Consider the following 143563-nt stretch of genomic DNA (forward strand, 5'->3'; position numbering starts at 1 on the left):
GCAAGAAAACAAAGAGCATGCGGAGCAGCCATATTACAAAAAGCTGCAGTGGCCACTGTGGCATCTTGAATGGAGCCTGGTCCATCAAGACAGCTCTCAGTGAGCCCCTGAGGGGGCATGAGCAGACAATTATAAAATTCTTGTATCCTTTCCAGGACACTAGCTGGGTATTGCATTGCCCAGGATATGCCGTGATACGTGACCGGGCACCCAATTGAGACCAAAAAGTCAGGTGAGATGGAGCTGCTCTCAGATTTTGGGCTCCCTTTAAATCCCAGGTCCACCTTTGTATCCCACCCCAAGATACTCCTATAAAAGTCAAAGACCCAGAGAAGTAAAGAATAATAGTCCATTTCTCAAACATGTTACCAGAGTTTATACCCCACAGCGACGCTGTTAAGGTGGCCATCCTCTACAGTTAAAAACAGTGCTTAAATTAAACTTTGACTTCTGAAACAGGCTTGTAGGTTTTTCAGCTATAGTCAGAAATCTGCAACAAATGCAGCTGGGGTCCCCCCACATGACAGTGCTAGGTATGAAAAAATATTCAGAGGAACACCTTGGGCTGCTGCTTTAAGCAGCGTGGCCAGAATTCACAGCCCGAGGGAAGGGACATGGGCAGCAGGCAGCATCCATGGGTAGTGTCTCCTGTCTCCCCAGGGACTTTAGGCTTGCCCCATTTCTGTTTGAAGGCTGGTTTGGCACAAACTCAAAACTGTGTCACTAGTTGCCTGCAATTTTCTGTCGAGTGCCCTCATTCATATGCACTAAGGGATAAATTAATTGAAATAAGGGGGTTTGAGATGAAGGAAAGAAATGGATGAAAGAACCATAAATGGAGTGGTAGAAAGACTATGGCAAGCACAGCCAACTGCTTTAATTGAAAATCCAGCAGTGAGAGAGAGATCAGCAAAAAAACCCAGATCTTGACTAGTTTCTCCATCATGTTTCCTCTCTGAAATGGGGATAAAACACACACCTGAAATTTTCTAACTGAAAGCCAATGTTGTTTCAAGCAAATAGCCTGCTACCCATGAAAAAGCTCTTCAGATAGTGCAACATCAAACAGGAGACCCAGCAGCAGACAATCAGCTTAACTAAGCACCCCTTTGAGAGCAGCTCTTTAGGGAGAGCCAGCTGAGCCATAAAAACTGCTGGGGATGAATGACATCAATGCAATTTACTGGCTTTCTTCAAATAAAGACCTCAGCATAAGGAAATGATTTAAGAGACAACTAAACTCTGCTAGAGTCATAATTAGTAAATAATAGGTTCCATTACACATATTGGTGTATATATGTATACAGCTAATTCAGGATAATGACAGAACAAGCTCCCCTTTTTTCCCCAAAAACATTTTATTAACATTACTTATGAATTTATATTTAGAAAGTATTGTAGGTGAAAGTAATTGAAATTCAGACGTGGCTCAAATATGAAACGTACAAGACAGTGCAATAATATCACCATAGGCTTAATCTATCATAAGATATACCATAGTGCCTCAAAAGAGGGATTACATGAGGTCTGCAGAAACTTCAGCTTTTCTGCTTTAGCAGCCACCACATAAACACAAATATCAAGATCCTGTGCAGATGTAATCGGTGTAGCTCCATTAAAATCATTAAAAATGTGCTGATCTGTGCCATACGAGAATCTGGAGTGTAACTTAGCAGAAATTTCAAATGCCGTGAAAAAGTAATGGCTACATTTTCAAAGTAACCCTATTCCCAGTCTTCTCTCGTGGGATGAGTCAGATTTAAGTTTACACTTCTTTTACTATTATGAAGGTTTCTGAAAGCCTTGACTATGAACATAACTGTAAAGGGCAGTCTACTTAAATGATAGTGCCAAAGTCTGTAAAATGGCAGGGCAATAAACTTCTGAACCCATTTTTGAAAGAGAATGACAAAAAAATCTATGGCAGAGATTTAGCTTTGTACTCTCCTTAGTTATACTTAGAGAAGATTGATCTTGCAAATCTTAATTGGTTTGTAACAGCTGAAATATTCTCCCCAGGCAGTAGTAACATTCCCCTAATAAAAAACACGGAAATCTTATTACCTGGCTTTGCCAAAGTATTACTGCAAAGACAACAGACTGGAAGAACCAAACTTAGGTTCATTCTTCTTCTATTAGATGTAGTTCTTTATAAAAGGTGAGTTGGAAATAAAAAGCAGTTCTGAAAAGACAGAACTGACGGCATATAAAACTGTGTGGAAACTATTTTACAAAAGAAGAAAGTGGAATCAAAACAAGGTAGTTCAAACATCCAAGTGCACATCAGCTTTAAGACTTCAGGTTATACGTCTGAGGTTTTTTAGTCAGTTTTCTCATCATTTTTCTGCGGAATACATTAGCTGGCTTGTTGATTCTTGGTTTCTGAGTCCCTGCTAAGAAAACAAAGGAAGCATTTAGGGAAACTGACAAAACTGTTATTACTCTTTAGGTTTTTAATTAAATAGATCAGAAACCTTTTCACTCCAAAAGCTATAGATCATTTTAAACAGCAGCTGTATATTTGCACAGGGAAGGTCAACTGAATTCAACCTGAGACTCCAAAAGGTAACAAGAAAGGTGCTGGGGAGGAAATTATGAGCAGGACAGGAGTGGCTGAAGTTGGTTGAAAGATTTGCTTAATGTTGCTTTACACTCCCAAGCTATAGAAGCGAATATGTATAGCACAACATTAATTAGCACTAATTATGCCCTTAGCCATGAGCTTTGGTTGTACCAAGCTTTACAATTTACTGAATTGTGAAATCCACAAGCTGATGAAAAGCTTATAACCGATCCTTTACATTTGGCTCTCTGGTGCTCTGGTTATGGGACAGACAGCGTTTCCTTACTACTTTCTTCCACAAAAGAGTGAGGAAGGGAGAACCACCAGGTGGGTCTGGCTGGGTGTGGGCAGGGGCAGAGTGCGGGGCTGCGACGCTGATGAGGCAGTTTCCTTCCTCCTCTCTTCCTGCACACTTATGCTGGAGCCTGGCCCTACCATTTCCCAGGTAGTAATAGATGCAAATTAGATAATCACAGGAATCCCAGTAGACTTAGCATGCTATTAAAGACTCTTTTATAATACTAGAATGGCAGAGACACTCTCAGACTTGTCACCCACAGAAATATTACTGTCATGACTAACTGGCAGACAATAGTTTTACTTCTGAGGATGGGTGCAATTCCTCAGGCTGCAACCCTTGCCCGTGTTCTGGATTTCCAGCCCAGAACTGAAGACCTAAGCCCTCTGACTACACATCTTAAATACTGATGTACTTGGACCTTGTGCATATCTCATGTTTAATATAGAGCTACTTTGGGGGTTCCCCCCCCAAAAAAAAGAAAAACAACAAAACACCAAAACCCAAAAAACATGCTAGATACAGCCTTAATTTTTTTCCTGTTAGTATCAATTTTTAAAATATTGTGCTGTATCTGTTTCCTGAGTGCTGTGGGAATCAACACACAGTCATGCTTTTCTCTCTGTCATTGATTTACATATCAAACTAATTAAACGAGCGTATTAAAACTTGCAATAGCCGTATGAACATATAAATATGACTGCAGGTAAAAGCACAACCATTCTGACTTACAAGTACAGCCGATAGCTGATTTGAATAAAACCATTCAGAAAAATCAATTACCATTCCCAACCTTCCCCCACCCCAGTCACAGAAACAGTTGCCTCAGCACAAGTGAGGAGGCAGAAATCTTTAGGAATGGGAGTAGGAAACGCGAACAGGCAGCAGGAAATCAGGGGAAGATGGTAACTGCTGAAAATGCAAAGAAAAGTAAAATTGATTTCACAACTCACTTTAATTCTACTTAAAAATATCTAGATGAAAAAGATACCTTAATTAGTGTTCATTCTGGTACTGAACAGTTTAAAGACTGGTTCCTTGCAGGCTCGGATAAATTAGTCTTGTTGTACGCCCTTCCCTGTATTTCGTTAAAAAATGGTGTAACCCCTCACACCTCACTGATCATGTCAGAAGGATTTAGTGTTGCATCTCAGTTTTCCCTGCCTTTGAAAGCATGGAGTCCAAAATGCAAAACACATACACTTGTGGCAAGACAAGTTGAGTAGAGGAACACTGTGAAGACTTGTTCCTGCTATTTGGACTGCTTTATCTGCTTGTGACTGACAAAATACAAAACAATCTTACCTTTTCTGCAGACATTGTAGCAATCTGTTTCAGTAACAAAGTTATTGGCATTTCCACCACAGCCGGTATATTTGAACTCCTTACACGATTTAGTCTTGCTGTCATAGTAATAGCGAGGCACAGAAGAAGAACACAGTCCTTCATCCTTTGGGCTATAGCATAGCATGGGACCAGCTTGGAAAAAAAGAAGGGGGGAAGGAAGAGCGACAGGTAAATTACATAAATGTAATCTCTGTGCCCAACTTCTTAAAATTTACCCTGCAATAAATTTATGGCTGAACTGCTCTTGTTCCCATTGAATTGACATGACGGCTACTGATGACTTCAGAGACTTCACTCCATCTTATTCCTGTGAGTTATGAATATGAGAAAGCAACAGTCCCAGAAAATAGGATTAATATCCCAAAACTGAAATTCATCAGCTTTCCCCATTTGTGGTGCCAGCCATACAACAGCCAAGTTATTTACATGGTCTGGCCAGAAGTTTTATTCCATGTATCTACAGGAATATAAAAATAATTCCACTGGAACTATCTCTGTAAAGGAAAAAGGCACGATTTTGTTTATCCTTTCTATGATTTTGCCAGCAAATCCTGCCTGCTTGCAGCAAAAGGACAACCCCCACCACTTTCCTCACAAGAATCACATTTCATTTTGCCTCAACAAAATTTTACTTTTCTTGCTGGAGACCTTTTCTCAGTTTATTGGATGTGCAACAGAGAAATTAAAAATAATTTAGCATTCACCTGTGAAAAGGCTGGCAATCTGTCATCAGCCAAAAATAACTGTCTCATCAAGCACTAACAAGGCTTAGCCAGTGACAGCTTTTATACATTTTGGTAGGTCTCTCTTCTTCAAAGAGCCTCTCTTGCACTGGATATTAACCTGGTGTTTATGACAAAACGTAGCTATAGTCACCTGCTCATAATTACCACCTCTCTTCTTTAAAGCTTGTCTGGAGAGGCAGTGAAGAGTTGTGTGAGGCAAAAAACTTTTATCAGAAGTTGAGCTGTCAAGTGCCAAAAGCCCAAGCCACCTAATACTATGTGTCAGGCCTGAATTTTAGAAAGGCACTTCTGCTTTATATTATAATATCACTGCCCTGAACTTAACTGCCACAACGCCTTGTACATGTGCCCCAACACAGATCTCCAACCTTACTTCCCTTCAGATTACACAGGTACAACTCTCTAGAAGTCAAGAGATCAGATGGGTGGAGCTTTGGGCATATTTAAGGTCACAATATTAAACTAACAGCATTTTCGCTTTTTCAGTAACAGCAGAGACAAGTGACACATGAAAGTCTGCAGGCAATATAAACATCTGCTCCACAGAAGTCTTCCAAAACATTGCTGTACGGGTATACAGAGAAAATATCAAATAAAATATCATCTTCGTATCACTTTCAATCCATCTATTTTATTAAGAATTTGGAACAACCATTACTTTTCTCTGGCAGACAGTGGTCCACACAAGACTGCAAATCTCTGAAGTTGTTGCCATTTCCATAACAGCCACCGTAGATGAACTCCTCACACCTCATCGAACTCAAGTTAAAGGCATATCTTTTTAGATAACTCCTGCAAGGTCCTCCGTCAGCCTCCAACCGGCATAATTTGGGCACTTCTAAAAAAAAAAAAAACCAAACACAAATTCATCCCCTTAAAATCAACCCTTCATGCTCCCTGTACTGAACAACATGGTGGTGTGGACAAAATGCTGTGACTCCGGTCAGAGGCAAGACCCAGCTTGTCCCACGACCTGCGTTCTTTAATAGAGTGGGATAAGATTTACAGGAGGAATCTGATGCATTAATCAGCAACTAAGCATCACATTAAATCACGTTTATAATATTAAGAGTCAAAATCCACGTCACCTCTGAGCCAGCCTGCTGGGGTTTCTCTGCATAAACCCGACATCAGCGAAAAGCAGCAACAGGCGGGAGGGACAGACAGAGCAGACGCGGTGAGTCCCGCAAGCGTCGCAGCCCCCCACGGCCCCCCGCCACCCCGGGGGGACCCCGGGGGCTCTGGGCCCCGTCGGCTCGGCCCCCGGCACTGCGGAGGGCGGCGGGACCGGTCCCCGGACTCACTTTTGATGGTCCAGCAGCTCTTCTCGCAGTCGTCGAGGGTGAGGAAGTTGTTGGCGTTGCCGTGGCAGCCCCCGTAGGTGAACTCCTGGCAGCTCTGCGTGTACCTGTCGTAGTACCAGCGCGGCACCAGGGCGCGGCAGGGGCCGTCATCGGGGGGCAGCAGGCAGGCGCGCTGCTTCTCTGCGGGAGACACCAGCGACCGGGGCTGAAGCCACCTGGGCGGCGGAGGCAGCCCCGGCCCCGTTCAGCCGCCCGCGGGCTCCTACCTGTCAGCGTGCGCGGGGCCAGGGCCGCGCAGGCCAGCGGCAGCAGCAGCGCGGGCAGCGGCAGGCGGCGGCCGGCGGCCATGTCGCGGCGGCGGCGGACGGGAGGGAGGGAGGCAGGGCCGGCGGCGGGCGGGTGGCACAGGGTCCCGGGAGCGAGCGGCGCGGCCCGGCCCGACGGCAGCGCTTTATATGCGCCGAGACGGCTTGCCCGGGCCGCCTCCCTCGTGCGCACGTGGTGGGAGGGGAAGGTCTGATTCAGCTGGCAGCAGGTCCCCGCTGTCCCGGCCGTCACCGGGGCGCGGCTGAGCCCGAGCGCCGGGGCCGCCCCCCGCCCCGCCGCCGTCGGGGGGAGCCTCTGCCGGGGCCAGGCGGGCAGCGCCGCCGGGGCCGGCTCGGCGTCGGGCTGCGCCGCCCACGGCGCAGGGGCTTCCGTCGGGGGGCTACGGGGAGCTGGCCGGGGTCCACGGCTGCGGCGTCCCCGTCCGTGTGCCCCTCTCCCCGCTCCCCTCACATTACGGGATGATGCTCAAAGAGCATTTCCCGTTAATCACGGCGAAATCCGGGACGGGTCACTTCGCGAAAGTCATCTCCCCCCTCGCCCTGGCTCCCGCGGCGGCCGCGCTCGGAGGCTGCGGGCAGGAGGCGGCAGGACGGGCGAAATCAAACCGGGGGGCCTCCGGCGGGGCCTCGTCCAGCCGGGACAAGCACCAGCCGCTTAGCGAGCACCGCTAGAGATAACACCAATAAACCCGCGTTACTGGTTTAATCCCGTTGCGTGTAACGCCGATGAACTTGAGAAATCGGAGGCACCGTCAGTGGGCTTGGACTCCCGGGAAACCTGAGAGGCTGGATGGAGGAAACCTCTGGCTAGTTCAAAGAAAACTGGATCTGAGGAAATACTATGACTTGGTTTATTCTGTAGATTTTAACCCCACCAGGCAATCTGGTGGGATCTGGGGGTGAGCACAAACAGCATACTTTCCCCCTCTAATCTGTTAGCGGCATCACATTAATTAGTGTTTACTCCAGGTTTAATACAGTAAAAGAGATGAGTGGCTGCAAGTTAGGTGTGCTCTCTATAGATAACAGTAAGCTAATCTGATCTCCTATTGTTCTCCTCCACTCCCTTTACGGTGACGGCGTTGGGTCCCAGTCCTTCAGGCAGGTGCTGCATCAATGGGATTGTGATACAGGGCCCTGGAAATCCGTGGCCTGCAGGAAAGAAGCCACAGTCTGTACGGGCTGTAAGGAGCAGGAACTTCATAGCACCCTTATTATTTCAGGAACTGACTTTCTTTCTATGGCTTCTCTGCTTTTTCTTATACGGTGGCTGACTACAGCCTAGTTTTCTGACATAGTTTTATATTTCATAAAGGCAAGAAAGAAGAGCACATTTAATCTGTACCCCACCTACGTAGCTTCTGAAACGATACGAAGGGAACTCTCTCCCTCCTTTTTCAGCACTTTCCCTTTTTTCAGAATCTCCAGTTGCCAAAGGTTAAGTGGGTGCTTTGGTGATAAAAAAGTAAACCCTGGTAGGGTTTGAGGTGTCACCATGGGGCACATCTGCCATGTTTTAGAATCTTATAGCTACAGCTGCCAGTAGTCCTCATTTTTAGAGGGTTTGTCAGGCCTACTAAGCCCAGTAACTATAGTAAAGCTTATGTCTCCCCAGTAGGAAAGAACAAACAAACAAAACAACATACATTTTCTGTTTCCAGAAAAAATCAAAAGGCCATCTTTCTAATATTAAGAAACTCTCAAGTGATTTTTAAATTAATAATATCCTTTAGTTTTCATTGGATTTTGTTGGAATTGCAAATAAAGTCATTGAAATACCTCTTTAAACAATAGTACCAAAATGAATACTGTCATGCAAATACCATTTTCCATATTATCCATTTTTCTGTGCACAGACACATACAAATCAAAGTTTGAGCTAAACCCACCTACACATCAGTGTTGCAGTGCATTGCAGTGTTTATTCAGCTGCTCCTCTGCTATAACAGCAAAGCTCACTTAGATAGGTAAGTATCTGTAAAAATATATGAAGTAGAGTAAAAGTTAAACACAGCCAGTGGTAGAAAGTCCTTTATTAACTACCATTAGCAGAGCTAGTCATGTCAGATGACAGCTGACTATAGGCTTTCCATTGCAGGGTTATTGGTACCAAGCTGTGACTGTCCTTCCCACCCTAACCATGTTCACGATGTGCCAGAGCCCACCCTCAGCTCGCTCCCACACCCCACACCTGCCACCACCACACCACATGCTCTCTGTCTCTCGGCACCACAATGTTTCTGCTCCCGCCAGCAGCCCTGGCTCCCTTGGCTCCTTCCACCTGTTTTGGCTGGCCCGCAACCAGCAGCTGGTGGGGTTTGGAGATGCAGCTGCCAGTGTAGATTGAGGGAGTGTAGAAATTGCATATCAACAGCTGGGAGTGAGGAGATAATAGCCAGAGGGAGGGGAGGAGGAACTGATTTTAGTGAACTGGCTAAAATAAAACGAATACAAACCCCAAGAGCACTACAAGAATAGCACTGGAGAAGGGAGAAGAAGGATGTAAATCTTACACAGTGCCGACAGCTGCTTACATCTGGTCAGTGGGGAGAGGAGAGAGGAGTGTCTTTAAGGGGAAGAGCCAGAGATGGAAAGAGGGAGGGATGACCACCTATGGGGACCTTTGAAGAGCCAGATAACAGAAAGACTTGTGCAGGACCATTTTAATGGCCTGCAGCTTTGTTCAGTGTGAAGTCGTGAATTCTGCCTGCACTGGTATTGAAGGAAAGCAGCTGCTGGGATCAGAGGTGCTAGGTGTTACACAAACACACATGGAGGGACTGCCCTGTTCTGAGAAGTGTATCACCCTATTGAGATCTAGACCTCGAAAGTATATGCAACCACAGGAGAAGAATTTCCTAGCTCCTTCTTGTGTCTTCTGAAGCCATCACTTCTCTTACAAGGGGTGCTCCATCCTCAACACTCGTCACTACTCCATGACTCCATTTGACTCTAGACTAAGTCCAGAGACACTTAGTGCAGGCTGGGCAGAACAGCAGAGCTGCAATTCTGCTTTGCCCCCATACCTACCGACAAAAGTTGCTATGTCTGCCAGTGATGGGCTGGTCGCCCGCCTGGACGCTCGGCCTGAGAGGGGCGGTTCCTTCCCCTCTCTACCTTTTAGCCCACTTCATTCATAGTTGCAATGGACAAACCACCTGCTGCTGCCTTAGCTGGTGGGCAGTGGAGCACAGAGCCCAGGGATTCCGGTGGCACAGGCAGACAAGAACCATCGTGGGGGCCAGGAGGAGCAGGAGAGCTGGCAGAGGAGAAAGACCTTACGGCCGGGCCGAAACACCGGGCCGCCGCTGCTGCGCTCGCCCCTCTGCAGTGGTGAAGAGGGAGAGGGCGGCCCGGGAGGGTCGCTGCAGTCCCCCCTCCTGCCGCCGGCTGCCCCGCGGGGTGCCGGGGCGATGCCGCTGCCCGGGGCCGGTCCCTCCCTGCGCAGTCCGGGCGAGGGTCGGGGGCTCTAATCCGGCTCGGGGGGATTAGCGCGGCGGTTTAAAGGCCGGGACGGCGCGGGGACGGGGTGCCCGGAGCGCCGGGGAGGAAGCGGCCGCTGCTGCCGCCGCCGAAGGACAGCCCGGACGGCACCGTGTGAGTGAGGCCGGGGGCGGGCCGGGGGCGGCCGTCCTACCGCGCCCTCCCGGGGGCTCCGGCCCTGGCGCCCTCGCTGCCCAGAGGTAACCTCTTGTCCTTACTCCCTCTCTTCCTCCCCCCGCGCGTTGGCAGTGCAGACGATGCCAGCCATCAACATCGAGGACCTGAGCGAGAAGGACAAACTGAAAATGGAAGTGGAGCAGCTCCGGAAAGAAGTGAAGCTGGAGAGGCAGCCGGTGAGTGGCCGCGGAGAAGGGGCCCGAGGCTGCCCGGCGGCCGGCGAGGCCGGGGCCGCAGCGGGGAGAAGCCCGTTACTCGCCGGGCGGGGGTGAGGGGCTCGGGCGGCTCCCGGGGGCACGTCGGGGGGGCGGGCGGCGGGGCCGGCCGCCCCAGCGCAGCGTGGAACGGGAGCGCCCCGTCCCGCCGTAGGCAGGGGCAGCGGGGCTTCGGCAGCAGCTCTGCGGGAGACCCCCGGCTGTTCCGGGACGGCCGCAGTTTGCACCGACGGGTCCTGTCACCCCCAGTGGGGCAGGGACCGGGGACAGCGCTGGCGACATTCCACCGGTAGCCCCGCGTAGGAGCGCCGGCCCTTCACGGGGGTGACTGCAGAGCAAGGGGAAGGGGCGCACCGCCGCCGGGGTAAGGCGCCCCGAAGGGCTGGCACGGGCCCGCCGGCTGCGGCCGTTCCCGTTACATTTGGCACCCCATGGCTTCCCGGGCCTCGCGCGTCCCTGGAGCCCGCCGCCGGCACAGGGCAGCCTTTGCCTGGCGAGGGAGGAGCGCGCCGAGCTCAGTTCCCCCCTCTGGAGATCGCGCTGGGACCTGCCCGTGCCAGGTGAGGGGCGGTGTGCCTGCGGGGGCCTCGCCGCGGCACCGCTCCCGTCCCCGCCCGGCCGGGACCGCCGGCAGCCGGCGGGGTGCGGGGGACGCTGCCCTCGGTCCCGCACGGCTCCCGCCCCTCGCCCGCTGCGCAGCGCCCGGGCCAAGGGGCCGCCGGTGCAGGGCCGTGACCCGCCCGGCCTGAGCCGGCAGAAACACCAGTTACAGCGATTGTTTCTTTCCACAGATGAAGCAGTTTCTTTCCAGTTAAGTTTTTGTAATCTTGCACATTTTCTGTGGATAAATGACATGCGGAGCTGATCTTGCTCCATGATAAAACTAGTATTTTTTTTATTTTCTTTTTTATTCTGCACGCCAGCAGAAGCAAACTGCATCTAAATAAACGCTTCTAGTTAGGACTAGAAATGCGTTTACGTGTGGGAACCGGTGCCATTAGCGGCTAATCACATTGCAGGTCTAGGTGTTTAACCCAGCTGCAGTTACATTGCAGCTGTCAGTAAGGTACCAGTGACTGTAGAAGTTACGGTATAGTCTAAAGCTCCAGCAGTACTGAAGGCTCCACATCCAAGAACTATAGATATCTATATAATTCCTCAGAGTTCCCAAGCAACTGAAATATACTCAGTAGGATGTACAGATTTTTATTTTAATACTACTAATAATTATTCTTATTACAACTATTATTACTATTTAAAATTTTTTTTTAAATTTTTAGGATAAACCAAAAGCCTGATCACTTTAGGGAAATAGGTGTTTTCAAACCACCTGTAGTAAAGTACAGACAACATCCTCAATTTTAGCCGTGTATTATAACAGAGGTTTCACTGTGAGAATGAAATCTGTGTTGTAATTGTCACGGTCCCCTGGTACCTGTATGAGTGTTACAGGGACAAGGAAATGCAGAAGCCACACTTCTGTTATCACCTAAAGTGAAAATGTTTTGCCAAAGTTTTCCTGACCCTTTCCTATACCTTTACAGCACAAAGAGGAAATATCCTTTAGAATATTTTTTTTTACATACATAAAAATGCCTGAATGTATCTTTAAGCAGACAATTTTTTTTTTCTTTATGTGTGAAAAAGATCTTGTAAGTGTTGACTGAAGTAAACCAAGCCCTGGTCTTGCACATACTTTGGAGCACAGCTCTACTATGGCATAAGGTGCCCGAATTTGAATGAACAGGGTTTGTGAGGCACAGAAGAGGAAGGTACAAATAATGGGATTTGTAGGCCCAAATTCTTTGCTGTAAGGCAGCTAGAGGTAGTTAGATCTTATTTTATGCACTGTTTAGTGGGAATTAACTCTGAGTTCTTTCTAATGGCTTAAAGTTGAATTTTGCACAGGCTGTGCTCTGTTGGTATGTGATACAGCAGGTAAACTCATTAGTTCTTTTGTCATAATTTTACCTATGGAGTGAAAAATAATTAATAAAGAAGGGGCCTTGAATTAGAAATACTAGTCATGTAGTGGCCTGGCCAACAGAACAGCTGGTTCCTGCTGCTGGCTGCACTGCTATGCCTCTGCTAGGAGCGAGGGTAGGAAGGGAGGTGGTGGGGATGGAGCTGGGAGCCTGTCCTCACACACCAAGGACATTTTCTGCTGACACAGGGAAGGGAAACGAGATATGGTGGACAAAGATCTTTGGAGCTGGTGGGATTTGCTTGTGCACTCAGGTTCTGCAGATGCTGTTACTACATGTGCTGCACTTGCTCCATCTCAGTGAACAAAACCAACCCATTTCTTCGGTACAAGCGGGTTCTGTGCAGGCTTACTTACTGTGCACACTTACAGTGCTATTTTGTTATTAATGTCATGCAGAGTCTCATGCATATTACGTTCTCTCATAACACAATAGGCTGTTTTATTAACCGTTGCTTGAAACAACCCCAGGTAACCTGTAAGTAAATTGTCTTTCCTAGTCGGGTCTTCACTCCCATTCAAGGCGCATAGTTGCTTTTACAGGAGGTGGGAATTTGTATTACTACTGAAAATCGTTACTGTATGTTTTGTTTGGGAAAAACATGTAAAGCCATAAATATTTTGACATGGAAAGTTCCTGATCCTGAACCCATTGACCATAAGTCATGCTGATGCCGAGGAATGTGAGCCACAGCTTAAAAAACTATATTGGCTAATAATAATAAAAAAGCAAGTTTAACTATGCAGCAGCTGCTGTTCCGAGCGGCATATACCTTCCCAGCGATACTCACATGCTCTGTGAATATCGGGCTGTGAAAAAGTGGAAGGAAGCAGAGTCTGCACATGGTTGGTGCTGGCTCTGCGGTCAGCTCTGTTCTGTTCGGTGGGAAGGTAGGCGAGAGATGGAGGGGTGCGAATTCCCTGGGGTGCTGGCTGACGTGCGGGGTGAGCTGCGGCCCTAACACAGGTCCTTCTCTGTTCTTTCACCCGAGGTGTCCAAGTGCTCCGAAGAGATCAAGAACTACATCGAGGAGCGATCGGGCGAAGACCCGCTGGTGCAGGGGGTTCCCGAGGACAAGAACCCCTTCAAGGAGAAGGGAGGCTGTGTCATCGCTTAGGAAGAGGAACCCAGCGCCTGCCACCGGAGCAGGCACTCTTGTACCCGTAGGGAGTCACTAGCGTGTCCCCACCGCCGCCGGTCCTTATGGGAAGAGCACAGGATCAGATTTTTTTTTTTTTCTTTTTCTTACAAAAATAAAGAAACCAACCCGAAAGCAGCCGAGCCCCGCGTCGGTGGCTCGGCAGGGACGGCTGTGCCCCGCTCCCCGGCGCGGCCGTCCCTCCTCCGCCGGCGGGGACGGCTCCTTTCGCTTCGCGGCGCCCGCTTTCGCCACCGGTTTACCGGTTGCTTCACGGCTGTTCGTTGGCATTAAAGCAAACCTGCCTGTAACGCGAGAGCCTGCCGTGGCTTGCTGCGGGGGAGAGGAGCTGGAGGAGGGACGGGCGGGGCGGTGCAGGGGCCGCCGGGGCGACCCGCACCAGCCGTTAAAGCTCGCCGGGGCAGGCAGGCCGCGGCCCCGGCCGGAGCGGGGCGGGCGGCGATGGCGCTGCGCGGCGGCGGGCGCTGGGCGCGCTTGGCCCCGGCGCTGCGCGGCGGCTCGGCCCCGGGGCGCGGCGGCAGCTCCGGGCGGCGGGACGGCGGGGCGGTCGGTGACACGCCGGGGTACCGCGACTTGCGGGCGGCCCTCAGGAAGGTACCAGGGGGTGGGGGTGGCGGCGGCGCTTCCCCGCGGCGGGCCCGGGAGCCAGGCCGCCCGAGGCGGAGCGAGCAGCCAGGGCAAGGCCAGCTTGACGCCCGAACGGCCCGGGATGTGTTTAAATACGTAAAGTTCCCCCTGCCGGTGTCAGAAACGAAATCGTGTGTCCCCTGCGTGCGACACAGCGGAGCAGAAAACCCCGTCCGTGGCGGGGGCTGCGGCGGGCCCGGCCCCGCGGGGGCCGTGCGGGATGTGCCCGGGGCTGCCCAACCGGCTGCTCCTGCCCCCGCCTCCCGCCCGCGGCCGCCGCACGGAGGACGGGGGGGTCGGCCCGGGGGCGCAGAGCGCAAGAAAAGGCCCCTTTGTCACTGCGCTCCTTCTAGGCGGGGGGTAACGGGAGGTTCCTATAAAACCGAATCGTAAACCCGGAGGAAAGGAGGCGCTTCTGCCAAGGTGGCGTGTAAACGGAAGGCCGGTGACAGTCCGCATGTCGCGATGTGGGCGAACCCTCGGGACCGCCGGCAGTGAGGGCAGCGCGGCTGTCCGGGGTCGGGAAGCGGGTGTCCGGGCGGGGGGAGCCCGGTGCGGCGCTCCGCCGGGGGGGGGGGGGGGCAGGGCCGGCCACCTTTCAGCTCTGAACCCGTGAGAGAAGTGCTGAGGCTCAGTGCCTATTAAAGGGGTACGCAGCGTTACGGGGCAGCCCCAGGGGAGATCAGAGGGACGTTACGGGGTGGGAAGGACCCGTCCCGGGTTTACCTGGGGGTTTACAAGTCTGAGCTGGCGGTGCGGTGCTCTGCTGTTGCTTTTTAAAAACAGTATGCACTGGATTAGCAGGTGTTAACTCCTTTATGTGAATTTGGAGCTGTATCTTTGACAGATGCTTTTTAAAATTACTTAAATAATCGTTTATTTCCATGGATAAATGTAAGTCTTTCCAAATTTCACCTCTTTCCCAGTTCACTGTGGGCAAAAGATAGTGGAGCTACTTCTGGGTCATGTGATCTTCACTTTTTTTTTTTTTAGGAATCAACTTTCACACTTCCAGTGTTAAAACAAGATATCCCAAAGGCCATTCAGTTAATCAATTATCACTAAAATGAGGCTTGTTACTATTGAGCTTTAGTAGCTGTGGGTTCATCTTCCATGTTATAAGAAAAGAAGATTGAGGAATAAAAAAAGAGATGCATGACCAGTCTGTTTCCTAAGAAATTGGTTTCATTAGTCTAAATTCCTGGACCTTCTGCAAAGCAGAAATAAGCAGCCAAAGAATCAGTAGAAGAAGTTGGAAATGAATCCTCCCCTCTCACCTGGATTAATAGTGCAGGATTTTGTAGCTACTACCACAGTGTCACATTTGTGCTGATCTCATCTCATCTGCAGTGAGCCTTTGCTCTGTATGTCTGCAGAGTCATCTGCCTGGCAAACATGTTTCCTGGCATGCTGCGCCCTGTTGCCTATTCGGGCACTACAGCTGCATTAGTGAGAAATCAATGTCCTCCTGAAATACAGAGGTCAAGGCCAGTCCTTGTGAAGGCATTAATTCAGATCTGCAAGATTTTAAAGTCCTGCTTTGTCGTGGATAGGCTAAGGCACGTGTTGGATTGTATCTCAGGTGTTTGCAGCTGTGTATTAAGGATGGAATGAAAAGGGAGGCGAGAGAAAGTGGCTGTGTTAGTGCCTGCTGGTGCAGCATTTGCTGCTCTGCTGGGTGATACAGTGCAGTTTTTTACAAATACAAATACTCCCTCTCAGCCTTGTTTTTATATCCCCCAACACCTGTTACAGTGCAGCTAACAGTATGCCAGGCCTTGCTGGGTTTAGTGCAGATAATTGCATCATGGGTTAAGAGGGAATGTGGTGCTACGTCTACCACATAAATCTTTCTGATGAATACATTGTAGAAGAAATTACAGTAAGCAACATAAACTCAATTTTATCATTGTCCCATATTTTACAAAATAATTCTATAACATTTATTTTAGATTTTATCTGATCATATATAGAGAAAAAAATAATCACCAGTTTATGTCAAATCCAGTCTGTGGTTCTCCTCGCTCCCCCCAAGCTTCTAGCAATCAATGTTTATTTTGGCTTAAGTTAAGCCTGTCCCCAAAGACTTTAGGATAAACTGAAAAGTGAAGTCTTTGGGAGAGAATGACCACTCAGGATCTGTAACACATTTTAGGTGTACCTGTTATGAAATTTGGGACATGCTTTCACTGGCTAAACCCAGATGTAATGACGAGAGAAATCAGAGAAATGAGCAGTGCAATTCCATGAGTGAGAACTGTTAATTTTTTTTTTTCATTAATTTTATTTTTTAATCTATTAAATTAACATATTTTAAATGATCTGCAATTTTCCAATTGTTCTGAGCAGGATGAGGAAGAGACTCTTATAATTCCAGGGGGCTGTTTTTAGCAAGGTTATTGAAATAACCCTGTGAGTGGTTTCCTTTACAACTTTATAGGTCACCACCCTTCCTCTTGGAAATCGAAAACGTAACTTTTCCTTAACTTGTTGAACAATGCTTGCAGTGCACTAGTATCATACAGCTTGCTGTGTAATTAAATTATAATATAACTGGCTTGAAGGAAAAAGATTTAACCTACTCTGTGTATGTGTGCATAATAGTATGAGCATATATATATATATATATATACGATATATACATGCTGTCCATTTTTCCTTTCCTCTGGCATTAGTAGTAAGAAGCTTTAGGAAACAAGTTCAAAAAGGATTGGCATGTATTTTGCTGAAGTTGCATGTAATATAAATGAGATTTCATTTTATAACCAGTGGTGACTTGGTCTGGTTACACAGTGTTCCACTTCTGTGGGATAAGCGGGATTTCCCCTGTGAGACTCTCCCAAAGGACACTGCTACTTTATTTGCCAGTCTTGGCTTGTATGTCATGAGTTTCTGTTTATTAATATGTATTTTTTTACAGTAATTAAAGCCCCTTCATGTTAGAGAATGCAGGATCTGAATTAAATGCTGACATTCACTTTAACTTTCAGGTAAAATTACTGTATATTCTCTGTCAAAAGAATGTGGCTCTTTTTGGCCTTCTGCAAAATACTGAAGAGTGACCACTATTGCCACTGGAGCACCTTGGATGCAATTGATTTATATATCTTTGTAATAAATCATAAAACCCAGTAACAGAACAGCAAAGTAGTAGGTCGCAGTTGTTACAAATAAATCACTTAAAAGATAGTTTCTCACTAAACTGGGAGGGAGAAAAGACGCAGCTGAATCTGCAAAATACATGACTTGCATCTGTAAGTTAAAAACCTTATTCATCCTGCACCTGAGAAAGAAGTTTCAGAAAGGAGACAGGTAAAAATTGTGACCCTAGTAAGGCTTACAGATTTTCCACTGAGTGCCCTTTTAAAGGAAGCAAAATGTATTCCCAGATTCTGGGGTATTGGCAATAGCCTTTGTCATCTTGTGCCTGACAGAAACACCGTATAAACATTTAGGGGCTAGTTCTCTTGCTGGTATAGATAAACACAGCAGTATCCTTTACCACTGCCAGGAATTTTTGGTGGTAAATTACCAGAGAGGAAATTGTCATAATTGGTTGCTCTTGTTATTGGAAGGAGCAGGTGGGATATACCACTGTAATAAGAAGGGCCACCCAATACATTCACTACTGCCCTACTAAGAGCTGCTTTTCAATCAATTTAGAGGAATAAGAGAGAAAAACATGAGCTTTAGCACAGTCAAGGAAGCTCTGTAAAAAGCTTTTTCTCATAATCAGAAAAAAGGTCACTTAATGTACAAATGCTTCATTGTCTAGCAAAAAATGCAGTAAAGGCAATTTTTTAAGCGGTGCTCTTACTTGTTGTCAGAGTAGTGTGTACATCTGAGATTGCATTTACAGTGTCCAAACACTGGATTTTTTTCCTATCCCATATTCATGTTAGAACAAATTTCCAGTACATCTAGTTAGACTTGTCTATGCGCATCTTTTAGTAGAACTGGGCCTAAGGGATATTTCTGTGGCTTGGATCGGGCTATTATATTGCTTTATCATTGTCATACCTGATAGGATTAGGCAATACAGTTAAGCACTTCTGACAACTAAAATTGTGTCTTAATAAGCAGTTCATGAGTAAGCAGATGTCCAGGGTTTATATATGTTTTGCCATGACTGCTCAGAAAATGTAACTTTGCTTAAAACTTTTTAGGTCAAGTCTGATGTGCAGTTAGATCTCCCCACGCTGCCCCAGCCAGGCATCGAGGTGCTCTGAAAGCTTGCCTGTATTTCATTGAGTCTTGCTCTGGACTTTGAGATTCAGGGAGATTTTTTCTGCCTCTTTGGGCTCAGAAGGAGAGTGAAAGCTTACATCCAGGTGCAGTCTTTGAAGATGAAATTTGGCAGATGAATGCTGATACATTACATGAGGAGACTTCCAGGATACTTGGTGTGCTTCCTAAAAATATTTGCTGTTATGCATCCAGGTTTGTGTATCTACACAGCAATTATTTTATTTTAAACATCTTTTAAGAGCCAATGTTCCCTGGTGATTAGCCCTGGCAGCAGCACCTGAGCTGTATGTTCCCTCAGATAGGTTTCAATGCCTAGTTTTTAACTTCTCATTAAAAAATTGGAGCATTAGTTTCTCTGTAGGAGTAAGTCAGGATGAGCTTAATAATTTGAACTATTTCTAGAAATTCCATTATATCTGCAATCTGCCATTTTATACATGGCAGCCTTCAAAACATGCCGTGTAAACCTGAGATTGGGCAAACTGGTACAGGCAGTGTATGGCGTTCCTGAAAGTCCAACAAGTGTCTGAAATGGTGAGGTGCAGAGATCCTAAGGAGAAGGGAGTAGTGGGGAAGCCAAATTGTTGCACCTCAGACTGCTCTTTCGTGGTGGATGTTCTGCTCCCTGCCCGTGCCGCATGCCAGGCCGCTGGAGGAGAAGGTGCTCCGTGAAAGCTAAAGGACAGGAAGGCCGGAGTATGGAGAATGCTCTGATGCACTCTTGACCATGCCAGCCGATGTCTGGTCTCTGGCACTGCTGCACAACCAGCAGGGTTTTGTCTGTCATCGGGAGCCGCCTTTCCCTGTCAGCATCACCCACACCTGCTGTGGGCAGGAGGCTGGGCTGGAGGAAGCACTGCAGTGTTTGAGAGCGGAGATGCTCCTCAGGCAGGTTTGGGAGGATTTCTTGAGAGCAGGTGCTTTCAGATCTGTTGTCACAAGTATTGCTGTTAGAAGAATGCAGTGGGATAAGCACGATGGTGTGTGTCGTGATTGCATTTTCAGAGGCAGAGAAGGAAATTACAAGCTCCTCTCTTATTCTTGAGAAAAAACCAAACTTTCCTGGGGAAGCAGATAAAATCCTGGAGAGAAATCACCTTGTTTAGAGAGAAATGCGGAACATTTTATTTCAGCTTAGCTTTCTCCCAGCCACAAAAAAACCCAAACAAACAAAAGAAAGCACCAAAAAAAACCCCCACCCCCCAAAAAAAAGGAAAGTAGAAGGAACTAGAGCATGCTGAAGCAGTGCATTAAGTAGATACTGTGTAAGCTTCTTGTGGTTCAGATGACCCTACAAATTTTTGGCTGATGATTCAGTATTATGAATTAGCAGACCTTCAATGGGGTCAGCTTTTTTAATCAGTGAGGATACCCCAAACTTATTAGGTACTTGGCTGATATGATGATGAGCATAGGTTAAGTGCCAGAATATATATAAACAGGCATAAGTTGCCGGTCTGTGGTGGGTCTTCGTCTACGGTTTGGCATGTGTAGAGGTGTTCTTTGAATAACTCTAAATAATGTTTTTTCCTCTTTTGGTGACATGAGATGAAGAAAAGGTGAGGGCAGCAATAAAGTTAGGATCAGTTTCTAGGACTGAGTATTTTTCTTTTTAGCTAATGGATTCAGTCATGGTGCGGGTTTCTTGGATGTGGTCAGTAAACCATGTCTTATGTCCAGGACTACTCTTCTGGGTACAGGTGTGACAGCACAGATACGCCTATCTGAATATGGCCCACTGATGGACTTGGAAGCCCTAGGTGTATGACAGGAGATCCTGGTTGCCACTTCGGTCCTGGCTGGTGAAAAAGCATCAATGGACATTGGAAGCTCTGCTAATGGAGATAGACATCTTGGGAAAGGAAATCCATCTGTCCAGTTGAACAAACAGTATAGCCCAGCCAGCACTTGATACAACATTGCTTAAAGCAAATCTCTCCAGCTGTTGCCCAATTTTCAGGTTGCGTTTCTGCCTAGGTACTACATTAAGTCTTGAGCAATGTGATGGGGAACAGTGTGTGGGAGGCAAAGATGGATAAACTCCAGAGGCACATGCCTTTGAAGTTGGATCCCACTGTATAATTCCATCTCTAGCATCAGCAGAGAGGTGGCTGGGAATGGTGTGGGCCACATTGAGATAACTTGTTTTGTTCCTGCAGGGATGTAACCCAGACTCAAAAGCAGGATCCAAACCTCAATATCCCAGCCTGTGGTGCGCATCACGCTATACCTCAGCTCAGCAGCTCTGTGTTGGAAAGTTTGAGTTGCAAGGGAAAAAGAAAATGCTTCGCTCGGTTCTGTGTTGCCTACAGAACTGGATACAAGTAGCCAGAGCTCCCAGACATCTTAAAGTCTTGTCTGAGATCAGCATCTGGATTGACATAGTGTACATTTTTGCTCTTGTAGGACTACCCTCATTTGAATGTCCCCAGATCCTAGGAGCAGCCATACCCTCAGCGCTCACTTGTTCTCACTAATTTTGGGTTCCCTGTATGCCAGGCCAGAAAAAAAGAAAAAAAAAAAAAAAAGTCTTTGCCTATTATATGGTGAAAGTGTGGGGTTTGTGCTCATTCTGGGTCCTTCTGGGGCAAGCCCTCCAGCTGAAAGTCAAGTTGATTGGGACAGTCCCATGTGGGAGTTTTTAGATATGTTGTGATTTGTGTGTGTGGGAAGATTAGTGATAAGATTAAAATTGTGAAATCGTATGTTCTGGGAGTTAGGACAGGGCACCTGGAGAGGTTGCTTTGTTAGCAAATGCAAAGAATCACTCTGGTTATGGACAGACTTTGTGGTTGCTGTGGATGAGTCTGAACCCAATCAACTGACGGCTGGTTGGAGGTAGAAAACGGGATTTATTTGACCTAATTTTTCCCCACAATGACACCATGTGCACATGGGGTTCTTGTCTAAGAAGAACACGGGGCCCCACATGGCTTAAAACCCATAGTGTTGAGTATCAAGTGAGAAATGCTCTTTCAGTGGCATATTGCTTTGCCCATTGTGGTGTGGTTGAATGGAAGATGCAGTAGATACTACAGACAGAGAGACAGCTCAAGTAAAATATAATCTACATGTGCTCAAAGGAGAGACAGGGAGAAATTCCATGGAACTGAACACAGAATTGATTGCCTGATCTCAGGAGACTTTGAAAATATATTCCCATCCCTCTCCACTGGAGAACAGATTTCAGTATGGTACTTGCATTTCTTGGAGTCTGGAGTGGGAAGCAATTTTGGGATCCTCCCTTTTTTGCCATAATGTGTGATAGGGCAGTTGAAGGCGTTGTGGTTGGGAGTGTACAGGGACTGCCAAGACATTCAGGTCTGTACAGGAGGCATTTGCCTGTGCAGCTGTCCTGGGAAGAAGGAAATAGGGAGGGAGGAGGGGTTGGCTAGGGTCATGTAGGTCCCTCACCAGCTGGAGCTGGTCTTCCAGCATCTCATTCCTCAGGAAAAGGTTAAGCTAGGCTCAGCTCCCAGGTCCTGGACTGCACTTTTTATTTTCTTAGTATGGTGATGATGTGTGCCCTCTGCTCCAGCACTGGGGCTCCCAGATGTGCCAGCAGCTGCACAGGATGGAGGGGAAGTGCATGCTTCTGGACTTCCTGCTGGACTTGTAGGTTTTTCAGGTTTTGGTAAGTTTTGGCAAAAACTTTTTGGTTGATTCATGGTTTGGGGTTCTTTTTGTCTCCTGAAGTAAAAATGGTAGCCAGATGTATGGGACCAAAAGATCTGCAGTATTGAAATTTCTGAACCGGTAATCAGCTTTGCTTATGTATTAGGTATGTTGCAAGGAACTGTGTTGCAGTGAAAGGGAAGAAACATGATGGTTGGAACAGAAACCTGTCTAGTTACTGCCAAATGAATAGAGCAGGCAGGCAAAGCTGCAGAGCAGTCATAAAGCACATGCTTTTTTTTTTTTTTATAATTTTGTAAAAATAGATGGGGACAGGTGTATTTTATTATATAATGAGATGCTGCCAACTCTTCTGTTATTGGGTTTTTCACTCCGATGACTTTTTTTTTCCCCTTTGAGAAAGGGAAAATTTCATTTAGTGACAGTTTGTTCCTGTATTTGCTGGTCACTGCAGTCTTTGGTACCTAGTGCTGCAGCAGATTGCATGATTCCTTTGTTGCCTGTGGCACAGCTTAATTGAAGGTACAAAAAAGGAATTGTGGTGCTCTAATTAACCAATTTTAAATACATGTCTTCCCATTTCAGCCATATACTTTCCAGCACTTGGGACATTTTTCTTTTTTTATCTTACATGAGCCTACTGAATAATGGTTTAAACCCACTGGAAGCTCAGCTCTAGCCACAGCTATGTGCAATGGCAGTGGAGAAACCCAGATGTGAGCCAGGCCTGTTCACCCTCACTTTGCAGCAATAAGTGGAAGTATAACAAAATACCCAGGGCGCTAACGATGACATGTTATCTACCCCTTTGAACTGGCTTTATAGTGCTAAGCTGGAATGACTTTTTTTCCTTAATTCTTAATGTCTCAAGCTTATGTATGACCAGCTGGGAAAGGGTAAAAGGGAAAGCTAAACAACCTGGATACTGTGTGTATTTACATCTAAATGCACACACATGCACAGAGTAGATTCAGGTGGGGTTATATGTAACATACCTGACATGGTTGATGTGTCTTTCTCTATTCTGTCAAGTGCTTAGTACATTTACAAGTAAAATCAAAGATCAGCAATGCTGTCCATGGAAAAAGAGGGTGGTGAGCATGCTCAGCCAGGTACTTCAGTGTGGTCCTAATCTTTTCTCTGTGTAATCCCACCAAAGTAAGGGGACTGGCAATGTGTTTAAATAGGGTAGGTGGGACTATTATTTTGTTTTTTAACTGCACTTAAATTGAACTTTTTCAGATCAACCCTGTATCATTGTGGAAAATGTTCTCTTGGCTTATTCCCGGCAACAGTCTGATGACAGCCCAGGATACAGAAGTTTCATGTCAGCATTAATGTCCAGTCTCAAATCCTGTATTCAAATAGGGCAAATTCTCCAGTGACAACTCGTGTAGATGGTCGTTTGCCCAGGTGTCGCATCATACATTGGCTGAGTAGTCAGGTGTGAATACAAAATAAAAGGCACAGATTGTATCCAAATGCCGAAACTTCTACCTTGTGGGTAAGAGGGAAGGACTTGCCTTCTTCATGCAGAGGGGAGAAGTGTTTTGGCAGCATCTAGGACATCTTCTACCCTGACAGGACCCCTTGCATAGCGGTGAGTCATATTTTTTACATAGATGTCCTAGGTGAGTCCTAACCAATAAAAGCATGTATGTTTTTGTAAGAGGAGGAGTGAGGGCTATCCCCCTTGCTTCAGTTAGTATTAAAAAAAACCCCCAAAACCAACTCAAAAAACTCCCTAGAGAATATCTCCACCTTCACCCTGTGGTGATGATGCATCCTGAAAGAGGAAGCGGCAGGCTGCAGCTTTGCTCCCTAGATGACTTCAGACCTCAGGCAAGCTGGTAATTTTGGATTTTGGTTGCCAGAAGAAAGCGCACTGAATAACTTTGTGCAAGCAGGCAAGGTTAGCACTGCAGGAAATGTTTTCTGCTGCTGTGTGGTGAAATCATCTTTGTGTGATGGGGTTATTTTTAACCATTGAGATCTTCTAAGTCACATATTGCCTTTGCTTCTGCACATGATGTCATTGGAGATGGAATGATTGCCTCTTCCCTTGGGGTAGTGCCCGCCACCACCAGGCCAGGTGATCTGGAAACTTGGGCAGCTCCTTGCTTCTGCCAGGGTCCCCTAGCATGTGTCATGGGAACTGGAAGCACAGGAGCAGCTACCATCCTGGTGACATTGTAAGGACCTCATGAGTGCAAGATGGACAACAGGACCCTGCTTTGCCCACCATATGCTGGTAGATGCTCTTATCAGTGAGGTGCCATGGCAGAAGCGTCAGTCTCTCCACAGCCTTTCTGGTAGGTAGCAGCTATGAGGAGTCGGCCTCCTTTTGTGCGTCTGGATTTGCCTCGGTTGTGTCCTGAATGCATTTCCACATCCCAGTCTCCTTCCCTGCATCCTTTCTCTACCTAGGAGAAAGTATTCCTGGGAAGAGTATTCCTGGGAAAGGATTGGCCACCAAACTTTGGTTAGGGCTTTGGAGGAGTTGTGAGGGAGTCAAGGAGAGCCATGGCCTCCAAGCCCAGGAGCAAGAAGAAACAGGGAATATAAGCTAGAAAACTCATTCTGGTGTGCTGGGGATGCGTGCCTCTGAGGAAATGGAGACCAATGTGTGGGGAATGAACAGCTGCTATTTGGATGTATAAGGCTCCCCTGAGGAACAGCTGAGAGGACCTGCACCAGCCGTGGTGAGGTGGCTAGCAAGGAGCTCACTGGTGGGATCCTTGTTGCCTTGCACCCCTTGGGGTGGGTTTTGGCAGCCAGGTTTGGTAGCACCCACGGGTGGCCCATGGGTCTGACCGCCTGTTGTGGTTTAACCCTGTCCCAGCCAGAACCAGCACCCCACCTCAGCTCTGCCTCACATCTTGCTGAAGCGCTACCTTGTCCTCGGCACCAGCACCCCTACAGTGCCGGTTGTCTTGCAGTGCAGGCATTGCTGCTGGTGGTTGTGAATAAAGCTACAAGGAGAAATGTTTTGCGGACTGTTAATTATTTTGTTTAGTTGTTGCTGGTATCAAAGGCAAAGAGCTCTCTGGTGTGTTACCTCCTTCCTGTCAAGTTGGTGTTACGTTAATGTCTAGATATGACCACTGAAGAACTGTCATTAGTGGTTTGTTGCTTATTTGGTTTTTTTTGTTACATTAAATATCCCATTAATTATGTCATCTTTGCTTATTATATTAATAGTGCTAGGTTCAATTACTGTAACTTCATCTAAAGCACAAAAAATGCTCATCATAACATATGGTACAGTTACATGGTACCACTAAATCGATTTAATCTTATTAACACAATATACCTTTTTCTTAGACATCTTTTTTTTGCTTTTCTACTAAGTCTAATCTCATCTTAGGTATAACTCACAGGAGGCTTTAGTAAAAGTTTCTGTAATTTCTATAAGAATTCAGTTTATTGGTTTTTTTTCAAGATTTCTCATCTTGCTAATTGTGTGTTAAAATATACTGCCATTGTACAGTATTATAAGGGATCGATGTAACGGGTATTGTGTGTAGAAGTGGGCTGGCCTTCAATTTGCGATATGAATCACTTCATAGAAGGTAAACTTACTAGTGAATAATGGAAAAAAATCTTTAATTGCTCTAAGGTACATCTGTACACACTCTCAGTACCCAGAACACTTCAATCACAGTTTCTACTGTTGTAGAAATAATATATTTATTTTAGAATATAGTGATAATTAAATGGCAATTGCTAATGTTTCTGGGTAGGTGCTGGTACAATATCAGCAGAAAATGCTGAGCATCATGTGAAGGAAAATCCCTACATGTGCTTTTTTGTTTCTTTTCTCATTTACAGTGGAAAATAATCAGAATGTGCAACTGTCTGGCAATGTTTGGGGGAGAAATTTTCTTCACTCTGTTATAAAGAGAAGTTAGAATAATCCATAACAAAAAAAAATATCTGAATTTCTGCCTCTGCCCCCTCCCCAACCCTGCCACTGCATGTCCCCATTGCTGGGCAGGAAGATACAGGTGGTGTTTTCACAAAAATTTGTCAAGACAGTTTTAAATGAAAACACTTTTATTTTTCTTACTGTCATTCAACACAAAGTGAATTTGTTGGCTTGGTCAATTTCCGGATGGGCAAATAGCCACTGTGTTTTTTGAAACAATTCACAGCCGCTATCAGCCCTGAAGCCATGTTTTCAGAAGCTTCCTGGAGAGCAGCCCGAGCTCTTGTTGGGATATGTGCTAAACCAAGGCTGCCTCCAGAGCCAAGCCCTTTAGGTTTGCATCTTCATCGTTCAGATGAAGCAGCCTGAGAAAAACACTGATCCCATACATGAGACTTACTGTGCCCTCGCTGTCAGGAAAGTAAGAGTTTCTGTTGTGGTTTACTGGTGCTTTATCAGCAGGTGGGAAAGATATATGGCTCCTAAATCAACTTTGCATCCCAAATGCCATTGTGATTTGGCCAGCTAGATCAGGTGGAAAGATTTCCTTTGTGGCTGGGAATCTCTGTCAGATAACACCCGGAGCATGCAGTGTTAAAATATTTCTACTGAGGGGAGTTTTAGGTCTCGTTATAGTCAGTGTTCTAGTGATGCAAGTCCAAATGCTATCACCCATGATTTCCACATTTTCCATGATAAAGCATATAAAAATAAGCAGACCAGCTGCTCACGTGCAGTGGAAAGCTGGCTTCTGTATATTTGCCAAACACTGCCTGTATACCTTATGATTTAGGTTAAGGTGCCTGCAGCTCTTAGTGTTTGCTTCTAAAGGCTGTGTGCATTCAAAAAACATATGAATATACTCCAAGTTAATTCATCAAGATTTAAAGTAATTCAAGTGTGAAATATTTCTCTGGAGGCACAGATGTGAGCAAGTCGCCAAAGCCAAGGAAAAGGGCAAATCAAATGGTTAGGTACACAGCATTATTTCACCTGCATTGAAATAAACCTGTTATTAGCAATGTTTTAAGCAAATGTTGTGTAACTGCTTGTGTTCCTTCAGTCATTGCTGGCTTGACCTTTCAAAATACATCTCTCTGTTTCAGTTTACTTTTATATGAAGGGATGGTAATATCCAATAATCAGTACCAAAGCATCAGCCAGGTGACCGGTACTGCAGTTCTCTGGTAATGTGGTTTATATTTGTATGTGGCAGTACAAGGGGAGCTGTTCCCCCAGCTGCCCTTATGAGTGTGAGTAGCATGTGTGATTTATACGAACTATTTGTGTCTAAAGTGTAAAAGCTTTTGATAGGACTTATTTAATTTCTTTGCAAAAATACGGTTTAAAGTGGATGGTCCAATGGCTAAGAAAAAATCTGTGGATATCAGTATCTGGGCTGTGATAGTAATTCTTCTTGAACTTAGAGACATGCACCATTAGTGGTCTGAGCAGTGAGGTTGTCTTTGGCTTTTTTTGTTGCGTCATGCAAGGGAGATCTTGTTTTACTCAACACGGCAAACTTCACCTGGGAATAATTAAACCTCAGCTCTGTCAAACAATTTGAGTTTTACTCAAAGGCACAGGAGCAAGCAGGTGATAATCTGCAGAAATGATGTAAAATAACTTCTGTTATGCCTTAGTCATTCTTCTGACTTAGTTTGACTTCAAAGGTAGCTTTGTATGTGGGCTGTGAAACACTTGGCCTAGTACCAACCATAACAAGCACAAAACTCTGTTAGTACATTCACTTCATACTTTTGCCAGAATCCATTAAAACACTGAGATAACTTTCTGTATGTGCTTCATAACCTGCTTCTGGCACTTCGCTGGATGTTATCCATTAACATTGCCAGGTATTATTACAAAAAATCAAAAGGCGTTTCACCATTTGTAACTCAACATTGAGGGCCAGCGTCCTAGAATCTGAGCATCTAGGCTGTGGCAGTAGTGAAGTTACATGTGGGCTCTCCTAGATAGTGTCCTGGTGAGTATTTTGTTGCTATTGATCAGGAGGCCTAGGTTATTCAGCATAAGAGATGAAGAGAGATGATAATTAATGAATGAGTTGAACATTCAGTACGTACATTTCTTAGAATTTGGTGAGAAAAGTGAAAAAGTGATTTTTCTGTTACCAATAGTGAAGTATCCTTATTTCTGTGGCTGACTGGGAAGCAGAAAGCAGCCATATATGGGCTGAAATTCTCCGAAGAATGCGCAATAAATAGATAGTTCAGAAGAAGGCTCTGCAGGGTCTCACGAGCACAGCAGTTTGGGAGGGAGAGGGGTTTATTTCCAGGTCAAGGAACAGTTAGCGCTACAGGACTTGTTTATTTACTGTGGAGAAAAGACGAAGAGGCACAAGTTCTAAAATAATAAATTCTCTCTTTGTGAAACAGTGTAGCAGTAAAATTGCGGTCACTGATTAAAGGGCGTTACCTTTCTGTTGGGAATTGCTGTTTGTTTTGGTAAGGTTTGGCTTGGGGGAAGGACAGTGACTTTTTGTTTCACATGTGGACCCCCTTGTGCCTGCTGACCCGGGTGCGGGGTGCAGTCGGCAGAATGGCAGAAGCAGCCTGTGCCAGCCCCTGCTTTGCTCGGGGAGGTGGGCAGAGGTGGGTGCTGTGCAACTGACTCCTTTTGAGAGCTACTGACACCACATCTGCCTTGTGACAGGTTGGCAGGAGCAAGTGTGAGGTGGCAGAAGCACGAACGCCCCGTGCACCCCATGGCATAGGGCTGTTTGGCATGGAGCCAACTCTGGTCAGGAGTTACTGCTGGGATTAGAGGTCAGCTGCAAAGCTGTAGGTCACCCATTTTGCTGCTTTCCCATAGCCATGGAAATCTGGGACTCTGTGGGGCGAGACGTCCAACCCTTGTGCTCTGAAACCTAAAAGTGTTACTGAATGTTGTGGCTGTATTCCAGATGTGTTTTGCTTGCAACAGCTGGAAGGGCAGACAGCAGCCTGGACAGAGCAAGGGCAGTAGCCAGGCAGCTGAGGACACTGACTTTTGGAAAATGTGCAGCAATAGCCCAGTTGACAGTCGCCCAGGGACTAGGCTTGGAAATACTATAAAACCTGTAAGAAGACGAGATTTGCCGTATCCTAGGGAGGTCTAAATGCAGACTGGACACAAGTGCCCTGAACAGCACTGACATCCTTGCGAGCCCTTCAGGGAAAGGCAGGGGAAATGCGGTCTCTCCTGCTTGCCTGTCTTGCGTACTATGTGGTCATCGTGAACAGATCATCAACCTTCTGTGTCAAGATCCCTCTGAGAATAATCCAGGTTTCCCTTCCTATCACTTCCTAGAAACTGTTTGCAAAAGGTAACAAGTGGTGAGGGGAAACTGCTGTTTTCATAGGTCCTGGAGAGGCTTAAACCGGCTCTGATGACTTCCTGTTGTAGTAGTTGTAATTGCTAAAAGAATTACTTGTATTTGCCTTGTTGCATCTGTTGTAATAGTTGTGGGTGGGTGGAGAATAAGGACATTCAACAGGAAGTAAGAAAATTAATGTGCTTTCAAAATTTTCCCTGTATTTTTTTTTCTTTTTAAATTAAAGTTTTTAGGCAGAAGTAGTAAAATATGCTTCTGTATGAATGTCTGTGTTAATAACTTTTAAAATTTATTTTTCAAATCTAGATCATCGATAAGGAAATTAATCCCTTTGTGGACAAGTGGGAAGAAGAAGGTCAGTTCCCAGCACATAAAGTATTTAAAACCCTGGGACAGGCTGGATTCCTTGGTGTGGATAAGCCAACAGGTAGGAGAGTGTATAACTCCTCAGTCTTGATGTTGATGGTGATAAACTCTTTACATTATCTCAAATCACTTTTGTCCCAGGTGGGGCATGGTTTGGAATTAATTGTGAAGTTTAGTTACATTCATCAGTACAGGTGTGCTGGTTACCAATTGTGCAAATAGAGAAACAGTGTCACGGAGTGTTCAAGTTGATATTCTCCTAATTATAAATGTGAAATATGGAGTAATCTAAATCTTCATTAAAGAAACCACAATTTGAAGGTATTGGAAGTGTTGTAAGATTTGGCCTATGATACTTCCTTAACCTGTAACCTCTGCGTCATCATAATGTATTCTGCCTTGCCGTTTGGAGGATGAGGTTTGTTGGGATTTTAGGCCATTATATCCTAGACTGTCTTTGAAATGCACTATTCCAGCCCAAAGAAGCGTGTAAGAACAAGAAGCTGATGATACACACAGCAGATATATGTATATGATACATACAGAGCAAGTTTCATGTGTACATATATATATATTGGTGAGGAAAAAAGTCAAGAATTCCAGAGGAGTAGGAGGTATTTCTGCTCTTCAGCTAAAATACATATTCCTCTATTGTTTTTGTTTGTATGTGATGTAATGTATACTTGTTTTCTTTTCAAATGCTACTGTTATGTGTTCCTTTCAGAATTCTCTGGTTTCTTTTGCCCCCATTTTATTACTCATGGTTAAAAAACCTCAAACAAAGCAAATTTGCATTGGCAAACCTTTAGCAATTGTAGCAATTAGAGAAGCCTGAAGTAACAATGTTTGGGTGGTTAACTGCAAGTAATCCTCTACATGGAGCAGCTCACACAACCCCTAGCTACGCCACACCACATCCTTATATTGCTAAGAGACGGGGTTTGAACTGTGGAACAACTTATCGTTTTTTACCACTTTCAGAGGAAATTTTTCCTCTTGAAATGAACTTTCATATTCTTATACATTCCATCATGGAAGTTTTTTTCTGTAGCTGTTCAGCTGTTGGAGCTCGCAGAACTATTTAGCTGTGATTGTCTGACAAATCCAATTAGGTCTGAGCTGGTATTTCTGTACAAAAATGCTGTCAGTTTGAGATTATACTTAAGATCTATTTAAAGGACAAATAGGATTACTGGGGGAGAGAGAAAACCACCTCTGCTTTCAGTTATTATTGTTTGATAGGCAGATTTGAAATGTGTCTCCGTGGGGTCTCCTTCACACTGCTAATATTCGTGTTGGTTGTAATAACGGTGTGTTGCATTGCTGCCAGATTGTAGCCCCGTCTTGTTATACTCATCTCAGGACATGCAGAGGCCACGGCTGGGGTAAGGAACCTCAGGGCTGAGCATGCTGCACATAAAACGTTGTGGAGGTGGGAACTTTGTATAATGCTCACAGTTATAGCCAGGACAAGAACTAACTGGAGTGAAATCTAGTGAAAAAGGGACTTGTGGAGGCAAAGGTGGGTGCAGGAGATTGCATGCACTGACTACGCTTGTCATACTCATGATTAAGAATATTTTAGCTTTGGCTTTGACACTTGTATATAGCTGTTAATCTAATTTGTTGGGCCTCTGCAACTGCATTTTATAAAAGCTGTAAGAAACTGGATAAAATTCTCAGCAGGACATGGTCCATCTTTGTTCATCTTCTGGAGCAAGGTATTGCTGGTTACAGGAAACGCATCAGCTCCCTGGAAGATGCTGCCTTCGCAGCATTCATTTGTGCAGCAGAATGTTAGCAGATCCAGCTTTGCTCTGTAATCATATAATACCATCAGGTATACCCTGAAAGTCCTGAAACTTTCTTGTGATGGTAAGTGAAACCATCAGGTGTGTAGCAGTGCTGTCTCAACAGCAGGACTTTGGCAAAGCCTGAAGTTGTGTATCTTTTACACTTCTACATAGTGCTTTTGCTTGCTTTATGATTAGTGTCTACTGGTAGTAGAATTAAAAATAAAATTAAGAGATATACCTTTTATACCCTGCTCAGCCACTTCTATTATTTAACTCCTGTGTGCAGAGGAAGAGAGGTCTTGAGAGATCTGAGGAAGCCACGAGCAGCTGGGCGGGCATTTTGGAGGGATGCTGGGCAGGTCTGGAAAAGAGAGGTTAAACTGATTTGAGGAGAGCAATTGTGGCACAGAACCGTGTGAGTAACAACCTGTCCTACTTTCTCTTTCCAGCACAAACCCAAATTATATTTATCATGTTGTAGCCCTTCAAACCCAGATCATAAAGCATTCTCTTTAAAGACAACTGCATTTTCCAAGTTAATTCACTTTAGTAGCAGCTGCAATTTTGAAATATAATTTTTCCTGATTTTTTTTTCCTGAGATCGTTCTGTTAAGTACAGGCTTTTTTTCCCTGTAGAATTAATTTTGAAGCTTTCTGATTTGGCAGAAATGGGTCACAAACTTGTTTTGCTTAGACAGAAGGAAACATCTGTTGGATTTCAGATTTGTTGAAACTGGGCTTTTTCCTGTGTAAACACTATTCCCTTTATGAACAATGAGTTGCTTAATGGGAGTCAAGTTTTTAAAAGAACATGCCTCACATGTGTCCCTTATCGCTGGAAACTTTCTCTGTGTGGAGAAGTGATTTGGGGCACTATTTGTACTGCAAAAGCTCCATCAATACCCACCATATGTAGTCGTGGGCTACAATTTTGTGAAGGTTTTTCCTGTATAATTTTTCACAGTTGTTTACCTACGTAGTGAGTATTGGCTATAGTACAGTAGCTCAGGGTGGTAGTTGGAGGGGTTCTGTAAAGACGTGGGCAAGGCCCACATGCATCTGTAACTGGAGAATCCTTAAGATGATCAGTGGATTTAACAGACTACACTGTCTGGTCAGTCCTCTGCCAGAGAAAGAATCTTCTCTTTGAACCATTTCTCTGCTCTAGTATTATTTACATGACTCAATAATAGTGCATGCGCTGGTTTTCCCTGGGAAAAAGTCTGTGGCGTTCTGTTATATTAGGGAATTCTCCCTACTAATAAAATACATGCTGAAAAACTGAACATAATTTATGCATAGAAAGTGTATTTATGCTGTACGCAAAATGTGTTTCACAGAATCACTCAGTTCAGCCTGAAGTACTTAGTCTGAGGGAAAAAAACAACATCTCCATATACTTTTTACCCTTCATTTATGTTTACTGTGTGTTTCTCCTTAAATTATAAAGTTTCTGGGCTATTGAGGTACTGACAGTCCCAAAATTAAGGGCAGAAAATATTAGGGTAGGCAGCAAAAATAATTTGAACAGTCTTGGTAGTTGGCCATTGTCTGAATTACTAAGTGGGCAAGGCATGCTCTTTGGTGTGTTTTTAATGTACAGATTAGATATTAGAGTAAAAGCTGAAAAGACCTGTGTGGTTGTGTGTGATCTTATGGTTTATGAATCAAAGCCTTGGCTGTTGCTAATTTTTAGGATGTGTTGCCAAAGACACAGACCGAAATGTACTGCTATATGTGGGCATATGCTGGCACAGATGATTAAAAGTTCTTTTTATCAGCTGATGCAAAAGTACATAAATCCTCCTGTAAAGGCTCAGAGAAAGCAAAGAGGAGGGAAGATAAAGGTTTGTAAGACAGCAGTGTCTGCTGTCCTGTATTTTCACATAGCATCACTGTGAGACATGGGCAATGATGATGACCACTGTGTATTTCAGTAGTGTTTTCACTGGCAGTCCTGTAGGAATAATTGGCAGAATGTGTAAGTATGACAGGTATGTCCAAATAGTAGCCTTCATTTATTCTTGTCAAACACTTAGCAGTGCTCTGGCAGAAAAATGTTCTTAAATATTTTGGGAAAATCACGAAACTATGTGGTAAGACTTGTACGTGGATGGGAAGGTATAGTTTTATGCTGTCTCCTTCCCCTGCTCCTGGGATATATGCTGGATATGGGACTGCAGAAAGCAAGCAAGCAAGCAGTATGTTTTTGTCACTTGAGACAGATGAGCATCTGATAAAACAAAACAAATGTTTCAAATGATTGATTGCACTGCAGTTGGAAAATGATGCAATATCTTTCCTTAAGAAAGTCTGTTTATTGCAAGTGTCTGTGTGTTGAATGTGGGAATATAGATCTAGACTGTCCTCTAAGGTTATGGCTTTATTGTTTTTTTCACGAGTACACATTTCTCTTGTAAGACGAGAGCTTGTGAGAGTTTGGTAGTGGAGAGTCACTTGGAAAGAGTGTGTGAGGTTCTTTCTTTTTTTTTCCTTTTTCCCTTTCTGTAGTACTAAGCCTTGTTATTATATGGAATGAGCAAAAGAAGGACCTAGGAGGAGCTGTGAATTGTGTCACTAGAAAGGGACTCACTAATTCAGGTGAAACAGGGTTTTATGGCCTCTAAGAGAGTAGGTGAAACAAACTTTTTCAGGTGTATCTATGGATAGAAGCTAAAAGGAATATATTTGTCAGAAGAGAATTCATTCGCACAAACCCATTTCTGTATGGCAGGAGTGGACCAGCTGCAATGCTTGTGCTTGGTTTAGTAGATTTAAGCATAGGCAGCTGGACTAATTGCTTGATCTTTTTCTCACTTACAAAGGAGCACAATAGCAGTTAATTAATTATAGTTGCGCTCTAGAAGTTTGTGAGAAAAGCCATGGTACCATGTTTTCAGTTACCAATGAGCCAGTACATCAGCACTCTTAAATGTTTACCAGCTATGAGGTATACCTGGTTTGCAATCAAGAAATAATTTTGATAAGGCTCTAAAAAACATAGACCAAAATCAGTCATTGCTTTATTTGAATCATATTGATGACAAAATTAGTGATGGATGGCAGGGCTTTGGAGACCTTGATCAGATAAGTATAAGAAATTTCAGGTGCTTATCTGACCTTCTTAGTTTGGTGGATTGAATTGAAATCTCAGGAGAACAGGGTTCTGTGTGTGTACATATAAATTCTGTGTGGCTGAGACTTTTTTCCCCTCCCCTCTTGTGAAATGCTAACAATTCAGGTCCCGTCTAGCATTTTGCAAGTGCAGGATGAAATGCAATTGAAAATGGTAAGGGGCAGACAGTTTGTTTGCTGCATTTCACGGATCATCAGATATTTCTGATCAGATAAGGAAATGAACACTTGAGTTCGTCTTTGGCTTTTCTTGACTGTACATGACCTAGAAACGCGAGTGCTTCATTCTTTGTGGCTGCTTAGTAAGTGCAGCAGTACCTCTGGGAATAGCTTGTTCAGCTATTGACAGCGGTTTTGTAGAGACATGCAGCAAAGAACAGACTTACTGAAGGACATACAGTCTTTGTGGAAGAAATAATCTTCCTTTAAATGTGTTGTTGGTAGAGGGATCGGATTAGTTCCTGGGATTCTGCTTTTGAACTCGAGGTAAAGCAAATCCTCACACTTGTGACTTGTAATGCAGCAGTAACTCATCCAGTTCAGGTGTGCATGTACCAATACCTTAGGGCCATACTACAATTTTCTGGAATCTGGTACGTGTACAACTGGTTGTTACAGGTTATGTCAAAATAGTATTGAGAAAGAAATTAAAAATGCTCTTTTCCTGGAAGGAGTTAGAACTATCTAACTAGGAACAAATGTTCAGCTACGTACATGCAATTCAGCACTTAAGCTCTTTGACACACAGCGCTCTCATGGTGTGTCTGCTGTGCCAAATTCACTTCTGTGTATCACACGCTTTGCATAAACTGGCACATCCACATCATGAAGCTGACTAGGAGCACTTAGTCTCCTTTTGTAGGTAAGAGACAGTTGCAAAGCAGCTGTCGTCGTTCCGTCCCGGTTCTGCGCTATGTGCAGGGTTGTGCTCCAAATGGTGCAAGAGAGTCCATCCTTCTCTCTTGTACTTGGCCTTAGGCTAAGTGTGCACCAACTTGAGTGCTTTATATGAGGCTTGTTGATGAGGTCTCAAGGTTGTACAAAGCTGTATGGACTCACATATCAAGTATGTGTCTGTAGGGGAACGCAGTCCGGAAAAGCCAGGGAGGGAAAAGTAAAGGTACAGTTCTGACGTTGTTGGAAGGTCACACTGAAATGGAGCGTCAGAATGAGAACCTTGTTTTCCAGAATCCAAACTGTGGTCCTCTCTACTGCCTAACTGGTTATGCCATTTTTATGTACTAATGCCTCAAGCTTTAGGACAGATGAATCTCATCACTAGCTAGAGTTTTCTCGCTAATGCTGAAGTTGCAACAATAATAGTTTCCTTACTTCTGTAGAAACATGAGAGGAGGATCTGCATCCTGCTTTGAGGTCCAGGTGCAGAATCAGGAGCCAGAGATAACCGGTGGGAAAGAACTAACTTGTCTAGTTGGCACTGAACTGGGCCAAAAGCCAGATGGTATTTCTCAACATAACATCATGACAAAACACCAGAAGAAGCAATCAAGACTCTTAGTAGTATCTTGTGATCATTTCTTTGGAGGCTGATCTGTTTCAGCAGCTGTGCACCAAACACTGTTAGATTGAGTGGAATGCTTAACTTTAGTGACTTCTGTGTTCTGTGGTTGTGTGGGGTATTCTTGTTTTTGTTTTCCTCCTGTTCCCGTGCTTCTGAAGGTCTCTGTATGTAACTTCAATTTCCAGTTTTGTAGAAAATGGTTGTGTTTGGGGGGTTTTGAAGAGCCAAATCTGCTAAAAATCTGGTGTTCTTAATTTTAGAACTGTGAATAAGAAAGTAGTGCACACTAAAAAGAATAGCTGAATAGATTAAAAAAATATGAAATTTTATAACATCTGAGAAGAATATATGGGTTGAGACATTATCAAGAAAGACATACTGTTTGGGAGTTTCCATTAAAGGAGTTGAGTTCATCCTTCTGTGGATCAAATGTTAAGACTGACTCTTGAGAAAGCTTGGGCCAATTAATGAATTTATGCTAAAATAACTTTGGTATTATAAGTCTCTATAATTTACACATAACTGTCTTTTCCCAGTTTCAAAAGTTTGTTGCTAGGTTCTTGACATCTGTCGTATACCTGGATGGCATAATCTGGAAGCTTTCTGAAAGGTATAAAATGCACCTTTTATGCTGAGACATGTCAGTACACAGGTGTGGTGAGCGTGGAAAAATTATCTTTGTGAAATGTAGGCTTGATTCACTTTTATCCACTCACTATTGCATTATTAACTGCTGGGAGTGAAGGTTGATTTCTTTCCTGGGGCTAAAATGGGCAAAAATATTGTGAAACAGTCATTCTGAAGTTGACAGGAGAAATATCTGAAGAGCTGTGGACTTGTCAACACTTGCAGATGCCATAGGTTGATAACCAAATCACAAACTTTGAATGACATCTGGCTTGAAGAGAGAAGTAACAAGACTGCAGTAAAATTGTGTTGTTTTTAGGGAAGTGTTTCTGTTCCCAGCATTTGAGCAAGGTAAGAAGCTGGTCTCTAGGCTGTGCAAACCTGAGCATGTGTAGCTGAATAAGAAGAAATGAAAGGGGGGAAAAAAAGACAAGGAATGTGTTTAGTTCTGGTTCTATTCTGATCTAACATTTCTAATCCCTAGTGACCCAGTTCATGCAAAACCATAAGCATCATTAATAACCTAATCCCTGGAGATCTTGTGTAAGCCCTTAGTCACTCCAGCATCTGTAAGGAGGTTTAGAAGTCCCCGTGCCAGTGAAGTGCCTTTTCATACAAGTGAAAAACAGGTCTTAGCAATATCTTTCTCCTTTTCTGACAGGTGGCTAACATGGCAGCCACCTTTGTGAATCTTGTTGTTACCCTTGCAACACGAGTGTAGGGCTTTCCCTCCCATGAATTGGACTCCTGGGGGATAGCACTACTGCTTTTTGGCATTTATCCCAGAAAGGAGGACAGGCAGAGGCACGGACGCAGTATTTGTTAATCTGCATGTGACAGGCAACTTGTTTACAGGATAAGTAACACCTACAACATACACAGCTTTGTATGCTACATGGTAAGAAAAAGCTGTCAGCAAAGGGTAGCAATATAAGGAATTTGTCTCTTTGGGTCTACTTAGGTAGGGTTAGAGCTGGCCATTTGTGGCTTTCTCATTGGATGGACTTGAACGAGTGAGGTAAAGATGCACAGAACCGAAACTGCAGTGCTTTAAGTTTATTTTTTAATCTTAATTTTAATTATTTATTTTTATATAATTATATAATTAATTATATATAATTATATAATTATTATTAAAATATTTAATTTTAATTTAACAATGCTGCTGTATTGTGTGGAATAGGTATCACCATTTCCCAACAAACCCAGAAGTTTACTATATCTAGTTATGTGACATGGGGTTCATGTTTATACTGCTTTTGGGTCTGCTTTGATTTCATTGTTTACCCCTGTGTCATAGTGGTACGCACCTCAAAGACTGCATGATATGCTCTGGTAAGTGAAGTAGTTGTGGCTGTGCACTGGTTGCCACTTGATGTCAGGTACTCACACATCAGCTGTTTTTTTCATATGTCGTCTATAATGTCCATGGAGAACAGCACAAACATTGTAATTTACACAAACTGTAATCCAATAGAGAGAGGACATTGATAAGATATGATGAATTAATAGCTATTTTTCTTAGAATTTTGAATGAAAGCGAAGGAAATTATTTTTGCTCAAGTTTTTCAGATTTTCCTTTTGTGTGCATCACTTAGGATGAAAAAATATTATAAGCAAATGTGCCTTTTTGAAGCTGCTGGGGGATTGGTTTTTTGGGGTTTGGTGGGGTTTTTTTGTTTGTTTGATTGGGGGTTTGGTTTGGTTTGAAGTCCTCCTGAGGTAAGATGCTCTCTGCAGACTAGCATCAACTTACTGGAAATTTTATGTAGTAATCTCCGTGGGTTTTGTTTATCTGGTCTCCTACATTTTTTGAAGGATGATGCAGAGATCATCTTTAAGTAGAAATGCACACAGTTAACATTCAGGGTAAACTGTACCGGGTGTCACTGCAGTCTCCATGGGGAATGGGTGCAAAATGAGATGTAAAAAGGAAGGATGGGAAAATACCACAACCCTGAGGCTCTGTGAAACAGTATCAGCCTTTAGGGGTGGCAGGAGCACTGAGCAGGACTGGCGTGCAGAGTTTGTTGCAGTCCTGCCTCTGTGGTGTGGTGCCATCTCAGTCCCCATCTCATTTATTTTGCAGCTGACCTTGTTGGTGGAGACATTGAGACACGTCAGAAGTTTTGTGGGGCAGAGGCTGGGGAGGGGCATGGGATAATGGGTTTCAGGAGGAGACAGGGGCAAGAAGCCATGAGAGGGTGTGAAGATCTGTTTAACACTTTTATTCCAGGTGTGTTTCATTTTGTGCTGTCATTTCAAAGTCATGATCATCTGGACGCAATACAGCTTCACCCTGTTCAAAGAGAAGAAAGCAGAAAATAGGAAAAGTCTGTGCCAGTTTAAAAGAAATCATGAAAAGGAAGTTTAAATTAAAACATTTTTTTTATTATTTTCTCTCTGTTCACTCAGGAAATCTTTTAAATACCTTAATTTTCGAGTTGTTTTTCAGTAACATAAAGAGTTTGGAGCCTTTTTGGAATGCAGAGAGTTGAAAAGTATTTGAAGTGTTGGCCAACTGTGAAGGACAGTATGATAAGGAAACATACACTGACATTTCATACCACTTTGCCATTTTACAGAATCAGATTTTGAAATCGGACATCAGTGTCAAATATTTATTTGTTTTTATTTTGTTTTGCTTCTCAAGCAGATGTGTGGGAGACGATTTGGGACAGACTAAGCGTTTCTTGCAGGACTGGTATTTCCTGAAGAGCGTGCCTGTTTGTTACCTTTCTGCCTTTCCTGGCACAGCCCAGGAGAGCTGTTTCCCAGTCATCTCTAGTGCAATAGCTTTTGTTTCCCATAAGACCACAAACCCTCTCTGTGGTGTTGTCTGCTCTGGGAAATGTCTTCAGTGCTGGAAAACAGGAGCCAGGAACACAGCGTGGCTCTGGAGGAGGGCAGGGACATTCTTAGCGTAGGACCTGTGAAACACCATGACCTGTGTATGCACACTTTCCTCGAGCCTATGAAGCTGGCAGAGTATGTGCACTTGCTCAGAACCTCAAGCATTTATGAACTAGCTTCACTTGTACAGCTGAATGGGGAAACAAAGGACGGAAATCATGGGAAATTTCCTTGAAGGAGCATCAGAGGGGCAGGTATTTGAGTTTTTTATGGTGTCATTAAGTGGTTTAAAAATCTCTGAAGGTGACTTCTCTCAGCATTTCTTCTGCTTCCTATTCTGTACATTGGAGGAGATGAATGACACTGTTACGCTCACCTCCGCTTTATTATTCAAGAACTGGGATCTTTCAGTGGAGTGGAAGATCAGTGAATAATAAGGATTATTTTTTTTCTTTTTACATGATGTATAACCTGTGGAATTCATCCCACAGAAATCACAAGAAGCACAGTTTAATAGGAAACCAGAAGCTATTATGGTTTTATAGATGGTGGGACCATCCATAGCGTACTTCAGAGAGAGTAATTGTATTTCTGATCATCAGCTGGTGGATGCACCATTTCACAGCTTCTTATACTCTGCGGCCTCTACTGGCTCACTAATACCCCTCTGAATAGCACATCTAGCACTGCTCTGTGTGCTGACGTCGAAGTCTGGCATGGGTAAAGGAGCATGTAGGTGGATAGTAGCAGGTAGGTGGATCAGAGCTTTAGTCCCAGCCAGAGGTTGTAGTTTTATGCCAGAAATCTGGACTTTATCTCATGACACTAGTAATGCTCTGGACTGAGATGTGGTATAGAATGATAGTCATCTCACCCTGCTTGAGAGCAGAGTTCAGCCTTTGGTTATGCCAGACGCTGCCTGGGGGTGGTTTGTGCTTTTCTGGATGGAGTCTGGTGCTTCACTGAGATGCCTGGTGCTGTGGTTGGACAGCATGGGTACCACTGTGTAGCTGGGGAGGATGGCACACATCCCTGAAGAGCTCTGGAGGAAGCCAGTCTTCTTGACTGAAACTTTTCTCTTCACTTGTTGACCCATGGGGAGCTTTGCAGCTGCAGGGCTATGATAGAGAGGGTTGAGTGCTTTTACCTGCTTGAGAGCTATGTGGTGACCCCTGACACCCTGTCAGAGCCTTCTCCACATGCTGGTGGAGCACCAGAGGGAAGATGACATCAGGCTGCAGCCAGCTGGTCCAGAGCTGCTAGGGGTTCAGGTGGAGTATGGCAGAGCCAGGGCTCGTGTGGAAAGAAAATAATCGGCTGGGGAACTACTTCTAGCAGGAAGAGATTCACTCCAGGCTCAATTTGGCCAGGAAAGAAGAGCTCAAGTAATTAAAAAAAAAACAACAAAAAAAACCCCCAAAACAACCCAAAAACCAAACCACAATGGATACTTCAACTTTTTCAGGATCCTCCCCCAGCCCAAGAGAGGAAGCTTTTAATTTTTGCACTTCTCTCCTTCTTCATATATTGGAATTGTTATGATCACATTTTTTACAGGTCATTACTATCCATCTTTTTTTTCTAAATCTTACCAGTTGTTTTCAGCCACCTCTGTCACTCATGTTTTCCCACTGAGCCTCTTACCTCTTTCTTCTTCCATTTTTTCCTCTCTTAAGAGGATTCAGGTGGGTCCTCATGCTACTTCTCTAACTACTGCTATTTGCTGTTTCTTCTGATTTAACTTACTTTGGAAGGACTGAGGGATAACAAAAGTATTTTGTGACAAACTAATAAAATTCTGGGTGTAAGGGGAAGAAAAATCATCTTTTATAGTCATATATTTTTGGCATTACTGAAGACCTTAAGGTCCTGAAGGCTGAGAAAACTGAGGCTTTTTTTATCATCTACTTGCTGTAGATTTTTCTTCGAAGCCAGTGCCATTTAAGAGAAATTTAGACAGATTGACTTTGCTTTGTGGAGAAAGCTTATTAAAGATTACATTGCGTATTCTTTTCCTTGAGCTAGTAACATGCTGTGTTTCCTTTACTTGGTCTTTAGTTTGTTCTTGCTCAATAACCTTTTCAGTTTTATTTCGGAAGATAAATAGTATAACATACTCCTTCAACACTCTTAATAGGGATTTGCTTTCCAGTTCTCTCTTCTCATAGCTGTTAGCTAACTGTGTTAGCAGTTCAGGCTAAATACTGATGTTGTGGAAGTCTTACGTTTACAAACCAAAACAAAAAGCCTCTGAATCCATTTTACTAGCTTTTTGAAAGGCTTTGTTTGTTTGTTTTAGATAGAATGCTGAGGGTTTCCCCCCCTTTTCTTCTGAGGGAAGCAGCACGGGACCGATTTGCTCTTCTTTGCTGATGGAAAGCAGCTGTTAGCTGAGCTTGTCGCTCACAGCGACTCAGGAAATTCTTTCCAGTGTGTCCAGATGCTTCCTGTGCACAAGGCTGGTGTCATACTTGGCATGTGATTAAAAAAAGAAAAATCACACTCAGATTGCTTTTTATTTTGCTTTTAGCCAGGTCCTCTGGCACCATAGAGGGAGGAGAGGCTTGCTGGTGACACTGTGCTTGGGGTTGTTTGGAAGACCAAAAAGAAACCATGTAAAATGTAATTTTACATAATTTTACGTAACAAAAATACATTCTTTTTTCTTAGCTGTTGAAAACCTCCCGTGGCTTTCTTGTCCATGCCACGTGTGTGCTGTCCTCCTGGAAGTAACAGACTAATTCATATTCTGCCCATGTCAGGTTCTGCATTGCCAACAAAGTATTTATGGCAGCTGATGCTTGTAGCAGTGCTGCATTTCTGAGGAGGAGGAGATGTTGGCATCTTTGCATTCTGTGAGAAGTTTGAGCTGACCGCGAAACATCCTCTAACCCCTTTGTAGGTTGTATTACTCTTTACGTGCCTTTGCATGAGAAAAGTTGTGCAAACCGTACATCCTGGTTGTGCTTGTAGAGCCTGTGGGCTGGTGGACCTGTAAAAGAAACGATGATGCATTTGCTACCTTTGGACAGGTCTCTCCTGAACTCCTGGTCCCCACACTATTGAGATGTCTGGATAAACCACATTCTCTCACAAGTAAAAGCAGCTTCCTATCTCTCCTTATCTTCTTCCAAACACAGTGTTGGGAATCCTGTCCTCTGTCTCTGCCCAAGTCATATCTGGATGTCATCAAGTCCCATAGTCCCAGAGGAGGATGTGGAGAGAGGGGAATACAAGAGGAAACAGATACCAGGAGGAAAATTCTTTAAGTAGGAATCACTTCAACAGGAAATGGCCTGCTCCTTCCAGCAAACTTGTTTTGTAACTATTTTCAAGATGCTAATTTAATTTTATTCCAGTTTTGAATTTATTTCTTGCTACTAAGAATCCAGTTTCTTCTCTCTTAGAAGAGAGATGTGTATTTTGGTCTTTGAAAACTTTGCATGCTATTATTGATCATCAACTTTGAGTCACAAGCAGATCTTTAATATACAAAAAAGGGTGTTCTGAGTTCTTGGTGGTGCTTCAAACTGAAGGAACCCTCAGTTTTGGAGATGCCCAGTGAACATGCTTGTGCAACTGATGTGCAGAAGAACTGATGTGGCCCTTAGACTCCCTGCACTGTGTAACCTCTAAGCAACTCCAGGGATTTCAGAATTGTACCTGTCTGTGATAGAGCAGAACCTGGTCATTGTGTGGTTTCTGTGGCGCTGCCCTCTGAATTGGGGAAAGGAGGGAAAATGCAAGTTTTCTGTTTGGAAACAAGAGAAACAGGGTGGAACAAAATGAATCAGATTTTCTCTGAGGGTATTTTTCAGGCAGTTTACCTATATGTCTGAAACATAAAGCATGTAAATGTAGAGAATTACAAAATCTTCCAACTCTGATCTTGCTGAGGCTTTAACAGGTTTTAGTTGCTCCCAGGTTTAAGGCAAGTGACTTCAAAATGTCTAAGATTCTAAAACTAAAATATGAGGTTATTAACAATGCAGATTTTTACTGTTGCAGTGACCATTATCTAGATCTATAGCACAGTGTGGTTTCTACAAGGAAAATTGTGAAGCAAAGTGTGGAGGGTGGAGGGGAAGGACATGCTATGTTGTACCTTGTGCAGTGATGGGGAATCAGGAGGCAGCATCAGGTCTTCCATCCTGCTTCCAAGCTGTCCAGGGCTCATGCTGAGTACTGTTGATGCAGGCTTTAAAATGTTCTGCCTGGATTTGGGTCAAATTGTCCCTTGGTGTGGTGTGAATAATCTTCCACTGATGGATTTAGTGAGAAGAAACTGCATAGGGAGTGAGTATGTTGGCATGACTAGTAGTTTTGGGGGGTGAACCTGCCCCCTTGCCTGCCACTCCAGCAAGTGCCGTAAGAGGTTCATCTCCATCCATGAAAGATGGAGAAAACCTCCAGTAGAAACTTTTGGTGTTCTGATGTGGAGATGGAGCAGCACCTGTGAAGGGTGGTAATCTCTAGCTACCGTCATCCTCTTTGCTGTCTTTTGAATGAAGACACTGATAGTGGTTAAGAGCTGATATTTTAAAATAATTTTCCTTTCCTTTCAGTATTTCGTTGATTCAATGGGTAGTAGTGAGCTGTGTTCTGTAAATGTCTCCATATGCTCAATGATCTAATTTTCCATGTGGGAGTACAGCATAAACTTCAGAACACAAAAGATTGCATGAAAAGGTGGCATTAATTATACAAAATTATCATCACAAGGTAGATTATTATACAGAACATTCTTTTTGACATTGTGAAACAGCTTTTAATTTAATATTAAGTTTAATCTGACAACACTTGGAAATAACCACAAAGCTCTGCAGTTTAATTTCTGGCAAGGGAATATCCTTAAAGGTAGTTATTGGAGCATACTAACAGTTTTTTGGGTAAAAGGAATTTAAATACAAATTCTGCTGAATAATAATAAAGAAGGGCTTGACTGAAATCAGTAATTTTTGGTGACAGCATAGCTTGGTAAGTAACAGTGAAATGGGACAACACCCAAATTCTTCTCCAAGTCCCAAATGTCTACTAGCTGCAAAGCATGAGGGCAGCCCTGCAGAGAAGGACTTGAGGGCACTGGGGGATGAAAAGCCAGACACGAGCCAGCAATGTGCGCTCACTTTGAGCCCAGAAAGCCAACTTTACCCTGGGCCACATCAAAGGAGCGTGGCCAGCAGGTCAGTGGAGGTGGTTCTGCCCCCATACTCCGCGCCGGTGGGGCCCCACCTGCAGCGCTGCACCCAGCTCTGGGTCCCCAGCACAGGGAAGACACGGACCTGTTGGAGTGGGTCCAGAGGAGGGCCATGGAGATGATCAGAGGGCTGGAGCATCTGTCCTGTGAGAACAGGCTGAGAGAGTTGGGGTTGTTCAGCCTGGAGAGGAGAAGGCCCTGGGGACACCTTACTGCAGCCTGTCAGTACTTAAAGGGGGCTTGTAAGAAAGATGGGGACAAAATTTTTAGTAGAGCCTGTAGGGATATGACAGCAGGTAATGGTTTTACAGTAAAGGATAGTAAATTCAGACTAAATATAAGGAAGAAACACTAAATGTAAGGAAGAAACTTTTTACAATGAAGGTGGTGAAACACTGGCACAGGTTGCCCAGAGAGGTGGTAGGTGCCCCATCCCTGGGAACATTCAAGGTCAAGTTTGATGGGGCTCTGAGCAGCCTGATCTAATTGAAGATGTCCCTGCCCACTGCAGGGGGCTTGGACCAGACGACTTTAAAAGATCCCTTCCAACCCAAACCATTCTATGATTCCAAGTAGTTAATGTCATGGAAATGCAAATGTCAGTCCATTTTTTTGCAAACTTTTATGTTTACATTTAGTATTGCTTAAAAAGAAAGAGGAAAATTAATACAGCAAATAAGAGGAGAAATCAAAATATGATGTAGATAGCAGACACCAATTTGTCTGTGGCCACAGTTGAAAAATGCGCAGTGAAACAGAGTGGTGAGGTAAGGCTCATGTTTTGCAATTATCCCTGGCTTTGGAGCTGCACAAGCCCTTACATGATTCCTTTTTATCTCTATGTATGCCAGGGGAACACTGGCTTTTTTTAAAAGGCAGAAAAAAACAACTTAAGAGCTACACTTACAGGGTTATAAAAGTGGGATGGAAACTCTCACATGGTCATAAATATTTTTGCTTGTGTCTGGAGACCACCACAGTAAGCAGGGCCCGTGGTGCTGGGTGGCTGGTAGGTGCCCGCCCCAAGCTCGTTGCTGGCCTGAGCCAGATGCCAGGAGGAGGCATCGCAGCTGGGAGCTGAAATGCAGAGGTGGCAAAGGCAGTCTGGAGCAAAGCCAGAAGCTGGACCGTAATTTTAGGAGTCTGGGTAGCTGCAATGAATGTGGGAAACCAGAGATTCCTGGTCAGGATGGTTTGTGTGGAAAATCTTGGGGGAATGACTAGTCCAAGGCTTGAAAGACCCCAGCAGGCAAACCTTGCAGAGAAGTGCTTGCCTCCAGCATCTCCCTACATACCCACTCAGCTTCCCTCTCCCTCCCTATTTTTGCCTGTGATGTTTTTCAGTCGAGTTATTTCTGTTGTGAGAGTGTTTAATTTCAGAAATATGGGGAATGTTTTTGAAACATACTAGAAAATGATCTTGCTGTTCGGACATCAGGGTGTGAAATCACTTGGCAGGGGTGTTTTTATTTCAGCTGACCCTGGAGAATCTGAAGGATGCCACAAACGCATATTTAATAGTTAGCTGCAATTTTACTCATGAGTAATAAATTGCAACCAATCAGAGCATCATTTAGGGCAAAAAATGGCTCAATGATATGAAATCATTCTAAAGCACACGGCCAGATGAAAATACCCATGTTTGTTCAACACAGGCTTTGAACTGATCATGTTTGTGAAGATGGGCAATAAAAAACAGAATCAAAACATTGCCTTAGTATTTTTTTGTGGGTTGTGTGTGTCACAACTTACTCTGCAAAGGACCAAGCTGGAGGGATTACAGTTAAGCTTGTTTTCAGGAAGATATTCTGTGAAGACCATATGCCAACGTTGTATCTTGCTCTTGCAATACTGCTTTGAACAGCCGGGCTACTGGTTGACTCTCGGATAATGGGATATAGTGTCCATATTGCTTACCTGTGCTTTTCCAACTGTTCAGGGGCAAATAGCACCTTTATTTAAATAACCTATGTGGTTATTTATATATAGAAATATATATAATATTTTTATATATATAAGTTAAAGCCTGGGTGTTGGTTATTGTCTTTTTTTTCCTATTGGGCATCAATGAGAGTTGGGCACATATTTGCAATATTAGTTTTTTGAAAATTGAGATTGTAATGAGAAAAAGGAAGCAATGTGATAAATATGCTTCCTCTTTGCTTATTTTCTTGGGACATCTTTCCTTATTGGTTTCTAATAAAGCCTTTGAGCTTCCTTGAACCATGTAACCAGATCAGTTGGTTTGCCCTGTTTCACTGCTGTAGATCTCTATGACTATGCTGGTGCAATGCAGAGCAAGGGGAAGGTGAGACAGGCGGCTAGTCCTGCTCGCACTGATTTTAAAGGCAGAATCCTTACTGACTTTAATAAACCCTGGATTAAAGTGCAGGAACTGCCACCTGTGACTTCTCTGTAACCAAGGGAAGCTCCCCGAGCCACCAGTGGGTGTGCCAGCTCTGGGGGTGGGCAGATGTCACCGTGCCCCTTTCTTGTCCAGAACAGCTTTTAAAGTTTGGGCAGAGGTTTAGCTGTGATAGAGTAACACTGATGCCACCTGGGCTGCAGCAGGGGTCCTTGGAAGCAAGGGGGGCACTGAAAGTTGTGGTCATGAGGCTGTGGTGTGTTTTAAGCTGGTTTCCTAAAAAAGGGCCCTAATGTTATTAAGTAAGTTTCCTTTAATACTTGCAGATGTTACCAAGCTTAGCCAGATTAATTCAAGGTCCCAGAGTTAACCAGTTCCTGCGTGTCTGAGAAAGTCATTAATGGGTGAGAGGAATGAGACAAGAACGAGTGCCACCACGAAGAGCAAGGCGGTGGTGTGGGCTGAAGTTGTCTTCTCCCTTGGCCCGATACCTGCCTTACCCGCTCCCTTGGTACCAGCCCGAGCAGCTGCCTTTGGTGTCACATACCCTGTGCGCTGGCTGCTGCCTGGGGGCCTGGAGTGGGCAGCTGGTGGTGCGGAGCCTCGAGGAGCACAGGACAGTGGGAGCAGGGCGCCGGGAGCTCTGCTTTTCAGACAGGATTTCCTTTGACATGATGGCAAAAGAAACCACAGTCTAATTCTTTTTCCTTTGCTGGGTCACCAGGCAGCATAATGATTATCACCGATGCCATCAGTATTTCTAGAAAAAAAATAATCCATCCCAGCTTCCACTTTCACTGATGTTTTTTATCCTCCCTGTTTCTCTGCTTATTGTCAAATTACCTGTCTGATTCCTTTTTCATCATATGTACTCCTCAGTCTACACTTGTGGGCTACGCATATATTCAGATTATTGTGAGAAGAGTTATTGTGCTATTTTTGGAGGAGTGCTTTTTTACTATGTCTTGTGCACACTGGTAATAGAGTGTTTCTGTATTACTTTGAGATGGTATATTACTGTTGTCAAATGTATTTTTTTTCTACATTAGTTACACAGTGAAGCTTTTTCGATATTTTAAAAAGGTTTTGCTGGTTTTTTCTGAGGAAGTCTTTATAAAGCCATTTTCAGTAGCTGTGCTTTACATATTCATGCATTTCTACATATTTTACACAGCTTTAATATGCTAAAGAAAAATTAGGGATCAAGCAGAAGCTCACAGATCCAGCTAATGACTTTCAGTAAATGCCCTTTAATCCTTTGTGCATTGGGAGTGGGGCACAGAAAAACCTCTCCTGACGCTTATTTCCACTTACTGCTTCAATATTTAATTAGCATGACTTAGTCGCTGTAATTCTCATGAGTTTTGAAAACGTTTGATTTGAAACTAATTGGACTAATGCACTGACTATTAATTACCCAAACCTTCAGCTATAGGAATGGTAGGAAATCGGTCCATGTGAAGACACTGGGTGCAGTTCTAGGTCAAGACTGAAGCTCAGGTGTGGCTGAGTAGAGCTAGGGATATCTCTCCAGCTTTCTGTGTATCCCTTTTTGTCATCTGCAGAGAGGGAGGGAGGGAGTGGTGTAACAGCCTTGATGCTGTGCTTGGCGTTTGTTCTACAAGGAGAACCAAACAAGCCCCAAGTAGTCATCTTCGGTCACGTTGTCTTTAACATGAGTAGTAGTAGCAAGACTTTGCTGGCATGCGTACCCTTTGTATATACACGTGTGTCTAATATGTGTGTCTATAGATGTAGATGCATGTTAAGACACTTTGGAGGATCATAGGATGTCTCAAGTTGGAAGGGACCCATAAGGCTCACTGAGTCCAACTCCCTGCCCCTCACAGGACAGATTACCTAAAACTAAACCATGTGACTAAGCATCATCCAGATATACATACATTTTCCAGGCTTTAAAGAAGTATTAATGAACAATTTTTATTTTGCCATGAATTTTAAAGGGTGAAACAGTTGCATTGCATCATCTTTTTCCTGAGGCCCTTTCCTGACTGGGTTTATAGGTAGGTATGGGCGGTCCGTGGGGGAGGCCTTATTTCTTAGAGGATCAGTATGCTTTTCCTTTGGCTAGTAGACATATTGCTAGTTGGAGATGCTCATTTGTTAATCAGCAAGTGAAATTTCAACGAAGCATTACAAATTCCTAAGTTTTATATTCTCACTACTGGGCAGATGGACATTACTGTAAATTTGCAATTGTGTCATACTGAAATTTGAAAACTTGCCAGTTTGATTAAAGTGAGGAAGCTTGCTCATGCTTCATAACTCTTGTGATTTTGTGTAAGCACTTCTTAAGCAGTCTCAAATTGTCATGAAGAACATGCACCTGAGTCTCCTTGTCAGTTCAGAAAAGGTGTGGAGGCTCAGATCTCACTCTTGGAAGAATAAAAGCAAAATTATGCATGTTGGTTTTTTTTTTTTTAACATTTTCCAAAACAACGCTGTCTGGTTTTTCTGCTGATAGCTTGGTTCTCACCTGTGACTTTATTCCAAGGTCTTACATCTTGCTGAGCAGTTAGATGTGACTTGTTAGCAGTGGATTTGCAGGCACGTGAGTGTTGCTGCAGTGTGCTATGCAAATCTCACCTGGCTAGCTGTTCTTCCATGTGCCTGCAACTCCGCCAGGCAGCAAAAGGTATGGATGGCAGAGCAGGGAGCCTGCTGTCTGAGAAACTGCTCTGCTGCTGTGGGGTCAGGTCGCACAGCAATATGGGGATTAGGCTTTGCTGTCCAACGTTTTGTTTGAATGGCAGCATGAACCCAGATTCTGCCCAGTTGAAACCAGTACAGAAGTTACAGTGATGGGAAAATATTAGCAAGACTTTTTTTTTTTCTGTGAATTTATGACTGTTCCTGGTATGGTGGCAACACGTATTTGCAAATGAGTTACTACTTGGAGAGGGGTACCCTGTATATTGGAGACTCAGCTACTGTAAATTGCAGTAATGCAGTGTGAGGGTTTGTTCTTCACACTGACATCGAACCTGTGGCTGCTTTCACCCTTGTCTCCCAACCTCCCATCTCAAGGAGGGGATGAAGGAAGCAGAGCTGTCTCATGAAATATATAGGAGATGAAGTGTAGCTGTTTTCATGTTTCTTGGAGGAGCTGGAGGCTGAATGACTGGACTCTGTAGCAGTAAGGGTGACTGCAGTTTCTGTCACCCTCCATATTTAGAAAAAGGAACAGTAAGGTTGCTTGCAGTAAAATTGGCGTTGGATCTCCATGCATCAGCTGCTCCAAATCCCAAATAGCGGTTGAGGATATTCTCTATCTAGTGAAGTGTCTTTTAGCTAATTATCTGTATATAATCAGTATTATTTGTATATATATGTATATGGTATACGTTATTGACTAGCAAAACTGTGGTTTATTTCTGTAAGAGCTTAGAAACAACAGAGCCCTTTTCCTGACATGTGCCATGTCTAGCGGCAATAAAAAGAACTTAGAACTGTTTTCAGTGTTTCAGCTCAGTTTAATTTCTTATGTTTCTTTTGTTTTTCCCAAATAAAAAATATTGGTAAATGACCTTTGATTTTACATGCTGCCAGAGACAAGTTAATATATATTTATATGTATATATGTTTTTATATAGTCTTATTTGGTCTGTGATCTAGATTTCAAACTTTTTTTATAAACCATCTTTCTGTCAGCAAGACAGACATTTTTGAAAGCTGTTCATGTTTGACTGCTGGATGATGGACTGCTTCTGCCAGTAAAAGACCTAAGTTCAGTAAGTAGCACCAAACCATGTTCTGTCAGAAGTTTGCAGTTATCTTTTATGTAAGTGCAAGCAGAATTTGATCTTTTCTTTTTTTTATATAATTTTTTTCTTTTTCCTCTTTGCTACAAGGCATCTGTCTACCAGACATGTTGCAAGGGTCATCACTGTAATTACTAGTGAAAGCTCAAAAAAGAGAGAATTAACTTTTCCTGTGTTTCAGGGAATTTACATCTACAACTCCTTGCCCAAACCTGAAATTAATTGCATATTTTACTAACATTGAAGATGGATTTGGAATGGGAGCTTTCAGCTGGGCATGTCTTGGCTTGAAAGTTTTTGGCAGACTAATAAGTTCAGGGAAGAAATGATGAAAGCTCAAAGGATTGATTTGTAGGAGCAATTAAAGAGCTCAGTAGTTGAGCTAGGGAGTGATTAAATGCATGCAATTACAATGTCTGTGTCAGGCATAAACAAGGAAAGGAGGAGTTGTTTAGGACAGTGGAAGAAAAGGAGAAATACAGCCTGGAAAACTACCAGCAATTAAAATCATGAGATTATACCACTTACCACCAAAAGTTGGAAACCTTACTGCTGGAGACATACCAGTTGTATTATGTGGGCAGGAGAAGGTATGCAGCTGGGACTCATTCTGCTGAAACTCATGGGATTCTTTAATTTCTTTGATTCTTTTATTCAGATTTAGTGGCAGGCAGGGGACTGCTTGAGCATGTCATCTGACTTTGGGTTTAGTATGGGTAATTAAGTTCCATGCAGTAATCAGCTGAGCAAATCCAGTACCTGTGGGTAAATCAGAGAAGTAGGTTTCAGCCTGTGGCCTATGGATCTCTCTAGATTATTTCCAAGATGAAAGCAAAAAGTTAATGGGGAGAGCAAACTTCTTGTCAGAAGGCTTGGATATTTACTGTAAAAAATTATTTCTCTGTTGAGGGGAAAAAACAACCCAACAAAACAAAGGAAGGCAGTAAAGCTATTGCATATGATTTTGTATGCTTTAAAAGACATTAGATTTCAATTTTTGTAGAGGAATAGGCAGCACGCTATTTGGCAGAATTGTTATTGTGGTTAGTTATACTCACTGATGAAATTCTGTACCTTGTTTCAAGACTCAGTTTTGCTATTTTCAGCTTCTGGCTGTTGGTATTACCAACATTCTCCTGAATCATTACTTTGGTCATGGAGTTAAGGTGACACCAGGGAGACCAAAAACTAGCATAGGTGTGTCAAAAAGTAGCATACCAATTTAAGGTCGTTAACAAATACTTGAAGGAGCTGATACCAGGCCAGATCAGCAGGCATCTTTCATTTTTGGAGTCGGTATAAAGCAGGTAACCTCATACTGTGTGCTCTGGCTAATGTGACAGAAATTGCTTGTGCCTGATCCAGGCTGGATTTTTACTGCGATGGAGCTGCTAAAGCACTGGCCTAATGTCAGTGGCTGGGGAGTCCTGGCTACTACTACTGTCCGTGATACTTTCTGTGTTAGGGTGCTATCTAATTTTTTGTGTTTTTTTCCAGATTCTTTTTTTAAACCACTGACTTAAATTAATTCTCTATATGTATTAATATATATATACACATATATATGTATATAAACTCAGAAAATGCTCTAAAGGTTTTACCTTTGAGATAAAAATGAAATATGACAGTTTAATGAGTCATTTCAAATCTAGTTTTCATAACTTAGTGTAGGAATGGCAGTAAGTCAAGAGAAAAAGATTAGGTCCTATGGTTAATATTAATACTTATATATGAAGTATATAAGCAGGAATTCAAGAAATTAATACTCTTTAATTTCTATACAGACGACTTCTATGTTTAATATATATGCAGAGTTTCTTGGCTTTATTTCCTCATGTCCTCAAGTATTTATTGCTTAATCATCAGTGAGAGCATCTTTATAAATAAGGTACAGATATAAATAAGTCTCTTCAGTGAACAGTATCACAGTATTAATAATGAAAAGGGAATCACACTGGTATTGACAATAGGGTGTTTGTCTCCAGAATCTTCATAAATTTGTTCAGAGAAAGTGTTTATTGAACAATTCTGAACACGTTTGTAAGTTTGTTCTCTATTAGCAAACAGGCAGAATGACCATCCATTTCTGACTGCAGATTATTTGCTATGAATATTTCAATCACATATATAACTTCAGATACAAATTCTCAGTAGTGAATTCTCTTGTGATTTTTTTTAATTACTTTAAAAAAAAAAAAAGGTTTGCTCTGCTTCTGTATAAAAGAAACCTGGCTCATGGCATCATTGAAAATAATGAAAAATGTGAAATCATTTATCATGAAACTAATGAGAAAATAATCTCATCTGTAAACAGAAAAAGATAAACAAGAAAAACATCAGTCTTTAGTTTTCTTGTTACTCCCTCCAGACAGCTTGTTAAGCCACAGTGAAGTTGGAATGCATATGCAATGGAAGGACTTTTAAAGTAAATTTTGTGGAACAAACCACCACAATCGATGTGATTTTGTTCATGTCTCTTGTTATTCTGTCATCTAAAAGACCCAAGTAGGGTATTGAAAAGATAAATCTGAAACTTCCTATATAGAGTTGTTATATGGGACAGGAAGTTTTTCATATACATCTAGTTTGATTTTGCATTATTCAGGGAGTCATTCTGTTGTGGTTAGTGACAGTCATTAAAGAGTACATGGCATGACTATTAGCATTACGAAAAGGGAATTTTTAAGTGGAAGCATACCTTCTTGCCACAAAGGTTCTTTGAAAGCTAAGGTAAGTATCACAAGTTCATTTAAAAAAAAAAACCCAAAACAAAGCCAACAATCTATCTGTCCTTCTAGGAATTGAAAGTGGGGACCCTCTGTGTTGTGCAGGGAGACAGAGTAACCACTGAAGTATACTGCAGAATAATGTAAACCAGTCTGCGGCTTTTTAGTACCAGCTGTTGCCTAACTCTTTCTGTTGCATTCAGGCAGGTGTGATTGTATAGCTGAGGGATGGGGAAACAGGCAGAGACAAATTACACTTGGGCTGAACTAACAGCAGTGGTGCTGAAAGCAGAGTTCTGTGACAGCCACTGCTGCTCCCGGAGTCAGAAATTCTCCTCCAGCCGACTCCTGCTTGTAGAAGGGGCAGCGGTTCATCCTTACTTAGGGGATTATCTGTTATCTTCAAACCAGTCTCCACAGTGGGGTGAGGAAAATTACAGTCCCAGCTGGTAAAAGTCCCAAATCCATGCTTGGGATGGCAGTCTGTGCAGGGTTGCGTGCCCTCACCCTGCCGTTAGGTTTATCCTCTGTCTGCCATGGAGTGATATTTGTCTTATACCAGACAAGGTTATGGGATGGCAATAAAAAAGCTTAGTCTATTAAAGCACGCAACGAGATGCCTGGCTGCAAAATTGGAAGTACAGAACAGATTTCTATTTTTTAAGATTCTCAGTTTAACTTAGCAAGAAGATCTCAATGCTGTCTGTATCACCACTCTGGATGGTGGACACTGGCAACTTCTCTCCGCCTGAGGGCTGTTTTTCTCTGGAGGCCTCCAGCTTGCATCTTCCCCTGCTGGTGTTTGAGTGCCTCTGAGGTGCCCTGAGCGGTGCAGCTGGGCTGTGTTTCTCCGGGGTCTCCACCTGCCTCTCAAGCAGCCTTCTGTTACAGTTTGCTTTTACCAAGAGGAATCTCCAGTTAAAGCACATACCAAGTTGGTTGTGAGGATTTGTATTTCCTTCCACCCCTTGCTTCATTGAATTAGGTTTAAAAATAAAATACTTTTAAACTTCTTCTCCTTTGTTTTGTGCAATGGAGAGCATCACTCTCCCCATCTGTCTGCTTTCCTTCCCCATGCACTTCCCTGAAATTACTCCTCTTACTGTGTTCCTTAACTAATTGCACTCTTCCCAGCTTCAAGCTTTTTTTTAACCTTTGACTTCTTCAAGATTGTGGCACAATCCTATAATTTGTGTATCAAGAGACTTGCTCATTGTAACGCTGTTAGGTATCTTGCAGCATCTAACTCTGCCATAGAGACCATAAACAACACAATATTAGATTACAGGCAACGCATATTTTTCTAAATCACTTTGTCCTTCCATGCCATGCCTTTTACCAGTTTTGTGGATCCTTCTGTCATCATTAGGGGGAAAGGATTTTTTGTCTTTTTGCTAAGAGTAGTAAGGCCTTTTAAAGGAAAGTCTGTGGTATAATACTGTGGCTTTATTGCCTCAGTGGTCATTTCTTTTAAAGGCACACAAGATGCTGCTGTGCTTATGCAAGGAGGTGACAAAATGAAGGTAGATGAGTGGGTAAATGAGGGATAAGAGCTAGGGGTGTTTGGCCACTTTCTTTTGTGTGATGTTTTCTCAGCAGGACAGACCTGATACCCTGTGTATCTCCAAAGGGAAACCTGACCATCAAGAAATGGGGCAGCAGCGAGGTGGTGTGGGGCGTGAGGGCTTTTTGCATAGTGATCTGCAGAGCACAGCGCTGTGGCTGACTGCAGTTGAGAAACATAGCTAGAGGTCAGATTAAAAAAAAAAAAAAAAAGTGAGTCAACAGGGAGACATTAGGGATAAATAAATTCCAGTATGATTAGGTTTTATATAACCTTGTTGTTGCACATTCTCCGTTGCTGGCAGGCTAAACAGAGGTCCCCTGATCCAGCTGTAAAATATGTATGAATTTCTTTTGGGTTTTTCCATCTTTTCTGTGTTTGTAATCAATAAAACAATCAGATCAGCAGTGCCCATTCATTTTGCTAGGATATTCCAAAATCATCCTGAATGTGGCAAAGAAGAAGATAAATCTCCAGTAGCATACGGAACAGAGCTGGGTGATGCACAGTGCCCATAGCTGGGTTTGCGCTGATTAAAACCTTTCAACAAGGGAGAAATTAGGAAGCAGTTTCATCCCAGGTCAGGATGGAAAAAAACCCCAGAGGACAGGATTTTTCTGAAGACTTATCCTAGCTCTGGAAAGCCAGCATGGAAGGACAGACTGAGAAATGGAAAACAACTGGAATAAATAAATAAATAAATAAAAAAAATCATATCAACATGTTGTTTGATTTATCCATACTCATCTCTGAATAAGAGCAACCATTTTCTTAAAGTCCTTCATTCCAATATAATAAAGTTTGGTATATTTTTTTTCTGTTTTGCTCAAAGTTTTTCAGCCTAAGGACTAATTTTTCTGGAAGCTGACAGGCTGCACACATCTTTTCAGCTTGCGGGGCTGGATTAAACAGGACTCCAGCAGTACTAACCACTCCGGCATCAGGAGCAAGCCAAATCTTGCAGAATGAATTGCAATTAATTTGCACATGGGAGATATTTTCTACGGGTAAAATATTAGCCAGGGTAACCTCAGTCTGAGCAGCATAGTCTCAAACACAGGAAATACTCTATAATGGTAGGTAATGGGGGGTGGTGGTGGCGGCTGGTGGTGGTTGAGGTTTTTTTTTTTTTCCAGTTTATGGCAGTACTTCTAACACGTAAGAAGAATGTGCAATAAGGAAATGTATCTGATTCTTTTGTGTAAAACTCCTCAAAATGTGGAGAATAGTAATTCAGTTTGAAAGTGTAATTGCTAAGGTCTGTGTTTTAGCATGCTATTTAAGTGAGTTTATATTTGGTGCATTTTTCATGTCTTGCTTTAATTGATCACTCTCAGTTTAGTCCATACTTTTACAGTGCTACTCTAAAATTTAGACAACAGCATTAGCCACAGTCACAGTATAAGAAGGATTTTAAAACAAGAAAAGACTTCACCAACACTTGGTGTATTAAGAAAACCATAAAATTTGTAACTCAGTTGTTACAGTTACCACAATTGCATAAATGTGAGCAAAAGAAATGACCCTATTTTTCCTTTGTTTCTGCGTGTTTTTGGTTTTGGTGGGGGTTTTTTGTTTTGTGGGTTTTTGTTTTTTTTTTTTTTTCTGGAAGAAGATACGCATTAATTCATATTTGACTTGGTTTATGTCCCCTGAGTTGAACTGGTGAGGCTGTAGCCTAGGAGATGCTGTGATCTTTTCCAGATACAAAAACTTTCTTCGCCTTGCCTTCTTTTTTTTTTTTTTTTAATGGAAAAATAATGTCAGCTTTACATTTGAGGAACAGTTCATGTAACTTTCCCTTGTTTCAATGCAGTGTAGCATAGTCTTAAACCTTATTGTTAATTTTAAGACCATTAAGTATTCAATGAACAATGGTGGGTTTTTTTCTTTTCTCAAGTATATTTTAAACATAGAGTGATGTTTAAGCATAAATTGATGTCTTTGGTGTGGACTTTCTCCTTCTTCATGGTTCAGTATAATGATGTAGTTGGGAGAAAGGAGGTATGGTCACTGCTGCTTTGCTCACTGTTAATTTAGAGTTGCTGGAATTGCTTGATTTGGGACTATTTAATGCTGAGCAATGCTATAAACTGGATTTTCATTAAGCATAAGTTAGCAAATAGCCATCTTAAAAGAAGGAGAGAAAACAAGGTAGCAATGCAGCACTGAAAGGATATGCAGTATGCTTAACATTGTGAAGCTTATGAGTTTTAATACATTTATTATAATTTCGTGTGACACATTGCAGAAGCTTCAGAATGGGTCACTGATTAAAATCTGTGGCTGCTTATATATCCCTTTGCTTTTTCTGCATCTAGCTCTGGACTTTGATCATGCTAATGATGCTGAAAAAGCTGCTTCAGAAACTTGAGCAACTGATCTGGCTCTTGGGCCGTGTATAAAGGTGGTCTGGAGTCGGTATGGGATTGGTGTCTCCACCAGGTTAAGATTATGTTGAACTTGTTACATTTTTCCATGGGTGTGAGATACAACCTTTGTACTGGAAATGTGTCTTTAAGCTGGAGCCCTTCCAGGGCAGACATCTGCACCTGTGCTGCCTCTGCTGAATGATGTGGAAAGCCCACAGCATCTCAGCTGCAGATGAACTCCAGAGGTCCAGCAGCAACGGGCTCCTGGTGTGGTCCATCAGGGTGATCCCTGCACGCCTACCTGCCTCCCATGTCATGCACTGCCCATACATGATCAACCAAGTTCACCCCAGCACCTCTTCAGGTTGTCTCTGAAATACTGGAAAGCTTGTCAGCCAGCTTTTTGGAGATGTGGCTTAAGAGCAGCAAGGAGGTGGTGGAAAATATTTATCTCTCTGAACAGAAACGGTGTCCAGGAGATCACGGGAAAACAAAGGCTGCATCAGCAACCTTAGTAGATGGCTACACAGTGAGTTGTCTCACCATGATAAAATGTGCCTATGGTAATAAAATCCTCTTTGGTTCCCTTTCTTACAGCCCTGTGCTACTCAGCAGGGTCCCATGGCCACAGAAGCCAGTTGTGTTACAGCTGGATGGATGGGGCCACATGAAAATCAGGCAAATACTTTTGTGACTATTGGATGTGTTTCTAAAACAGTGCCTCTTGTGAGATGGAAAGGAATGTAACTCTCAAAACACATGCCAAAAAGCTTTAATATATTAATGTAATTTTATAATTGTGTGTTCTGTTTCTGGAGATTCTTATACCTGCGTACCAATAAATTGACTGGGATTTTCTTTTTTTTCCCCAGATGTTTCAATACACACAACACTATAATAAACTGCTGGTATCTGATGGATGGCTGCCAGGCCTATCATGTTGTTATAATTGTTTGCATTTAGAGTGATCTAATGGAAAGTGCATGGTACAAGACCAGCTTAAAAAAATAGTAATAATATGTAGTTTTGACAAGTGCTTTTTCCTTCATGAAAAAGCTACCTTTCCTTTCCCCATCCTTCGTGCTTTCCATCTACTTGCAGATGTGTGGGAAAGATGAGGGAAGCATGATGAGTCTGGAACATTTGACTCCTCGGTAGGTGGAAGGTGAAGAGGACTCCAGCCTAACTGGTATTTTTCTTTTGATTTGAAAGGACGGTATGTTATTAGCTAGATTATTGAGCCATGAAGATAATAGCACAGGTATTTGGCAATACTCCTAAGGTTATTTCCTGGAATAATTTATTAATTTCTGGGAAGAAGGATTTCTTTTTTCTCCATACATAGATATAAACTTGTTTTGCTGCTTTTATTGTCAAATATGAATATTTAAATCTCAGTTCCAGAGCCATCTCCTAAATATGAATATATAAAATACAATATATATGTTGATATAATAGGCTTCCCCTCTCATAATTACTCAGTGTACACAATACAATAAAATTCCTTTGCAAATTTACTATGTGACTACATACTCATTCTTTCCCTGAAGAATAATCGCTGTGTAACTCTAATGTGATACTTCAAGAACAAGAGTTGAGATAAAATTTGCTGTATAGCTACTTATAAAAAAGCAAATGATGGAGATGAATAGCCAACGTCTGAAGCTCTTGGAGCTCCTGAATGGTAGCTGAATGCATGAATGTCCCTACTCTGGTGTCCGTAAATAGCTGAGATAGTATTCATGATTGGAAGAGGTCTGACTAACTGCAAGCGTTTATTCAGTCAGTAGGGCAAATGCACTTTTACGGTAGACTTGAATTTGCTATGGCTAAATTTATTTTCTATTTCTGTTGCAAAAATTACAGTTAAACTGTATAGTAAAAGGGTTGTTATGCTGCTGGGCTTATAAACATTTAGGGTCGTTAGTTGTAATTCAGGTAGGATTGGGAGTGGGGGAAGGTAGAAGGTGTTTTCTCTGTGTGTGTGTGGTTTTTTTTCTTAACTCACTCTTCTACAGATACCTTTAACCATGTCATTGTTCCCTTTTGCCCTGGCTTATTGTCTGTGTATGTTACAGACCTCACTGTCTCAGTCACATAATTGTGTATTCAGCAGTTAGATTTGGGTTTCTGTAGTAAACTATATTACAATTTTACCTGCTCTGCAGCCAGATGCTGTCATTCCCCCTTGGAATAACTTGCTTTTCACGGTTTTGAGTGCTGATTGGTTACTGATTTCGGAACCAAATCAATAAGAAGAAACAGATAATCCTGATCAATAATTACTTCTTGAAGCATACACAGGGGATGGTGAAATGCTCATAGAAATAATACAGTATTTTGATTAGAAGGTTCTTTTGAAGAAAGCAGTCTTGAATGGGGAATTTGACTTCTAACATGCTTTGCACTATACTGAAAATCCTTTCATTTGTGGCCATTACCACATATGAGACACACCCTGCAATTGCAATGTAAGTAAAAATAGCATGTAATGTATTTCACATTGGAGACTGCAGTTCATATTAGAATCCTAATGTGTTAATGCCTTTGCAAACAGAGAGGGATAATCTGTTTTATGATACAGTATGGCTGACAAATCTTAAGGGCAAGGATGCACACAGAAACATAGGCAAAAATGAGAACTGCGCCAGGTATTTTCAGCTCTAGAACAGTGCTTGAAGTGTTTATCCACACTCCTTAAACCAAATAAAAGTTGTCAATGAAATGTTTTTTCCATTAAACTTATCAAGAATAGAGCAAACATGGGAACATGTCCATTTTACTAAAATATCTATTTGGTCGGAGAAAAAGAAGGGGAAATGCATTGTTTTGACCAGGGGTCCTCAAACTACGGCCCGCGGGCCAGATACGGCCCCCCAGGGTCCTTAATCCAGCCCCCGGTATTTACAGACCCCCCCGCCCCCCCGCCAGGGCTGGGGGGGGGAAACCAAGCAGCCGCAGATGACTGCCTGCCACTGCATCCATGCGCCGGCCCCCTGGTTAAAAAGTCTGAGGACCCCTGGTTTTGACACTGCAAAAAATTTTCCATTTTCATCCCAGAAGGGGTTTTTATTGTGAAATTTCCTTTATATGTTTTTTGGAATATAAATGACTGACAAAAGAATACAATTTTATGTTATAAAAACTTTAATTTGACTTTTTTTCCCCACTCTGAGATCAAACCCATGACCTTTCCTGGAAAACTGAACATTTGGGTTTTGTCTTAAGCAGCTAACCACACTCAATTGCTCAGAAACAGGGATGCTCCTTTTTATTGCTTTGCAAAAACTCAAAGCAGTTTCAGAACCAATCAGATTTCACCATCAACCACAAAATACAGAAGATGCTGTTCTTTGGTCTCTGCTGTAATTGGGAACTGAAACACCTGGAGATGCTCCAGCAGCACAACAGCCTGGCCCGCGGGGTGAGGGCTTGGGGCTCGCTGGGGATGAGGAGCTGGAAGTGGCAGCTCCAGCCCTGCCAGTGCTGGTGGCTGCAGCAGCCTGGGGATGCCCACGTTGCCAGCTGAAGAGAATTTTGCCTGTTAATACTTAACAAACAAGGAAATTAACTAATGGCAGAGTGGTGTGCTTCTGGCTGTGGCATTAATTGATGGATGTCTCTTTGATGATTTGTTCCCTGTGACTGTCCTAAGAATATGTTGATGTGTGATGTGGCAGGTATTCTGGGATGGCATGGCATTTTTTTTTTCAGTATCTGGCCCAGCTTCTCAAGGACTTAAGGAGTCAGCCTCTGGAAAATCATTTAGTCCTGTAAGTAAGTGCTGATCAGAAACTCCTGTGGAACCTCCTGTGGTGTGCTTCTGTTCTGAGTTTGCTGCTACTGAACTAAACCCCTTGTGCTAGCCAGGCTAGCTCCAGAGCATATCCAGGATTCATTTAATTATTTACTGCACACATTCTGAAGTCCTTTTTTCTGGAATTTATTCAAAACCAGCATTTGTCAAGTTTCTTCCCCTGATGCCCACATTTTTAATTCTCAGTTTATAACTCCATTTGGAGATTGCAAGTTTTTGAAGTTGTGAGCTAGTAAAATTCATGTCTTGGAGTGTGTGACATCTTGAGCTAAGTGGCTAAAGTTTTCCGTGTCAGACAAATGCAGGTTTCCTACAAGCTAGTTTCAGCTTGGCCTGGAATAAAAGATCTTGTGGGGAAGAAAGTTAAAACACAGCTTTCAGGTGGTAGTATTAATTTTGAGCATAGAAATTTTAATAAGTAGCAAATATAATAAATCTGTTTAATCCCTGAATCACATAGTGTTGCTTTTCAGTTTATTTATTTATTTATGTGGAATTCCAAAGAGCCAGAATGAGCTCTGGATCTTTTGAATACTGATGCCTTTAAGAAATGAAAGGAATTAGTCTGCTTTTTGCTCATAAAGTTTGCTGTAAAACTGAGCACAGTTTCTTCTGATCTCAGGTCTTGACCCCTTTTCATCCAGTTTCTAAAGAATCCTTTAAAATGTATGTACTTATATTCAGTCCTGTTACTCATCTTTTCTCTCTGTTGTGCTTAAACTGGAAATGTTCTTTAGGCTGTCTGTTACCTATTGATAAGTCTATTTCCATTTTCTTTCCCTGCTTGTCTATGGGATATTGAATGTCTGTAAATTAATGTAGAATCCTTATAATATTTATTTGTGTATTCATACTTCAGATCCTGTTGGAAGAAAACTTGCTGTGATGCGGAGTAACATGAACTTTTTGTAGTAGGTTGTGGTAGTTCATGTGAGAGAAGTCCTGAGTAGCACCAGCAGCACATAAAGATGATGTATCTGCTTATTTTTTGTACAGGTGTGAGATTAATTGGTTTAATACCTGTTCAAAATCAATGAACGTGCTTAAAAAAGCAGCTGTGCAGTCATTTGCTTGGGAGGAAAAGCACATATTACATGGGGCCGACAGATGCCTCATCAAGCCTGAAGGCAGATTTGATGCCTCTGAGGGCTGACTCATGGTGGTGTCAGTAGGACTGCAGCGGGCACGTGCTCTGTAAAGGATGTTGATGCAATGTTGGCCTGTTCCTCACAAGGGTGGCAATCTTCAAGCTGGAGAGAAGCAGTATTCCCTGCTGGATAAACCTGACTCAGAGAATTAAACTGAGTATTCACAAGCAAAGTTTAAACCAGGGATGATCTTTAAGGTCCCTTCCAACCCAAACCATTCTATGATTCTATGAGCATGCAACAGGTTGTAGGAATGTATATGTTCAGTGTACATAAGGAGGCTGGCAGTTGTTGCTGGTTGACTGATTTCAAGCAGCAGGGAGGTTGCAGAGGTGGTGTTCTTGAAACATAGGCTATGTTTTGTTTATGAGCTTGCCCAAGGAGAAACCCCATGAGAAGTAGCATGGCTTTGCCACTGAAGCTCAGGAGGTGTGTGATATTCAGCTTATATACTTCTTGACTTCATTTTTCCATGTCTTTTTTTCTTGTTTTCTTCATGCTGTGGCATTTAGTTTTACTGACATTTTCAAAGTGCAATAATTGAGATCTGTACTTCTCAACCTTAAAGGAAAAAGTAGGATGGTTTAACTAGGTTTCTGTGGAATTGATGTTGGGTCAGAGCTGACGAGCAAAAACAATCTCTTTTAAAAGCAGGCAGAAGATGACTGAGGAACCAGTTTTTCTTTTGCATTGGAGCTGACGCGATAGCTGGTGCTTGGGACTGCGTGAAATCTTGGGTTGTTTGTTTTGGTTTTTTTTTGCTACTGTGTCTTTGTACACTGTTAATGTTTCTTGTGTTGCCACATGGACATTTTATTCTGTTGTACTGTGCAGCTTAGCTTTTCCTTCCCCATAACATTGTTCTATATGATTTGTGAGGGGTTGTGTGCTTGCTTTTTTGAAGAGGTCTGATATTCATCTGAGTTTGAAGATTTATGCAGATGTGATTGGTGACTTAGATGGCAGTTGGTGACACTACATAAGTATTCAGAAAATAAAGAAACCTTACAAATTATTGAGGGAGGTTTTTGAAGTCAGAGGGAAACAAGTGCAGCTGTTGTCAACTGGTAGCTTAGGATGTACTGCTCTGGCTTTCTAAAGCAGCGTATTAGACAGCTTTGAAACCTCTTTAAATGTGTCCGTGCTGCACCAAGCTCCAACTTGGCATTTGGTGTTGCTTTTATAGATTGGGGGGTTTTATCCTTACAATGCGGGGGAAGTTTCTCCTGTAAACAGAGTAGCTCTGTTTTAATCTAAAACAGTGCTAGAGAGATCCTATCGCTTTACTCATCTCAGTATGTTTAAAGTTTCTGAAGAGGCAACCGTGATGACTTCTGTAGCAACGCGTACTGCAGGAACATACAGCTCGTACTGTTAATTGCTCAGGGACTATGCTTGTGCTGCTGTATATGTCTGAAAAGGAAAGAACAGCCAAGACGTGTTTTTCCTTTTCCAAAGAATATTGGATCACAAGAGTGATATTACAAGTAAAACTTTGGTTAGCAGAAGAGGTCTTTATCTGCCTTGGAGTTTTTGGATTAACTAGTGAGTGTCTGTAAGAGATCAAGTACTGTACGTGGTTGTGATCTTTCTAGGATCAGACAAACAAAATTATAAAAGCACTCTGATTTTTCCTGGTTTGGGACAAACTTTCAGTCAGACTGAGGGCGTTTGATCCGTCTGACTAATGTAATCTGTTAAGGGGAGCTTTGAAGCTGGTACAAGGGTTTTATTTCTTTCTTTTTTCTGTATGTGTGCTTGAATTGCTGCTGGGGAAACAGCCAAAAAGTATCTCTGCATTCATCTCAACAAGACTGAAGTGGACTCACAGTGTTCCTGTTACACAGAATGAGAGTTTTTTTCCACTGCACCCAACAAAAAACAAATAACCAAGAAGGCAGAGTTGTTTTCTGAGCTTGAACACCTCAACTTTTCAGAATGGATTTGAGGGAAATTGCACAACATGGAGAGTACACCTTTGGTAATTCTTTAAATTCCTTTTATGCAAAGAAGAGGAAAGGGATTACAGTACAATTTCTGTACTGTCCTACCTGATGACATTTGTAATTATGCAACTTCAAGGCTCTGTAGTCCTCCAGAGTTTAAATTCTTAACTATATTTATGACAGGTGAGGAAAGTTTGAACACTTAAATTTTGCTTCTTTTGATTTAAAATTGTAGGCTATGATGAAAACTAGCAATTAACTGTCATCCTAGTGTCAGATGTAGGAGTTTCCCAGACCTGTCTTCAAAATGGGAATTGATTCATGTTTTATTTGTCTTTCTAGTCACTAGAAATAAGAGCACACATTTGTTTTTTCTTGCACTGAGTTAGATACCAATAGTAGAAATAGTACTGTGTGACTTCCTTTGGTGTAGATAAACTGTATGTAAACTTCGGAAGCTATGTAAATCAACAAGATAAATTAAATAAGCATTTAAGATTGAGTTACCAATACAGCTGTGGTGTGTTTTCACCATTCCTTTTTCTAGGCTCACTCACATTCTTAAAACCCTCTAAAGACTCCCTGTTTCACCTTGCTTCAACTCACTTACAGACCCTTTTCACCACAGATGTTGTCATTCCCGCTGACGGCTACTAGATGGGGTTCAGAAGCAAATTCCAAATAGAGACACTCTATAAATTACAAAATTTGGATGAGAGACTTCAAGCCTATCTTGTTGAGCAGAGTCAAATTTGAACAGAGAGCCTGTGGCTGATCAAGTGACAAGAAATGTGTTGGTCTTCACAAAAATGGAATAATTATATGAAAGACAGCAGCTTCTCCTTTGCCTTTAAAGTCCATTTTTCATAGATAGTCTTTGCTTTCCCAACTGATCTCAGCAGCGTTTCTGTTTTGACATGTTGCAGCTGAAGATCAGATAGTCTTGCTCTTGTGTTTGTGGTTTTGGGCATCACCTTTTCTGTCTGCCTATATAAATATACGAAAGTCCTGATAACCTAAATTATCAGGTGTCGTGGAATGTACATCTGTATTTTTAAAAATTATGCTTTTTAAAACTTGCTGTTTTCTCTTGGGCTCCCACTCTGCTGGCAGTGTCACAAACTTGTAGAAATAAGGTGGTCTATACAAAATGAGGAGCTTTTTTATTTTTTTGGGGGGGTGGGGGGTGGGTGTTAAAATAACATGGTGGTGGTGATTAGTAGAAAAGCACAGAGCCAATTTAAAAGGAAAATAGGTTAATACACTGACCATGGTGTGGTGGATTCACCTTAGCCAGCAGCCAGACTCCCACCCAGCCGCTCAATCGCTCCCCCTCCTCAACAGGACAGGGGAGAAAATAGGGTGTCAAGGGTCAGCTGGCAAGATAAAGTCAGGGAGACTGCTCACCAGTTACCATCACTGGCTTGGGGAAAATTCGTTTAATTTGCTGCCAAGTAAAAATGGATTTGTGTCCAAATGAAAATTGGCAAATTAAAACAACATATTTCCCCCATCCTCTCCCTTGTTTTCCCAAGCTCAGCCTCAGTCCTTCATTCCTGAGTCACATCACACTTCTCCCCTGCTCCCGTGTGGGTCCTGCCCATGGTCTGCAGTGCAGAATCTGTTCATTTGCATGTTCATGTGCTCTTGCTTTGGGCTTTATAATTTAATTTCTTTGTAAAAGAACCTGAAATGGAACAATGGATAAGATACCAAACTAAACTGTTGAACAGCTGGAAGTTGTGCTATTGTCATCAAAACAGTAACAATTTAAATATAGCAGAGTTGCCTTTTTCTACCTGTTTTGAATTATAAAAGCATTAGTTCATTAGACCTCCTGCCTAGTATTGCTTTTCTTTGTTCTTTTAATATTTCTTGCAAGTTAAAAATGGAAACGTAGTGAAATGATTCTCTAAAGGTCACTCATCTCATTTTAAAGTTAAATGAAATATTGACCCTAGATGTATTTTACATGTGAATATTTACATATAGCTTCTTATTCTTTCTTTAAAAAAATGCAATCTAATCTGAAATTGATTTGGTTCCTTTCATTACAGATTTTCCACCAAAAATTATATTATGCATGGTGTTTGATTTTCTTAATAGAAAAGTAAATTGACCTATTAGCATTGCATCTTCCAGGAAGTGGTGTTTGTTGATGAACTGGTGACCATGACCCTCCTACCACCAGCTTATTCCCTTATTGCAAATAACAATTATTCTGAATAGAGTAAGCCTTATTTCCAAATAAAAATTAAAACGTACATTCACTGTACTTGATGCAGCAGGTGAGATAAGAATAACCTGGTGGTTTTGTCTCAGTTTAAGCGTTGAGACCCATGGCACTCAGGGTGATGTGCTTGGACCAGCCCCATAACACCTAGCTGGATGCTAGCAGCTGGGCTGTGGAAGCCAGGCTGCCACCATGTGCTGGGGAAAACAGAAAGTTTCACCAGCGCCTGGAGCCAGCGCTGTCTGCTGCTGCTGTGTGTGACACCCTGGGCAGCATGTCTTGGTGCAGAGATCGAGTTCTCCGAAGAGATGGGACACTGTCTTTAACCATGCCCGAAGTTGCCCTTATTAGTTGGGGTTGTAGCTGCACAGGCTGCACTGGCAAGTGAATCTGTTGTGATCAAGTGCTTTGGGTTTAGAAAAGGTGTTCCCTATAATTTTCCATCAAACCACTCACATTTTTCATGAAAATCTTTCTCCTTGGCTCCTAGAACAGAACTATGGAAAAATTTAGGTGTTGTCTGGTTAATGGTTTTTACCATTTGCTTCTGCCTTTCCTGCCTGGTCTGTATCTGTGGTTATCTCTTGCATTATCAATCATCAGATTTTATAAAAAAATCTTCAAAGGATGCATCATCTCTTCATCTGGCAGAGCTTCCCCCCCTCCACCTTCTCAGCTCCTGAGAGTTTGTTCTGATCATTTCCTCCGTTTGGTAGGAATTTCCTTTGCTGTCATCGCTTTGACAGCTGGCCTTTTGCAGCATTTTGTTTTTGAAATGTACCACTTAGTAACTTATCTCAGATGAGAGCAAGGCGGGTCTGTTATATTGTAATATATAATGAATTTTATTATGAACAAAGAATATATATGTAAGCCATACACTTGCATAAAACAATCCTTCTTTGGGTCAGTTTTGTGCATAGCACTGCTCCTGTGAAGCTGCTTTGGGTAAATCAAGAAATTATGGTTTTGATTCGTGAAATTAAGTGAAAGTCAGGAATATAACTGCTTGACAGACAAAACGAAAGGCAAAATCAGTACTGTAGTTTAGCAATAAAATGATTGACTGATTAAAAAAAACCAAAATCAAATGGAAAGCATTTGTGCAGTGCCAAAACTCAGGTTATCTATTACAACTGTGTTATAGAATCTTATAAATTAGCAAAAATTCTCTCATACCACACATCTTGAAATAGCCTTGCCTTTACATGTGCATATATGCCTTACTGTTACTCAGAACATTTATTTAGTGATGGGAGCTTTGTAAAGGCAAGAGAATTAGACTGTATTACGCTAAACACATTTCCATATTACTGTTGTTTCATTGTACTGCTTAAGCACCCAGTAAGAATTTTAATGTTATGTACATTTTTAAGACACATTCTTTGTTTTCAGGTAAAAAGTTTGGAAGTGTATCTGTGTTTTTAGTTCTGATAATGCAGGCTATTCACGATGACCTAAGGAGAAATGTTATTTGAAAACTGAACTTCACACTTAACCTTTTCCTTTTGTGTTTTCCCTTCTTTCAGCAGAAAAAGGATGCACAAAGATAGTGTTGGTGGGTTTAGGAAACAGATGATAGCACACAAAGCCCTGTGTTTGTATGCACTGTAGTGTTTTGATTTTTAATTACTAATAGTTTTTTGAAAACTGCGAAGCACATCAGTAAAGGGGTGAGCTAAGATAGTGTTTGATGTCAGCAAGTCAAAATGGAAGAGAGTTGTCTGCCCCTTATTGTGTGTGTGAAGGGTGGGGGATTATATCTATTTATTTGACATTTTCTTAGTTGGTCTTCAAATGAGTGGAAAAAAAAAAAGAGGAGGAAAACGTTATCTAATCAAAGCTTCTCAGTCAACTAATGACGTCAAGCAGTAACCTTCCCTTTCTCACCATATTTCCTTTTGACTATAAACTATTTAGTACAGCTAGAAATTAGCTCATCCATCACAGCAATGTAGCACTTTTCTGTGTTGTGCTCTGTGGTGGGTTTATCAGCCCTGGGCATGGAAAGGAGGTGAAGAATAATATCCTCTTTAATTGAGTTTGCAGATCGGAATGTGGGGAGGAGGAACAGCCCGTGCTGGTGCCCAGCCAGCTCCCTGGGTTGTCAGCCTCCTGCTGATGAAAAATGCTTTAATGACGGCACCGGCCAGGTGCCAGGATATGAAATGCAGGTGTTGAGTATTGTACTTGTGTCTGATGCAGGTTTTGAGCCATGGCAGTAACTCAACATAGGGACACAACCTGCACGTGGTCTTGCTCTGTGCTGAGTTGACTGCTGCATGTGAGAGACGAGCTCCACTTGAGCACTTTGGGGGTGAGAGCAGGCGTCAGGCGTTACCACGGAGAAATGAAAGCGCTTCTTACCTTGTGGTGATTTGCTCGCGTGACCTTGCTGTCAGAATAGTTTTCCCTTCCAATGTTGTTTTCAGCAGCACATCACTTCGCCCCGCTGTTTCCAGTAGAAGTAATGGTGCTATGCAGGGTGTTCACATGGTGTGCACGTGTGGGTAACCGGAGCAGCTGCAATTTTACATTCAGGTTTTGTAAACAACAGCAGGTCATCGCCTTTCTGAAAAGAAAGCTGGTCATTGTCAAATCTTTAAAAATTAGCAGTGAAATGGCAGTTGGCAAGTCCTTGCAGTAGTGATATCTTTTTTTTGTTTGTTGGTTGCTTATGCCAGTCTAGAATGCCAGTGTCACAGATTTGTTTTTTCCTCAGAATATGGCGGCATGGGCTTGGACTTCTCCTATAACATTGCCGTGGCAGAAGAGCTGGGAAATATTCGCTGTGGAGGTATCCCTATGGCCATTGGAGTGCAAGCTGGCATGGCTACTCCTGCTCTTACAAGGTAATTTTCAGAAAGTTTGGTTTAGTCTACAACCCAAATTGTCATGTGTTTAGACCTAAACTCCAATCTGTATAAGAGTAGAAAAAACATTTCTGTGCAGATTTACTGTCTAGTTGTGCTTCAGTAACGCCTGAGGAAGAAACTGCTCTCTACCTCTCAGCTTGGTTGAGGGGAGAAAATACTTTTTTTTTTTTCATGTTAGAATATTATATATTAAAACATAGGCCTTGTTTAATAGTAGATGGTACATTTACAAACACAGAACCTCGGTGCCACAACCAATAACAGAATTTTAATTCTAGAATCTTCCTATTAGTGGCTGTGCTTTTTCTTAGCCAGATATCCCAGTGCAGTCATACTAAGCATTTAGTTGTAATGATTAGGATCGGTCTAATTCTGCTTTATAATTTACTTGCTTTTTTTCCAGCTTAACAAGGTGCTCCTCACTGACTGTGACTTTTCAGAAATAATGATCAATACTGCTGTAAGTCCTAAAACTGTAGCATGTGTCATGCTTCTTAAGTATGCCCATTCCAGGCAATTACTCATTTTGCTTTTTTCTCATCTGCTTGTGTCCGTGTTCCCCTTTTATCACTTGCTGTCATTCAGGATCCTGCACTTTCTGAATCTGTTTTAGGGTGTTTTTTTCCCTTCCTCAATAAAAGTGGCAGTTACCAACTTCTTCCTGTAGTAGTTTCACAGACATTCTGCATCAAAGCAGTTTGCAAAGCTAGAGGGAGGTGACAGGCTGGTCCAGCAGTTTTCCCTTGGAACATGGATATGCTTAAAATTCTGGAAGGTGGTGGAGGGGATTAAATTCAAATAATGATGATGAAGTCAGGAATTTCTCTACACAAAACAGAGATACAAGAAGGGAATTTTGCACAGAAAAGCAATTGGATTGTTGGGGTTCTGCCGCAGCCACCCCCCCCCCCCCCCACTTTCTGAATTAAAATGCCTGTAAATCTGCTGCAGAATGTGGAATGTAGGCTCTGTTCCCTTGCATCCATTTATCCTTCTACTTGGTATTTGCAACTTTGGAGTTCAGCAGGGGAAATCTTTGTAAAAATCTTCTTCTTTGTGTAATACACCAAAAGCTTACTGAAAGCATGGAGTTCAGTATGTCTGTTGCAACCGTAGCTTAGTTATAGTCCAACTGAGGATAAAACTAGTATTTTTAAAGACTTCAGAGAATATTACCTTGCCCTCATAATAGCCTTTTATTCCCAGGGGTTTAAAAAAATCTGTGGGTAAAAGAAGATGGGATTTTGTTCCATTGGGGTTTTTTGGCTTTCTGTTACTCTGTTCTACTGCAGCAAAGCAGTGAAGCTTCATACATTTGTGCTAGTGAAATCCTAAAGTGGATGTTCCTGCAAAGCAAATGTGAAAATGTTGTTAACATGATGAAATCTGGAACTGATTTGCATCTGTATTAGTGAACTTTTCCTTCACTGTTAATGCCAGTGACTAGTTATACAGTACAGTGTCCCACTCTTCAGATGTAAAAGTGAAACTTGGTAATGGAAGGAGAAAGCTGGCTGCTGCAGGACATTTTGCACAGGTGCAGCTTTACTTCATGCAGTATAGTGAGAGGGCTAGCTGCTTGTCTTGGGTCATGGATTCAAATTGCATTCGCAACCTGGATGGTTTCTTTAAAGGTATCTCTGTACTGTGGTGATCCTAAACAAGTTCAAAGAGATAATCTAAGTTTTGTATCTGAACTATGCATTGTTACAGATGATGCATCAGTGATGCACAAAGTGAACAGTAATATGGGAGTCAACCATCATCTCCTAAACAACTTTTAAAATAAGTCTGGAGCCCTTTGTTGGCTTTCCTGACTGGGCTTATTTAGCATTCACCAAGCATGTATTGAGTGCACCTGCAAACCAACTCGGTGAATGTGATACATCCTTAAGATGTTCTGCCACTATAAATCAGAGATGTTCCCTTAACTACATATGTAGACACCACAGTAATTTAAACAGATAGGTACACATGTTCACACACGCTCATATACACAGAGCTTTTAAAACGTTCATGCTTTTGAAAAATAAAGTCTTAGAAGATCTAGAGTCTCAAGAGTCAGGATGCCTCCTGATGCTGTTTCTGCAGCTTCCACAGCTTTCTTGCTTCAGTGATAAGCTGTTGCAATGTTTAGTTCGTGAAGGTCTTTCAGATATTCAGTTAAATGAGAAGAGCATTGTAGTAATAGTTCTAATTTTAAAAATAATGAAAATGCTACCCGTATCTGTTTGCCTGTTCACTGTTCCTTCCCCTTTTTACTTTGTTCTTTATGATTATTTTTTTTTACAACATTTAGGAAGTCATCTTCCTGGTCATACTTGGAAGCAACCTTGCAGGTTTTGATTTGTATGCATTTCTATTGTGCAAAAAGATACAGGAGAAACTAGTTTTGTTTCTCCTGAAGATTCCCAGACTGCTCCATTTTTTATTCACAGATTCCTCTAAGTGAATCAGTAGCACTTTGTAAATTTGAGAAATAAATGCAAAATGTTTTGTCAGCAGGGATCTGACCTTTGATGTACCTGGTTCTGAACATAAGTCTCTGTCAGGTCTTTCACATGCATTCAGATATAATACTTCGCTTTGCTTTCATGCTTGCAATTAGAGTGGAGAAAGCAGCTCTCAGCTGAGGCAGTGAATGGGATACATTTCCCTGGGCTTGTAAACAAACCTGTAGGGTGACACATCCATAGTGATACCAGATCAGTGTAAAGCTCCTTTATCTAGGCAGTAGTCAGTAAACTTTACTTTTCTTCCCCCGCTGCCTCCTATTATTTATAGAAAAGCCTAAGGACAATGATGATTATTTAGTGGGAAGAGAGTGCTTTCCTGTTTCATCAGCTTACTTGTCACTGATTCATTCTCCACCCTGAGCAGCAGCATACCTGAGAATTAATGTCAGAAAAGTTAGTTTCACTGTCTCTTCCTGTTTGCTGTAGAGAAGCTGCAGCTGATAATCAGAACAGCAGTTTTGAAAAGCAGGGTCATCCACTTATCAGCTGGGACAAGGATGAAAATGAGGTCATTCAAGACCCGGGTGGCTTTCCCACTGGCGTAATGTAAGGGAATCCTGAGTTTGTGCTTCTTCAAGAACAGACATACTGAGTTGTCTTACTCTCACATTTGGTACTTAAGTTTGTACAGTGCACATAAGATAGGCCAATTCTTGCCCTGAGCCAGAGCAGAGACTTATAGGTGCAGCTTTCCACAGGCCATTTAAAAAAGTATCATTAAGCACTGCTGGAATGTTGCATCCATAGCCAGTTGTGCTGCTTGGTGGGTTTGAAATCTGTGAAAGTCTAACCGGACCAGAGGAGTACAGTTGGGCAATATGAAGTCAAGCAGCTACTTCTAACTAGCTTTCCTCAAAACAGCTTCTCACTGTTCCTGTACCCTTGATCTCCAGCTGCTGGTGACAGCCTGGCCATGCTACTGTGGCAGGTTGTCTGGTTGGCAGCCTTGAGGTCTCCAGAGCTGGTGTGGTTGCAGCAGGATACCAGCCACATGAGCACCTCTGAAAAACTGCATGATCTGAAGAGGGTAATCTTTAATATGACTCCTTTTTTATAATACCTGCATTTTATTGCAAAATGCATTCCCAAATAAATAGAAGATTGATGTAATCACTCTTAACCAAAGCCCTTCAGATAGTCTCATCTGCATGAGGTAGCCCATCAGGTAGTCCATACAGGTTTCTCATCTGTATCCATTTCTGAACATCACAGTAGCTCAAACTGAGCAATTCATTTCATAAAATATTCAAATAACTGAAGCTTAAAGGCTTGATAAAAACTGGGAGCCAGAGCACTTTTCTTACTGCTTTTTTTCTTACACTATCTTTCACCAAAAAAAAAAAAAAAAGTCTTCTAAATGTGTGGGTTTTTTGAACTTGCATGTCTTCTGATCTTGGCTGAAATAGGGACTCAAGGAGATAAAGCTGATTGCAGCATAGATTCTTTTAAATCCAGGTTATGTAAATTACTGAACTTAATGAGGCTTCTACGCTGCCCAAGGGTGCTTGCTGCTGTTCACGATGTATTTCTAACAACTTCTGTGCCTGTAAAGAGTATCTCTTCCCTTTTGTTTTTTCTTGGTTCTTTTCCTGTATCTTGAAGATCCAAGGAGTACTGCTAATCTGGATCTGGATATCAGATGGTAAAATGCCTGAGCAGGACTACACTGAAGCAAAAGCGTGGCACGTGGCTACTGCGTTATTAATAGTTTGAGTCTAGAAGCAGAACAGAAAAAAGAAATGGAGAAGTTCAGTTCTTGCTAGTACATAAGAAAGAAAGTGACAGTAAGTCAGTGGCCCTGTTCTTTGCCTAAAGGACATCTTTTTGTTCCTAGGAAGTTCATCAGTAAACTGTTGTGTCATCTTTGAGATACTGTAGAATAATGCATAGATCATCTGAAACAAACTCTTTTTTTCTTTTTTTTTTCTTTTGCTTTATTTCTGCTTTAGTGGAGAATAGTGCTTGAATGTCTGAGCTCCAGTGCAAGAAAGCTTGAGTTCATCAAATGCTGAGAGCCGTGTTAGAACTGCCTGCAGCTGTTCATATTCAGAATTTCAATTTGTACTTAATAGTGTATCATACTAGTGTATCTGTCAGCTCTACACAGAACTTTCCTTACTAATTTAATTAATTCACTTCAGCTCATTTTTTTTTCCCCAGAAGCAGAATAAACAAAAGTGAATAAGATCTGTGATTCTATCAAGATGATTATCAGCCCAATTAAGATCAGAATAATGATGTGCGATAGACATATTTTCATTCAATGTAGCAATCTAACCTGTCAGAAACCAGATTTTTATATATATTTGAGATGAATAAAGGTGACCTCAAATTGCTAATTGGCAGAGCACTTAAACAGAACTATGTGTATCAAGGAAGTGTACTTACATCTGTATTTTGTCATGGTTTTGTTTTCCTTTTACTCACCATTTACAAGATTTTATACCATTGTCATTTTTGTACTTGCATTAAGGACATTCCACCGATGTTACTTCGAAAGTGTGGAGCAAGAAAGGATGAACCACTTTCATGCTACTCTTAAATGTGTCTGAATTTCACACTTTGGACTTCTGGGTTACCCAGCATCAGCAAGGAGCTCTGGTTTATTGGCTGTAGATTCATGTGTGTGCATACATGCACATATGCATGAAAATACACTTTAGAGCAGTGCTAAGGCTTCACAGTTAATCACATGGGAAACTATACTCTGGGGTATGGCCCTGGCCCAGAGAGCAGGCATAGTCTGGTCTGTCTTGAGCCAGAGCATGATCTCATTGCAAACAGGGTTTTCTAATTCTGGAGCTGTTAAACTGGAAAAAAGTGGGTATTACATTTATGCAAACCTGAGATTTTTCTGGGATACATTTAAGATGGGCAGAATTTTACAGAAACAGCATATTTCTAGCACAATAGCCAGCTGCTTGCTGAGCTGCATGCCCTTCCTGCAAGGCACAGAGACCCATGATCTTCTGAAGATAGTGTTGCCAGATATTTTTTTTTTAATTGCAAAATAGCTTCTTCTGTAGCCTCATTTTTGGGAAGAGCTGAACTATTTTCTGAAAGTTAAACCAAACAAACAAAGATATCAAACCAAAAACACTATTCTGAGAAAAGTTCTTGTCATGGAAATCCTCTGTTGAAATAACTAAAGGTTTTCAAAGTTTTAAGCATTAGAAAGCATTGCCAAAAATCCCTGCTAGCTCCTCTCATAATCTGATTTTTCCTGTTGTTGGTTGAGGCTTTTTTGTCTAATGAATGTTCATCTGGCTATACTTGATCATGTCCCAAGGAAAGAAGAAGGGGAAAAAAAAAATACACTGCATAACAGACATGGGGACTTTGTCTCAGTATGCTGGAGGAAGGGGTAAACACTCCAAGCTCGCTTCTTGTATTTATTTGGGATTGCTGCCATGATTATCAGCAGGGACAGAGCTAGGAACTGAGCTCCCTGTGTGCTCAGTGAAAGTGCCTGCCAGCTCCCAGCCTGTTCTCTGGCTGTCCTGTGCTCTTTGACTGTTTTGTGTCAGGGTTGCAGTGGAGGGGATGGGTCAGTTCTAGCTAAAATGGCATCACTCCTTTGGAAGTACTGGGACAGTGTTTTAGGAGGAGGGCCAGGTAACAGCAGCCTGCTTAGGCAGCCAGCAATTCCAAGGAGATGAGTGGAGATGCTGACCTGAGAAGCCTCATACTGAAGAGGAGCCTGAGGAGGAACATGACTTCTATGCATTGCTGCTCACAGGAAAGCCATCTCATGACCTGAGGGATTTTTCAGCCTAGCACGAGAATGGTTCAAAAACTAGACCATGAGCTCACCATTCACACTGCAAGAACAAATCAGCAAATGTTAATTAGGACAAAATCAACCATGAAATGAGATGGACCATGTTTTGAATCCATGAAAGCAGCTAAACACTGAGAAAACGAGGGTGTCTCTTAGCTGAATTGAAATATGGCCAAGGGAATTTTTTGAGTTAAAATGCCATCAACAGTTTGCCGTTTCCCTTTTTATTTTTTTGAGGACTAGAGGAACAGCTGGGAAGAAGCACTAATGGCACTGTGTGATTTAAATGCAGATGTGAAATACTAATAATGTAAATAACGTAAGAACACAGATATTTGCAGAGGGTGGCCATCACATGTCACAACTTTTCAGTCGCCACTAAAACCTGGCAAAGAGCTGGTGCAAAAGTCAACAGATATACAGGCAGCAGGTCTTCCATCCTGGCTGACTGCAGACTGGTACGGGGGCACTGGGGGGGAAACCCCAGGGACTATAGATCTGAGAGCTCTCAAAACAACAGTTATAAAGATCAGAGTTTTGGGCATCTAGAGCACAGATTTCTGTGGGAGTAAGATGCCTGCATACTTGTAAAAACTTTTTTTAAAATGATTGCGGCTGCACTTGTGGTGAAAGCTCTGAATCATAGCTTTGGAGGGTATCTATTCTGTCTTTTGGCTCTAGGACAGGTTTTACCTAATCAGAGGAAAATTAATAACTGTATGGGTAGAACAAAATTTGTAACTAACTTGTAAAGAAAATCCACCTTCAAAAGCTTTTAATGTCCTATCTTTTGTGTTATATTTTTGCAGGTTTGGTTCTGATGAGTTGAAAAAACAGTTTCTCATGCCGACTATAGCTGGAGATGTTGTGGCTTGCTTGGGAGTCAGTGAAGCTGGAGCTGGGTCAGATGTCGCAAGTAAGTTAACCTAGCAAATTGCCAGTTTTAGACAGCCTGGTATTTTAATGGAAATAATCTGGTTTCCCTGACCTTTCCCGTTGCTGCTATAATTTGTAAGAAATATAAAGGAAGGAAAGGGTAGTGTGGTGAGGGCAAAATCCAGGAGCAGTAATACATGTCTCTGATGCATCAAATTGAACATATTTGTCAGTGAATCAATAGCTATAACCCTGTGTAGCCTGAGCACAACAGGTTAATATGCAGCTGTCATGCTGGCCCTGTGTTTTTCCTCCTGTTTGTGCTGCTGCTGCTGCCTCCCCGTTCTGTTCAAGCTCACCCCTGGCAGGGAGCCCTCCAGCGCCTTCCGTAGCTGCACAGCCACTGTCACTTGTGCAATCTGCAGACCTACAAGAGAGCGAGTGTAGCCTGTTCAACTGTACTAAAACTCGCACTTCCTTAAAACAGACCTTCCCACTGAATGTGGGCAAATTACAGAGCTAGTTTGTTCTGAAAATGCCGGTGTCACTTCCACAATGGGTTCCTCTTGCTTGTTCTTACTTCACCTCAGCCCCTTCCATCATTCCTGTGCAGCAAAAATGTCTTTGAACTGGTGATTGTTTTATATGCAGCTAATGAAGAATTTGCCATGTCAGATCTATAAGCTTTGTGAGTTATTTGCATGCAACTATTTTTCTTGTTCTAGTGCAAGAATATGTTTAAAAATGTGGTAAAATGAAACCATTATTCTGAAGTGCCTGAGGCAGTAGATAATTTGAACCATCAATTAAAACAGATATCGTAGAAAAAGTAAAAGATATCTCATCTGACTGTGATGGACTTCAAGGAAAAGGGAATGACAAGAAACCGCTTTTAGAGGTGTCACTGTTGGACACAGGGTGGCTAAAGTAAGAACACACATGATGCTCTTACAAGTTGCTGAGACAGCATCTTCCTGCAGACAAAACTGACAAGTTTCACAGAAGTTTTTTCATCAGCAGAGTCCTATGTCCATATCCCGTTGTTTTCTCAAGACAAATAGATAATTGTTCACCATTAGGGTGCAACAAGTAGTTTTCAAGAGAGTTAATGGGGATAATGAAATAATCTTACTGCATGATCTGTTGCTGTTTTTCTTTCTAGTTAGTTGATTTTATTCATAAGAAAAATTCCATAATATTTATAGACTTGTTTTTCATTAAAACAATCTGAAATTTGAATTTTGCTAATGTAGGAAATACAACATTATTTATTTTAATTAATGCCTCTCTAGTATAATTAGATGATTGTAAGAACTTTCTAAATATGATTTCGAATTTTTGATGCAGTGTTCCAGATAATAAGTAACATAAATATTCTTTTAGCTGCATGTTGTTTATCATCTAGCTTAATGGGTGTGATACACTGGATTAATACAGTTAAAGAGAAATTTGGAATCAACTAGCATTATCTGATGAGCCCAGACTGCAGCTGGGAGGCAGACCGCAGGATGAAATGACAATACTTTTTCAGCTGTCATGGAAGATCTGATCCCTGGTATAAATCCAGAAAGCAGCTTACAGTGCTTCTAGAGGGTAATTAAATGGACAACTTAGGCACGAACAGCACTAGCTTATGTTCTGAGTAGCACTGGTTTGCACAAGGCAGAGAGAACTTGCCACCTCCAGGTGGCCCAGCTTTAAAGTAGACTGAACTGCGTGTAATTGCACTTGATACATCCTTGGGTTTCTCATGCTATTGGGATGTTTGAGTCCCTTAGGTAAGTAAAGGGGTAGTAAAACATAGCAACTGTTCACATACAAAGGTTGGGGACATACTTCTGCCATGTAAGCCAATATATTTTTAACCAAAGAATGAACACAGAATAAGGTACCTCTAGCATTATCTTCTACCAGTTCCAAAATTACTGAAGGCGATGTGAACACAGAAGAAAAAAATTTCTCTACATGAGAAGTAAAAGGTGCCTTGAATTAATTTATTCAAAATTCAATAGAACAAAGAAGACTGTGTATATTAGTCTAAAATAAATGTCAAGTGAATTTGAAGGAGCAGCTGGCTGCTTTCAGATGTAGTTGTTGTATATTGTACGTAGTATTGACTGTGTACAACAAAACTAGCACAGAGATGACTTGAGCAGAGCAGTACAGAACAGTTGGTATAGAAAGTGTCTGTCTTTGATTTTAGGATTCTTGGTACTGCAAAGCATACACATTTGTGTCAGTTTTAATGATTTTGTCTCATTATCTTTCACTACTATTCTACAATTTATGTAATGTTTTAATGATAATTTGGGGGGATATGTAAAAATGCATCATGGAAGACACTCGCCCTTTCTTCAGGTTATGTCTTCCAGGCAACTGCACCAAGTAACTCTGTTCACATCTACCTCTTCAACATAGATATCTTGGCCCATTTTGTCTCAGTGGAATCCAGTCCTTCTGCTTTTCTGGGTTTAGGTCATCTTTTTTTGAGCATGAAAAACCAAAATTGCACACGGTGTCTATAATGGTACAAATGCTTCTCCAAGCCTAATAGAAATACTACCCTCTGATATGCACAGTGTACACAACAGTTTGCTGGCTAGTGAATCTTGTGATTAACTATGCTGCTGAAACATCATAAGACACCAAGCGATCATTTGTATTACCTTGTGCCTAACTGCTTGTACTTCCAGTGTTGAATTTGAAAACTCAAGATCAATCCTCTCTTGCTGGGCGATACCTTGGTTGTCTGTGTTGGTGATGTCTCCCAAGTTTGTGTCACCAGCAAGTTTTATTAGTGTATTCCTATTCTTCTTTTAAAGATTGTTAAAGGCTTTGTCCAAAGGCTGATATCCAGGTAGTAGCTTCCTGCACATCTGCACATCAGCACTTCCTTTTTTAATGCAAACTGATGCAACTTCCCTTTCACCAAGTTCCTTACCTACATTCCCACTTTTGTCCTAATTCTTATCTTTTCAAAATTTTAACTCATGGTTACCTTGTAGCATCAATTTTAGTTTGCTTGGGTCCAACAGTGTTCTGCTTTTCTCTAGAAAATCCATTTTTGTAATAAACAAATGAGGTTGGTTTTAAATAAGGTGCCACTGGTAAATTGAATTGTCTTTTCTTTCCAAATGTGTTCTGAGGCTGTGCAGATTGCCAAAACAAACAACTTCTGTTTTCACTAGTTTTGATTTCTGGACAGTCCTTCCTGTAGATGTCTTGCTTTGTCAGCTATATCTTTATAATCTCATGTGAAATATTTCCTTATTTTTGAGGCATCCTCTGTATGCCTCATATTTTTTCTCATTCACTTCTCATTTCTGTGGCTGAAACATTTTTGTTTGCTGCCTCAGTCTTCTTCAGTTTTGTTCGTTTTCATCCACAAGGTTTAACTTGGTTTGACCTGTGGCAGTTCTTACCTTCTGACCTCCAACTGTAGCTTACTTTGATGATTAATCTCTTTCCTTTCCTGTAGGCTATCTCCTGTTATTTGAAGTGATTATTCATTCAGTTAGACTTGAAGCTATTTCTTGCAAGTTTTCGGTTTTTTTTTCCTGTGCTGATGATGTAAATTCTAGATATGTGTTCTTCAGTTTTTACTTTAAGGATATGCATTGCCTATCCTAGATTGTAATGGTGACCTTAAAAGTTAAAGCCAACCTTGCCTTTCGTCAAATCTCTTAAGATGCATGGCTGGATTCAAGAGCACAGTGTAGAAGAAAACTTGAGACTCAAGTATGTTGTGATTGGAGTGGTGAAGTGACCAGCCCTGTTGCTTATAGGGCACTAGCTGTATCCTTCTGATGGTGACTTGTGGCCTTTCCTAGAAGGGGCCCTCACAGCATGCTCTGCAACTCGTTGAGTTATAGGCACTACAGGGCCAGTGGTGTGGACCTGCCAAAAATGGGTTATGGAGCAACCAGTGAAGTAGCCTTTTCCTAGAGCTATGCTCTATCAGGGAGAAAATTGCAGTCAATTATTCCAAATTATTGTCATAGCCATATCCCTGAGGCTTAAGTAAATTGTTAAGTAGGTTTTCTAAGCCTTCTGTATTTTAGCCATAAAACTTATTTATTGATTTGATAATCTTTCTTCTTATTAGAGTTAAAGAGAATCAACTCTTCATAAGCTGATTTTAGTTGTTTCTCAAGCATTTGAAGCAAACTGTCAGCTATCACATCTGGGAGCACTTGAACATTCCCATTAGCGAGGCATTTGTTCTTCAGTCTGTGTTTGGGTGGTTAGTCCCCTGTGACGCCATGCTTGGAAGAACTGTTTACATTTGTGGTAACATCAGAGTGCTCATTGTTCCTCTGCAGACCTTCCATGAGACCTCTATCTAATCTCTCCAGTAGCTGTTCTACAACAAAGGGATGTGTGATGTAAATCACCATGTATGCTCCATCCTTTTCATACTGCTTCAGTACAGTCTTGTATTTCTTATTTTGGCTACTGTGTGTCCTTCGTTTATTATTTAATCTCCATATATATGATTGTTCAGTGTCTGTGTGCGTGTATTACGAGCATCAGTACTTTAGATTTCTTCGGTTTGTTTGCCTTCATTATTAGAGAGAATATCATGTCAGGTCCCTTGGACAGATTTGACATAGTCTTTTCATTGACTGAATAGCTATATATCCACATTAGTACTATCTCTTTCCTTTGATGTTCATCATTAGCTGCTTGTAAATTCCTTTAGCCATAACTTTATCTGATATTCCCCTGTCTTATACTTAGATAATTTTCTCCCATCATTTTTCCCCAGTTCCTCCATTAACAAGGCTTCTTTTCAGCCATGCTGACCTCAGTCCCGTTTTACCTTGTAAATGAAGATCAGATTCTTGATTTTTGCTTTGGTTTATGTTTAGAGCTTTGGGAAGAAGGTTCATGCGCAGACTGGGGTGGGTGTGTATGAAGGTATAACCAGCTGACTTCAATGTGCCTGCCCGCTCCACCTGCTGTCTGATGCCTACCCACCAAGTTACCGCTTCCCTCAGTAGGTGGGCTCTTATGGACTTTATAGTCTCATTAGATTTACAGGTGCTATTAGGGGTGTGGTACCATCCCTACCTATAGCTAGATATCTGTTGGAGAGCCTTCCTCAGTTGGGGTTTTTAATTGAAGAATTGCAGGGGAAAGAAGCCAGCCCTTTGGAAATTCTGTTGGATTGTAAAAAATAACTAATGATTCACTCCGGCTGTCTGTGCAGCTAGGGCTTGCAGTGTGATGTGAACGCTCACGGATGAAAATATGATTTTATTTTTTTTTTTTTGCCAGGGGGTATAAATGCCTGGTGTTTAGAACTCCATGCACAGACATTCTTAGCACTTAGACTTGGCCTTTTGAAAGTTTCCTGGCTTCGAAATTTTTATGCCTTTCTGACGAAGAACATGCAGGAAGTGCGTGTATATATATATATATAACTTTATGCATACACAGATATTGAGGCTTAAGTTTGAGTCAGGACTCTGGAATTAATGGCCTCCTCGGTGGCTAACGTGCACAGTATCAGAGATGTAATACAGATGACCCCAGACTGAAATGTTTCTGGCCCAAGTTTTTGACAACCAAATTTACGTAGGGAATGTTTTCTGCTTTCATCCACTGGGATGAAGACTCCACCTAAAGGAGCATGAGAGAAGTGGTCCGGTTTCACCACTTGCCTTCCAAGAGCTGTCCAGACACTGCTTTGTGCAGCCCTGAAGGGCTGGAGGACGTGGGGGGCGTACGCAGGGAGACCCAAATATTAGTTGTCTGTCTGAGAGCAAGGGAACGACTCTGCCGGTCATTCCGGGACCGGTTTATCCCTCCTTCACAAGAATAACCCTTAATTTCCTGTGTTTTGAAATAGGTATCAAGACGAAAGCTGTGAGAAAAGGCGATGAATATGTCATAAATGGTGGTAAGATGTGGACTACGTCTGGGTGCCAAGCAGACTGGATGTGCCTGCTGGCAAACACCAGTGAAGGACCTCCTCATCGAAATAAATCTCTCATATGTCTGCCAATGAATCTACCTGGTAATATCACAGAACTCTTTTCTCTTCTAATGTGGTTTTATCAGTGTTTTTGTGGATGCCCAGAACAAAAAGGAAAGATGTTTGACAGAAAGGACTGCACCCATAAATGCTCTTCTAAGTTAGGTGTTTCACTGTCATACAAAGTTGGTTCTGAAATGGATTTGCACGCTTCCACAAAACAAGTAGGGGACAACAGGAAATGAGAAGGAAGTTAAATATTTTGCAGACTTTGGCTTCTGACTTCCCAAATAATTTTACATGGAGAGTCCTTTGTGCCAAAAATAAGTTTATAGAAGTTGTTGAGATACATTTGCATGGGAGTATTTCGTAACATTCTGTGAGACTGAATAGACAAGTCAATGCCAAGGACAAAAATTAATGCCTCAAAGAAATCATTAAAAATATAGCAAACTTTTTTTTTTTGAAAGTTATAACATCCAGTGTCTTTTAGTTTTGGAGAAGTTCCACGAAACTTTTATCTTGGTTTTCTGTCACTAAAAAGCATGAAGATGCAAACAGTCTGCAAAACAAATAACACAGTACTCTATTTACATAGATCTTTTCTACATATGAACTGCATGTGAAAAGTTCTCAAATTACCTTTAAAAAAAAGCGTTAAACTCTTTCCTGTTTTGTGTGAGGACTGGTGAACAGAAAATATATAGTTTTTTCAACGACTGGAGAAGTATTTTTAAGCTTGCTGTCTTATTTCTTAAAAAACACTGAAAGTGATTCTCAAACGTGAAAATGAAAGGATAAAGAGTTTAGATATTTTAAACTTGGGAAACAAATCCCGAAACAATCTCATCCCACATGCCTCCCAGGAGCCCATGGGCAGTATCTGACTCAGTTAGGGTGAGGTGACTTACCAGCTGCATTGAATACTAGAGGGATGCAATGCTGCGCTGCGATTGTGTTGTGTGGCTGGGCCTGACCTTCCTCTGATAGCTGTCCTCTGCCACCCAGCCTGGTGGGCTTGCTGAAGAGAAGTGCAGGCACACCCAGGGGGCTTCATGGCTGTGCTCTGCAAAGGGATCTTTTTTTCTAGGGCGCTACTATCGTTATCAGTTTAAATTACAAAAATAGCGAGTTAAATGTGGGCTGGAGTGAAAGCTTCAAAGATCTTGGAAGTAGGGGTTTGTTTTTGAAGAAGACTAGTAATTTGTGTGAAGATGCTGAAGAAGTACATCCTGACATAAGGGTGCAAGTTTCAGTGGTGCAGTCCACTGGATGTCCGTTCCTGAGTAGTCTGCAGTTCTTGCAGCAACAATAATGTGCTGTCTGCAAAAAGGACACCCTTCAGGGAGGATGCAGTCAAGCTTATGTCGGCAGGGACTCTTTGCAGTTCTAACACCTGTTCAAAAGTTTTTAAACCTGTTTTGGTTTTCACTCATTTAAATATTTGAGAAAATGTGTAATATTAATTTAATATATAATATATACTATATTTTATAACATTTTAAATAGACAATTATTTAATGGATAATAGTGTGTATAAATGTATTTATATAGTAATATAAAATATTAGAAACTATGGGGGTTTTTAAATTTAATTCAGAGTATTTTACATACAAAATATATGTCATTATCAGCATTTCGCATGTAGGGACCACCACCATGGCAGTGAAGTGAATGTCTGTCTGCTCATTTAATGGATCAGACTGAGAACAAAACCGAGGTCTCCAGTGTTGCAAAAGAGGGTGATGAGAGCTACTTAAGGGGAATGTCTTCGAAGTGAATTTCAGTGTGGAGTAACTCAAGCAAGTGAGTTGCCTTGGGAATTAAGCAAGTGCTGAGTGGGTTGTGAATTTCTGCAACCACTGCTTATGCAAGACAGGCTTTGAATGGGCGCTCACAGTTGATGGACCTGAGCTGCCTCACTAGTTGTTAACTTTGTCCTTATTGATAAGTGACAAGTGAATATGTAACTCAGAGCCAGAATCTCCCTGAATTTCCAGGTAATCTCACTTATCAGCCATCTGCATGAAGTTCTCCTTGTGATTTTTTTATTAAAGGGTCAGAGTGCAAATGTGATACTGCTCCTCTGAAATCAGTTGTCCAAAAACAACAAAGTGGCCAACCTACTGTTAGAGGCAGATAAAATATACAGAAATGGACTTGTAGGTTTTCAGCTGCTTTGCTTATGCCAAAAAGACACATGAGCCATAGCTTTGAGGGGGAGTGTTTTTAGGTCACGCAGCTTATACACAGAACTTCTTTACCTGCGGTAAAGAGTAGAAAAATTGCCTGAGTCGCCTGAAGGTGATCTGCATCAGTGCAGAAGTCTTCCTAGAAACAAAAAAATTGCACTTCTCAAAGTGTATATGCTTTGTACATGTTTTCATTCTTCTCTGTGTTACAGATATTGACCTCCAAAAAGATCACTGTACCAAGACTGGTGACCTTTTAAAGTAAAGCATTAAGACAGTTGAGTCTGTTTAGTGGGTGGGTCATATCAGAAGTGAGATTTTTCAGGAAAACAAAGAGGAAAAATATGAAAAAGGCTTCCATTTGACACAGATGTGAGAAGGAAGCTCCAGCTGTTTTGATACATCCTAAGGATGTCTGTGTGGCCCAGATTGTGCTCCTTTGAGGGCAGCAAACCAAGACTGTACAGGATGTGTCTGGAGGACATCACTGAATGATGCAGTATCAAGCGGCTGTAGATGTATGTGTGTCAAAGCTCAAGAACGAGTGCAATGGAGATGAGTGTGTTATGTCTGACTAACTGCTGCAGTCACCAGCCTGTAACACAGGGTAAGGAAGGGATCCATGGTGCAGCAGTAACTCATTCCTTCCTAGCAGCTGGAAGGACACGGGAGACTATGTTTGCTTTTTTTTTTTTTTTTTGCAAAAATCTTGTTTCATACTTGTATAATGTGGTGATAAAAAAAACCCAAAAGTTTGAAGTCTGAAAGCATATTATTAACTTCACCTAGTAGTTTATTGGAGAAATGAAGTAGGATTTGCTTCTTTAATTTTAGGTGTGTACAGTGTTCTGGGGTGAAGCAAATCATGGTCTAGATTTGACAGACACTGCTGAATACATTTCTCATCAAGGGAATTCATGTAACAGCAGTGTGGATTCACAGTAGATATCCACATTAGGTGAATACTCCTCATACCAATGATGTCTTTTTAAAAAAAAAGCTGAATTTCTCATACAATGGAAGAGAATCTAACAAGTCATAAAGTGTCTGTGTGTCAGATATATAGACAAATGGCTGGCAGTCCTAATCTGGTAATTATTTGTGCACTGCTTTGTCTTCTGAGTCCTTAGATAGCTCTAGGGTAGGTTGCAAGGGGGAGATCACAAAGTGGGGAGCATCCAGGAAAGGGGAAATAGCATGTTTCTCAGGCTGTCATTTAAAATCTGCCTGTTTCCATTTGTAATGGCACTAAATGGTGTCAGGAGAGACCCGTTGCCTTTCTCTCAAGACAGAATATAGGAAATAAAAGAGATTGTCAGAAGGCTGGAGTAGTGGGAGAAAATGAAAAATCAAAGACCCCTGGGAAAAACTGCCCAGGAGGAGATACAGCGATCCATCTCAGTGATGCTTATGCTAGTAGCACAAATGGTTCTGCTAGAGTGATTTTAGTAAGTCAGGCACTTAGCCTTGCTAGATTAAGGTTTGTGTGTTATTGCTTGCGATTTATTTAATACAGACAAACTCCAGCAGTTATCTGGGCAAGTAATTTCTAGTGCTGCTGGTAATTTTTTGTATGTAAGTGTGTGTGTGTGTGTGTATGGATATATATAGTATGTAGTATATAAAGAGTATATAGAAGCGTATATAGTATGTGTGTATATATATTATATAGAATTAAGATAATTAAACTAAGTAAAGGAAAGTTTTGATGCCCATATTGTAACCAAAGAGATGATAATATATTGTCTTCAAAAAAGAGAAAATATAAAGCATGTGCTAGCAACAGAGGGGGAACTACATGAGGCTGATGCACTCTGGGCCTCCTTCTGAATGAGAAGCATGAATTAATCTAAGAGCAAGTGAAACTCTTAAGGCACAACAGAGGGGATGCTGCTGGATTCAGGAAACTTGAGCACACAGCCCAGTCTGGAAGAAGTATAGGTAAAAATCATTAACACGTCTAGCTCCTCTAATCAAAGGTGTAAGAGCTTTCTTCAATAGCTGTTGTATGTGGATCTGGGGAGGTGCAGGATTGATTTAGCAATATAAAGAACTGGCAGCAGTTGTACTTTTTCCAGCAGAGTCCTTAGTAAACCACCCACTAACAGGAGCAGTAAGTGCATCTTCATGTGGGTGAGGAGCAGTGATTGTGTAAAACCAGCTGGAAGTAGACCAAAGGCATGATCTCTGAGGCTGTCAAAGAAACCAAGCAGTAATATTCCAAAAGGAAAAGATGTTCCAGAAATCATTTGGGCCTCTAAATGGTTCAGTGTGTGTGTGTTTAGCTCTGATCTTAATACAGAAACAAGCCACAAATGCTTTCTTGGCATGACTGGGTGCAAATTGCTGGTTAATTTTCAATCCAAGAATCAAAATTTTTGATACAGCTGTCCTGATTTTCTTCCTGTGTTGAACATGTATCAAAGCAAGTATTTCTAACACATAATCTGTTTATAGATTGGCTGGTGGAGAAAAATCTGGAGTGGAAGGTGTTCTGTAAGTCTATGTGGACCTTATTCTGAGAGCAGTCTTGGCATTTGGAAATAGCATCAGTATTTCATCTCTGCGGAGAAATGAAACTTTCCATAACCTTATTCAGTGCAGCCAGAGAGAGTAAATGTGAAGGGAATGACTGCCAGCTGCTTCTGCATGCAAAACCAAAGTAATTTTCATATGGTTGAAGCCCTCCTATCAGTAGAAGTTGAGATGTCTATATTGGTTCAGAAAGATGTATTCACTGAAAGCCATGAAGGACATGGTCCCCAAAGAGGGACCATGACAGCCTGTGCAGTGACCAGCTCCTACTGAGCCACTTTAGAGAGTAGCAGAGAACTGAAAAGAAAAAAAAAAAGAATAAAGAGGAAAATATTTCTCAAATGCCTCCTCTTCACAAAACTGGTTAGAATACTATGTATGTTGTATGTAGTGAAATGTTTGGTTTTCTGCAAGGACCTATATGCTGATTTGGAGCACTGTTTTTCTACAAATATTGCCCTGGCAGATGGAATCAGTACGTTTGCCGCAAATCCTCATACCTGATTGCTGGCCTCAATTTACCTCTGAAACATTCTTGCCTTCTATCCCGAATACTCACATCAGCCCTGCAGCAACAAGGAGGCAAAAACTGAAGACAAGAGAATTGCCACAAAACATATCAGTGGATGTCTGTTAAACTCCCATGGCGCGGTGGTGAGCCATGCTTGCATCTGCACAAGAGCAAGAACTTGTAGCTAGCAAAAAATGAACAGCAGGAAGGAGTCCTGCCTGGTGTGACAAGGCAGCTGAAGACTTACGTGGCCAAACCTGAAGGAACTGGGCTCATCTCCAGCAAACCACCGGACATGGGGTCAGTCGGTGCTGTGTAGGGGGGTCTGTGGGGAGGCAAACCCTCTTCACACGCACGTCCGTGACAACTCAGAGGAATGAACTGTAATCATTATGAACCCTTCTATGACTACTTAGATGAACTAAGCAGTATTTTGTAGGCCATCGTAAAATACATAGTTTTAACAAAATTTGGAGTTGATATGGAATTTTTGAATGCTTGTAGCAGTTATGAATTTAAGTCTGATTTTTTATTGTTAGGAAAAAACAGTGTGGCATGATTATAAATTTTTCTTCTACAGGTACCAGAAAAAGTCAGGATAGGCTAGAAAGGGAAGAATAAGTGTGGAAGAGAGGGAAGGAAAAGGATTTCCAGGAAGAGAAATTCTCTAGTTACAGCTTACAACATAGCTCTGTTTTTGTCATTTTAAAATATTTTTCTACTGTTTCACAGCAGCGCAGGCACTCAGCAAATACCGTTAAATTGAATCCCAGCATTTTATTGTAGTGCACTAAAAATCAAATATAAGCAAATACTGCATTGTTTCAAGAAGTCTGTGAAGTAAGATTATTACTACTAGTAAACAATTATTATTCAAGACGTAAGAAAAGAGGACCCCTTACACTGCAGTTTCTGATTTTCTACTTAAATGTTAAATGGAAAAACTCTTCAAAATAGGTTGTGGACCATTTTACTCTTAAATTCCAGAATACTGTTAAGTTTTTCCTGAAGGTAGTTTTCACTGTAGCCTTGGCACATACCTTCACATCTGCAAACTTCACTTTCTTAAAATTATGTACTTGTATGTAGTGCTTCTATTTCTTTTGTGGCCTTCCTAAAAGTACAGAGTGTTTCTATTTTTTGTGGTGTTCCTAATACCCCTTTTTTCTTCAGGCATTCACATTGCTAAAAAGATAGACAAACTGGGCATGAGGTCATCGGACACAGCTCAGATCTTTTTTGAAGACGTGAGGGTCCCCAGCAAAAACCTCATCGGTGAGGAAGGAAAGGGTTTTACATATCAGATGTTGCAGTTCCAAGAAGAGCGGCTGTGGGGAGTAGCCACTGGTAAGTCATCGTTTGCGCTTCTGGGGCTGGGCAGGGACATGGGGGTCACCCTTCGCATGACTAATGGCACTTTCCTTTTATTGTGAATTGGAGTGACCTCTTATGATCTGTTTTTGAAATCTGTCATAGCCTGGATACAGACCATGTTCCCTTTCTGTAGAAAAGCTCAACACAGAAAAATTTTTGTGACATATCAGCAAGGATGGTTTCGCCTTGTTTCTTTTTCTTGGTGCTTTTCTGCTGATAAGAAAACATGGCATCGTGTTATGTCTGCTACAAATATAGTACAAAGGTTGTTAAAATACTGGCATGAAATAGAAGGGTGGTGATTTATCCTTTAGTACAGTAAGCTATGATGTTTATCCTGGATTTTAGAAAATTCTTAGTGGCTGTGTAAAGTGGCTCTTACAGCATGTAAAAGAGCTTTGTTTTACAAATCTGTTTTACCTCCCTGTGCTTTGGACATAGGTGGTACAGCACCAGTTTCCTTTCCCTGAAGTTAAGCTGTCACAGAGTTCTTGTTACTCTGGCCTCAGGCCATACCTGAATCCGCATATTTGAGTTATATGGATTCTGGATATTCCAGGTAACAGACCTAAGTCTGGATTGTCCATTTTCAGCACACAGACACAGACACCCCCCCACCCCCCCACCCCCCCCCCCACCCCCCACACCCCCCCCCGTGTTTGCTTCTTCAACTTAAATACAATGGTCCACTGTAAGAAGGTTGGCCCTCTTTAAATTTCATGGTCATGTAAATAATCCCACTATATTCATGCTCCTGCGCATATCCTGTCTGTTACTGGCTGTGTGTGGCTGGGGAGTCGGGAATTCTAAGAAGTGATTTTCTGATTCAGTGACCAAATAAAAAATTACTCCCTGTTGTGGGCTGATCCCAGACCAAATATTTTAGAATTCAAATGCTTTAAAAAATCTTTAGTTTGGGCCAAAATTCTTAGTTCAGCCTGAGATAAATTGTAAATGTGAGAGTAGTTTTAGCAAAGAACAGGAGGTTAGACTCAGGCAAGGAAGAGACACGGTCCTGCTGCTGGTCCTGCTTTAATCAAGGCATGCACAGACTGCAAGGATGTGCATTATGCATTTTTATGCTCAGTTTGAAGTCTAAGTTAAACAAAACAATCAGAAACTCTGGGTTGCAGTGGTGCTCCCCAGGCAGCAGAGTAGCTCACGGCATTACTCATGCCCCAGGCAAAAGTGACGCGCACTGACAGCATCCAAACACAAAGCCTGGCAGGTTTGATCACTCCTGTTAAAACCACTGAGAGTTTGGTACTGTCCAGCCTTGCACAACTGCCCAGCAGTCACCATGCCCTGCCAGGAAGCGGGACACCAGGTTTCAATTCTTCTTTTTGCCCAGAGCAACACAGCAGGAGCAGGCAAACCCTCACCCTGGATGAGCAGTCTGGGAAGGGCGTCTTTGCTCCGCCCGCCATGGCCAGGCAGGAGCCATCAGGGAGGAAGAGCCTTGGAGCTGCCTTCTGCCGCATGGTGACCAGTGTATTATATCTCGCTGGGCCCCCTGGTTTATAGCCATTCTGATATAAAATGTATAAAATCACTGGGAACAGGGACGAGACCCATGGTTTGAGCCAAGTTGCAAACTCTGGAGGTAACCAGTTGTAAACAAGAAAAAAGAGTAACCAGTACTCAGAAGGCAGCCAGGTACTTGATGGCTGCGGTTTGTTACACGGTGACATCTCGCTGTTAACTGCCAGTCCTGCAGATGGTTTTACATATGTTCAACCACAAGTGCTTTGCTGAAGCCTCAGGTGTGCAAAACTATGCACGTGCCTTCAGCAGTTTTGTGATTAGATGTGCGTGTGTAATCCTAGTGCTCACTTGTGGCCCTCAGAAGGACGTTTCTGTTCCTTCTGAGTTCATGACTATTTGCGTGACATTGAAAATTGCCTGCTCTAGGGCCCAGTCCTGGCACCCTTGCTTTCACTGCTTCCTAAAACTTGGAAGAGGCAGTTGACTGCCATTCTTTTCTTTCTCTCTTTTTTGGGCATTGTTTTGTTGTGTTGTGTTTGGGGTTTTTTGTTTTGTTTTCTGTTTTTCTGTATTATTAGTATCAAGCAAGTATTGTGCTCCAGCCTTCTCTTTGTTTATTAATTATCTTCTTTGTGGCCAGATTTCAGAATTTGTGGGGAGTTTCCTTCCTTCTTCACTTTTTTTTTTCTTTCTCTCCCCCCCTTTAAATGGAATTTTAAGTCAAACAGATTTAAAATATAAATAGAAAACTAGTTTCCTGGAATTGCAAAATTTGGTCACAGGTGTGGTCTTCTGAGTGAAACATTATGGAAGTTGCTGTGTTTCTTGCTTCATTCAAAGAGAAGAGTTGCTAGGTATCTCTCCCATGTTATGACACTTGGTAAACACCATCCATTTGTGGACCTGGTGCATGGATCACAGGAAAAGTATGTTGCTGTGGCAAGAAAGCAAACAGGTTTTTTGTTAGTTGCTTCACTTGGAGGCAAAGACGGAGTTCAGTGTGTGTGAGAGAGCAGAATGGCACTTTTGTAATGACCTCTATCTGCTTCTGTACTCTCAGTTTTATGAGCACCATTGAGTCATGGCCAGTAAGCGGCATGACAGATCCTTTTGCATGGGCAATGCACGTCTTTATGAAAGAGACAGATTGTTCAGCTTGGAACTCACTGTACATCTCACTAGAGGGTGATCAGCCACAACCTAAGAAAAATATATTAATTTCCTTTTGTTTGGAGAAGAGATGCAGCAAGGCAAAGTGTGTTTACAGTGAGCAGAAGTTTCAAATGGAAAAATATAAATCAGATGGAGGTACAAGGAAAAAAATATTCTGCATCTGGCAACTTCACGTGCTTTCACAATTCTCAGCTGCATCCTTAGGTTGCCCTAGAGTGATATTTCCTGCACGTGCTGTCTGTTGAAACCCATGGGGCCAAGGTTGTCTGAGGATGTGGAGAACATTATATGAAAAAAGAGAAAAGAAATATATGGGGGGTGGGTGGGGAATGTTCAGAGAAAAATTAGTTTCACTGTTAATGGAGTTTCTCTGTACTTGTATGACTGGCAAAGTATTGTGTGCTGCTTTGTCGTACAGGGCTGTTAGCAGCCATGGTATTCACGACATGCGGTGTTTCATTGCTGTTTATTGCACAGCTAAGCTTTGCCATGTTAGAGCTATGCTCGTAGCTCTCTGTAGTCATGGCATCACAGAACGGTTTGGGTTGGAAGGCACCTTTAAAGATCATGACATCCAATCCCCCTGCCATGGGCAGGGACATCTTTCCCTAGACCAAGTTGCTCAAAGCTCCATCCAACCTGACCTTGAACACTGCCAATGATGGAGCATGCACAACTTGTGTGGGCAACGCCTCAGCACCCTCATCATAAAGAATTTCTTAGATTTTCTTAGAATCATAGAATGGTTTGGGCTGGAAGTGACTTTAAAGATCATCTAGTTCCAACCCCGACATTCTTCCTTATGTTCAATCTAAATCTACCCTCTTTCAGTTTAAAACTAGTGCCCCTTGTCCTGTCACTACAGGCTGTGGTAAAAGTCTCCCTCCATCTTTCTTACAAGTGCTCTTTATATATTGAAAGGCTGCAACAAAGATTCCCCAGAGCTTTTTCTTCTGCAGGCTGAACCACCCCAACTCTCTCAGCCTTTCTTCACAGGAGAGGCATTAGAGCCCTCTGGCCATTTATGTGGTCCTCCTCTGGACGTGCTCTAACGGGTCCATGTCTTTTTTGTACTGTGGGCTCCAGAACTGGATGCCATGCTGCATGCGGGTGGGGCCTCACAAGAGCAGAGTACGGGGGCAGAATCACCTCCCTCGACCTGCTGGCCGTGCTGCTTTTGATGCTACCCAGGACTGTCCTTAGAAGATTTCCTCTGTTTATTTCTGTGTGCAGGTGGCAGTCCCAGGAATAAGCAGAAGGGCAGTGATGGCAGTTAGGGAAACAGGAGGATGGATCAATCAGCTGGGGTGGGAAGGAGGCAGTGAGGTGGACAAGTGAACACTCTGAGAGCACTTTTCCCAGGCCCCCCACTCCAAGCCTTGATGCATGGTGACAGCCCGAGCAGAGATGGTCCAAAACCCCTTCATGATCTTCAGCACTTTTGCAAGCAGGACCTAAATAGGTGTTGGCCTGTTCCCTATCACCCTGTCCTGCCCCTGCCTTGTCTTTGCCGTTTCTCATCTCTTCTTGCCCTGGTGCTGGTTGCTGGGAACCACGTGAGCCATGCTGGAGTGCCTTGCTCTGACAGACCAGCACAAGACTAATCCCTTGTCATTATCACTCCTACCTCTGTTCTGCTCTCCTAGAACTGGCATGTACTGTTTAGTTTCCCTGCCAGCAGCTCAGACTTGGCTGTTTGCTTCCCAGGTATCATTTTAGGGGCAAGGGACAAGAGGTGCCTGGACACTTCTTGCTCTTTTGGCATCTTCCAAGCTGGAGGCTGTAGACATAGAAGTGAAAAACATGTTAGTGTTATGCATGCTACAGTGTTGTGTTACATAGTCCTTTGGAAGGACAGGGATGTTCCTCTGTACGAGAGATGTCCCTGAAAATCACAATTTTTTTTCTTGTCCGGAAAACCAGCAGTAGGGTGGCAAGGCAGCATAGTGTAATAGCACAGAAGAAATGAGGACATTATTGTATATGCTTTTTTGAAAAATAAGCATTGAGGCTAGTTGCTTGAGAAAGGAGGGAATAATATTTAAGGAATGAAAAAAGCTGATCACCTTGCAAAATGTGGGGACAGCATGTGAAACATGAAAAGTAGCGCTCTGTGGAAGAGCTGGTGGACGATCATGGCAGGGTCAGTTGGTGGAATGCAGAGTCTTCATATGAGAGCAGTATAGGGATGAAGTTTAAATAGAGGTGCTCTTGAAAGTGATGCAAAAAGGAATATGGAAGTATACCAGGCTCCTGTTGTGAGTAACTGGCAGGTGGGAAAAGGGATTTTGTAGTAGTCCAAGGCTTGGTTGTATTTTGCATTTCAGATTCGGGTTTTTGTGGTTTAGATTCTATATGTGAATGGACGTGGATATGCATATTTTGAAAAAAGAAAATCTGACCCTTCTCATACAGATGGGTTTGTGAACTCTGTTCCTCTCCCTCTTGCTTGCCATAGTGACATGGGACCACATTTGCTAAAAAAAAAAAATATAAAATTCTCCACAAATTGAGCACCTGCTGTTATCCTAGCTAGGCTGCAAGAGCCTAGCCCTTCACTTCAAGGGTTCTTTGTCTTAGAAAAGAAACTTCCCTTTTCTTCTTGTTTAAAATAGGGTATCTCTAAGTTTGCTCAAAAAGTAGCAGCAAGCTCATTCTCTTGCTTTAAAGCAGTGTCTGCTATCTTTATCACATGTCTTCCAGCAGTATCCTATTTTGATTCTGTTCCCGTTAGAAGCACTGTTCAGTATTTATTAAAAAGGGGCTGCGAATCTTAGTGGTTTTCCCTTCCTTTCTATACCGGGATCTGGTCACGGAATGCAGACTAGGAAGCAGCCTGTTTGCGTGCCTTCATCTCTGAATTGGTTTCTGCCTTCTCCCTGCCTTCCTTGAACAGCATTCCTCAGTGAGCACAGTCTCTGCCTGCAGGTGTTCTTTTGGGATTGTAACAAACCTTCAGGACACAGGTAGCATGGAAAACAGGAGTTACCACAAGCTTTTGCTTGGGCCCCAAATGAGGCATTAGGGATGAAATTTATACACTCTTTGTTGCATACTGCTCTCCATGACTTTCCTTCCCTCCTCCCCACCCCGCTTCGCTCTCCTCTGAGTTTTGACAGGTTGGGGCTCAGGTGAAATAGGGATAAAGAGGCCTCCAAGGTGCAAGGAAATACCAGACTTTTTTTTCAGAATTGACACGGCACCTCAAACTGAGCGTATGGAATAATGTTCTTTAGAAACCCTGATTTCTTGTACTACATGAAAAAAAAATCTTTGTCAACAAGAAGGAAAACAACAGATCTGGCTAAAACGATGTCATGTTCTGTCTTTTGCTTCTTCAAGTCCTGACGCCGCTGGAAATTATAATACAAGAAACTATTGACTACACTCGCCAGCGGCAAGTGTTTGACCAGCCCATCCTGCACAACCAAGTCGTGCACTTTCGCCTGGCCGAGCTGGCAACCGACGTGGAGCTCCTGCGCTCACTGCTGTACCGCACCGTGGGTGAGCCCCCAGCCTGCTTCCCACACCCGCCGCCCTTCGTGCCCCCACACCTGCCGCCCTTCGTGCCAAGAACACTGTCAGGCTAAAGGAACATGGAGAGGCGATGGCTAGATGCAGGCTGTTGTCGGTGACTGTGTGTGTTAACTGTGCCTTTTTTTTTTGTAGCTCTCTATGTGTGTTAACTGTGCCTTTTTTTTTTTTTTTTTTTGTAGCTCTCTATGTGGAAGGCAATGATGTGACAAAACTTGCTTCCATGGCTAAGCTAAAGGCAGGTCGTCTGGCCCGTGAAGTGACCGATAGCTGTCTCCAGTTTTGGGGGGGAATGGGATTCACCAGTGAGGTTCTGGTGAGCAGGTTTTACAGGTAAGCGAGTGAGTGGTGAAAATAGGAAGAGGGTTTACTGAAATTTGGCCTCTTACATATCCTGCTAAAAGATCACCCCTTGAAAAGAGCACCAGCTTCTCGCTAGCGTGACTGGTATTGTCAAACTGAATGGCCTGTCACTGGCGTACATTGATCCTGGAGTGACATGTGAATGTCAGGACACAGGGTGCCTATTCCTTTGCTAAATCTTGGCTTTCTATTACAACTGGGTAGTCTGAAACTATCCACGGGTTAACTTGAATGTCAGGTGAAAGAAGCAAACTCCATGTTTTCCCTGCTGGTCCTCTGGTACCTGCCAGACAATGGTGTTTTTTTTCTCTTTGCCCTTTGTTTGCTTGTAGTCTTGATTACAACGGAACTAAAGCAAACTACAAGCTTTCTTCTAAAACCATTGAAAATCAGCTTTACCTTTTTCCCTAAATATTTGTGTGAAACAGGAGTTCACCATCAGGCTCCTGCCATAGTCTTTTCTGACAGCAGTCTCCACTTGATTAGTCATACCAGATACTGTGAGACGCCTCGTATGAGAGACGTAGGTGCTTCCAGCAAGCTGTTAGAACATTAAAATGCTACAGAGGCCTTTTAGCAAATTAATTAAAGTCTCTTCAAATTTTACCATGTATCTACTTAAAGGAAATTCTCTCTAAGCAAACAGGTTTGTTGGCAGCTGATAGGAAGGACCAAAATGGAACTTGCATTTTCTTGCAGTAACAGATCTCAGTTCAGCCCTTATATATAAGATATCCAATCAAAGGCTAGCAAAATAAGTTACTGGTTCAGTTAGTTGAAGGTTTTGGTGAATAGATCTGTGTAAAGTGAGAGCAGAAACACTTAAATCTGTAGAAAGCTCATTTCTTCTTTTGTAGATTAAGTTACTTTTTCTTTTTTTGATAGCATTTTATGAACAGAAATGCTATTGTGGTAAGTCAGAGAGATCTTCAACCTTTTTGACTGGTGGGTTCCTGAACTTTTCTGGTGAACGTACTCACTGCTGTGTGGTGATGGTTTTAAGCCAGCTGTCAATACGATGGTTTTTCTCAAGTTATTTTCTCCACAGCCTCTTTATTAGTGGCTAATGGTCCCTGGTGACGCAGATGTTAAAAGCTTCTGCAGTAGGCACCCTGAATAAAATTAATCCTTGTCTTGAAGTGCTTACTGTCACTGTAGTAATAAGTACAGATTAATGTGTAAGTGCTTTTATATAGCTTTGATTTGTCTTTAGATTTCTTAGTGCAGTGTATTATTGCTAACTGTGGGCAGGGCTCTTCTGTGTGAATTCCTGACTGGTTTCTAAGTATACCAGCACAGTCACATTATTCCCGAGAAGAAATCCAGAGTATTTCCTAGTGGTATAAACTGTGTAGCTGGCTAAAGAACTATCTGTCTGGCTATAAAAAAAACCCCACTGTTATAAAAGAGGCTAAAGGTGGCGTGATATCTAGACTCCAAAATTTTCTGTGAATCAGTAAAATTCCATCACTGAGTAACTATAAGCTCCTGGAAGGGGGAAGCATTACCTAAATAAACAATTACAGGTTCAAGTCAGAATCTTGTTCTCTGTTAACGATAAGCAAAACAGTAACTTTCCTAAAGCAGTTCTTTGTACAGCAGTCTGAGTAACCATTCACGTCACTGTGGTATTTGTCACCAAGCAGCAAACAGCGTAACTGCACAGCATGACATCTAGTCACCATGTATAAAGATTTTTGTAGCATAATCCTTACCAAGTTTCCAAGGAAATGTTAGTCTTTGACACGTCCGGATGTTACTCCTCAAAGAGCACACAGTATAATCCATGGTTAGTACATGAAATCTTTGAATTTTAGTCTTTAGTGTTGGTGGGGAGATAATAAACAGACCCAACGCAAAACTGCCAAATGACTTTATTCAGATCTGTCATCTTAATCATTAGTCTTTTAAACTTTGTAGAACAACTGACTTTTCTAAAGTGTAGTATTCTCTAGAAGGCCTAAGATAGCTGTTTTACCATGTAGGTGTCTATACTGGGCTGATTTTATATACGTGAATGTTTCATTTTGAGCTGTAGGGATTCTGAGGAGATTGGGTTTGAAAAAAAAAAAGTTTTGAGCCCAAATATCAAAGGGTTTCACAGAAAAATACAAGCCAATATAAAAAAGATTAAGAGTGGACTTTCCAGACTTTACCATACTAGCAGGACGCTGGAGGAGAGTGCAGAGTGGAGTTGTGTTTATTTTTCTCTCCCGTGTATGAAATGCCTCGAAGACATCATGACTTAGGAAAAATCAATTATTGAACAAACCCACAATCTATATGAAAACCCCAGGCTATAAGAGATCAGAGGGAGGAAAACCTTTTGTAGCAATTATATTGCAATTTTTCAGACTTCATAACGTCAGTTTTAAAAAATTTCAGGTAGCGATCTATATATTGTAATTACATACACTTCAATTGTTATAAGAACTTGTCCGGCCTTCTTAAAGAAGTTTGGGGTTTTTTAAAGTTACGATTGTTTCTAAGTACCAAACACTGTGTCTATCTGCTGCCACTTCTTACAAGTTTTACTTTTGTGGGGGTGGTGGGAAGAGTGCTGATTTCTTTACTTGCTGCATTGTGAAAGACTCGAGAAAGCAGTAAAAATATTGACTACTCATGTGAAATAGATAAACAGCATTGCAAATGCACATAGCTGCAGAAGAAAAACAGGTGGGTTTTTTCCCCTCAACTTTTGCCTAGGTATTGCAATATGAAGTCTTATTTGTACTTCAGGCTAGTTAAAAATCAAGCTTCTGTATAAAGTGAATTTTTCTGATAAGTAATGCATTTCCTTCTAAATTATTTTTGTATTCCTCCCCTTTTAAAGTCAGTTGAAATATTTTATTCAGTTACTTTATTTGATTTTTTTATATTCTTTCATTCTTTACAAAGCATGTCTAAACTAGAATGAGTCTAGACAAACGGGGGGGTTTTCCATCGGTCTTTGTCATTATTCCAATTCATGGTTGTACCAAATGAAACCAAACCTATCCATTTCTGCTGACAAAACCAATTTGCTCTGAAGTCAGTAGCTAACTGTCGAGACAAGATTTAGTAACGATTCCTCAGTCACCTGTGAAAAACAAATCCGTAGCCTCAACCTTTGCCTGCAGAGGTTTTGAGACAGATGCACGTCTACCACTTTGGTAGACTTTTATGAGGACCTGAGAGCACGTTTGGCGAAGCACGTGACATCTAGCTCTAATATGGCAAATCAAAGTACGTAACTGTACAGCAGTGACTTGAAGGTGGAGCTATGCTCCAGAGCGGGCGAAGGCGATGCCCGCTCCTGCTCAGCTGGCCCTTCAGAATGCCCCGTGGGGGACACAGGCAGGGCCACGTGAACTGGCAGACACAGCTGCTGGTGGCTGGGCTGTCCCAGCCTGGCCAGAAGCCTGCCACACTGGGTGGTATCAACTCAGACTTCTCCCTCTGGATCAGTGTCTCTTTTAGATGCTGCTTAATTTGGACAGCCTAGAAGTAATCTAGCCGAGTCTGAAGATGCAAGAAGTCACAAAATACTACGTCTCAGGGTACATCAGTATATTTTGTTGAGAAAAACCTTGCCAGTAATACAACTTCAAAATAATAAGTGTGAGAAAAAAGGGTAAATAAATAAAGGTTTCATAATCAAGAGCAATTTGTGCTGAAAGGGGGCAGTGCGTAAATGGCCTTCTGGGAAGCAGTCATATGCTGAGACACACAAACTGGGAAGGATTTACCAACGGCCTCCGAAGCAGGGAAGCAGGGAGCAGCGTCTCCGAGGGACTGCTGCTGTGAAGCCAGGCTGCTAGGGAAAACTAGAGGTGGAGTCACCAAAACTTGCTTTCTTCCCCACGTCTGACCAGCACCGATCGCTGCTGGAAAAGGGAAACAAGATGACTGAAGTTTATTTTCTCAAGACTTCAAAGTTATGTAGATGGTGGAGCAGGTTCCTCTCGGGGTGTTTGTGAACAGAAAGGGCTTTTTAGATCACGATGCCATTCAAGAGGAAAATGTAGCGCAGGATGGCTCCCTGAGCAAGCACTTTTTCAGTGGCAGGTAGTAAAGGTAGTGGGACGCACAACTGCAAACACCCTCATGTTTTATCAGCTTGAGGCTAGAGACAGATTTAGCGTGCCCTTAGCTGTGGCCTCAGTGCCTATATAGAATGTTACAACACCAAAAGCTTTCTTTGTGCTGCGGGAAAGTTACCTGTCCCTACTTCATGGCTAGTGAAATCACACGCAAGGGAGAGCTCAGAGTGGAGCCAAGCACCAGCCCTGATTTTCAGGATAACAGGGCCCAAAAAGTTTACAGGCAGAGTGATGGACTGCGCTCAGCTTGTGCAAAACGAGGGCTGAATGGTGCTCTGGGTGCAGAAGGGTCAACACCAGCCAGAAGAGGAACGTTAACTGAAGGACTATACTGGATTTTACTACTCAAGAGCACATTCTGGCTGTAAATTAGAGGATTCCTAATCATTAAAACAACTTTTTCATGTGACAGCCTTCAAATCAGGATAGTCCAAGATTAAAGGGATCTTGTTCTTTCCATCTCAAAGTAGTGCTTGATACATTTCTGAAGGTTATATGACACGGTACCTATGGAAATGGGAAATCTGATTTGATGACGTGGAGGGTCTTCTGTTCCTTTTGCTGCCTAACTAGAAAATGATAACCTGGATTGGGTTTGGTGGGTGGGAAAGGCTCCTCACCCTCCCTCCTAAATGCAGTTTTTAAACTCAGCATTGAATAACTTATTTTTTTAATCTGTCAAAAGCTTTTTAACACTTACCTCTCTTGATTTGGTTGAGTAGAGTAAGTCTTACCATCTACAGTAGATGTTTCAGGTGCACAGGATTTCCTGAATGAGAGCAAACTCTTTGCAGGGAGTGTTTTAGGAAGGCAGAACACAACGGTCAGTATTAATCCCTTTCCTCAGGCAAACTCCCGCTCTCTAAGGGAAAAGCACTTAACAACCAGCTAGCTGTCTGGTCCCTCAAAATGACACCTTTACATAACTGTATGGTGTGTTGCAGGCTGGTTCCTCACTGTCCTTGGTCAGAGTGAAGCCATTACAGGTTGGTGCTCACCTCAGCCGGGCTGCAGGTAGTGCAGGACATGCTGCTTTGTCACAGGGGCCAGCCGACAAGGCCATGGAGAAATAGAAAGCAAAGCGCTGCTGTGACAATCAAAAGCATTCTAGGGTAGCCTACTAAAGCAATAAGATTCTACTATTTATATATATTAACATTATTTATATGCTGCATTAATATGCATTATTAATATAATATAACAATATCAAACAATAACCTTACACTAAATAGCTGAATACAAGCTTCCTTACTAGTCATCTTCCCCAGCTTCCTCACATTAGTATCCCTGGCAGGACCGGTAGGTCCTGTGGTTTTGTCTTTCTTAAGCTTGAAAACAGTCTTGTTCCCAGGAAGCGGGGCCTGCTAGATTAAACTCATTTGAGTCCTTTGTCATTTTGAACCTCTACAACCAGGTGAAACTTTCTGTCCTGTCTACCCCGGGCAGAGATTGACATACTCACCCTGCCTGTGTATTCTGTAGGAAACAGTCCTTATCCTCACCCAACGAGACACAAAATATAATCACCAGCAATTTTGTAAAGACACACACAGATATACATATATACAGAGACACACACAAAAACATACATGACATGTTTTGGTTTTTAAAAAACCCTGCATTGTATGCGAAAACCTGACAGATGTGAACACTGACATGTGTTGTCACATACTACAAATGCCAGAATCTTACCACCTTGCCTATCTATACGTGGAATAGCCATGTGTCCAGGATTCCTGCTGAAAATGGAGGACTTTTATCAGCATCACAGAGTTCTGAGGGTTAATTACTTACTGTTGCTACAGTGCTGCGAAGATGCTAAGCACTGGCAGGGGCTTTCTGCAGCTTGAAAAAGCAGACAGCACCACAGCACGAAGAACAAGTAACCCACCATTGTTCCAGCTCTGCTGCCTTCAACAAGGCCCCCAGGAAGGTGGGGAATCTTCAGGTTATTGAATTGAGTAGAGATAGTTTAGCAGAACTGTTTCAATGTTTTGGTGATTATTTTTTTTTCTTCTCCCTGAAGGAGAAAAGAAATTTGCGAAGAAAATTGCTTAAGGCTGCAGTAGCTCCCAGTCTGGCTAACACAGGGAACCTAGGCAATGCTGTTACAGATAACTCAGTGATATCAGTGGCAGTTATTAAATGAGTGCAGTTAGAAATATCAAATCAAAAGTAAACAAGCTTGGAGGAGCCACTACTCATTTTTAAAGCAGAGAGGCTATATATACACACTATAAAATACTACACTAGAATACTAATGCTGTACTATGTAATACTATACAATCCTAATATGGATTATGCCAGATGTCACAAAGCTTTGTGATTGGGGAGACCAGGATACTTTTTGGTTAAAAAACAAATGAAAATTGTACCACCTCCATAGAACTCTCCAATACCTCATGCACTGACTGACTAATACTCTTCTACGACCACCGTTAAGCGTAAGTGTTGCAACGCATTTTGCTGCTGGCCCTCCAAAAACTCCCTCCTCTCCTAAAATTCAACTGCACGCTTAGGCACCTACGCTTTGGCAAAGGCAACAGCATGGATGCTGGGGAAGTATGCAGACACCTCACCAGGAGGAGGCAGAGGATGAGGTGTTCTGCAGATTACTGGCATGAGTAGTAATATGTAGGTTATTCGAGCAGGCAGTCCAGAGAAAACCTTGGGAAGAGCCTGTGATGCTGAGTATGCCAGTCCAAAGTGCTAAGACCTAAACAGAGGTAGGTCTTCTGGAGTTCAGCTGCATGAGCTCTGACTGGCCTAGCAGGAGCAGTTGTATGCTATGAGACGTTTTAACGTACTTCAAGATTAAAATAAGTTTTGGCAAGTTAAGGTTATTTTGAAAGAATCTGAAAACTGTATGTGCCAACCTATCTTAAGCCTTTTGATTCTGAATTAGCAACATCCGTTGTACACAAAAGGGTATTACACTGTTGACAACAACATTTCTCCACACCTTGTATGTACTTCTCTGTAACATCAGAGTTTCAAATATATAAAGCAAGCTCCATAATAATGCATAGAGGAATAAATGGGTATATACAGTTCTGTACTTGTTCATCTGTATAACATGCAAAGTTTAAATCTACTCTCTTATATTTCTACAGAGACTGAGATTAATGTCGATTAGGAGGTGGTACAGATGAAATCATGCTTTCCATCATATGCAAATACATGGAAATGCTTCCAAGCAAGTGATACATCTCCACTCTTCCTTGAAAATTAAGAAAGCAAGAGCATAGCTCGTACTGCACACTGAAGGTTACAGCCAGCACATGTTTCAAGGGTAAAATAAATAGAAAATGTAACAGTAATTTCACCATCAAAATGCTTGTCAAGGTGTTTGACCATTATCATTCTATGTGTTCTCCAATAACAAATTTCTGTTGATATGAAACAAGTGAAAGCATGGGGCCTCCTTCAAGAATTTTTTTCCCCATTTTTTTCAGTGGGTTACTGCTTTGGGGAATCTAGTGACCCACACTAAGCACCCAGAACAAATGCCTTCTTTAAATCATGGTATATCTACATTTTAAGAGCAACTAAGCCACCAATTAAGAAACAGAACTTCCATATGGATATAGCTATGATTTCACTAGTAGCTTAATCTAATTTCAGTGTAGCTTTGCTTTCAAGATCAGTAATTAAGGCACAAATTGTTCCCTGTCGTATTCGAATACTGGAACAGCAATTTTGCTCTCAATTACAAGCACCTTCCTTATCTTTTACTTCCAGCAAGTAGTCATCAAAATGAGTTCTGTCATCTTTGCCAAGTTCACATCAACTTGCACTACACTGTCATGGATGTTTGGTGATGGGAGCAGGGGTTGATCTTTAGTTGTAGAATTCTACAAACAGTTGTTTAATTGTATCTGAAGCTTTTGGAGGCCTGAGTTTCAGCAGTAAGGTATCATGTTTTGTGTGTAATTATTAAAGAAAAATACTAAAAATAAACATGTTAATATGAAAATTGTGTGTAATTACTTAAACTCTTCCTAAAGCAGCCATTTAAGCCAGAAGAGACAACCCATATTATTGCAAAAAAAAAACAAACCTTCAGCAGAATTGTCTTTGTAATCAAATGGATGTGTTGATTATGCATTTTCTAAGGAATCTCCATGACACTGTAAGGTTAAGAGTTTGGTAGTTAAAAGATGGTATTTCCTTCCACCTGGAAATAATCTCTATGATTGCTAGATAGAGTATAAATATTGTGTAAAAGTTACGTATAAAAGATCTAAAAAGCAATAATAATAATAATTGCAGTATTCTTATGTAGCTTTTTTTACAAAATTTACAAGTTACAAAACGTAACTAATTTTTACAAAGTACAATTAATGCTACTAGTATTTTCCTATTGTATCCACTGCAGTGTATTTTATTCTACAAGATCATACCTACAGCATCCTGAAATCTTGCCATTTGTAAATTCTACGCCCTGCCAGAGTAATACTTTTCCACCAGAAAATAACCAGCAAAGCAAGTGCAGATGCTGAGGAAGATTCTAAGGCTGTAACCCGTGATTCCCACCAACTGCCATTCCCCTTCCCCGAGTGAAATACTCTCAAAGCAGTTTCACCTTTACACAGTCACCTTAACCATTCTAAGCAAACCTGCAGGATTCCAGTTCAGATTTTAAACTGAAAACTGACCTTTTACTGGAACTGAAGAAAGGAAAATATGCTACATGCTGTAAAATAACATAAAAACATACAGAAATATGTCACAGTTTTAACTATTTAACTTTCAGTTACATTTCAGTTCAGAATGTTTGTGTTAAAGAGCCTAATGGAGTTCTGTTTCAGCACTTCATTAAAAAGGCACTTGTGTGTTTTCTAATAAACATATATATTCCCTGTGCTTAAGCCTTCTCCCCATTTCCTGCCCTATCTAGATAACAACAAAAAAATAACCCCTCTTAAAGGAAGAAACACAGAAAGGATGACATAGGTTTAAAATTATACACACACACAATACACTTCCCCTCACTTCTCCACACCACGCAGAATGGGGGATGAGGGGGAAGGAAGAAGACTTAGTTCCTATTTTGCATGAATTACCTTTTAATCTGGTTGACATTTTAAAATGAAAATCCTGTTGCTCTTACACATGATCTGAAGGACTGGTAAAAGACTCTTACCACTATGTGCTCTGTCAGGACTTAAGGGACACTGTAGCATATTCTTCAGAACTAAGGCAGGAACTGTATTGGCCATATAGCTAGCTGCATCCACCCATTCTTCTAATTTATATTAGGTGGTTAAAAAGTTTTCCATTAATTGGTATGGCAGATTGATTGCTTCAAGAAAAAAAATAATTGTTCAGACACCATGTTTAAGAGCCAGAAATATACTTCTAGAAGATGATCAACTATCAGGGGAGTGTGGTTGTCAAACAGGTATGTCAGTAATTATCATCTCACTTGTTAGGTACCTTGCACGCCACTGTCTCATGAAAATTATACAAGTGCATTAATTTTGGATGGCAATATTTCTTCCTGACTAGCTTTGGGAATGCTATACTTGTTTAACAAGCCTAGCAATTCCCATGTAAGGACGATACATTATCCTGGTGTCAGTACTTAGATGTTTTTTGTAGAAGTACTGTAGACCTTTTAACAGGCAAAGATTAAATAAGGTATAAATATTTGAGCTTTAATTACTTTTACACAATCTGTGTAGGTGGTGATTTACATGCCATACTTCCATTATATATAAAATCTGACATGAAAGAAATGTAGCATATACTTCCATTTCTTATTTTAACAGTGCTCCCCACACAAGTATAGCCCCTTAAATGCTGCACCATTTCAAAAAAATAGACTGGTATTCTACAGTAGAAAAGAATGTATATAAACAACACTAGCTAGAATACTACAGGACACTTCATTTGTCAGTTCATAATTAGTTATTAATGGCAACACGTTATACAGTATTTCTAGAAAAGTTTTTCAAAATTGTAGATACAATTTCAGTATCAAGGAAACTGAATTTTTTAAATGTTAAACCCAGGAATGTGATGGCTTCAACTATCAGAAACTATTTGGAGAGCCAAAGCTAAGTTTTCAAAATAAAAACCAGTATGACAGTACCTTCAACAGGTGCATCATAATATACTGTAATATAAAATTCAAAATATCTGACCTCATATTTCAGTCATAATGCAGTTTAGATTTAGGAATCATCACAGACTGAAAAGTAAACATACTAATGGTAAAAGCTCTAGTGATTCAATGAAATCATTAAGTTTTAGATGCTTTAAATATAAAGGAAACATTTGTACTGTGTCCATATTAATTGATCCCAATGATCAACGGCATTTGCTTAAAACAGTAGATGTATAAGCATGATTTGTTACATTTAAATAAAAAAACCCAACCAACCAGCTTTAAGTAACTTCTCCCCATAACACACAGTTTAAGCTACTTAAAACACACACACTATCAGAATTTTGGGGGTACCACTATTATACTTGTTAGCTTCAGGCCAGCCTTTTAAAAATCCACAGATAAAAACAATTTAGAAAGAGCCAAGTATTCTTCGTGCTTTTGCAACCTAGAAATTACTGTATGCCTGAAACTGGAGCTCTAATTTAGAGCATGGCCCAGAATAAAAAGCAGAATGAAAGCCTTGTAATTCTGCAATTACTTAATATCCAAACAACCAGTTTTCTGGTTTTTTTAAAATCAATTCTAAAAACTATTTTCCCATAAAAAATCAACTTAATCTGCTAGCAGTCTCTGCATATTTACAAATGATCCCCCCAAAACAGGGGACGATGGGAAAAATTCTGATACATTAAGAAAACTATATATAACATCGCATTAACAGTTAATGCAATTTACAACAATTTCACCGTGTTTTATCAACAGAATATGCCATTTTAGATCAATGTCTTCAATAATTAAGACTGCTTTATAGCTGAAATGACACAATTTAAACCGGAGGTAACATGCATCACCTCAGTTTAATAATCCAATATACTACAAAAAAAACAAACAATGCAAAGAGCATCATGTAACATAATAGCTTTGTCTGGCTTCCTCTAGAGAGTGTTCTCAGTCTGCCCATAGTTGCACCTAGAAGTCCACCCGCAGAGTCAAAATCATTATCCTACATGTAAGAAAAACAAACAAGGGAACAAAACAACAAAAAACATGTTACTCTGAGGAAAAAAAGATTACCCCTAAAGCTTGCTAACTATAGCTTTCCTGTTTTTTTCAAATTTGCCAAAATTAAAATTATTTCAGAGGCAGCTTCTGAAATTAACTAGAAAAAACTTTTGCCCATTTATCCAGAGGTATTTTTTCTCCAAAACAAAGCAAAATGTAAGCAAAAAAGGCATTTCTGACTTATTTTTTGTTTCCCTCTCCTATTGTTAAATACAATTAAATATAGAACTGCCTTTTTAATAATACTATACATTTGCTATGTATAGTATACAACAAATAGTTGTATCTGAAATATAAAGACCTTGATTATGCCTTGGAAGTAATGCATCTACATATTTATCTTTCTGAACAGAAATACTACTGCTGAATTAGTCACATTTTAGAGTCAACAATAAGCTGTCAATGCTTTAATACAAATGTTCATACTAAAAGAAGGCATTTAGTAATTTACTTTACTAACTTCTTAATCCTGCCCCACATTTAAAGAAAGATAGTGACTAAATACTTACCATATCTGATAACATTTTATTTTGGTTTTTAACTTCTGTCCCAATTTCAATGGAAAGCTATTAAAAAAATCCGAAAAAGTATTACATATGAGTAAACAGCTACACATAGATTAACCAGTCTAAAATACATGACATGACTAACACTTTCCCAGGTAAAATGTGAAAACAGTACCTGGTATTTTCAAACAACAAACCAGCATGCACAGTATTCTGTCAATAAACCTTAGGAAAGTACTTGTCATCTGACTAGATGAGTCTGAAGAGTGTCGGAAGGTTACTAAATGCTCCTCCTCCCCTTTTCCAGAGAACTCCTTACTAGAATTATTGTGTGGACTTTCAAAAATTCAAGATCTAGTCAAGGCTCAGCAGCAATTATCCATTTCCTGGAACACGCATTAAAAATACTCGCACTCGGCACAGAGGACCATAAGCACTCTTTCTGCCTCAGCGTTGCTGGAGTTGACACTTGTAACCTGCTAATGCACCTCTTTTGACAAGCTGCTGCTGTGCTATAAATGCTATTTTCTTTTCTGAACTTGTCTATTCCTTCTCTGCTTTGTGTCATGAAACAGCAAGTGCACAGCAGGACAAGGTGGCAAGCCGTGTATGTAAGCGAGTCAGTTCTAGAGGTAGTAACTAGGGTCAGCAACAGCCCAGTGATCATTCAGCACATCCCCAGCTATGAGACAGATCAAAGGTCAAGCAAGAAAGTCAAGTCGGGTAAGGGTCGGAATAAGGGAGGTATGAGACCAGGCGCAGACAGAGCTGCAACACAGCTGCAACGCAGCAAAGGCAGGGGCTAGTCAGGAGGGCCCTGGCTTGAAAGCAGCTCCCAAGTGAAACCAGGGAGAACCCACACTGTGGCTTCTTTGCAGTTCTTGCTCCGTAACAGTTCTTACCAGCATGCTGGCCTTGAACAACCGGCTCAACTAGAAGGAATGGAAATGTGCTCCTGGCCCCCAGGCTTTGGATTTGCCAAGACCCACATGTTTTTTTGTGACACAACCTAAATCTCATGATTTCTTACTGCTGCATTTCACTGCAATCTATAATCAAGAGTGAAACTGATTTTACATCGGGCTTCTAGGAAGATTATCTGAAGACTATTCCATATTCCAAGATTATTATGTTGCACTAAAAGATGAAACTGTAGAAAGAGCACATGTGCCGCTCCATGGGGCACTACTAACGGCACCGTTGACATACACTGATTTTGCAATGTAACATACCAGAGAAGGTACGTTAACTTATTCTTAACTTACTCTAAATTACTATTCTAAACCTAAGGTTTTAGTTTCTGTTGGAGACTGAACAAATAATTTTTAAGTAGCAGTATTAGCAATAGGACTTTGAATGAATTTAGGCCTAGTAATTCATTGGCTTGTACAACATACATAGAAACAGCACCTATAGCTAAGAATGTATTTTATAAAATCTTAAGTTGTTAAGAAAAATAAACCCACGTAACTTTAATCACAGTGCTGTCTTTCAGTTATACTTGCTTGAAATAAGTCCTCAATCTCTGGAAGGAATCAGAATCATTAAAGTAACAAACTTCTCTTTCAGAGGATATTAGCACACTATTTAGAAGAGCTGTTTTCACATTACAGAATTATCAGCAGATACAGCAGAAACTGATGAGCCACAAGGGTAACCGCAAGAAGCAGTGATCCATTTTCTTAAATGAAACAGAAACTGCTTATTGACCTAAACTCAAAAGTTTCTACTTTCTGTGGGGGCAGTGACTCATTCTGTAGGACAGTAAGCCGTAAGTAACACCAGAGCTGTCCTCAAGATCAGCAGAAAAGGACACCTCTAGCTTAAAAATCTAATTAAAGGAAGATTCAGTTATGCAAATGAATGATTGTACATTTTGACTGACAATAATTCTTCCTTGTATTTGTATTGGATTTGTATGGCAAAGTTTTGGTAGTGGGGGTGAGCTACGGGGGTGGCTTCTGCTGAGAAGCTGCCAGAAGCTTCCCCTATGTCCAGCAGAGCCCATGACAGCCAGCTCCGAGACTGACTCGCCGCTGGCCAAGGCTGAGCCCATCAGCAATGGTGGTAGTGCCTCTGTGATAACATATTTTAGATAATGTATTTAAGAAGGGGAAAGAACTGCTGTACAACAGCAGCCAGAGGAGAGGAGGTGCTCCAAGCGCTGGAGCAGAGATTCCCCTGCAGCCCCTGGCGAATCCCATGTTGAGGCAGGCTGTGCCCCTGCAGCCCAGGGAAGTCCATGGTGCAGCAGATCTCCTGCAGCCCAGGAAGGACCCGATGCCGGAGCAGATGAGTACCTGCAGGAGGCTGTGACCTGTGGGAAGCCCATGCTGGAGCAGGCCCCTGGCAGGACCTGTGGCCCCATGGAGAAAGGAGCCCACACTGGAGCAGGTTTGCTGGCAGGACTCGTGATCCTGCAGGGGACCCATGCTGGAGCAGCCTGTTCCTGAAGGACTGCACCCCATGGGAGGGACCCATGCTGGAACAGTTCTTGAAGAACTGCAACTCGTGCAAAGGACTCACATTGGAGAAGTTCATGGAGGACTGTCTCCTGTGGGAGGAACCCCATGCTAGAGCCGGGGAAGAGTGTAAGAAGTCCTCCCCTAGGGAGGAAGGAACAGCAAAGACAACACAACCCCTATTCCCCATTCCCCTGTACCACTTGAAGGGAAGAGGCAGAGAAAATCTGGAATCAAGTTGAGCCCAGGAAAAGGGGAGGGGTAGGGGAAAGGTGTCTTAAGATTTGGTTTTATATCTCACTACTCTACTCTGATTTAATTAGCAGCAAATTAAATTAATTTCCATCATGTCTGGTTTGCCCATGATAGTGATCAGTGAGTAATCTCTCTCTTCTTAAGTCCTTATTATCCATGAACCTTTAGTCATATTTTTTCTCCCCCTGTCCAGATAAAGAGGGGAGTGATAGAGCAGCTTTGGTGGGCATCTGGCATCCAGCCAGGGTCAACCTACCACAGTATTAAATGTATGTTTTAAACTAAGTCTACTGCTTCACTGACCCATATATTTTAATTCAATAAATGTGACGATACCACTGTAATTAAATACTTACTGATTTGATGGCACTGACTTTTGTACGCAGACTTTCTGTTAACCTTTCATTTTCTTCTTCATAAACACTGTACCCACTGTTGGTATAGCCATAGTTACCAGCAGGTGCTCCATCACCTGTAAGCACAGTAGTCAGTAGTTACAGAAAACACCACTGGAGCAAGTGCTCTCTTCACATGTGGAAAAGCACTCTTTAAATTTAAAAATGCATTTCCTTAACATCACCATTGGCAATCGGGAAGAGGCACCGCATGTTCCTCAGACAGAGATTCAACCTTTTTCCAAACACGTAAGTTATCTTTCAATATGCAAATCAAAGGAAAAAAATGAGGAATGGCTCTAATTTAATACTATCACGTTTTTTCCCAGACAGTGTTTTCAGACAGCTTCTATGGAAAACAACCTAGTCATTACATGGAGATGTGAAGGAAGCACTGAGGCCACGACATAGAACAGTAAACCTAACTGAAATGAAGAAAGTTGAGATCATTCTCCAACAAAAACAAATACTGCTTTATTTAAATGAGGTCACATACATTTAAAGGAGAGAGCATGCTCCGATGCTTACATGTTTCTCCACAAACAAGTCCTCAGACCAGAAGCCAGGCCCCTGAGCAGAACACTGCCATTTCTGTCACCATTCTGCAGTTCTATTCCCACTCCTGCCTTTTGTTTTTTTGGGTGATGGAGCTTCAGGACTGTTACCCAGACAACTGACTCAGGAGTACACGGAGCAGAAGGGAATGAAAGCTCCTCAACTCCACACCGTTGCTTCCTCCAACCTCTACTAAAAATCTACAGGCATCAGTTGGGACAGCTGCATGGGCACAGGAGAATTAAACCTGTGTCCAGTCTAGACAAAAATCAGTCTTAGACCTCAAACCTAAGATCTGAAATCAAAGAAGGCGGACCAAGACTGAGAAAGGCAAATAGAAAGGAACTATTATAAGCTTTACAATAAAGATCCTACTATATTAATTAAACTAGCAATCTGGTTATAACACTAATCAATATTTACATGACTAGTCAGAATGCCACACTAAAGTTGCCTGAATGCCTTCGGTTAATTCCTTTTCAAGGCACTTCAAGATTTTTGTGTTTGAGTGCCTTTTTTCTTTTTGAGGAAAAAGGGAAAGGAGAGAGACGCCAACCACATTCACAGATAAAGCTCCATCTCAAACAGTTTAACTCTGTGCTTGGCACATATGATATTAAGACTTTAAAAGAGAGAATTACAATGCTACTTTGACTATATATATATAATTTTATATTAACCCATAACACCATTCATTAAATTTAACAATTTCTTAGCTTGTACTTGTAGTAAATTGCTTTAATGTTATTCTGTAAGTTAAGCTGGTGACAAATTCTCAACAAGACTGAGTGAAATGTATGTTTCCATTTCATCACTGTGGGAGTCAAGAATTTTTTCCCCCCACCTAAATTAGAAGCCAAATATAGAAAGCTGATTAAAATGACATAATTTAGAGTCAGGGTTGTTCTCACTGTGTTTTGTTTTACAAATGCATCTAACTACAGTACTTCCTACCAAATTACACACAATTTTGAATATGTTTATAAGTTAATATACCACGCAGCTTCAGGCCAAAATACTACAACTATGATCCTCACACAGACTATGACATAGCAGATATGAACAACTGCCCCAAAGCTTTTAAACACCCACAGTTACTTCTATATATGTAATAGAAAGCACAATGAAGAAGCCTGGCTACAATTGTTCACAGGAAGGACAGAAACTTCAGCATGTCAGTTCTGTGGGCTGTCTTGCAACACTGCTCATTGACATGTAACATGGACATGACCACAACACAATCTGCAGTGTAGAAAAGAGGTACGAGGTAGCTGATGACAACAGCAGAAGTACCGGCGCCCCAGCTTCTATTTCCAGCCTACTAAATAAAAAGTAATTCTGAACTGACAGTTGAAATGTCAAGGCAAAGCAGAAAACTTTGCTGCAGCTGGTAACAGACATTTAAGTCTTCTGCTTGACCATCCAGCAGATTTTTAAACTGTTTAGTTTCAAAATGTTCCTTAAGGTATAGTCTGCCGGAGGACATGCTCTTACACCTGCGCTCCTTCCATAAACATCCATCACTTCACTTTTCCAGAAACAGCATACTGAGCTGGATGGCCTTCAGTCTAACCCCCCTCAGTTCACACCCAAGAGCAAGCAGTTAGTCTGACAAAGAAAACTACTGAAGGCGTAAGCATCATCAAATGCCTCCCTTTTTGTGATAAACATCCCAAGATCTCTCTTGATCTAGAAAGAAGCACATCCAAGACTTCTTTTAACTTGTTAAAATCTTATTACATAACAGCATAGAACACACACACAGAGCTCAGCCATATGGCATGTATCACACCCTAAATCCCCACTTTCTAGGAAGTACCAGAAGTCTGTCATAGATTCTGAGGCATAAACATTACCTAAGCTTTACAGTGCGGTCACAGCACCTATGTTCTAGAACATGACATGGCAGGTCAAAGTTTCTTTATAGTCATCAACATGACTGCTGATTGAAAAATGAGGCCTGAGCTTCTCAAAACACTCAGCAGGAACTCTGCACAGATTATATCTGTGATAAACTGACAACTGTTGGAGGGGTGGGGGGGTCGTTTCCCCCCAGACATAGCAGGTAAACATACAGAAGTAGTAAAGTTAAAACACAACTCCTAATTTGTAAAGGACTTGAGTGTCAAGAGTGACAAATCTGTCCACCGAGGAAACACGGCTGAAACAACACTGCATTAGAACCATTCATTAACACAATTAAATACAGATCCCAGTGCTGTTCCCTAAATCCAGCCGAGCTCGAAAGAGAGACGGAGGAACGGGTAATGGCTCCGCTGGCGAGCCCGGCCCGCCGGCCCCGCCGCCCCCACCGCCCTGCCCGGCTTTTCACCCCCTCTCCCGCTCCGTGTAACCCCCCGGCACCAGCCCAGGCTGCGCCGCCCCCCGCCAGGCCGGCCGGGGGCCGTGGCCCAGCCCGCCGTGCAGCCGCAGGCCCCGCCGCCGAGGTCCGCCGCGCTTACCCAGCCCCGCGCGCCTCATGGCTGTGCCCGGAGCTGCCGAGGGGGGAGGAGGAGGAGGGGGGGGGAGGAGGAGGAGGGAGGGGAGGAGGAGGAGGGAGGGGAGGAGGAGGAGGGAGGGGAGGAGGACGGGAACGGGAGCGGCTCCCGCGCCCACAGCGCCTGAGGGCAGCGGGTCTCGGCGGGGCGGGCGCGGCCCAGGCCCAGCTGCGGCCCAGCCGCGCCGCTCGTCCAGGCGCCGAGCGCCACGACAGCGCGGGCACCGCGCGGCCCGCTGGGTAGGGCGGGCAGGGCAGGGCCGGGCCGGGCCGGGCGGCGCCGCCCGCGCGGCCTCATGGGGGCTGTAGTGCCGCGCCGCGGGCGGGCCGGCGGGCACAGCGGGCAGCGCAGCCGGCAGGCCCCGGCCCGGTGCCGGGCTCGAGGGGGCCGGCTCTGTCCCTGTCCCTGTCCCAGCCCGCCGGCTCTTCCGGTCCCCTGGGCTGGAGCGCGGGGCCCGCGGGGCCCTCCTGCAGCACCCCAGGGCGCTGAAGCAGTATGGCATTTCTCAGGGGACAGCGTGACAGGCCGCTGGCCCACGCACCCGCCGTGTGCCCAGCAGGCCGTGGGAATGGCGCTGCGGGGCGCCGGGCGGTGAGGGTGCGGGACGGGGGCAGGAGGTGGCAGGGCAGCGCCCTCCCCGCACGGTCACCTCCCGCACGGTCACCCCCCCACGGCTTCAGGACAGGTTCCGTTACGTATAACCTGCCCTGAATTCACTCATTACACTGCCTCTTGCAGCTTGCATTACGCTTGTAAGAACTGATCCAGAAAGGCAGAGGAAATGGCCTTCGGTACGTTACTGTGTGTAAAGGGAAGATTCTCAGCGGTTGAAACTGGCAGCCAAAAAATTAAAATTCAGCGCTGAGTGGAACTACCACAACCTCCCTCCCCCACTGTTTATTTGGAAAAAACGAGCATACTACTGCAGCATACATCAACTCAAACTGGAAACCTGTGGATTTAATTATTACCGAACCTTCAGTTCTCTGAATGATTTACATTTCATTTGCAAAGATTATGTCTCCTTTATTCTTTAACCCCTTGCAATGCTTTATCAGAAACGGGATTTACCTGCTTTTATTAAAGGCACAACTCTGTCTGTGTACCAGTGGGTTGAATTTATTTCCCAGGATGATAGCGGAATGACTGATCAGTACCCCAGCACAAAGCAAACAACATTGTGGAGTCCATTCAGAGTTTGCTGTGTCAGGTGTAGCATCCACTGGACTATAGAAGCTGCCTTAGCTTTTCCAGTTACAACTGGCTGCCATATCATTAATTGCTTTGGCATTTGTGTTCTGGTAGGAACCAAGACACCCAACATGGGCCCAGGACCCACTTGTATAAGCTACATAAATGCAGACCAAAGCTCATAGTTTGATGAGCTTGCAGTATAACAGGACTCTTCATCTAGGCAGGTAAAGTTGTAGAAGGAAGACTAAAATTACGCTTGCCAAATGGAAGGCCTATGCCCTCTGGCCAACATCCTGAGTAACTGTTGTAAGACACTCCACGTATCTTTTTGCAGTGCATAAATACACAAATAATTGCAGCGTTTCTTTTCTCTCCACTTGTCAAAGTTCAGCTGAGACATTTAGTCTTGTATCCGCCCAACTTTAGGAGAGACACTGAGAAGCTGTCCATTTACTTCTCAGTCACATTTGGATTCCTACATCTCAAGTAGCATTATAAAAAGTTAAAAGAGTATAATGTAGAAACCAGCCCTTCAGTTTATTTAATATCTGATGATGTAAGCAGTTTATCCAAAATTTCAACTAAGGCTTTAGCTGCACATACAAAACAGAAGAGAATGCTAAGGAGAAGAAATGAATGGCAGAACTGTCACCTGTACTGTGCAGAGTGAAGCTAATCTCCGTGGGATTTTGTCTGCAACAGCAGTTCCTACAGGAGTTTGTAAACTGCCATCGCCGATGACTTCAGACTTGATTTACATCAGTTCAGGGAAATGTGTCAGTTGTTTCAGAGAAGGGAAAAGTACTACCACCAGATTAAAGATGCAGCTTGTGGTAAAACCATCTGAAGTTCATAGATGGGTCCATTTCTTACCTTGCTGGGACAAGGAGGTCTCTTAAAGGATTACATGCTTAAAACAGCAAAATGTAGATGTTGTAAAATTTACAGAAGATGAACAGATTCTGTGAAAATATTCTTCATGAGTGCTTCAAATTTGAACTGGGTTGCAATATCCTCATCAAACACAATTTCTGAAAGAGGGTAAGGGGGACTGTCTATGCAGTAACTAAATAACCAGAGAGTAAAATTGAGGCTCCAAGAGGCAGGAGGAAAATGTCTTGTGGAAACAGTTGGGCTGAGTCTGTCATTGTTATGTATTTTATTTACATTGTTTTCTTCATATACCATCCAAGAAAATTATTACATTTGGTGGCATTGCTATATGAAAAGATTCTTCTTTACAGTATTTACATGTTCTGTGTTACCCTTCCCCCTCCCAGATCTTCTTCCATTTTTCAATCAATATAGATTTATACATAACTAAGTAAGAAAGGTACATCTCCCCACTAGGACTGTAGTTCTAATTCATTGTTAGGGGGGTAATTTTTCATATTTAATTTTTACTTAATTTTTCTGTAAAATAAAATCCCAATTAGTCACATGCAAGGTGTTCACAACTCATAGTGTTTATATCTATAATCTGCTTATGATGTTTTAAAATACCATACTGAGCCTATGTAAAATTTATAAATAGCACATTTAATTCTTCACAGTTTCTTACAGCAAAGCATGGAAATGATACTGACATGATTAATATTTGAAATCCATTTTAATTGTATTGAATTAATGTTTTCATACACTGGAAGTGCCTTATAAAAAATTAATTTTATAGTTCTCCTGACATTACGATAATGAAATCGCAATTCCATCTCAGAGGCTAGACGTAGAGATCAACTGGGTATCATTAATATTCACTATGTTTATGGTGTATTTCCATTGATTGGTTTTATTGATATTAATAATTTCACAAAATGAGTCTGTGAAATAAATGCATTTTTTCTGTCGGTGTGACTAATTGTACTCCTGTTGGCTTTCCAGCCTGTTCCTGGCAGCTCTCCCACACCACACAGAGGCCATGCCCTAGACTACTCGGCTTTGTAAACCAGCTGTGTGTGCTTCGCAGGTGCGGTGGCAGCTGGTCCTTAGCATCTGCGGGTCTTCCTGCCAGGAAGCAGAAACGACTGGTCAGCAAGGGGGTTTAAGGTGACTGACTCATTGACAGTTCATTTATCAGTAGTAACATATAGGAAGAAAAAGCACGTATTAAAAAAAAAAAAAGATAAAGAAATGTATGCTGTCTGCAGGCTTCTCCATCTTGACTTTTTAATAGTAGCGTACACAGGTGTGTCATTGTCAGACGCTCTGCTCAGGCAACCTGTGTGCCAGTCTGCCCAAAGCAGTATTGAACAATTGCGCCTTCTTTAAAAAAAAAAAGGGGGAGGGGACACGACAGGGGATGGGGGATGAAAGAAGGAAAAAAAATGGGAAAAAGAAACCAGAAAAGGGTAATGGGAAACAAAAAAAGAGAAATAATAAAGGGAAATTAAAAATTGAAAGAGGAAATAGGAAAATTAAAAAGGGAAATGAAAAAAGGAAATTATGTAGGAAAAAATATAGGGAAATTGTAAAGGATATGATAAATTGAAATGAAAATGTGACATAAAAAAGGGAAATAAAATTTAAAAAGGAAATTAGGAAATAAAAAAAGGAATTGGTAAAGGGAAATAAAAATGGAAATAAAAAACAGAAATTGAAAAGGGAAATAAAATTTTAGAAGTAAACTCTGAAATTACAAAGGGAAATGATAATGAGAAATCAAAAATTTAAAAAGGGAATGGGGAAATGAAAAGGGGAAATAAAAAAACTAAAAATGAAATTGGGAAATAAAGGGAAGTGATAAAGGGAAATTACAAAGGGACTAAAAGACAGAAAACCAAAATGGGAAATAATAATAAAAAAAGGTAGTTGTAAAATTGTAAAAGGGAAATAAAAAAGGGAAATAGACAATTAAAAAAGGAAACTGACAAAAATAGAAAAAAGTTAAATCTAAATGGAAATTGGAACAGAAATAAGAAAGGGAGATAAAAAATTAAAATAGTGAATTGGGAAATGAACAAGGGAACTGATAAAGAGAGATGATAATGGGAAATTATAAGGGGAAATCAAAAAGGGAACATATAAAGAGAATTCAAAAAGGGAAATAAAAAGGGGAAAGGAAAAAAAATTAAAAAGGAAATTGGGCAATCAAAAGGAAAAAAACCAAAAGGGAAATAAAAGATCAAGAAAGAAATCGGGAAATTAAGAGAAATCAAAAACATAAATAAAAAAATTAAAAAAGAAAATCTGAAAATAAAAATGGACAATGAAAAAAAAACCCATTAAATTGGAAAATTTCAAAGGGAAAACAAAATGGAAGTCAAAAGGGAAACAAAAAAGGGAAGTAAAAAATTAAAAAAGAAAATTGGGAAATGACAAAGGGAAATGAAAGAGTAGAAAAGAGGGAAACCAAAAAAGGAAACCAAAAGTTTTAAATGGAAATTTGGAAATGAAAAAGGGAAATTATAAAGGGACATGATAAATGGAAATAAAAAAAATTAAAAAGGAAATTGGGACATGAAAAAGGGAAATAAAACCAGAAATTGGTAGATGAAAAAAGGGAAAAAAGGAAATTGGGAAATAAAAAATTTAAAAAAGAAATTGGGAAGTGATAAATGGAATTTAGGAAGTAAAAAGAGGAAAAAGGGAAATAGGAAAAAAGGGGAAAAAAGATCTTTTATAATAGGGGTGTTCCACATGCTCTACCAATTATCATACCACTGCTACTGTTTTTTTATTCTTTTTACTGTCTCCAACTACAGTAGATGAATACATTTATATAAAAAACAGCCCAATATTTATTAGTAGATTAATCTGTGACTCCATTGCAAAAGCAATAAAAAGGAAAAAAAAAAAAAAACCAGGGAAGCTGTTTGAAAAATCCTGTTTAATCAAGCTTCCAGTACACAACTGAAAGCCCAGCAATCTTATTAACATAATAATAATGACATAATTATAATTGAATTGTTAAATAAGTAAGCAGAATGTCAGTGTTCTTACATGTTTGATAAACAGGTTTTCACAGTCATCATGATTAACTTGCTACTTTAAACAATCATAGGCTGTGAAAGCAGCCTAGCAAGTCACACGCATTATTAAGGAGTTGAAAAGCTGGTATTGCATATTATGCTAGTATCAAATGTTTCAATCATTGTTTTGTTAAGCAATAAGCTTCAATTATTAAATATTTGCTAGTTACATTTTGATCCATTGAGCAATTAAGTAACAGCTGACTAGATATTTCTAAATGAAACTAATACATTAACCACATAGAAGCAGAGCTAGATCACAGAGTATTTTTAATTAGGATTCAGTATCTTCAAAAAGGAGTAATGGCAGCATCTTTGATCAGTGTCCTTGTCACTTAATACCCCAGGTTATTCTAATGCAATTTAGTGCATGCGAGCCCTCAAAATGCTTCTATTCCAACAAACTTAGTCAGATCACTCAGGTGTTTCCCCTCATATTCTGAAAGCTGATGAAACTGATGCTGCACTTAGGAAGTCATTGCTATTCTTTCTGGTTGTATTCTCCAAATAGTGCTGTCATGAGGAACAGAAGATGCCATGTGAAACTGCACCTCCTGTAAGACTTTACACGGCTGAAGGGGGGTGATCACAGCTGCTGCTCGCGGCCCCCCAGACTGTTAAGCAAAGAATGGATCATGCAAGTCACAAGTAGAATAGCATGTGCAGTTACTCGAGTTCTTTAATGGCGAAAACATGTAAATCACTGCAAGTACCAACCTACCTACCAGTTTCACCCAGCGCTTCATTAAATATTGTTAAAGAGAACCATGGCTGTTTCTGGTGTTTAATGCACTTCCATCGTAGATGGCAACTTCTTTCTGGGACAAGGTTTGGAGTCATCTCATCTCATTGTGTATTCAAACTACGTTCCTATTTTTATGATGCTCGTTTTAATAAAAACCTTACCAAATATCTACCAAAATAGCCTTTTATTGTTTTTAGAAGATAACCAAAAAGATATTTGGATAAGATTCTGGGAGCTGCTGTTACCTTTGATAAAGACTGTGTTGCTGGGAATCAAAGGAGATTCCTTGAACGCATGCAATTGTACTCATCCATGCTGAGACATCCTAGGCCTTTCCACACACAGGTTCAAAGGATCTTTAACACTTTGGACCTATAAAGGCTTCCTGTCTCATAGCTTGGCCTGTGTACATGATTACAGGTTGAAAAAATGTGTAAACTCATAATTCGACTTTACCACTCAGTAAATTCGCTTAGAACAAAATTTACAGCGTTTATTGATATAAAGTTGCAGCTGTAATGCATTCCATGTTATTTTCTTGTTCCTGATTTCAGTATCATCTCAGCTTTTCCACTCATGGTACACATTATCCCGAGGGAGGCCTCAGGAAGCTTGGCTGGGCAGACGCGAAGGTGTCAGCAGCGAAGGACCAGCTGAGGGCAGGAGAAGCAATGTCTGTGGCTGCATCAGCAGAAAGTGTCTAGTACAGTCTTTCTCACCTTTACAACACTTCCTAAAATCTGTCGACAGTGAAGGCATATTTCTTGTCACTTTGATATAAGCTATGTTTGGGAAGTACTGACCTTTATATTAGCTCATGGATAATACAATTTAAATAGAATTATCATTTACTTAATTGTTGTTGCTAAATACTGTGGTTCTGCTTATTCTTTCCTTTATTTACCTTTTAGTAGCATAAGCTGCTCTATCTCTTGCTTGATTCTGCAGGGAACGCACCCAGAAATCTCTGCTATATTTTTATAGATTCCATGTCTGCTGTTAAATTACATCAAAATAGAGAAGGAAGGCTATGGACACAACTGCTGGCCGCCCTCCTAGATTTCATTACATAGGGCTAGAATCAAAATTTACTGAAGCCATGGAGAACTTTTGTATCGACTTTGGATCAGACTATAATTTTTTATTAAAAACTCAGCTCTGCTGATTCTTTGTCTTCTGAGTAGTGCATGCTGTGTAATCTATGAATAATTCCAGTCATGATTACTTTCTCTAATATTAAGGTACCATTTCTGATGTCAGCTTTGACTGGGTAATAGTATCAGCTGAATGACTGATAAGCATTCAGAGCCATTGCAGCAGCCTGAGCATTAATAACCATAATGTCTAAAGAGGAAGACTAATACATTTAAAATAAAAAGTGGAAGTCAAAGCAATTTTTCATTTCAGTTAAACAAATGTATGGGATGAATGGAGCATACAGTTGCAATGCTTTGTAAGATGCAATTAAACAGTAATTTGATGATTTACGTTCTGTTTATTTTGACCTTTCAGACATGTGGGAAAGGCTTTCAGCAGTCAAAATAAAGAATTCAATAAAACCAGACACCTTAAGCACAATGAATTTTGTGAGTCGAGAGCTTTTGCAGACCTGTATTGCACAAGATTTTGCAGACCTGTATCTAGGCAGAGCATTTTCCTACAGCACTTTTCTCATGACAAATGGGGCAGACATCATCCTTGTTGCCTTGTCCAGCAAACCAACACAGAATGTGGATCAAGATTCCTGGATGTTGGAGCTAGCCTTGTGCTAGCTTTGGGCTTGGCCACTGGAGAGTTACTTAAATAAAAGTAAAGGCAAAAACCCCCTATCATGTACTTCTTTAATACTCTCTAGTTTTTTCATAGGTCAAGAAATCATGCACAAAAGAATTTGTCTGATGACTAATTAGAGAAGCTAATGCTTGAATATAAGTCTGCAAAAATTCTTGCAAGTCCCTTGTTTTCCAGAAAGACCATTACAAATAGATCACCCATTTAAAACACCTTTATAAAGATAATTTCTTTCGGCTGTTGCATGGACTGCAGCAGAAGGGCCGAACACCCTGATGTACTGGATGGAGCGTGATGCTAATGGGACGATGTGGCTTATTGTATTGTGGTGGCCCATTCAGAGTTCACTTGTGTGTTTCTGCATAGCACTACATTATGCCACAAGAATATATATTTAATTTCTGTATTCATATTATTTGCCAGATGCAGTGTAGCAACTGGGAAGAAAGTGTAACATTGTTCTCCATACAGGTGCAGCGGTGCACTTCCAAGAAAAAAGTCTTTTAACTTACTGAAAATCTGAGCACATTATCTAGCTTTTGATGAAGTTAGTAACAAAATTTCACCAATTTTTATGGCATGTGATCAAAGACTGTAGTAATTATATCGTAGAAAGGATCATTAATTATAGTGTAGAAAAATCGTTATCATTATATTTCAGAATTAAAAGTTGTAGGCTCTTTTCATGGTTTTCTGTAAATGTAGATAAAAGCAAACTTAGGTTATGTTTCATGGTATACCATGAGGAAAGATTTCATGGTATAGGGGTTCCCACAGCCCATTCAGCAAAATAAGTAATCTTTGCTTGAAAATAGCATGAAAAGTCATTATCATTTGTACAGTCAAAAAGGACATGATAAATTAGTTAGAATTAAATGACAGTCTACGCATTTATGCCACCACAAACAAACATCTACTGTATGGATACAAGGCATACTCATAAACCCATAATGGAACAATAACTTGTCCCTTTGGGGATCATGTTAGGTCTGGAGAACTGCCTGCAGAATAAAAAGATTTCTACCGTGTTTAACCCCAGTTCACCAAATCTGAATCCTTTTGTAGATGTCTCGAGGTCCATGTCCAGCAGTGGGTTGCTTCCTGGTTCAAGGTCCACCAGCTGGTGCTTTGTTGTGCATTGGATCCTGGCTTACAGCTCAAAGTCTGCCAGACTGCTCTTACGTCTTCTGTCTCTGAGTGCTGGCCTTGGCCTGCTGGAACTCTATACCCTGCTGCTTGACTTGTGACAAATTAAGCAGTTATCTTATCCAACATATTTTCCTTCCCTTTTGTGCTTTGATAAGGAGACTTTATTCAGCTTATCCATTCTATAAAAACACCATTTTGTATCCCTGCTGCTCAGATGACCACCCTCTCTTTGAATAATTACCATCTTTAGTTTTACATAGCCAAGTAAAGATGGATTAGTATTTTTGAATCCTTTTACTCAAGAAATCCAATCATTCAACTGAATCCTCTTATACAAATCTCTTTCCTGAGATCCAGAATGAGGGGAAAGGGTCAGGCTGATGGGTTCTAGAGAGCAGCTTTCCCCAGAAGGGTTCAGGAGTGATGGACAGGACACTATACACAAGCAAACTACTCAGAGTCTTGTTCCTGAGTTGAATCCATATGCTACATGATCATTCTAATTAATTATACTTTAGTTGGAAACTCCTAAAGTTAAAATGCAAATATTTACTACAGCAGTGCTGAGTGTCCATATACCCTACTGATGTAAAAGAAAATGTAGACAGCTTATTTGAATTTCATATTCATGAATTTTCATTTATAAAGATAATTGGTATTTACATAAGATTACTAGGATAACCTCATTTATTAAAAATAAAAACTGTTGTTCAGTAAGACTGTTTTTTGAATTATGTATTTTATGTGTTCCATATACATTTAAAGGCTGTGCTTTAGTAATTACCAATTGAAGTGTTCTCCTAGTGCCCCAAGTCAGCATCCCTATTTCCTGACAGAATACATGGTCATGGATCTGGTTTCAAGAGGTCCTCTGATGGCTTCCTGCTGAACAGTGTAGACAACAACAGAGTCAATGGTACAAACTTTAAAGCACATTCCTCCTTCATGGGTCGGTATTGACCACAGTGGAGGTAGGGATGATTCTGGCCACATGATTCTGCATTAGGAAATGCAATTATCTGTGTCATCTGTACAAATCATGACCAACTATGTTGTGACTGACTGCATATTACTTCAGGCTTTTTCTAGAGGTTACAGTTCTTAATTAATAATAGAAAGAAGTCTGGAAGGAACAGCAAAACCAGACAGTGCAACAAGGTAGGTCTGAGCCACTTGGCTCTCTTGCCTGGAATTTCCTTGGCATGTACAGAGCAGCTCATCCTGTGCCAAAGCTCAGACTGGAGAGGCACTGGAGCCACTGGTGGTATGCAGTTGATCTGATGTAAGTCTAACGTATGCAGCATGTGCTGCATGTGTGCAAGTTGAACATGCTTGTGCACATGACACTGGATCTACCAGTCTCAGATCTGACTCATTGTCTTCATGAATCGTAGGAAATACAAAAGGTTCTGGGCCAAGTCCCAGAGAAAAGTCTTAGTGACCTGCCAGGAGAGCGGGTCTAGCTCTAATTCTAGATTTATGCATCCTAACGTGGGGGCACATGAGAGGTGAGTTTCCGTGTATGCTCACATGCTACTGCCCAGAGAAAGGGCGGTATTTCCTCATACGTCCTGCAGCACACAGTGTAGATGCCAGCTCAGAAAGCGTGGCTAGAAAGTGATACGCAGGATGGAGAGTAAGGATAATTGGATTCTAAACTTGCAAAACAAATTCTGGCATGGAGCCAAATCTTTAACATCTCTCTTCCTCTGTTTCTCCATCATTAAAACGTTAATTTCTTGCCAAGGATCTTAAGAGGCATTTTTACTAATGGGCTGTAATGCCTTGAAATGTGGCTTAGGAAAGAAAAGTATTATTCAAAGTCAGTGGAAGAAGAATGTTCACTATTTGCATTACAGTAGAATAAAATGACCCAATCCATCACGTAGATTATATAGGAAGACATGCTTCCTCCCTCAGAGTCAGTGGGAGAGGAATGATCGGTTTTTGCATTACAATAGAGTCAGATGATACGGTCCACCTTTGAAGTTATGTACAAAGGCATGACAACTCTCCCAGATACCTTATAACCCTTATAACTCCTGCAGTATCTATTACATTATTGTATTACATTTTCTGCCACATTTTAGCAATGAAGAAGCCATTTGAAGGAAAAATAAATAGGAGCATAAACTTAATAAAAGTATGTTAACATGTTACATGTTATATAAAAAAAAATATACGTAAGTTTTTAGAATGAAGTGGAAAAACTTTTTGTTAGTAATAATGTACATCTTGGTAAAATAAGCTATATGTTTCAGTGGTGCTGCACTGGATTCTCCAGTTTTATGAAAAGAATACAGAATGTGCAGACAAGTTTGCAAAATCATGTTCACACAGATCACCAAAGAGCTGTATAGGCAGCTTTCATTTGAGGCTGTTCAGCGTTGTGATTTATTACAGACTAAATAAAAGTTCTGTGTATGCACTTACACTGCTGGTAATGAGAATCTATTCTAGAAATCACATAATTTATGGAGGAAAAGTCCATTTTAAGAATTATCAAGAAATATTTGATACCTATCGCCCTTTAACAGATTCATAATAAGAACTTTTTAAAATTTAGACAAACACGGTTTGGGTTAAAAATAGGCAGATGTGCTGTATTGCATTCTACAGACTGATTTCGTCAAAGCTCTCTTCTGATTTTCCCTGCATCCCCAAACACAGTGATTTTAAAAAAGGGGAAATTAATCTCTCCCTTCTGGCTGGCCCTGAGTAGACAAATTTCTGTCAGGGAATGAAGCAGCCTGTTGTTACCAGAAATCACCAGGAAAACTTTGCAAGCCAAAGATAGTTTAGAAAGCCGACATTGGTTTATTGCAGCACTGGGTGCATGGAGGATCTTTCCTCCTAACATGCACACCAGGTTACTCGAGGGTACGCATTATATACGGTAGAGTACTTGCATATTCATAGCACATTACTTATTCATTTTCATTCACACACAAGAAGACCGGTTACAACTTTCTTGCTTCTGATGCAAAATAGTGCACACCGTCAGGTAGGGCTACTGAAGTTTTTTTACCAACGACACATGGTCCTATAAGCAGAAATTTTGCCCTCTTTCCCTCTCTTTTTTTTGGGGGGTGGGTGGTGGAGAAGCTATTTGAGTTGAAGGTCATGATCTCCCATTGCCACAATTACCTGCATAATTTAGATATCATTATCTGTTCTTTGTTTCCCAAGGTTGACTCCCTTGAAGTCTTTTCATTCATCAGTTTTGACAACTTGAGAGAGTGGGTCAGCTTGACCTGAACTGGTTTAACATACACGTAAACACTAAACCAGAGGTTTAGGCAACATGATGACATTCAGAAGGATCCCTGCAACCCAACTTGCCAGCAGGTGTGGGGATTTCTACAGGTGGAGAATTGAAGGCAGAAGAGATGCATGTCTCACTGCTGTCTCAGGCTGAACTTACCCAGCATCAGCCTGGGCAACTCCTGCCTGCCGCTGCCCAGGCGCCCTGGAGGCAGCACGGTGCCCAGGATGAGTGCACCCACTGCCCCCTCAACAGGCGGCAGCCTTGGTGCTGGTCCAGAGGGAAACCAGGAGCAGAGAGGGATGGAAAGGGCAAGGGAGGGACCTTGGGAGCTGCCTGGGGTGTAATCAGCTCCAAGCTTTACTGTGAGCAATGAAGGCAGTGAAAACTTTCTCCCCTGTTTTCTCTCTGTTGTCTAAAAAGCTTAAGATCTTGCATAACAGATTTTCCCAGCATGTTATTAGGGGTTTTTTTAGTAGTCGGGTATTTTCGGGATACTTGTGGAAGTTTAGCATCTTTAAGGCCATAAGCTTTCTCAGATCTGATGGTGATTGTTTAGTGCTTGTGTTCAAATGGATTCAGGCGACTGAAGGCAGTCTCACTGGGACAGATAACCTCCCAATAATGGGCAAGATCTGCTGCTGGAGAACTGAGGGGGGAAGAGGGAGAGAGACCTCCTTAGGCTGGAAGAAAATAGGTGGGGAGGCAGAAATAACTTAAGCCTTCTGGATGGTCGGTACAATTGCAAAGGCAAGGAGGTTATGTTGTGCAGGAGCCAAGATACTCAACTGTCCCTACCTGGCAGAATTCTCAAAAGATGTTGAATCCTTGCTGGACACTCACACATGGCATAAGGGGTGTGAATATCACAGGCACCTGAAAATGAGAATATGAATCTTTACGGTTCACTTTTGCCATCTATTAGCTAAGAGGTTAATTAGGTGAGTTACAGCTTACCTTTGAGGTTCTTCAGTGAGCTGTATTGTAAAAAACTGGTTTTCGGGAATATCCCATGTGAAATTTGATAGCATTAAATTTTAGCCAAGATTTTTAGAATAGTCCAACTGTTCATCTTCAGTCTTTTAGAAGCCTGTTTTTCCTAAAACTCTGGAGGATATAAACTTAAATAAAATTGTTTACATATACTGTGAATAATCAGCAAAAAATTCGAAACTCTTAACTGGGAGACCGTAACACACTCATGGTTAAGATTTTATTTCATAGATTGCTAATGAGGATTTTAAATTACATTTAATGAATATGAAAAGATTGTTTTCTTTCCAGAGCTGAATTATTAGTAGGTTTGTACTGAGTTGCAGAACATCATTATTATTTTTACATCAGTGATGCCTTTCTAACCTCAATTAGCAGGAGACCAGAAGCCACACTATGAATCTTTCACTGAAAGTAATTGTCAGCTATGTAAATGACTTTATAAATGTGTCCTGAAAATGGAAATGGCTTATGCAAATAAACTTGAACCACAGTGTGCAAGATGAGAAGTATAAGAAATGATGGAATTAACTCAGTGGTGTTACGAAGCATCATTAGACTTCACCTGAATAGAAAAGAATCACTTGGAGAATCAGCTGAGTTCCACCAGAGAGGGGAAAGGACACCTAACTAACATTTTCAGAAGTGCTAGGGTAGGTGGAGGGCATATCTCCCACGTACCCTGTTCATGTGTAAAGATATTTTTTCATTCTCAGAGTGTTTCTTCTCATCAAAAAAGAAGTGTAATTTTACATATACACTGACCATCTGGAAAAAACACTACTACAAATGGAAATAGATTTAAAATTAAGAGATTAATGTTTCACACTTCTTACTGGCAGCTGGCTCTTAAAAAGGCTTGGAAAGAAAAGTAAGCATCCTTGAAACCATTCACTGAATTATTTGAGAGCTGGCAGCCTGACAAAAAATAATATAAATCTTTTTCCTGCCTTCACAAGTCCCAAATATTTGATGATGTTTGGTATTTTATCCATTATATTAAAGACTCATCATGAGCTCCTGCTTTGAATTTGCTTTAGTCATTGATTATTGTCTCACATAGTGTCAATGGAGACAATCATTACACAACGTCTTTAGTAGGTTTGAGTCAGTAAAATCTACAATGGCTACTCCTTGCAGTCTTTATTTTGCCTGTGTTCATACAGCTCAGGTGGAATTTCTGACCCAAGAGGTATGAAGTGAAGCGTCAGTATTCATCTTAAAGAAGGCAGAACTTCAAACCTGAAATCCAAGTAAACAGCAGAAAGAAAATCTGAACGAAGACTGGAAAGTTGTCAGATGTGAAACAGATTCACGTGTTACATTTTAGCCTTACATATGTAACAGTATAGATTTAAAAATATACCTTCCGCAATTCTAACAGCAATATTTTTCTTCCGTAAAAGATAGTGACCCTGTTCTTGAGAGTTTTACTGATTCTTTTAAATTATTGACGCTGATAACCTTTTGTTAAACAAATTACAGTTTCTGTCAAGATAAATGAAAATAGCAAACCATGGTGATTTTAGAAGTTGGCAATTACAATGGCTTCCCCAAAAGAATGTAAGGCCAGTGCCACTTAGTAAGTTATTATTATTTGTACAAATATGCTTCTCTTCTAACTTTGTTCTTTGCATTTTAATGAAATTGCCAGTTCACAGTTACAAATATATGTCATGTTGATGCATTCTTTATCTTCAACCTTGAAAGCTCTCAAATAAACTGAGATATTGCAACAAGTACTACAATTTATTTGTAATGTTAATATTTCCCTAAGTATCAAAAATCTGTATAAAGAATTGATTAAAAATTCTCTGGGTGAAGGGGCTTGAAAGCTAATCTGTGCAACTCAAATACAGATCAGTTACTGATAAAGTAAAAATAAAGACTGACAGCTTCACAGAAGAAATCAGCTTCAGAGTTAGTCTACAGGGATTGTAGATTAAGGTAGATTAAGGTTTGTGGGGGTCATACAGTACGATACACCTCACTCTGTGATGTGAACCTTGACTTCTAACAGTTGTGTGGAGCAGAGTTGCTATTTGTCTGTAATAGGGATACATGTACTGTGATAAGCATGGGGGTTTTATTTAATCTTCATCTTATTGCCTTGCCTCTTGGCTGGAAAAAATCCCAACAAGGATAAAACAGCAGGAGGGACCAGCAAAGAGCTAAACTAGAAGGCTGAGAATAAGACAGTGGGTAATAGTTATACATCTGGGTCTGACAGAGCACAATACAACTATAATCACTAGAAGCTTCCTTCTGAGATAGCTGTGTTCCATATCCAGGGTTGGTCACAATTAAAGGTACTGTTTCTGATTGACACCTACAAAGTCCCACATCCTCTTAAGTTACCGTGTACCATAAAGAAGTAGCCAACACAAGAGACTGCTTCTTAGGATGAGTGTGCTGTTCAGCATGGAGTAACGGGAGAGGGTGACTTGTGGAAGCAAAGTGCTAACACAGTGTATGGTGTACAGCTATGAGGAAAGATGGCATTTAGGAAACAGAGGAGAAAGGAACAGTCTTTTTCGTTTTTATCCTTTGGCCTCTAGCTTTATTAGATATCTCAGTTTCTGCTCAAACCTACTTTTCCTTCCCAGAATAATTTTTTCTTCCCCTGGAAATCAGGGCATCTCTGAACTATTGACTTTTCGTTCTAAGAGTCTGTAAAAATTTCAGTCTCCACATTATACTGAAATATTTCTGATTTTTTTTTTAACGTAGAAAACCATCTGTTCAATTTCTGAAGATGATGTCATCATATTTTATTTTCTACTGATATAACAAAATCAGAGAACCTTTCCAAAGTGGTCTAAGACTCGAAGTTAATGACACAAGGTTGAAAAAGTCCAGTTGGTACACAAGCCACGATCTTGAGCAGAATTGAGGCAACAGAAAATTTAACATATTGATTTGTGATTCACGCTTTATAGAATGGCTATCCTGTGCTACATTGCTGAAGACCAGAAACAACTAATGGTCTCAACTACAGTGAAATTATTCCACTGCACTAAGGGATGTGACATCTGTGTTTCAGACTGTGGTCTACATTTACTTTCTAGGAAAAGGTTTTAGAGTTAAGTAGGCCTTTAGCAGATGTGGCAAAGAGCAGATTGGAAACTGAAGGTAATACCCATGTAAACTAGATGAGGTACAACTGTTAGTGGAAAGGACATTCGATACCACAACTTACTTAGCAGCATGTATTAAATTAGTTGAGACTTGAAAGTCGGAATTAGATGGCTTTACTTGACAGTTTAAATAGAAGTTAGGGCCTTAATGAAATAGCTACTATAGCCATTTAATTCCCTTTCTGCTTGCCTCTATGAATCTGAAAAAATAGACTGTTTTGTAGAGCGGATAAAAGTGCATCGGTTTAGCTTGAACTTTTAAGTTCCTTATAAAAACTACTCACAGAATCACAGAAGCGTTGAGGTTGGAAGGGACCTCTGGAGGTCAATGGGTCAACCCCTCTGCTCAAGCTGAGTCACCACCAGCAGGCTGCTCAGGACAACGTCCAGATTGCTTTTGAATATCTCTGAGGATGGAGGTGGTGAATTGATTACCTTGTCTCTCTCCTTGTTTCTTAAAAATATTCTGAAGCAGGCGTAGCATTTTTGAGACACCTCCCAAGACAATCCTGACTACTTCAGAGCTGTGAAATATGCAATGATTACATCACTTGCTATACAGAGGGGTTATCTGAGAGTCTGGGTTGAGGTTCGTGTTCCCCTGAACACACCGGAACGGTCCAGTTATGTCTTAAGTTTAATATTTGCCACCTATGGTGTTTCATTTGTGTCACTGGGAGAAATCTGTTGAGGAGTTTCATGAGGAGTTACAGGTTTTTATGAGTTTTCAAATTATATTTCCAGTCGAGCCTCTTTATCAAACACACAAAAGTTTGCTGACAGCAATCCCTGCTTCATTTCAAACACTCCACTTATCACTCGGTTTCTGTTGGATGCTTTCCCTGTCTTTTACAAAAAGCTTAATCTGAGATACCAAGCAGCTTTCTTAGTACTAAGGGTATATTAGTAAATATGGTGACAAATAAAAAGCTTGCACACGTCTATCATACCAGAAAAATCTGCAAATGAAAAACTTATTTAGCAGCAATTTCTTATAGCATCAGGAAATAACGCTGGTTTTAGGGCAGGGAATTACTTCAAAGTGAATAAATAAACAACTGTTAATATAAAATTCTATTGTATATAGTTAATTCTATTTTATGCTTTTATTAAACTGTGTCAGTTGGGTTTATAATTGAATAATGGCACATTAATTAGGAAGATCAGACTGTTAGGCCATTCATTTGTTATACAGCACAAAATTAGAGCACTTTTTCTTTCAATTGACAGATTTGGATCTTTTATACAGTGTTTATAGTATCTTTATACCTTGCATAAACAATTGTTTAATTGCCATTTGCTAACTACAAAGACTCACATGGTCAGTGGAAGTGTTAGGAGTGAAAAACATGCCAAAGACTAACAATCACATTTTTTTCATGTGCCTCCTATTAAATAAACTGGCAGAACTGATGTGCTACCCCAGACCAAAGACCAAGGGATGAGACAGAGTATCCATTAGTTGTGTTGGCACCGACCATCTAATCCCATTCAGTAAGGGCTACTTTCTCAGTGAGTTACGAGTCTGCAGGTCTTTGAATTTGCTCAGGTGTAATGCTGTGCTCCCTTGCACAGGCACACACAGTTAGAAATTGATAGCTAAATGCTGCAGTCTGACTGACATAAAGTAGAAGATAGCAACACTGGATCCAGCACCAGCAATGAGATTGCCACAACAATTTCACAGTTACTGCACAATTACAAAAGAAATTACTCTGGGAGCAATTTCTGTGCACGGAATAATAAGGCTGCTTATATTCCCATACCTCTGCTCTATACACTCAGCAGTATGCAAGCTGGCATATACATAGCTTTATGTCCAGCAATTTGAAAATGGTTTTGATGCTATTGTTAGGTCATTCACAACAAACTAATGGATATAATTTAGTTTTGCAATTACATTTAAGGAGAGGAAAAAACCCCAAACTGGTAGTTGCATAAGTAGTAATCAGATTCTATTACTAATATTCTGCTGTAGTTTTATAAATGATTAAGAGAGAATTAACAAAAACTATGAAAAATCTCTTTAAGGGCAGTATTCCATAAGAACAAGGTATTAATAATTGCGTTTATGAAAATGAGCACCTCAAAGAAGGTGTATTTGCCTATGGAGACAAATCCAAACCGGACAGTTGAAAGGATGTGGAACTACAGAAGTACTACATAGTGCTACAAAACTACAGACAGAAGTAATGAGAAACCTAGATGGAAGAAGTAGCCTAGACAGGGGGAAAAAAATGTTAATCCCTGCATCTATGCTGAATAAAGATTTTTTCACTGCTACTTGATCAAAAAGCAAATATATTATTTTCTCTGATAATATTTAATATCTTACTGTTGCATATAAGAAATATGAATAGATGTGTTATTAGAGTAACCTAAATACTGGTTTTCTGTGTTCATTTCTGTTACTGGATTTTAAATGTCCATTCAGTGTCTGTCCAGTAGATTCAGGAATCATAGCTGGTTTATTACTTGTTTCTGTTTAAGACCCAGGCTGCAAATCTCTCTCCTGCATTTTACAGAAACATTGCATTATGCTTCTTACTGCCAGTCTTCCACATGCAAGGGCAATTAATCTGTCCTGAGACAATCTAGGAAAAAAGCAAAGTATATTTTATATGTACTTGAATATCTAAATAAGTGTTTAGGAACTATTTTGTCAGAAAGAGCACTGCTTTTCTCAACAGAAAATGTAAATTATATCTTATTTCTCTAGGATTTACCACTTCTGAGGTATTTTTCAAATATTTTGTGAAGCATTAAATGTCTGCTCAGAGTGACCATCAAGTTACTCTGCACAGGATTGCTCATGTATTATGACACATTAAATGAGTGTCCAAGTCTTCAGATGCTTGGAAGGCTGCAGCTGCAACGGGGTGAAACAGTTCATCTTCAGTATTTGCATTGGCCAGGCTGCAGCTGTGTCTGGATCATCTTGCAGTCCTAGATGTTTTCATTCACAGTGTCAGAGTGATGCAAGAAACAATGGTATCTCTGCTTTGTGGGAGGAAAATAAAAGAATTAAAGTTTGATTAGGGGCATCTAAAAAAGAAGTAAGTGTATCTCTGAAAGAGGGCTTTAGGCAACATTTAGCCTTCAAATCCCAAACTGCAATCCTAAGAACCTCTCCACAGCTGCTTTCTCGAAATGCACACACCTAAACTTATAAGCCCCTCAGTCCTCCAGATTCTTAAGCCCTCCTGCATAAACCCAGAAGCATTTCTACTTGGTCAAGTCTGACCAGCTCAGCATCTTTCAATTCAGAGATGAGAGATGTAAGACTTTTGGTGCACACAGATACACACCCCTGCCTGGGATGTGCACAAAGGCTGTAGACCAATGCAGAAGTAGTGCTTCTTGGGTTTGGTTGGTTGGTTGGTTGGTTTGGTTTGTGGCTTTTTTTTTTTTTTTTTAATATATAAGATCCAATGAGTGAGAGCTTTCATCAAATAAAAGCAGAGAAAAATGTGGCTGGGGTAATATGCTTGGTATAAATTTCATTGGCCTTGCTTCACAGTTCTTGACCCTTATTTCCAAATCCACTTTGGACAAATCAGCACTGCTGTGGCCAGCATCAATAAGCTTTCTTCTATTTTTTCAAGCTTCAGGAGGTTAACTTAAACACAACTGAACTTCTTGTGCCTCACCATCATTTATTCCCCATTGATCAACAGCCATGAAAAACATGGAGAAAAAGGGCACATCTGGTTATGGGCTGTGAGATATGTATGCAGGAGCTGTACATGAGTTAGCCCGTGTGTGTATGTGCACTTTCATGACTGATACGTACTAAGGCCTGCAAAATCCTGACTTCTGAAAGACAGAGCAGACACTGAATAATAATTGCGGTTCTTCCTTCCTTCAGTGAAGCAGCAGAGTGACTCAGTTATTTGGTAGTTTCTTGTTACTGTTGTTCCATAACGGGATTTTATTTTTTTTTAATGTTTCATACTTTTTTTCCTATTTATGCTGGTGACTAGCAGCCAATACCCTGACCTACCTAGTTTTGTTGGTTGCTGTATGGAATACTTAATCTCATATTGCCACTCATAACTTTTATAGCAAGCCTAATTCCATTACTGATAATTTTTTTATCTCCTTCGTGTGTTTTTTACCTTGGAGTGATTTCTGGGGATGTTCACTGGTCACTCTGATTTCTTTACTAAAATATCATTGCTTCTTCAGTAGTTTAAAAACTTTAGATAATCAATGAGCTCATGAAAAGATTCCTTCCTCCCACTTTGTTCCAAGCAATTCTTGCTAATATGTACACAGTTTTTGCTCGTGGACTACGGGCATCATTTTTGGTATTCTGACTTTCAACAAGCTGAATAAAAAATCTGGAGCAATCATTACAGAGACAGCAGAGTTTAGTGATGAAAAACTGAGTTGCTAGAAGGGTGAAATCTTAGCCCCACTGAAGAAGTCTCTTAGATGTAGACGTCCCCTCTTATATATGCCTCATTCCAGTGTGGGGGATATACCAGTAACTCATTGTGATAAAAAATTTGGCTTTCTGTCTTGAATGTCTAAAGGCTTAAGAGATCATTTTTTAAAAAAATACATGCTATGAAGTATATAAGTAATGATACTCCGAAGTTTTTCAAATTTGACAGCTTTCTACAGTATGATCTTGAACACCCTCCAAAAATTTATTGGCAGATAGCAGATTTTAAGTCAAATCTTACTCAGGTTCTTTTCTCTGATAGATATATCTCTGGATAAGAAAAGTTCTGAGGGTATGACATTTGTTAAGAAGAAATAGGGGAAATAGCTACTAAAAATAAATCTTCATTGCTATTTTACAGTAGCTACATATTAAAAATATCGCTGTTTAGGCTACTATATGGGTAGCCTTCATTTTCAGAACAGATATCTTTAAGTTTCAGAAACAGAGAAGATATTGGAAAACCGTTTAGAGATAGCACTTTTGTTTTCTGTCAGATAACTGACTCTAAATGGATGATACTGTTATGGAAACATCCTCCTGTAGATCTGAGACATTGTAGAAATACCAGGTGAGCATAGGAGATGATTTTTATCTTTACAGGAAAAAATGGTGCGGTTTTTTCATGTAATTCAAATGAGAAACCATTAAATATATTCTAGCTGTTGAGAGTTTGGGATTTTTCTGTGTGTATGTTTTATGAATCTATAAAATAGCCTGTGCTTTTCCATGTATTATGGTCCATGTTTATGATTACTGAGCTTATTTACTTTCTAATCAATGTGCTAATCGCTTCCAAGGTGGGGGCTATTAGCAAGTCATTATGAGCTAGCAGCAAGTAAATTAAATAGATGTAAAGAGCCACATGGTTCCACATTTGCTTAGAACAGTAGCTCTGCAGGGAAAAGGTGCAAGGCTTGAAGAAGCGTTATCAAAAAGTAATTTTGTGTAATGCTGGACTGCTATGTTGCTAAACTTCTGTTTGGCTTCCTCAACAGCTCTGAATAGCAATGTTATCATAGGTAGCTATGTTGTGGTTATGTGGTGACTGTGCTATGATTGCATTTCTTTTGCAACAGGAATATGTGCAAAGTTAAGTGGTTAGTCTCCAGACCTTTTCTTAGTGTCTAGGACTGATACAGCTGGTTGTAGGTGGGGGTTTTCAGGGTTGAAGGGAAAGCCATATACAGCCTTTTCCCACCCTTGCTTCTTTTTTTTTCCCCTGGGAGTACTGCTTCCTTCTGTACCAGCAGGAAACAGTAAAGAACAAATGAGTTATTGCCAAAATTCATAACATTATAATGTCACACGGGAAAATAGATTCAAATCCAGAAATACTAAGTCCAGTATTTTATCAAATAAACTGAGTTGTTTGTGATTAGAGAAGAAGGAGACCTTAAAAACAGATACTTTTTTTTGATTGCTTTCTCATGTGCTGTCTTTAATTAAACCGAAAGATGTTATTTGTGTGTGCTTTCATATCTTAAAAATATCACTACAAACAGTAAAGGTGAATACTAGATATAGGACAAGCAGTTCAACTGAAAGCTTGCTAACGAGGCTTAACTCGGGGTACCCTGTTACCTGGATTTTCCTAAAGTCTTCTGTTCTTTTTGTCACTTAGCTGAGGATTTTCCTTTAATAACCTTGACTAGATATTAATAAAAAAATAAAACATGGCTTAGAAATATACACTACATGAAATTTCAAGCACAAAGAGATGTGCCTGCAGCCAGACAATGCCTTCAGCAAGCAAAAAGATCTGATTTCATTTGCTCTGATTAACAGTAGCTGTGAATCTACTGTGGTTTGGGGCCTAATTAGGTGATTGTTAGCTGCTTAATGTGTTAAGTAAAAGTTAGTGATACACAAGAGAAGCTTCTGTTGCTGATCTCAAAACCCATGAGTAATCCTCAAGATCAGCAGTGGGACCGTGGCTGACTCAGCTCTACGTAATAGCTATAAACCCATTAGCAATGCAAGAAGCTGATGAATTATTCTGGAGAGAACTCAAGGGGAAAGTGATTTCCTCTGTCATTAGTCAAGGCAGAATGATAAATATGGTCTTACTTTGATTTGATGTCCCTGGTAGACTGTAGGTTTTGTACAGAACTCTTTCACCTTCTCCTTCGATACCTGCTCTGTGCTTACCCTGCCATCGAGTTGCGAGCTAGAAAACGCATAGGCTCAGACTCTTGTGAAAGCAGAGAGCAATGACAATGCATTGGATAATTTGGCAAGGCAGCAGAAGGAACCAAATCAAAGGCCAGAGGAAGTCCAGCAGGTGTGGTAGAACCTTGTTTTAACTGGGAGTCTGAATGGAGGAAGGGCTGGGTTAAGGGAGCAGAACCACTGCGCTGGGCAGAAAACGGTTCTTAGCTGTCCTTGACTGAAGAGCAGTGTAGGATAAGCATTCTCAGTGGTGTTTAAGGAAGAAGAACAGAGTCTGTCATCAAGAGTGACATTTTTTTATCCTTTTTCTCATTTGGAGGTCAGGGGTGCATAAAGCTTTCCAGAACAGAGAGGCAGGAAGAAAATGAGTTGGCATCAAACAACTGTTACCTTATGTAATGCTTGACCTTTCTGCCTTGTATCTAAGTAGCCATTAAGTTCTAATTATCGTCTGACTTATGAACAACAAACTGTTCGAAACAGAAAAGAGCTGGGGTTTGGAAATATCAAAAATCATATGTTTGATGACCTCAGAACCTTTTCTTCTATGTTTTTGTTATTTTACTAGAATCAGATACTTTCTGCCAAGTGCATCAGTTTTGACGGATACGTTTTCCACTATAATAATACTTAAAATTAGAAATATATATCTATAAATCTCTCTAAGCATGTCAGAGCATGTTCTACATGTGAAGGACCATGTGTCTTTTTTTGCTATAGAGATGATAACAAAACACAGATGTGTTGTTTTTAAATCAAGAGGAGGCATACAGATGCTAGCATTCAAATCGTGCTACTTAAAATCAGTGTGCATTTAGATCAGCTGATTTATGCACTCTGCTGAAAATTAACTGTGTCTTAGCACCCTCACTGTAATTTTTTTGTAGGTACAAAACTGGTTTATATACCAGCGTTGGATGGTAGGGCCTGTTGATGGCCTCACAGAGCTGGTAATTGGAATGTTTTTATTTGACCAAAGAACAGTATGTAGTAGCCTACTGTGCTGATATAAAGGAAGTAATTTTCTGCATCTCCATAGTCAGTCTTTAGTAGTACTTATCTCAATTGTAAATGCAAAAGGTTTTGCTGTTTCTTCTGTGTAATTTCTTCCAGCAAGTATCAACTGAAAATTATAATGTAAGACTTCCTACTGCAAAAGTTATTAATTTTCATAATATTTGGTGTTCTGCCAAAAATGGTAGTCTCATCGTGAAGACTTTTACAATTAAGATAGTTATATCTGCAATTTACAATTCAGTCCAGCAAGTATTAGATAAATAATAACATATTTAGATATAAATTTCAATGCAGTATTAGTGCAGATACAAACTGCTCAGTGTGAATAAATGTTTTCCTTGCACTAGAATCAGATTGGAGAGAAATCTTTATCTTCAAGGGTAAGAAAGCTTTTTTTGGTGTGAAGCCCTTGCAATGAACTGTGTAGGCATGTAGGGTGAGCTCTGATGTCTCTTCACATGTGAAACTCTACCTTAACCACCCTGCCAGGGACTGGTGTGGTCACCTGGGCTGGTAAAATTTCTGGAACATGCTTCAGGAATATTCATGTGTTAAGTCCGTGACTTTTTTTTTTTTTTTTAACTAGAGCCCATCTTCTAGAAAAGGAACTCCTTTGTATTTAATGTCTGTAAGTAATGGAGAGTCCTCATGTCCGTAAGTCATTTCAGTGTATTTTTGACAGTGCTAGTCATACATTATTTCCAGTCTAATCTTGTTTGGATTTGGTGTACAGTATCTAGAGCTCACCTGTGTCTCAAAGATCCATCTACTTTTCTACATTGGTCCAGGTTACTTTCACTGAAATGAAATTACCTTCGCAGTATGTCTTCATGACTGTTAAGCCATCATTGCTGCTTCCCCCTCCCCACTGTTTCAAAGTAGTCATGCTGGCTCTCAGCCTGTTACTGCTTTCTTTCTAGTAATACATACCTTTGTGTTGGCTCTGCAATGAATGGCAGGCGAATGGGTGTAACTTAAAACCACTTGCTTTTTGATTTTAGCTATTGTCTTTCAACTAGCCTGCCTAAAAGTGCCTCACGCTGAAAACTTGTGCTGGACCAGAAATGATTGCTCAGCAACAGGCAGGAGGTCTTGTTTCAGAGGCAATATCAGCTCAAAAGAATGGGGAAGTAGCAGCACTGGTTTGCTGCTAGAAGGCATGCTTTTCAGGCATGGAAGATAGTGATTTTTTCTGAATGTAAGTTGGACAGGTCAAAAAAAAATCCACAAATCCGAATTCAAGACTTCCCACAGGCTCATGTGAGAGCAAAACTTCATCAGTTTGTACTTATCCGCTCTTTATTACTTTTAGTGGAGATAACCCTCTACTTGGGCAAATAACTTTTTGCTCGATGATCAGCACAGGTTACAGTGTAATCTGTTTTTCCTTACCCTTCCCTCTCCCATTCTGAAGTATGCATTGCTGTAAGTCATCATCTGGGTTTTCTAGCTTTCTAAAGGTGCCTTACTTGAAACCTACATGAAAGAAAGCTTTTTCATTGTGCTTACCATTCTGTAACACACGTAATCTTTGACCAAAAGCATTGGGTTGATTGTGCTCTCAGCAGCTGTTTCATCTGAACTGCACTTTCCCAGAGATCATTCGGGTCGGTTCTAGCAGCTGTGAGATAAAGAAGAGAGACGCTCAAGCAATAAAGTAGTTCAAATGTCAAAACATATTTTTGAAAGGCAATTAAAACTGATTATTTGCAGTGTTCGTGATCACACTGTGGCCAGCAGTGTAAAAAAGCTACTGAGGTTAATAGTTTTCTCCATACTGTACAAGCTAAGCAATTTGAACATCTCTGGGAAACAGTCCTTTGTGGCTGTTTTAATGAGCTTTCAAAACAATTGCCCAAGTCTCTATTTCAGACACCAGAAAGTCTTCAACTTTACTGCCAATTGAGGGAAATCCAATAACATCAGGTTAAAGTACCCTTGAGATTCTTTGCTGGCTGCCAAAGCTGTTAATATCTATTCAGAGTACAAACACCTGGGCTGTTTTTTTGGTGGGTTTTTTTTGTTCTTGGAGGTTTTTTGGGGGTTTTTTTTGGTGTTTTTTTTTTTTGTTTTTTTTTTTTTTTAATGCAAAGCGCTGATAGCATAACTAAAAGAGCTGGGTGCTCAGTATGCCATTCTCATGGCAAAGTGTACAGAGTCATTAATAGCTTATTTTGAGTCACCAAACACCATTTTACAGTGAAATGACTTTTTTTCAGTAAACACCGACTAGATTTAAATGAATTCTATTCTGGTTGCGAAGTATGGAACTTGAAGAGAATGTCTTAGTAGTCACAAAACTTGATTCTTCAAAAAAGTTTAAAAAAACTTCCAAGTCTGGTAAATCAATCAAAAGATGAAAAGAGGATGGGCAACAGGGGAGATCAGTGCAGTCATGCAGCAAGAGAAATACCCATAAAGAGGATTTATACTGCAGACCTGCGTGTACAAAAGCAGTGCTCACTTTCCTAACCAAATTCTTTAACTGTATGTGATCACTGCCCATGAAAGTCGCTGCAGTATTTCTTTCCAGTTCTGCAGTTGCTTTATATGGATGTTAGCAAGGTAAGCGAGGCAAGCAGCGGCCATTTAAAAAAAGCAGTCTCTTTCTGTAGCTGCTTTAGACAGATATATACACCAAGTCCCATTGTCACGTGACCAAGAGCAGCATGAGCTGTGGACCTGACACAAATGCAGTGAGTTCTCTTGTGGGTGGGTGGGAGCTTTGTCCTCATCAGGAACTAGAAGGATATCCAGTGTCACTCTGCTAGTGGCTAAAAACCATGTCTAAGTCCCACTTTGCTTTACTGGGTCAGCTCTTTCTTGAATTTGAACAGCTGCATTCTTCCTAGCTGCACTGAAACAGCAAAATAGGCATGATGCCGTCTTTAAAGGCTAACCAAAGTAGTTTGTTTATACTGGAGCACTAGCGTAACCAAAGTAGTTTGTTTATACTGGAGCACTAGCGTATTTGTAAACCAGAACGTGTTAAATAGACAGCTACTCTGTTTCAGTCACATCCTGGAGAAGCTGTTTCTTGACTAATAAGTTAATTGCAAAGTCTTGCTCATTCAGCTCTTCAGTTGTGTGCTACAGGTGTCAGGATAGTGGATTTTTGTGATCTTGTTTGATGCTTTCTGACATATGCCTTCTGGTCATGTATTTCTAAGTTCTCACAACACTTCCCATGGTTCAGCATAACCTTCTAGGAAGGCAGTATTATAAAGCATATATGCAAGACCTTTTATTCAGAAATTATACTGGGGTATTAATGTTCGCATATCTGTCTTGAGTCCCAAAGTTTCTGTAGAAGTTGAACTGAAGGAAATGAGTCTGCATAAAAGGGGTTCTTCTGTCTTTCGGAGAAATCCTCTTTAATTTGAATGTTGGCTGTGGTTTGGTGCCAGTACATCAAGCTGTGTTGCAACGCAATGACGTATAAAATAGGACTTTAGCTGTATGAAATTGCTCTGACCCCTTCCTCCCACTGCATTGTTCTAAGAAAACTGAATGTGGAGGGAAACTAATTAGTATGAAGAAATGTTGGAGGCTGCTTCTCTGGTCTGTTAGAGCGTTTCAAGATGTGCTTCTCAGAGTAGGGGACAGCTGCTCCCGCTGCAGGTACCGCTTCCTTCCAGCAGAGAAAGGTAACCGAGGCCCATGCTCTTGGTTCTGTTGCAATGTTTTATCTTCCCAGGCACTTTGTGGTACAGCCAGCATAGTGAATAGCCTCAGGATAAAGAATACTTTACAATGTCTGCCTTGATTGAAAAACTGCTTTCTGTAACAACCAACAGCTTGGCACCCGTAGGCATGTAGAAGACCCCTGTTCAATTCTGCATCTGAAGGGCCTTGGTGACACGAATCAGTTCTAGGTGAATGACCCAATTTCTGGGCTATTTAGGAGGTATGTGGAAAGGTTGTTTTGGGGGCCTAAGGCTGAGCAATATTTGATGTCACTTCACATGGGGGAGAGGAGGAACACTCTGAAAGGAGCTCCTGTTCACTCTGAAGCAGAATAACTTCCAGATACCTACCTGCCTTTCACAGGACAGATTCTTCTTTGGTCTAATTTACCCAGTGTTTCTAAAATGCAGGATCTCTGTAGTGTAATTTTTGCCTGTTCACAATGATAAGAAATCTACTACTAGATCTTGGTAGCAGCTGTTTACATAAAGACTTGGAGTAAGTGAAAGTTTTCTTTGCCTTTGAGATAATATTTCTGACAGCTTACAATAAATCTCAGAGAAATGAATGCTTATGTTCCCACAGAGGTCTCATACTATTCATCTTAGGAAGCATGAGTTTGTCATTTTGAACTGTATAGCTTCTGCTTTACCCAGCCAGATTCTAGGGAGCTCTAGGGAATACAAAAGCATTTGCCAAGATATAGAAGTGACATACTGGGAAGATGAAATACCACAGATTTAATGGAGAAAAATATCTGAGTTGGACTTGTCCATATTTTAGATGCCGGACTTGATTTGTTACTGTGGCTTATTTTTAATGTTTCCTAAGTAATGTTTGCACTTGCCAATAAAGTTTATTAAGCCTCAAATGAAGTTACCAGTACAAAAAAATTCTAAGGATAGTTTTTCATTTTTAACCTTTATATTAATGTTTCATTGCTGCCAGATGAAAGTCACCATCCAGTGGAAAAAATATGCATGTAGCAATTCAAAATCAAATCCTGAATCATTATAGCAGGCCTAGAATCAGTGCACAGCTGGAATGTGAGCATCACTGCCATACACTGAAATGTGCAGAGGTGGAAGAGTGAGCCAGGAGGCGGTGTCTGGCTTCTTAGCAGCATACTTTGCATCCAGTGTGATCTGGGCATACCAGAAACCTGGGGGCTGCTCTCTGAATATGCTGCTTGCAAATGTATGAGCACTTGAGACAAAGTAATTAATGGGAGACTAGGATCCCTCTCTCTCTCAAACACTTAGCTTTAATGCACCACATTAACACTACTTAAATACTGGAGATTGGCACTTCATTTTTGCATCCTAGTAAAATGAATTGTTCCTGTGCTTGATTTTATTTTCTTGACTCCTTACCTCTAAGTAGCACAATTAAAACGTAGGGGGAAAAAAAGGGGGTTATGTGGGTGGCGAAAGCCTTGAAACAAGCTGCTATTGCCACTGTTTTGACAGAAAACAAAAAAACATTTTGACATGTCACATCAGCACCTTTCAAAAAAAATTCACTTTGGTAGTTTAGGAAATATTTACAAATATTGTGTTCAAATAAGTTTGTTGTAACAGTAGTAAAATATATCTTGACTATTAGACTCCTACTTAATTTCCTTGCATATTTGTTGAGTTGAACCATCCCAAACAAATCAGTATCAACTTCCCCACCCCAATATAACTTCCTTGTTTCCTTGCTACATTCCTTGTTTCATTTTATTAAAGAAAGAATAAGCAGGAGAATGGGAGGAGGCAGACTGAAATCTATCTTTTAATATTTTGGCCAGGGATATATATGCTACTGATAGAATTTGAACACAGATTAATTCATGAATTTGTCTATGCTAGCATGTAATTATTTTTTTCCTTGACTCACAAGGAAACTCACACTGTGATAAAATATACAGTAAATAACTGTGGTTGTTTTCTGGTTTTTTTTCTTTTTTTTTTTCCCCTCCTCCGCTTTTTTTTTTTTGTGTGTCTTCTTTTTCCTCCAGTACTGTTTCATTTGAAATAGGATTCTACTACTGATAACCTTG

At 41.3% G+C, this 143563-nt stretch overlaps 4 protein-coding genes and 1 long non-coding RNA gene across 7 annotated transcripts; 2 read left to right on the forward strand and 3 right to left on the reverse strand.

Annotated features, from left to right (window-relative positions):
- Positions 1-1337: 1337 nt before the first annotated feature.
- TFPI2 (tissue factor pathway inhibitor 2) lies at positions 1338-6630 on the reverse strand. 2 transcript variants are annotated; one of them, XM_037386708.1, is made up of 5 exons: positions 6525-6630; positions 6259-6438; positions 5613-5792; positions 4167-4340; positions 1338-2390 (listed from the first exon to the last, which is right to left on the reverse strand). In XM_037386708.1, the coding sequence occupies exons 1-5, from the start codon at positions 6604-6606 to the stop codon at positions 2290-2292; spliced, it is 717 nt and encodes a 238-aa protein (XP_037242605.1). In that variant the 5' UTR covers positions 6607-6630; the 3' UTR covers positions 1338-2289. The 2 variants fall into 2 exon arrangements, with proteins under 2 accessions (XP_037242605.1, XP_037242604.1); XM_037386707.1 differs by having other exon boundaries at positions 1338-2393; positions 6525-6627.
- Positions 6631-10054: 3424 nt separating this feature from the next.
- LOC119147662 (guanine nucleotide-binding protein G(I)/G(S)/G(O) subunit gamma-11) lies at positions 10055-13893 on the forward strand. 2 transcript variants are annotated; one of them, XM_037386944.1, is made up of 3 exons: positions 10055-10181; positions 10322-10420; positions 13436-13893. In XM_037386944.1, the coding sequence occupies exons 2-3, from the start codon at positions 10325-10327 to the stop codon at positions 13559-13561; spliced, it is 222 nt and encodes a 73-aa protein (XP_037242841.1). In that variant the 5' UTR covers positions 10055-10181; positions 10322-10324; the 3' UTR covers positions 13562-13893. The 2 variants fall into 2 exon arrangements, with proteins under 2 accessions (XP_037242841.1, XP_037242842.1); XM_037386945.1 differs by having other exon boundaries at positions 10066-10179; positions 10317-10420.
- Positions 13894-14029: 136 nt separating this feature from the next.
- On the forward strand, positions 14030-104161 carry LOC119147660 (probable acyl-CoA dehydrogenase 6). Its single transcript, XM_037386942.1, has 9 exons — positions 14030-14197; positions 29686-29806; positions 69551-69680; positions 76811-76917; positions 82732-82899; positions 89269-89442; positions 95470-95631; positions 95844-95994; positions 103220-104161. Exons 1-9 carry the CDS (start codon positions 14045-14047, stop codon positions 103224-103226), a joined length of 1173 nt encoding a protein of 390 aa, XP_037242839.1. The 5' UTR covers positions 14030-14044; the 3' UTR covers positions 103227-104161.
- On the reverse strand, positions 63401-69544 carry LOC119147663. Its single transcript, XR_005104105.1, has 2 exons — positions 69196-69544; positions 63401-66282 (listed from the first exon to the last, which is right to left on the reverse strand). It is a non-coding gene; the product is annotated as an uncharacterized LOC119147663 (long non-coding RNA).
- Positions 104162-105747: 1586 nt separating the features above from the next.
- On the reverse strand, positions 105748-114190 carry BET1 (Bet1 golgi vesicular membrane trafficking protein). Its single transcript, XM_037386943.1, has 5 exons — positions 114044-114190; positions 113919-113976; positions 110863-110978; positions 107793-107849; positions 105748-107224 (listed from the first exon to the last, which is right to left on the reverse strand). Exons 2-5 carry the CDS (start codon positions 113935-113937, stop codon positions 107069-107071), a joined length of 348 nt encoding a protein of 115 aa, XP_037242840.1. The 5' UTR covers positions 113938-113976; positions 114044-114190; the 3' UTR covers positions 105748-107068.
- Between the last annotated feature and the right edge of the window lie 29373 nt (positions 114191-143563).

This window comes from Falco rusticolus, chromosome 4 (assembly GCF_015220075.1).
Source record: "Falco rusticolus isolate bFalRus1 chromosome 4, bFalRus1.pri, whole genome shotgun sequence".
NCBI lineage: Eukaryota > Metazoa > Chordata > Aves > Falconiformes > Falconidae > Falco > Falco rusticolus.

What these genes read in the sequence shown, in the direction of transcription:
- TFPI2 (XM_037386707.1), bottom strand. Translation starts at nt 6,606, where the DNA reads ATGGCCGCCGGCCGCCGCCTGCCGCTGCCCGCGCTGCTGCTGCCGCTG. An exon ending in GGCCCCGCGCACGCTGACAG is followed by an intron (nt 6,439 to 6,524) that starts GTAGGAGCCCGC and finishes TGTCTCCCGCAG; the next exon opens with AGAAGCAGCGCGCCTGCCTG. An exon ending in CCACTGTCTGCCAGAGAAAA is followed by an intron (nt 4,341 to 5,612) that starts GTAATGGTTGTT and finishes TTTTTTTCCAAG; the next exon opens with CTGGTCCCATGCTATGCTAT.
- LOC119147662 (XM_037386944.1), top strand. Translation starts at nt 10,325, where the DNA reads ATGCCAGCCATCAACATCGAGGACCTGAGCGAGAAGGACAAACTGAAA. An exon ending in TGAAGCTGGAGAGGCAGCCG is followed by an intron (nt 10,421 to 13,435) that starts GTGAGTGGCCGC and finishes CTTTCACCCGAG; the next exon opens with GTGTCCAAGTGCTCCGAAGA.
- LOC119147660 (XM_037386942.1), top strand. Translation starts at nt 14,045, where the DNA reads ATGGCGCTGCGCGGCGGCGGGCGCTGGGCGCGCTTGGCCCCGGCGCTG. An exon ending in GCTACTCCTGCTCTTACAAG is followed by an intron (nt 69,681 to 76,810) that starts GTAATTTTCAGA and finishes ATATTTTTGCAG; the next exon opens with GTTTGGTTCTGATGAGTTGA. An exon ending in TCTGCCAATGAATCTACCTG is followed by an intron (nt 82,900 to 89,268) that starts GTAATATCACAG and finishes TTTTTTCTTCAG; the next exon opens with GCATTCACATTGCTAAAAAG.
- BET1 (XM_037386943.1), bottom strand. An exon ending in AAGTCAGTGCCATCAAATCA is followed by an intron (nt 107,850 to 110,862) that starts GTAAGTATTTAA and finishes TTTTTTTAATAG; the next exon opens with CTTTCCATTGAAATTGGGAC. An exon ending in ATAAAATGTTATCAGATATG is followed by an intron (nt 107,225 to 107,792) that starts GTAAGTATTTAG and finishes TCTTACATGTAG; the next exon opens with GATAATGATTTTGACTCTGC.